General features: G+C 49.5%; 3 protein-coding genes across 3 annotated transcripts; 1 reads left to right on the top strand and 2 right to left on the bottom strand.

Annotated features, from left to right (window-relative positions):
* Positions 1–1,071: 1,071 nt before the first annotated feature.
* On the bottom strand, positions 1,072–32,591 carry GNPAT (glyceronephosphate O-acyltransferase). The gene is made up of 16 exons (XM_024765590.1): positions 32,344–32,591; positions 24,525–24,707; positions 19,434–19,610; positions 16,339–16,468; positions 13,150–13,277; positions 12,374–12,449; positions 11,970–12,121; positions 11,692–11,822; positions 10,009–10,232; positions 6,526–6,768; positions 5,037–5,116; positions 4,033–4,173; positions 3,651–3,750; positions 3,473–3,566; positions 2,939–3,000; positions 1,072–1,471 (listed from the first exon to the last, which is right to left on the bottom strand). Exons 1-16 carry the CDS (start codon positions 32,419–32,421, stop codon positions 1,428–1,430), a joined length of 2,043 nt encoding a protein of 680 aa, XP_024621358.1. The 5' UTR covers positions 32,422–32,591; the 3' UTR covers positions 1,072–1,427.
* Positions 32,592–32,628: 37 nt separating this feature from the next.
* On the top strand, positions 32,629–42,765 carry FSAF1 (40S small subunit processome assembly factor 1). Its single transcript, XM_024765591.1, has 7 exons — positions 32,629–32,796; positions 34,919–35,262; positions 39,388–39,444; positions 40,492–40,587; positions 40,710–40,796; positions 41,371–41,423; positions 42,464–42,765. Exons 1-7 carry the CDS (start codon positions 32,709–32,711, stop codon positions 42,600–42,602), a joined length of 864 nt encoding a protein of 287 aa, XP_024621359.1. The 5' UTR covers positions 32,629–32,708; the 3' UTR covers positions 42,603–42,765.
* Positions 42,766–50,033: 7,268 nt separating this feature from the next.
* Positions 50,034–99,793, bottom strand: TRIM67 (tripartite motif containing 67). The gene is given in 14 exon segments (XM_024765622.1): positions 50,034–50,195; positions 50,384–50,544; positions 50,662–50,993; positions 52,460–52,521; positions 53,674–53,836; positions 55,571–55,874; positions 57,093–57,231; positions 59,896–60,041; positions 61,549–61,708; positions 63,115–63,225; positions 64,470–64,592; positions 66,156–66,251; positions 99,027–99,653; positions 99,656–99,793. Coding segments are annotated over 14 exon segments (2,724 nt in total).
* Between the last annotated feature and the right edge of the window lie 1,856 nt (positions 99,794–101,649).

Raw genomic sequence — 101,649 nt, 5'->3', positions numbered from 1 at the left:
CTAGAGCAATGGCTCTCCAATCTGAATGTGCAGCAGAAACAGTTTGGCCTCTGGGGAACAAATGCACATTCCAGGAATTTGCATACAGATAGTCCTACAACCACACGTCGAGAAACTGTTCAGCATTTCCCATGGCACTTATATTCCTGTTCAAATGTTTTACAAGAGTCTCTAAGCCACTACAGATGTTGAGCCCTGCTGCTATGGGCTCAATGGTGGCCCCCAAATTCAGATATTGAAGCCCTAATCCCCAGTGTGACAGTATCTGGAGATGAGCCTTTGGGAAGAAATTAGGGCTAGATGGGGTAAATGGGGGTACGGCCCTCATCTGACAGGGTTAGTGCCCTTCTAAGAATAGAGAGCAGAGAAGACTGTTCTGTCTCCAGGTGCACAAAGAGGTAATGTGAACACACAGCAAGGCGGTGGCCTCCTACAAGCCCAGAACAGAGGCTTCATAATGAAACCTACCTTGCTGGCACCTTGGTCTTGGACTTCCAGCCTCCAGAACGGTGAGAAAACAGATTTCTGCTGTTTAAGCCGCCCACTCTGTAGCATTTCATATGGCAGCCCAAGCAGACAAATACACCTGCCTTCCTTTTTAATTTCACTTCCCATGACTCTTGTTTCAGCCACATTTCAGGTCCTTTGGAACCAATCCCGAGACCTTTCAATCACTATTCTTTCTGCACACCCACCCCCGTACCTCCTGTCACCTCAACCCCACGCTTCGAGGACTGGCTCCTCTCACCCTAATTCTCAGCTTAAATGTCACTTCCAGTAGTGGCCAGCTGTCAAGGTTTTTGCTGTTCACCCACCTTATTTCAAACTTTTCTTCCCTTGAATTGTTAAGCCTATTTATGATACTTCTCCTAACTTCTCTTTGTTCCATGTACTTTCTCTAATTCAGTTTCATTGATTAAGGCCCTTGGGTGACAAAATTTACTGTAAGCTAGCTACCATATTACGGATCTCTGTCAAATGTGCACTTGTTTGAGGCAACTTTAATTAAAGGAAGCCAGGAGAAGTCTCAGATATGCCCTTTCTAGTAGTTTTCTTTTGATAGCCAGAGCCTTTAGACTTGATGCTGCACTTTAATTCAGAAGTCAACGTAACAGTTTAATACATGTAGTAAGTTAAAAAGTATTAGTGAAATAGGAGCTGGGTTTTGTTTTTCCAAACATGTTTCCGAAAGCCTGTTTTATTTTAAAACACACACGGAGTTGGACACAAATGCCTTTTTAACCAACGTGGAGATTTCACGGATTGCTTAAATCGGTCACTCTTCCTCTCTACTGAGCCCGCCGTTCTTGACGCCTTATGAAGGACGAGAAGATGGGTCTCTTCCTTTGTTTCCCTCTTTGTTGTAATACGAGTCCTTGGATGACAGTAATTATATGACCAATTTTTCCGTAACCGTTTGGCAATCATTAAAGCTTTGCAGTTGCCGGTTTTCCTACTGGTGTCTTACCACCTAAGGGAGAAAGACAGAGACGGCTCATGAAATGATATTGAGTTTGCCCTTCCTTGTACAACTGTTTAGGCACTGGCAAAAGAGAAACACATGCCACTTGTGCAGAGTTTTACAGACTGACAAAGCACCAATGGAGACAGCAGCGCCCTTCGCTGGAGAAGCAGTGGTGTCTCAGAGGCGATGGGCATGGCCAGCCCCACAGCCATGTTTCCTGAACTTCACGTCTAGCGTGGTCTAGTACGTTCACGCTCACGTATCTGCCTTCTGAGAGGAAGAACTCAATCCTGTCGTCCTCACGACGAGGGCTTCGGGGTTTGTTTTAGTTTATGCCCCTCTCACCAAATTCAAAATCGAGTTTCAGGGTCACGTATTCTGAGAGTTCAGACATACTATAAATAGAAGACTGGGGGGAAATTCCCTGGAGGTCCAGTGGTTAGGACTCTGTGCTTTCACTGCCGAGGGCCCAGGTTCATTCCCTGGTCATGGAGCTAAGATCTTGCAAGTCGCGGCGCAGCCAAAAAAAAGAAAAAAGACTGGGATTTCAACCTATGTATTTTCTTCAACAAGAAATTAGCATTTTCACCTTCCCTCTCTCTGTCAACCATACCTTTGCCCTCTGTACTTTTTTCTTCAATGACTCTCCTTTAACCATACGCCTGCCCTGGTTTTCTCCTAATCCCAGCAGACATCTATCTAAAGCTCTTCTATACAGGTTTGACAAGTGTACTGAGTTACGATGAGGTACAAAAATACTACTCGTAAGAATATCCACTCAGTGAGCTAGTGCTTTTTCAATATAATCAGCAATTAGTTTTTTCAGAAGCTAACACCCTCCCCTTCGAAAGTCACCCCATCATTCCTATGAGAAGTGTTCTCTACCTCCTCTGGCCTTGCAAATCTGTTTATATCAAAAGTCTTGACTCTTACTGTATACCATAAACAAATGGCCTCGCCTTTTGGGACTGGACTATTTCTTTATAAGCTGATAGGATCTGCAGAAGAGTCTGGATTGGATTATTCTCCTAAGGATGTGCTATCAGCCCCCAATTTCAAGTTCAGAGTCTATATATGATGTGGACATTGATCCCGACCCTCACACGGGAAAGAAGAGATCTGAGGGTGGAGAGGGAGCAAGTGAATCCAAGGACCAAAACGAGAGCAATTTTCTTGACGCTCACTAGGCCTAGATGGAAAGGTCTAGATCTTGGACCCTGATGAGTTATGTCAGGAGCTGATCATTTTTATGTTGTATAAGACCGCCTATTTTATGCCTGCTGTGTCTTCTCTGTTAGTTTTGTCCTTAGTGTCCTTGAGAAAATTCTAGATGACAGAAATAGTTCTCTGCGTATACTAAAACTCTACTGCTGTTCATTTTGATAAAGCATTTAGTGCCATACTTTCTTGTTTTACTATATGCTGATAAATGCAATGTGCAAACCCATCACATTTTTATTAAGCAGCACTTACCAAGCATTTCTTCTAACTTTGTTGTGGCAGGTTCATTCACAGTAAATATATAATCATTATTTCTAGGAGGAAAAGTAACAAGCTTTCTTATTGCATAAACCAGGAGGAAAAGACAACATTCATTACTTATATAGTAAGACTACTTTTAAACAGTCTTCCTCAGGGCTAGTTTTAAATAGTTGAAAGTTGTGTGTATATATATGTAAGAATACACACACACACACACACACACAACATGCCCCGCCCCTCAATTTTTCTTATAATTAACCTATAAATTTCCATATTAGGTCGAAGCTAAAATGCTGGCCTAAAGCACTTTCTTTCTTTGCTTCAATATGGTTTTTATTCACACCCACAATAAAATTCGCATGGTAACTCAGAGTGACTTAGCTAATCAGGGCATGGATAAGTGAAGCATGATGTAATGCTTCCTAGATCCTGCATTTCCACATCTCTCTCTCGACTTGGCGCTCAACTGTTCTGAGCTGTCGCTGCCCCCTGAGCTCACCCTGGGCATCGTGCACAGTTACTTACACCTTCTTCTTCTCCACCACACCGAGCCTCACAAAAGCTGCTAAGGCATTTTTTTGTACATCGGAGGATAATACATCGTAACACTGTGAGGCACCTAAAAGAGAGGGAAAGGGAGAGTTAGTGGCTTACTTTCTGTGCTCAACTAACAGAAGTTACCACCCACAGAGGTGTGACTCACCTTGATGGAGAAGCTGACCTGTGAATTTTCTAACGTTCACCAAGTACTGTTTCTCAGTGAAGTAGCCTTCTTCTTCGTTCAAGAGGTATTTGCAAATTATCTGATTTTTAAGAGGGAGGATGAGAGGAACAGAAAGTGAAACAGAGCAGCCAAATACCTGAGAAGAGTAAATAACTTTACACCTGCCGCTCTTAACAGAACGATACTTTATATTAGAGCAGAATCAAGACCTCCCCCTGATCCCGACCAAAAAAAGTTCTACCTTTCACCTGGGCAAGACACTTGCTCTTCAGACCAGAAACAAGTACAGGGTAGGAAAGGGAAAGTCTTAGTTATATTTGCTATGGGAGGATGAAAGAGAACTTGCGAAAGATTTACACACCTGGTAAGATTCCACAAAAGGTTTAAAGAGTCCTATTAAAAACTCTAGCACAGTATTTCCTTTTTCTGTAACTAGGATGTCCCTTGTTGTCACCTGTGTGGCCTCACTTTTACAAAGCAGGTAACAGCCTTCTTCGAAGTCCTGCAAGGGGAGGGGAGAAGACAGAATGCACCCTCTAATTTGTAACTTAGGTCAACGATCCACTGCTGGGCTCAGCACGTGCAGCCCCGTGCCCTCAGAACAAGGGAAATACCAGCTAATTCTGCAAGCCTTCCCGGACTGCTGTGGCTGTCAGACAGGCGCCAGAGCAGCAGTGCTCCAACACTCACAACGCTGAACCTCAAATACAGCAAACACCAAAAACTGATGAGCCTCAGAAATCATCACCTGGGCCACAGATTTTCCTTCGCTTTGCACTGACGAGCCATACTCCTTGCTCTTGAATAGAAGTGCATGTAGCAAGTCCAGAAAGTACTGAGAATCATGTTATGCTGAGAACGGCTGCACTCATTTCCTACTGAATAAAACCTGTGGCCCTCAGCCTAACGGACAGACACTTAACCCACTTGTCAATGCTGGCACTGCCCCCAGCCCAGCAAGCCAGAAGTCCAGCTCTGGGAGCCCGATCCTTCCCTTGCTGTCTACACCACCAGGCGGGACCACTGTTCTCTAATCGCAAAGCAAAAGGCCCTACTCATTCTAACAAGTGGTGCCGGAAAATGTGTGCCGGTTGCTAAAATTTCTAACAAAACAGAGTTGGTTTATTTACAGTGGCTGCGCTAATGGTTCAAAGATTTGGTTCCTCTCACCAAATAATCCCTAAATTATTGATTAAACCTGACCAAGAATTAAAACAGAGTTTGTTGAACTGTGAGTGTCCATGTTTCTCTTTTGTTCTGCTGCACGTAGCCTTGAAGGCAGGGAAGACACCCCCGTGAATCCAAGCCTAACGTTTCCAGAACTCATACCGCAAACACACCTGCTCTTTGGCAGGAAGGATTTACCTTTAGCGCATTTCCTGGAAGAAAGATGAACTCATCTGAAAAAACATTGCATAGGAAGCGAAAGCAACTGTAGACATCCTCTGGAAATAAATTCATTACATAAAATTACAACTCTGCTTTTTAAACATTCAGGGAGTACCAAGAAGTCCATGATACTCCAAAATGCAGTATTTTAAAGGCATATTATTCATATACCAGGGACAAGAATTAAGGCCCCCAAAGGAAGCTATAACCAATCCAAATTTTACCTACAGAGAAACTACAGGCTAGCATAGTTTCAATGGTTGAGACTGAATTACAACCAGGTCTCTAACCAGTCAGTCTGGTAACGAGCGAGAGGCCACATTCTGCAGAAGCCAGGGCACTTCATTTCCCCTGTACGTGGTTCCCTAGCAGAGAAGGAAAGGAATGGCTTCCTTCATTCCCTTCCACGCTCATACCTGCTGATGTCTCTACTGTACCTTTAGCGCCAGGACACACTGGCACACAATCATAGAGACTACTGTCTTATCCCTCGGGCATGGAGGTCTGCCTATAGACCATCTTTCTGACGTGAATTTTCTCATTAGAAAAATATACATCCATATGGACACAAACGGTTGCCTCCAATTTCAGGGTGTTCACACTGAAACACTCTAGAAGACCACGTATGTGCCCCACAGTTGTGGACAAATCCCAACGTAAGAAGCCTCAGACAGAACTAAGATCAAGCTTTGAGTTTTCTGTGTCCTGAACTAAGCTGTCTGACCTCTCTGGGACCCAGTTTCCTCATTCACAAAATGAGGGCATGAACGCCGGACCTCTGAGGTTCCTTCCAAGGCTAAAGGTCTGTGGCTGAGCTCAGTGTTTCTCTACTCTGGCTTTTCCTTATAATTATCTACAGAGCTTTGAAAAGCCAAAAACAAAAACATTGATTTCTGGCCCACACCCCAGCCAGTTGCATCAGAAACCTTTGGGGATGGGACTCAGCCTCCAAGAGTTCTAAGGTGCAGCCCGGGTAGAAAACCCCTGGTCTTGACTACAGGCTTCTGTGAAAAACAGTTTTACTCATTATTATACTCCCCGGTGCGACCAGAATGCTACCGTGTGCTGAGCACTTACACACCGCTGGACCGTTTACCCGCCCTGTCTGCTTCTGTCAGAGGGAAGTGATGTCAGAAAAAGAGCATCAGACCAGCAAAGGGGGAGCTGTGCTCTAGTCCCAGATCCTTAAAGGATCAGGAATCTCTGGCCTCATTCTCCTTATTTATAAAAGGAGAGGTTGAGATGAGATGATTTCTTAGGTCCCTTGCAATTCCCAAATTCTATGGCCAGGTATGTAGGGGAAAAAAAACCTAATGAGCTCTGAGAAGAGGTCCATCCCTTGCTGGTGTGTGGGCTGCAGGCATGTGGCAGAGCATTATAACAGAAGGCTTCAAACGTTGCTCTCTATATGGAACTCAACGGCCAGGTCTCTTCCAAGACTCAAGACCACCTTCCCGAAGGTTACCTTTCCTGAACCCAGGCGTCATCTGCAATGCCACAGCTACTAAGGAAGGACGGACAAAAATGTTGAGCAGCTGGTTCCTGTAAGCCGAGCACACGAGGAGAGTGATGTGCTGGAAAACAAGCCCATCGACCACTTCTGGGCCTCCAGAGTCCACTTTCAGAGTCACCCGGTCTTTGACGAGGCTGACGATGTTGGAATGCAGAAGAAGGCTGGACTGGACCACTTCCTCAGCAAGTTCATTATCTACACACATACACAGACAATTCATTCAGGCAAATGGCCAAGAAATGGGATGGTTACTGCTGGGAGTCTTAGGCTCGGTACGAATCAACGCTAGTGACCCGACACGTTTATTTTCAAGTGCCAGGTACGGGTTTTAGGCTCCACCAATTCGGCTAATGATACCATATGTGAAGGATATTTTAAAAGCACTCTTTCATAAATCAACCCTCTCTGAGGACATGTAACATGCTTTCTTATCTACCCCCAATCTGTCAGCCATTCTGAAATGCACAATTCCCACTCTGAAAATCAACACTTCCTCAGGAACCAAGGTTTTGTAATTCCAAGTTACAGGACAAGAAATTCACATATATGGGAATTTAAGAATACTAGGACAAGAAGACATGCTTCATACACACATACACACACCTCGCTTAGACCAATTCTGAGACGGCAAGGATATCACTTTACAACTTTGCAGGTAAACCCGAGGGCAGCCGAGAGAGGCACTCTCCTAGCTTCAGGTCTCTCTGAGCACAGAGGGACGCTGAGGAGATTCTTCTGGTTTTCCTACATCCAAGATAACTGAAGAGGCAGGCTCGTAACAGTTCCCGGTAAGTCATCACCTGACACTACACTGGCCTAGAGATAGCCAAGGAGTTAGAATGACAAGTCTAATAAAGAGACGGTGATATTTAACAACATTCTCGATACGGGAAATACTTGTATTGTTCGCCCGAGCCAAAGAGCTGGCTGACGGGTGTGTCAGGCAGGGGCGCTGCTCGTGTGTCATGAAGGGACAAGGGGGAGCTGCGGTTCTCCTTTCGGACTCATCACATCCGCTCTGGGCTAATCTGCCTTGTCTCAGCTTGCTCGAGGTAAGGGTGCAGCACATGACATCGTACATATAATACAAGATGGTTTATCTTACCCGTACAATATAATGATATGTGTATCATAAAAAGGCCTAGACAGAATGCTTAAGAATATATGGGATCATCTGGGTAAAAAAGCAAAAAGGAACCGAATATACATGCCATGTGCTAGATTAGGAATAGTGTTTGATAACTACATGACTTCTGGTACTTGGATACCAAGCGGCTCTCACTTTGTAACGACTGGAGTTGTCGTGGCAGCTGCACACGTACTTTTCGCTGTGAGCTGGCCACACATTTATCCCCTCTTGAAAAACCAACACCTTAGAAAGACAGGTGCCTCTGCTTTCACACGGTTCTGGGCCAAACATTCGTCTTTCACGCCTTTCTGCCTTGTATTGCAGTCCACATGTCCTTTGCTTCCCATCAGACCGTTAACAATACTGGGATTCGGATTCATCTTTACTTCCCTCCCGGTGACCAACACTCAACTGGCCGGCACTCCTGTTGGCAATTCCTCCCGGCCTCTCTCAGCCACACCGCCCTCTGCCGCTGCCTGCCTTGGCTTCCTGAGTTCTTATCTACGCACGGCAACCTGCTCGATTGTCTCCCTGCCTCCAGTTTCTCCCCACTGTGGTCCATCTTTAAAACTGACATCAGGGGGCTTCCCTGAGGGTCCAGTGGGTAAAACTCCATGCTCCCAATGCAGGGGCCCTGGGTCCGATTCCCGGTCGGGGAACCAGATCCCGCATGCCACGGGGAAACTAAGCCCGTGCGCCACAACTACCGAGCACGGGAGCCGCAACTAAGACCCTGCATGCTGCAACTAAGACTCAGTGCAGCCAAAATAAAAGAACAAAAACATACCACCCTATAAAAAAAAAAAAAAAAAAAAAAAGGGACACCGGGCTGCTTGCTAAAGGCCAATCCCTCACACTTCCCTGCCTAAAACCCACGTCTGCGTCCTGTGACCTACAGACTCCGGTCTAGATCCCCAGGCAGCGGGCCTCTATGATCCAGCCTCTGTCCACATCTCCACCTACATCACTCCCTTCCCAGAGCCAATGTTACCAACCGCCAGCAGGTCAAGGGATGCCCGGGGCTGTCACACCCACCATCGCATGTTTCTTGATCCTTACATTAACAACGCTCCTCTCCCATCTGTCTTCCTGAAGAGCTCCTACCATCCCACCAAGATGGGCTCAAGTAACTTCTATGAAATCTTCCCTGCGTGTGGGCCCTTTCCTACACAGCAGTCTCAGTAAGCCCCAGCAATCTGTCCGTAGCTCTTTGTCTTTAAGTCACTGAGCCCTCTCTACTAGTTTACACATTACTACCCACCCTGTCTTCTACACACCAGCAGAACCTCCAGAACAAGGGTTGCATCTAGTTCATCTTTGTACCCCTGGGAGCTCCCAGCACCCACTAGGTACTCAGTATGGGTTTAATGAGTGGACAGTAAATACTTGACTATAAATAATTATCCGGTCTTAAAAAGACTGCATTTCCAATTGTAGTGTCTACAATTTTAAATCAGAGATTGAAAACAACTTAAGCTATTGTCATATACATCCCAAACTCCCGGCATAGTCTTCATAACTCCAATGAGGTTTCTACAAAGTTGTTATTATCAGAGAATTGTATACAGTTCTCCAAGACCAGCCCTTTAATTCTTATAATCCAGTGAGGCAAATGGGTTGCAAATATAATATGGTAGAAAGAGGTGGGTGTAGGGGCTTCCCTGGTGGCACAGTGGTTGAGAATCCCCCTGCCAATGCAGGGGACACAGGTTTGAGCCCTGGTCCGGGAAGATCCCACACGCCGTGGAGTGACTAAGCCCGTGCGCCACAACTACTGAGCCTGCGCTCTAAAGCCCGCGAGTTTAGAGCCCGTGCTCCGCAACAAGAGAAGCCACCAGAATGAGAAGCCCACACACAACGAAGGGTAGCCTCTGCTCGCCGCAACTAGAGAAAGCCCGCGTGCAGCAACGAAGACCCAACGCAGCCAAAAATAAAATAAATAAATAAAAATTTAAAAAAAAATTTAAAAGAAAAAAATGAAAGAGGTGGGTGTAGAGGGAAGAATATGTGGAGCACAGAGAGTCATTATTTATTCTCCACTCTGCTAGGAAGCAAGGGAGGGTGTTCTGGTCCTCTGTCTACTCAGAGCCTCCTAGGGAGAAATGATGTGTAAACAATTATTCTCAAATAATTGATATGCTACGTTCAATGTCCTAGAGTGATAAAAACAGATTAGGCTTGCTTTCCCTGAGCAATGCTTTGCTTAAAGTCCTATATGGGTTTTTTTTCACGTCTAGGCTACAACTTTTCCAAATTAAGAAATAAAAAAAGCAAGCATTATCACCACATATGTCCCACATACATACCAGGCCAAGTGAGAAACCCCCCGAAGGCCTGGGCTAAGCCTTTCAGCCATAAAGTCTTTTCCAATAGGGCATCAAAGTCCATGGATGGCCGGTTCTGAAGCAGAACAGCAACTATTAGTGGCCACGGGCTCAGAACCAGGTTTTGAATTTGCAGGAGTTGCATTTTGTAGGCAACTTCAGTGACAAAGGCATGCATGTCCTCCGACTGTTTCTGAGGAATATATCTAAAAGGAAGAATACAGAACAACCAATTACAGTTCTGCTACTTAGACAATGTGAGTGGAGAAGGGAATGGGAGAAGACAGACCCTTTAGAAGGTTTCTCATACTTTCTGCCAACTGAACTCTCTCAGGTCACGCTGCAAAAATATACTTTCACTTTACTAGAGTGGGATCTGTCCATTCGTCTCTGGGCTATGCTCTGAGGTGATTAAAAATACTCAAGGCAAGAGGGTTGGTTCTATTATCCCTGGTTCCAGGCCAAAGCAAACAGACAAAAAACAGTTGCTGCTGCTTTGTCAGTGGGCTATATCGCTTCTTCTGTGAAAACCGATGCCCCCTCCCGCGGACTGAACTGCTCTGTTTCCTGAGAATCCACAGGACTTTGAACATGTCTCTTGTAGAACACACCTAACAGGTGATGATATGATATGTATGGCAACTGCTCATGCCTGTACCGACAGGCTGTACCGTTGGCCTGACTGCTACACCGCCCTTCTGAGAAGCTTCAGGGCACCTGCTAGGCACTGTCTCGGTCCTTACCCGACAGAGTCCTCATGCGTGGATCACCCAGCGTTGAGTCAGATGATATCCAGAACCTACCCAGAGCTGGCTGGAGCAAGGATATATGCATAGGACCTAACAGCAGGCACGTAAGGTGGCTTAGCGTGAAAGCTGTAGCCAATGAGGACTCCCTGGTAATGGATACAACTGGCCAATTCGAGATGGACCAAGTGAAAGCTTGTGGCTGCAGAAAGCTAACATCTGCCTCTGACAGCTGATGAAGCTGCGAGCGAGGCTGCCGGCTGCCGTGGGACCACTGGCGCTACAGATAAATTATGAACGATGCTGCAGTCACGGAAGCCTGGCTGGGCAGGCGATTCGTCTCCTTTACTCCTGCGGGTGTATTTCTCTACATTAAGAAAACCCAAATGTGTATCTGTACCTGCATGCTGAAAGAAGCTAACACATTTCCTTGCCCACAAAACTATAACCTTCTTGAGAACAGGGACTCACTCCCATTCGTTATTATTAAGCAATCCTTTCTAGGATCAAAAACAATACTTAGTAGATACTTTGGCTGGCCTACCAATAGTGCTCAACAATTCCCATACACGCACTTGTTAACAACGGCTTACTTCTTCACACTTTTAAGTCAGCAGGGTACTAGGGAGGGAGCCTGGGGAGAAGGAATCAAAAGAAGCATCTATTACTTTGAGAGCAGGCAATGGGTTCTGTGTTTTGTTTTGTTTGTTTGAGCACTGTCTGGCTTTGCATGTTTAATGTATATAGCCTGCAGTTAAGTGTCCGGCGAACATATTAATTGAAGCTTTCTGCTTCTCCGGGGTGTGATCTCAGATAACCAAGTTTCAGTACTAGAAGTGGTCAACTCAAGAATCACAGTTTACACTTTCAGATATTCATCCTTGTTTCTATGTCAGTTATGAAAACACAGGCCTTGCACCTTGGAACCAAGTTATATGGGCTCCGACCCATCCTCCCAGCTGCCAGAGATCGAAGTGACACAGGGTCTCCGAAGTACACATGAATGTTTCCAAACTTTTCAGAGAGAATCCTCCTGGCTTTCAACAATCCCTGAGAGTATCACAACAGGGGAAAAGAAAACAGGAATACATTCAGAAATCAGTTGGTGTATAAAGTACATCATAAATAAATATAAATTTAAAGAAATTTAATTTCTTTAAATTCCAGTACGATCAAGCTTGGCTATCCTTTACGTACAGTTGTAGATTCTTTCGGCTTAGGAACCCCTAGGAGCTCATACGCATACAGAGTTTCTTCCAATATCCTATCGTAACTGATGCTGATTGGAACAAGGTAGGTATCAAAAACTTCTCTTTTAAAAAACGGTTCCATCACAATATTCAGAAGACCTGTAAACGTGCGGAGAAATGACCGTTCAAACATACTGAAAAGGAAAGCAAACAAGGCCGCAGGAAGATACCAGAAGTATACATTATACACCAAGCCCATAAATATAAACAGTTGACCTTAAAGAAACAGTTACACTTATGAAGTAAAGAACATCTTGCAAAAAACGTGTCAAGTTCTATTTAGCAGCTACGATGACACCACGCCTGAAGCCTCTGGGTTTGTGTTTTTCCTTCAGTCTGTAAGGAACCTACCAAATTTTGGAGTCAGTGTCTTGGCGGAGCGGCTTCTTGTCCCTTCGAGGAAAAATTCAACAGGAGCATAACCATTCTGTAAAGAGAAAACACAAACCAACAAAACAAACACAAAACCCATTGCCTACTCTCAAAGTGATAAATGCTTCTTTTGATTCCTTTTCCTGAGTCCCCTCCCCAGCCCTCCGAGCAAACACTGCTCACAGTGAAACTTAGACAAGAGAGTCACAGAGAGGAAACAGATTGCGGAGGTTATGCACATTCCTCGAGGGGGAGAAACCAGCTAAGCAGTCCATTCAGAAGTTACGAATTTAGGGCTTCCCTGGTGGCGCAGTGGATAAGAATCCGCCTGCCAATGCAGGGGACACAGGTTCGAGCCCTGGTCCGGTAAGATCCCACGTGCCGCGCAGCAACTAAGCCCGTGTGCTGTAACTACTGAGCCTGCGCTCTATAGCCCGTGAGCCACAACTACTGAAGCCCGCACGCCTACAGCCCGTGCTCTGCGATGAGAGAAGCCACTGCAACGAGAAGCCCGCGCACCGCAACGAAGAGCAGCCCCCGCTCGCCGCAACTAAAAAGAAGGCCCAGGCGCAGCAACGAAAACCCAACGCAGCCAAAAATAACTAACTAAATAAATTTATATTAAAAAAGTCTCTATTGCAACGAAAGAAAAAACAAAAAAAGAAGAAAAAGTCACGAATTTAAGTAAGATCTTAGAGCAAACTTCAGTGAAAAGAAAACACAGCTTGCAAGTAGTCGGTAATTATTTGCATTACCCGTAACATAGTTTTCACATATTCAGAGAACACCGCCCAGTAGAGCTGATCGCCACCGAAGGTCCGCCGCATGAAGAACGCCCCTGACATTCGCAGCAGCTCACCAACCATCTTCATTCCTAGGAAGTCTACGAAAGAAACAACGGTTAATGTTGATTTGCAGACCTTGAAGCTTTCTATGAATATCTCAACTCAGATTCTATTAAGATAGATTTCATGTATGTAAGACACCCCTAATCTTAAGAAGAAGCATCTAATGGAATTAAGGAAAGAAGGGACTCTGTCGGCAGGTGCTGGCTGGGAGGTTACCTTGTGCACCCCACTCCCCATGCACCTCTGCATTTACAACCAGACCAACTAGAGGTGGGGCAGCAGCAGGCAATGGGACAGCCTCAACTATGCCATCATGCCAACTTCCCTAGTCAGCAGTGCCGCTGACCTCAGTGACAGATCAACATATATCCTCCCTGCTCTGCACAGTCAGGCCAAACTAGCTCTCACCTTTCCTTTTTAACCATCAGGTGAAAATACCACTCTTCTTTTAGTGGCACAGATTAGAAAAGAAAAGCAAGTCCAGAATGAGAGAAAGAGTTCTACCATCTGTTTTAAAACAGTTCTTTCCATTTTTCCCTAATTTTCAAATAACTTCCTCACGCGTCTATATAGATGGAAATGCTTTCAAAGTGCTTAAGGTCCCGGCAGTTTCTACTTTACTGTTTACTATGTCCATTAGCAAAGGTGCAGGCTTGAACCCCAGCTTTCCTGTCTAGCTTATAAAGGAGGTGATAAACAACTTATTTGCCTTAGCAATCCTACTTTTTTGGAATCAATCCTACAGAAATAAAAGCACTAATATGAAAATATATTGAAAGCTTGTTTGTAACAGCAAAACTACCACATTATGATATACACTCCTGAATATCATATAGCAGTAAAAATGTTAGACATGAAGTTGGAACCTTACCAAAAAAAAATCACACCACATACAAAGATTAACTCAAAATGGATCAAGGACCTAAATATAAGACCCAAGACAATAAAACTCTTAGAAGAAAATATAGGGGAAAACTTCATGACACTGGATTTGGCAATAATTTCTTGGATATGACACCGAAAGCACAGAAGATAAAAGAAACAACAGATAAACTGGACTACAGCTGTCCCTGGGGTTGGGGGGAAGTCTGTGGGGCATTAGTTCCAGGACTCTCCATGGACCAAAACACCTGGATGTTCGAGTCCTTTATATAAAAGGGCAGTGTATTTGTATATCACCTAGCACATCCTCATACACTTTAAATCATCTCCAGATTACTTATAATTCCTAATACAATTGCTATGTAAACAGTTGTAAATACAATGTAACTGCTATGTAAATAGTTTCCTGTGAATGGCAAATTCAAGTATTGCTTTTTGGAACTTTCTGGAGTTTTTTTTCCTGAATATTTTTGATCAATGGTTGCTTGAATCCATGCGGAACCCGTGGATACAGAGGGCCTACTGTATACCAAAATTAAAAACTTCTGCTCATCAAATGATACAATCAACAGAGTGAAGTGGGAGACAATATTTACAAATCACATCTGATAAGGGGTTAATATCCAGAACATATAAAGAACTCCTTCAATTCAACAACAAAGAAAACAAACAACCAAAAGGACTTGAATACTCCTCTGAAGGAGATATAGAATTGGCCAACAAGCACGTGAAAAGATGCTCAACATCACTAATCACCAGGGAAATGCAAATCAAGCGTACGATGAGCTGCCACTTCACACCCATTAGGGTGGCTATTATTAAAAACAGAAAAACAAAAAACCTAAAAAAAAACAGAAAATAACAAGTGTTGGAGAGGATGTGGAGAAACTGAACCCTTGTGCCCTGCTGGTGGGAGTGTGACATGGTGCAGTGACTGCGTGTGGAAAACAGTATGGCAGTTCCTCAAAAAATTAAAAATAAAATTACCATCTAACCCAGCAGTTCTACTTCTGGGTGTATACCTGGAAGAACTGAAAGCAGAGACTCAAACAGGTATTTGTTCACCTATGCTCACTGCAGCACTAATCACAAGAGCCAAAAAGTGGAAGCAACCCAGGTGTCCAGGGATGGATCAACGCATCAACAAAATACGGTATATACACACAGTGGAATATTAGTCAGCCTTAAAGAAGGGAAAATTCCGAAAGACACTACAATATGGATGAACTCTGAGGACGTTACGCTGAGTGAAATAAGCCAGCAACAGAAGGACAAATCCTGTTTGACTCCATTTACAGAGGTATCTGGAGCCGTCAGACTCACAGAAATAGAAAGGAGAGTGCTGGGTGCCAGGGGCTGGAGGGAGAACAGAATGAGGAGTTAAGTGTTTAATGGGGACAGAATTTCAGTTTTGCAAGGTGAAAAGACTTCTGTGGATGGATGACAGTACAACAATGTGAACTTACTTCTACTGAATGTGCCCTTAAAACTGCTGAAGATGGTAAATTTTATGTTTTGTGCATTTTACCACAATTGAAAAACACGTTAAAAGAACTTAGATCTATTTATTGACCTACAGAGATAGCCACTCATATATTACCAAATAAAAATAACAACAGCAGGTAATACATCCAGGTCGTATAATCTCATTTTTCAACCTGAACCAAAAACCCTATGTGCATATATGCTTGCTGATGTCTGGGTAGGAACAGTAAAGCACCGTGCAGAGGACAGAATCCAACCTATTAAACACTGGGACTTGCAGAAAGAAGGGAGAGGGACTTCCCTGGTGGCACAGTGGTTGGGAATCCACCTGCCAATGCAGGGGACACGGGTTGGAGCCCTTGTCTGGGAAGGTCCCACGTGCCGCGGAGCAGCTAAGCCCGTGCGCCACAACTACTGAGCCTGCCTGCCACAACTACTGAAGCTCGCGTGCCTACAGCCTGTGCCCTGCAACAAGAGAAGCCACCGCCATGAGAAGCCTGTGCACCGCAACAAAGAGCAGCCCCCACTCACCCCAACTAGCGAAAGCCCACGCGCAGCAACCAAGACCCAACACAGCCAAAAATAAATAAATAAATAAATAAAAGAAAGAAAGAAAGAAGGGAGAAGCTAGTCTCATCATTTTCTTCAAATAACCTCGGCACTGTTAAAATCATTCCCGTGAATGCCTTAATTTTTATAATTAAAAAAAGGGAGAAAACCAATGCATACCCATTCCTGCTGCTATGACCGGCACAGGTAAGTCGTAGTTGTATAAGAGAAAAGACAGCATCAGAAAGTCAATGTAACTTCGATGACTGGGCAACAGAACAACAGGATGCTCCTGGATGGCTCGCTGTAGCTTTAAAACAAATGTTACACTTTGAATAATTTCAGCTTTCGTATTATTAAAATCGTGTCTTAAATCAGAAAACGGAAGAATGTGCGTATGCATGGAGGGAATGTGAGTAATGCTTTTCTGTCTCCCGACCACGTGCACAGAACATTTCAGAGTTCTAGTTAAACAATCTCCCATAACGCAAGGACAGCAAAAATAAATTTTACGGATCATAATAATAATGGTGATGATCACTAACACGTATTAGTTGAGAAGCAATATTAAGCATTTTACATGCATTGTTTAATACCACGTATTTGTACATAAGGCCTAAGCCTTAACTTCCTCATTTGTGACATAGTCATGCCTCTAATACACGGTGGAGCTAGGACTGGATCTGTCGGTCTGAATTAAAAAGTCAACTGTCAGCCACTGCGCTAGACTGACTGGTAGTTTGTAGGAAGAGAAAACAAAACTTCTCTCAGGGAGATTAAAAAAAATTACAAATTGTTAGGACCAAGGAAAGGAATGGTATTTCTCTATTTATGCACTAGGTTCACTGTCAGGGAGAGTGGGCGCCTTGTAGCAGGGAGGGATGCATCCGAGCTTCCCGATCCATTCCTCGGGCTGTCAGTTTCAAAAATACCCACTGTGTCAACGTGTGTCTGTTTTCCTGAAATCTAAATACATAACCTACCGACAAACAAGACATAGCCAGCAATATCCCCCGTTCCCAACACTGTATCAAACGTTCTCCGACAGAGATGCAGACGTAAGTCAGCAATCTAGAGATCAGTCGCAGCAGGAAGAAATACTTGGAAGCAAAGTAAATGACTGAATAAAAACAAAGCATTAAAAGGTATGAGGAGGAAGGCCGGTGAAGGTAAGAGCTTCCTAGTAAGAGAAAAAAGATATTAAAAACAAATGAATAAAAATAATCTTCATAGGGAAAGCTCTTACTTTCAGAAAAAAGTAAACAATTAAATGACAGGAGTGACAGAATTAGAAAAATCATTTGGCAATCATAAGAGTAATAACTGATTCAAGCAAAAAACATCAGTGGCTGTAAAAACACGTGGAGGAAAGTATGATGAAAAACAGGGTACTGAAGCATCCTTCAAGTCTCTTGTCCCAAGATACTTATTAATTACAGGGGCACAAAGAGTAACTCTACAGGGGCGAAGAGCCTGGCGAAGAGCACGGCAGCCAAGTGACGAACGTGACCATCACCAGGAACAGGCAAACGGAGGCCACGTGCTTCTGGGCTGATACACCGACAAGGACACAACCTGAACCTAATCGAGAAAACATCTCAAACCCAAATCAAGGGACACTAGAATATAACTGGCCTGATTTCTTCAAAAGTAATATCATGAAACACAAACAAGGCCTAAGTAATTGTTCTAGATTAAAAGAGTCTAAAGAGGTATGGGAGCTGACTGAAACACACGATGCAGGACTTTCTTTTGCCGATACAGGACACAGCTGGGACAGCTGGTGAAACATGAATAAGATCTGTATTACCAGCACTGTGTCAATGTTAATTTGCTTATTTTGATAATTACACCATAAGAGAATAGGGAAAACACACCAGAAAGGTGTGTGAGGAAAGAAAAGAGAACATGCTGTAGGGGAGTCTTGGTGAAGAATATATAGAACTTCTTTGTACGACTTCTGTAACTCTATGAACATCTGACATTAGGTTAGTCTGTCTGTTTTCCTGAAATCTAAATACATAACCTACCGACAAACAAGACATAGCCAGCAATATCCCCCGTTCCCAACACTGTATCAAACGTTCTCCGACAGAGATGCAGACGTAAGTCAGCAATCTAGAGATCAGTCGCAGCAGGAAGAAATACTTGGAAGCAAAGTAAATGACTGAATAAAAACAAAGCATTAAAAGGTATGAGGAGGAAGGCCGGTGAAGGTAAGAGCTTCCTAGTAAGAGAAAAAAGATATTAAAAACAAATGAATAAAAATAATCTTCATAGGGAAAGCTCTTACTTTCAGAAAAAAGTAAACAATTAAATGACAGGAGTGACAGAATTAGAAAAATCATTTGGCAATCATAAGAGTAATAACTGATTCAAGCAAAAAACATCAGTGGCTGTAAAAACACGTGGAGGAAAGTATGATGAAAAACAGGGTACTGAAGCATCCTTCAAGTCTCTTGTCCCAAGATACTTATTAATTACAGGGGCATAAAGAGTAACTCTACAGGGGCGAAGAGCCTGGCAAAGAGCACGGCAGCCAAGTGACGAACGTGACCATCACCAGGAACAGGCAAACGGAGGCCACGTGCTTCTGGGCTGATACACCGACAAGGACACAACCTGAACCTAATCGAGAAAACATCTCAAACCCAAATCAAGGGACACTAGAATATAACTGGCCTGATTTCTTCAAAAGTAATATCATGAAACACAAACAAGGCCTAAGTAATTGTTCTAGATTAAAAGAGTCTAAAGAGGTATGGGAGCTGACTGAAACACACGATGCAGGACTTTCTTTTGCCGATACAGGACACAGCTGGGACAGCTGGTGAAACATGAATAAGATCTGTATTACCAGCACTGTGTCAATGTTAATTTGCTTATTTTGATAATTACACCATAAGAGAATGTCCTTGTTTATAGGGAAAACACACCAGAAAGGTGTGTGAGGAAAGGAAAGAGAACATGCTGTAGGGGAGTCTTGGTGAAGAATATATAGAACTTCTTTGTACGACTTCTGTAACTCTATGAACATCTGACATTAGGTTAGTCTGTAAAGTCTGTAACTAAGTGACTAAGTTAGTTTGTCTGAAGCCTGCAGATCTGAAGGTAAAAGGAAAAAACACCCTGCAGAGAGGCGGAGTCTTTTCTGCTCAGGCTGGATGCCACCTGCTAACCAGGGCCCGCTCCTCTAGTGCAAAGCGGGATGCCTTTGAGTTGAATAAATTGTGAGGGATTGAAGAAGAGATTGCTTTTCTACAAGCAATACTCACTTTCTGAATACCTTCTTCATTTACACACACTTTCGAGAAAATTTGTTTAAATATTTTGCTCAGGGCAAAGGCACAGAACCGAATGGCTCCCAGACGCAGTTTGTGGTTCATTTCATCCAGGATGCCACAGGCTTCCTCTCGCAGGACCTCGGCAGATTGAAGGGACTCCCTGGAAAGCTACAAGAAAAGGGAAAGCAGGGATAAATTTCTGGAAAAAAAAAAAGTCAAAATTCTTTTTGCTCAAATCAGTAGGACCAGTTCCAAATGGACCAATGTTATTATATAACTCAAAATGGTATGTTCTCTTCTTAATTTAAATTGATATAGTTTAAGCTTACATCCAAATTCTCTAAAATAAGTTGTTGCTCAAGATCTAGTGTCTGAGAGCATACACTTAGTAGTTACTTTCAGTACATTGTTGCAGCTGTTTTTTTTTTTAATTTATTTATTTGACTGATTGATTTTTGGCTGCGTTGGGTCTTCGTTGCTGCGCACGGGCTTTCTCTAGTTGTGGCGAGCGGGGGCTGCTCTTTCTTGCGGTGCACGGGCTTCTCATTGCAGTGGCTTCTCTTGTTGCGGAGCATGGGCTCTAGGGACGCAGGCTCAGTAGTTGTGGCTCGCGGGGTCCACAGTGCAGGCTCAGTAGTTGTGGCACACAGGCTTAGTTGCTCTGCGGCATGTGAGATCTTCTCTGAGCAGGGATCAAACCTGTGTCCCCTGCATTGGCAGGCAGATTCTTCACCACTGCACCACCAGGGAAGTCGCACAGCCTATACAACTGAGGAATCAGGATCAGAAGGGAAAGAGAGAACTGGAGCATTAAAAAGAAAGAATACATTGCCAGGAGAGGACCTTCCTCGAGACAGAAAATGCTCATGCCAGTTGGAGCCGGTTGAGAAGGCTGGGGAGTGGGAAAGCCAAGACCCCTGGGGACAGGAAGGACTTGGACAGGTGAAGAACACAGGCGAAAAGGCCGGTTTGTTCAGAAGGCACTGGAGGAAAGCAGAGAAGAAGACAATGGCCTGGCCTCTTATTCTGTGCACCTGGGCTTCTCATTTGCCCGACTGATGTGCTGTCCCTATAGACCCCTCTCCCTGGAAACCTGAGAGAAGCAGCGTTCTTACAACTCCTTGTCCCCAGTGATGTCCCTCTTCAGTCTCTTCTCCATGTCACAAGCCTGAGCAGTCTCTTAAATGCAGAAGTCATCACATCCTTCCTTGGCTAAAGCCCCTTCAATGGCTGCTACTGCACTCTGCAAGATAAAGGCAGCCTCAGCTGGAGAAGTGGCGGCAGGGATGGACAGAGGTAGACCAGCGCTATTTTTAGGAGGGTACATCATTTTCAGCAGAGCACATCAGTAGCTCTTAGTGCCTGGGAGCGTGTGAGAGGAAAGTAAGAAGCTGAAGACGGCATCCAGATTTTTGGTTTGAGCAACTAGCATATGTCGGGGGGGCATTCTTGGAGACAGGACAATCTGGGTGGGAGGGGGGAATACACACAGTACAGGGGTGCGGTGGATCCAAGACTTTGATGTAGACATCTTGAATGCTTTTGGAGTGCTTCTGGAATTTCCAAGTGGATACCCAATAAACTGTAAAAATATATGTATGAAACTCAAAAGAGATCTGGGCTGAAGCAATAGATACTAATTATCTATATTACTTATGGTAATATATTATTTTTATATAGTAATATTATAATACAGAGATATTAGCATAAGGAAGGTACTTAAAATTCTGGCAATAAATAAAACTCCCAGTGAGTGGGTAGGTAAGAAGGGGCTAGAACAAAATCTTGAGGAACTGCAGCATTTAAAGAGACAGGCAAAGGAAGAGAAGCCCATGAAGACAACTGGGAAATAATCAAAAAGATGTGGTGGGTAAGTGGGAGAGTGTGGTGTCCTGGAAAGGAGAGCGCGTGTACCAAAAGCTATCCAGGATTTGAATGAGGTTGATTTCTGCCACGAGGAAGAAGGAGGTCATTCACCATCTTGGGAAGAGCTCCTACAGGGGCTTGGAAATCAGATTCCAGTGAGCTGAGCGGTACATGAAGGGTGAGAAAGTAGGGCAACAAGCATAGAAAACACAGCCAACTTCTTCAAAGAGCAGAGCAGAAGTGGGAAAGGAAGAGATGCGTAGTAAGTAGAGAAGGAATGTGGTCAAAGCAAGTCTAATTAAGTAGGAAGAGAAGTGAGCATGTTAAATGCTGATGGTAAAGAGCTGATAACAGGAAGAAGTTGAGACAACTGAGGGGACAGACGACAGGGAAAGTTCCCGAGGAGGAGGGGGGAGGTGGAATTCGGAGCAAAGGAGTAGGGTAGGGATTAAACTCGAACAGAAGGGGATTCCTGTTCCATTCTAGTAGGAGGGAAGAAGAAAATCACGGGTGTTAGATGCAGGTAAATTAGGAGCCTGATCTCAGAGAGCTGAAACAGCTCTCACTTATATAATGGCTTAAATTTTCTTTGTGAAGTAGGAAGAAAAGTCATCTGTTCAGAGTAAGTGGAGAAGGTAGGGTTGGAGGTTCAAGGAGAATGGGGCAACTGAAACTGCCATTTTGGAGAAAGGGAGAGAGTTTCCTAGGGAAACAATCAATGACTGGGTAACAAAGAGGGCCCAAGTGTGCTGTGTAATCAAGCATTTATAATAATTCCAATCTACCTTGATTATATGATTTTTCTCAGCAGTACGTTCAGGTCTGAAAAACACTGGCTTAAATCAGTCACACTTAACCTGGCTGAGCATTAGAATTACATGGGGAAACTTAAAAAAAAAAGAAGAAGAAGAAAAGAGAAATGCCTGGGTCCTAACCTAGACCAATTACACCAGAATCTCTGGGGATAGGACCAAAGTATTTTTTTTCCATTCATTAATTCAAGAAATATTTATTGAATATGTACTATGTGCTAGGCACCAGAAATACAGCAATTTAAAAAAGAGAGAGAGAGAACTTGACTTCACTTATTAAGTAAGTTCAGTCAGACAAGATTAATAGATTCCCCAAGATAGATCACAACAATACGACATAGGTCATATGTCCGAATCAGAATAAAAGAAAAGAGACAGCAAATAATAAAGATAACACATAATTTTCCTGGGAGCTCCCCGGTGGTCCAGTGGCTAGGGCTCCGCACTGTCAGTGTCTGGGCCCGGGTTCCGTCCCTGGTCCAGCGGCTAGGACACCATGCTGTCAGTGTCTGGGCCCGGGTTCCATCCCTGTTCCAGTGGCTAGGATACCGTGCTGTCACTGTCCAGGGCCCAGGTTCCATCCCTGGTCCAGTGGCTAGGACACCGCGCTGTCAGTGTCTGGGCCCGGGTTCCATCCCTGTCCAGTGGCTAGGACACCACGCTGTCACTGTCTGGGCCTGGGTTCCATCCCTGGTCAGGGAACTAATATCCCGCAAGCCGTGCGACGCAGCCCCCAACCCCAGTGCCGCTGCAAAATGAAGAATCTTCCCAAGGCCACAAACCTGACTAACCTCCAGTGAAAAGTCAAAGAAGCAGGATCTCTCTGTGAACCTCAAGGCACAGGAGCACGATATGATAGAAGAGCCCGCCGTAGGGGAGCTCCGATCATGCCTGCCAAGGACCTCTATCTGGATGTCCTCAAATGACGTGTGCAAAACAGAGCACAGCTTCTCTCCTAAGCCCTCTTCTAAGTCCCCATCTCAGTGAATGGCTCTATCAGCCTTGATTCTTCCTTTCCTTCACTTCATTCACCCAACTGGTCATTTCTTAAATCTGACCGTTTCTCTGTTTCTATAAGCACTTACCAGTCCAGGCAGCTACGAGCCTACAAAGGGATTGCTGCAGGAGCGCCACACAGCCTTCCCGCCTCCTTCAGCACAACGGTGTTTCTAAAACATAAACTGATCACGTCACACCGCGACCTGAACCCCTTCCAGGGCTTTGCACTGTGTGTAGGATAAATCCAATTCCTTCAGACGGTTCACAAAGCCCTTCGCGACGTGGCCTGCTCTCCTCTCCAGCCCAGTTCCTGTCATCACCCTCCTCTGCTCTCTTCAGTCCTGCTTCCACTGAACACCTCTCAATACCACGAACACACATGCGCTCTTCGCCTTAAAATAAGCTGGTGGTTCCCAAATCTCACCACACTTTGGAATTGACTGGGCTTTTAAAAACTTCGGATGCTTGGTTTCTCACTCCTGACATTATGATTTAATTGGTATGAGGGTGAGACGTAGACACAGGGATTTTTAAAAGCTCCCAGAATAATTTTTTTTTAAACGTTCTTCTTTTAAAAAAAATTATTTTATTTTTTTATTTTTGGCTGTGTTGGGTCTTCATTGCTGTGTGCGGGCTTTCTCTAGTTGCGGCGAGTGGGGGCTACCCTTCGCTGTGGTGCACGGGCGTCTCATTGCGGTGGCTTCTCTTGTTGTGGAGCACGGGCTCTAGGTGCGCGGGCTTCAGTAGTTGTGGCACGCGGGCTCAGTAGTTGTGGCTCGCAGGCTCACTAGCTGTAGTGCACCGGCCCAGCTGCTTCGTGGCATGTGGGATCTTCCCAGACCAGGGCTCAAACCCGTGTCCCCTGCATTGGCAGGCGGATTCTTAACCACTGTGCCACCAGGGAAGCCCCTCCCCGAATAATTTTAATGTGCCACGAGGTTTGAAAACCACAGGGAAAAAGTTATTTGCCCTGCTAGGAACACTCTTCTTCACCCACTTCACCTGGAAAACCCCCAAACATCTTTCAGGCCTCATTTATAAAATCACTTCTCTAACTCCCTACACAAAATTAGTTGCTCTTATAACTAATTAATGCCCCTGTACACTGGCCTCCCATTAGCATGTCTTGTATCATATTTCACTGTAATTGCCGGCACAACTGTCATCATTCCCTATTGGACTATACACTTATGAGGTCAAGAACGCTGCTCAACTAGCTATTAGGCAGCATGTCTAGCAAAGGGGCTAAGATGCATTATGGGTACAATAAACATTTGATGAATGTGCTGAATATAGCAAAATCTAAAAAGATACATTAAAAATAGCAAAATACATTCATAGAATCAAGAAGAGAACTTGCTGACAATGAACAAATCTGGCTATGGCTGAAGAGGGAATCACTTACCTGTTTAATGACATAATGAATCTCTTCAGAATTGAGAACACTACATTTAATCTCACTTGGCTTGCAAGGAGTAATTCCCTTGTAGACAAGAGGTGTGTAGCATTTCATGGCAAATTTCAGGTCACTGACATGCCTCCTCTCCTCCAAAACATCTTCAAACTGATCCCACTTTTTGAGTTCCTTCTGTGGATGAGGCAAATGAAAGAAAGTAATGCACATGCTGTAAAACTACTTGGTAAGGTTTCATCTTAGCCAAAATTTTTATTTTATGACATAGAACAAGAGCAGAGTGTTCTGATGTTAGGTTTTCACATAGTAAGAAAAAGAAATGTAGCTATTGGATTTGCCCGGTGGTTGAGAATCTGCCTGCCAATGCAGGGGACACCGGTTCGATCCCTGGTCCAGGAAGATCCCACATGCCGCGGAGCAACTAAGCCCGCGCGCCACAACTACTGAGGCTGCGCTCTAGAGCCCGTGCTCCGCACCAAGAGAAGCCCGTGCACCGCAACGAAGAGGAGCCTGCCACTCGCCACAACTAGAGAAAGCCCGTGCGCAGCAACGAAGACCCAACGCAGCCAAAAATAAAAATTAAAAAAAAAAAGAATAAAATTACCAAAAGAAAAAGAAATGTAGCTATTATTAGGATCAATGAATTGATGTTGAATTATAATATTTTATTATCATATTTCTGATTGCTATCTTTATAAAGCCACTGCCCCTTTATGAAAATTAACAAACATAGCAAAGGTGGGACATTAGGCTCTAGAGTAATCTGATCAACTTTACAGGTTTCGTCAATCACACCAATAAACTTGTTCTGTCTGCCTCTCTCACTTAGTTTTAAAAAATAAAGAGTACATCAGAATCAAGATTATGTCAAATCAAATAAAACTACATGGGTGCAAACCCAAGACCAAAGTGCTCCCATATAAGCTACTATGGTGCAGTCTGTATTTTGCTGTGTTACTTTCTTTTCTCCTTTCAACCGACTGAAATTCAGCTTCTATCCAACCAGCCCCTGAAACTGCTCGTTATTAGGCTACCAACAACTTCTGAATTCTTAATTCTTAAAAGTTTGTTTTTCTGATGATAAAAGCAATAGTAGTAATAATAAGTACAGCTAACACGCGTCGTTGCTTCCTAAGCGTCAGGCACTGTCCTAAGAACTTTACCTATACGCAGGGGCAACCCTCACAACAAACCTGTGAGGGAGTTATCATCACTACCGCGTTTCACAGTGGGGAGACCAGGGCACAGAGGAGTGAAATAACTCAGCCAAGGTCCCACAGCTCTCAGGGGACAGAGACATGATTCAAGCTGGAGCCTTATCGCTTCACAGACTCTGTTCCTAACCACTACCCTATACTACTCAGCATGCTGATTATGGAAGATTTGGAAACGTGGAAACATACAAGCAAAGATAAACTGCCCACAGTGTTACACCCTGGGAATAAGTACTCAACACTTACTAGTTCCCTTTTTTCCATTCATAGATATAAAAATACATATTTTAAAATTTAAAACATGGACCCTAGGAAATATAGTTTATCTTGCCTTATCAACTGTATTCTGAAAACTTCCCTATATTAAATATTGTTTTAAAATATTTTAGTGGCTGCACCGTCACCTTTGTATTCCCTAATTGCTTAATGTAATGTTTTAATTACCAAAGTGATACATGTTCATTATAAAAATTGAGGAGATACAGAAAAGCACAAAGAAGAAAATTAAAATCAACTGTCTCCCAATGAGCCAGAGACCATTTCAGTGAATGCTTTTTTCTGTGCCTGTGAAAAGTCCCTCCCTCACCACACGTACATTTTGATTTGTCTCCTGATTTTCTTTTTACTTAATGTTATAAACACTCCTCCATGTCATTTAAGTTTCTCCCACAATATTACTTTTAATGTTGGATGTTTGGACTCTTTTTTTCATTCATTGCTACTATAAAAAGCGTAACAGACATTAATATTTCTTTCAAATCTAATCATTAGACCCTGGCCTCTTTCAAGTCTTCGTTCCTCCTAGACCTCCGCACCGTGGGACACCATTCTCAAGCACTCCCTCCTTTCATTACCTACAACTATTCTGAAATGTTCCTACTGTGGTTTTTCATTCGTGACTCTGTCACAGCAAAAAACCCACCTCGTTTCTCTAATCCAGAGATTCTCAACCTGGGGGAAATTTTCCTCCCCCAATTACAAATATGTCTTCTTTCCTCCCGCTTCCTTTAGTATATGTTAACATCTCCATCACAGTGCTGAGTACTCTCACCTACTCAACTGGTTTCAAGTATTTATGCTTCTGAATCCCTTGCCCTGTCCTCCTCTCGCATCCAGCTTTTCCAAAACTGAACTCATCTCTCCTCTGCACAATCCTACAAGCTGATTACTTTCCTGAAATCTCAGTCAATAACCCCACACCATCTACATCCCTGTGTTTACATCATTCTAGACCTTTCCTCCCTCACCCCTTACGTGCAATCCGTTCCATCCTGCTAACACGGCCTTTAAGGATCCATCATGTCTACTCCTTGTTCACATGTCCAGCCTGTGCTCTTTATCACGACAGCCTCCTCACTGGTCTCCCTGCCTATGTTTTGTCCCTTTGAATCAGTCTTCCATGCCACCATGTGCCCTTTTAAAAACACAATTCTGGCTTAAAATATTTACAAGACACCCCTCACCTCCTTCAGAACAAGACCTAAGCCACTCTGGCGTCATATGAGAACCTCTATGATCTGGCTTTTCCTTCCCACCACACTCATGGTCCACTCAACAGTGAGTGATTTGATTTCCCCAACACAGTCCCTCGTTGATATGCCTTTGGGCTTTTGCACGTGTCCATCTATGCCTGGAATGCCCTTCTGTTCCTGTCACCCTTGCCTTGGCATCACTCTGCTGGGACAGCTCTCCTTGAGTTCCCCTGATGGAATTACTCTCCCTTCCTCATCAGGACTTCGTTACCTTCTACATACGTCTATTGTGGTATGTGTCCCGTAACATGTAATCGTTTGCATGTCTGTCTCCCTACTAAAATGCAATTACCTTGAGGGCAGGACGGTTTGTGTCCTCTTTGTATTTCCATCATCTAGCTGTGTTTGGAATATAGCACAATTGAGCAATAACTGACCGATTAAATGTTAAGGTAATAAAAAAACCCAGAAAAACTGAGACCACCATTAGAGCACAACGAGAATACAGACAGAAGCAAAGAACATTTATAGGGAGCATAAGTATAAAAGGGTAGCATGTAAAACGTGTGAAATACGTGAACGTGAACATTTTTATGCCTACATATATAAGTATAGAGAATATATGAGGGGAAAATATTCGAGCTTGGAATTCTGGTGTAAAACTGCAGTCGCTATAACATATCGCATCCTCCTGCTTATAAGGCTGAAGAACCTCAAATTTCACAGTTCTCATTAATGAAGTAATAGCGTAAGTTACACAGGCTCAGACTTGGTAGAATGCCACAAATTACCATTATAAATGATATAATTTTAGGGACAAAAAAGATCTCAGAGACTTCCCATTTAGCCGTCCTGGGTGTGGGAACAGAAAAGGATCAGAATCAGCTGGGGAGGTGTCTGTGGTGTGGAGGGGGTGCGGGGGGAGAGAAAGAGAGAGCAGAAGGGGAGGAAAGAGGAAAGGGGGAGAGGGGAGGGAGAGCGTCCTCAGAATAAGAACCTGCAAGGCAGAGCAGCACGTATGTATCCTTTGAAAACCTTGCCAGCTGTGATCATCTGCAATCCTTCCACGGTTCTGTTAACTGCACGATCAAGCCCACACTTCTCAACACACGAGCCAGCTATACAAAGACCCAGTTGCCTCAACAAGCTATGACATCTCATGGCTCCCGCAGCTTTGTTCAAGTCACCTCTAAGAATGGCATTCCTATCAAACACCGGAGCATCTGTTACATGCGTGCTATTGTGGTATGTGTTGGGGATATGCCTCGTCTAACCAAGACAGATACAGCCTCTTTTGTCCGTAACCCTGTGCATGGTGGTACCAGTTGTTGAGACAGGGCACTAACAAATGGCCGTTCGCCACCGTTCACTTGGAAAACCCTCGGCCATCAACCACAGCTTCTGTACACCTCCTCTGTGTACCATGTCCAGATTCTCCCTTTAACGCAGGACCAAAATGGTCATCTTCTCCGCTAAGTCTTCAGGGAATCCTCATTACATTTTCATCTAGAATACTTCAATAAACTTGTCTTTGGTGTCTCCCCTACAAGATTGTGAGCTTCCTGTCATGTATCTTATACATTTTTGTATTCCCAGTCCTTCAATCATTGTTTGTGGAATGAAAAAATAAATTACTAAATGAAGCCACTTCTTGAGCCCTGTTGATGACAGCTCTCCAATATTCACAGTCTAAAGCTCAAACTTCTCCCAATCTGGTCTAACTCAATGTCTAATCCAGTGGTTTTTAACCCAGGCTTCACGTTAAAATAACTCGGGGAACTTAAAATATTGATGCCCAGGCCCCCCTAAAGATTCTTGATTAATTTGGTCTGGGAGTGGTACCTGGGTTATCTAAAGTATTTTTGAAAGTACTCTAAGTGATTCCTACATGCAGCCAGGGTTGAGCGTTACTGCTCATTAACTGGCATTCCCTACGCCACGCTGGAGAAGTATTTACCATCATAAAATAAATACTCACCCAGGAGCACGATACAATGAGGAGGCCAAGTGAGAAGAATGGCGTGAAGGATTTTCCCCCTATCTTACTTTGCAGAGTGGGCCTCTCCTTATTGCTAGTTAAACAGGCCTCTCCTTGTACCTCCCTTTCAACTGCTCTGGTGGATCCATTCATTCAACAGTTACTGACAGCCCCAAACGTACCAGGCACTGTTCTACAGGCTAAGAACACAGCATGAACAAGGTGGACAAGGAACCCTGAGGGAGCTGAAGGAAAGACGGACAACAAATAAACAAGGTAAGTTCACTTAGGGATGCCACCAGTAGCATGCCGGTAATGTGCAACTACGGGAGAGCCCTGATTTATAGCATCTGCCAGTTTCTGGGGTATACACGCTCCCACCGTGGCAGATTTCAAGCTACCAATACGACCTCACTGAATGTGGAGCCGGGAGGAGATGCAAGGAGCCACCGTTCTCTAGGATTTCCACCTTACAGTGTGACAGATGGAAATAACTTCAAGAGCATGGATAACAGGAAAATTTAGTAAAATAATTAGGAAGTGCTGAGTTCTTTCTTTTTTTTTTTTTGCGGTACGCAGGCCTCTCACTGTTGTGGCCTCTCCCGTTGCGGAGCACAGGCTCCGGACGCGTAGGCTCAGCGGCCATGGCTCACGGGCCCAGCCGCTCCGCGGCACGTGGGATCCTCCCGGACCGGGGCACGAACCCGTGTCCCCTACATCGGCAGGCGGACTCTCAACCGAACCCGCGTCCCCTACATCGGCAGGCGGACTCTCAACCACTGCGCCACCAGGGAAGCCCCTCCTCTTCCTCTTTATCAGTGAAAGGCATCCGCCCAGTTGCCAGATCGCAGAGACGGGAGTCAACTTCAGACTGCGGCCTCTTCCTTAGCTACCACATTCAACTGTCCTGAATACCACACAAACTCACCCGTCTCCCTCCTCCCCAGACTCACGGCCACTGCCTCACTGCAGGCTTTCGTCACCTCCCTGGATTACTGCAACAGCGTCCTAACTGACCTCCACGCTTCAGATTCCTCCGGTATCAGATTCCTTTCTCCAACGAATTCCCTTTCTACAGCCTCTGCTTAAGGATCAATAATAGAGGTTACCCACATAATCATGCCAGAAACCTAGTAGTCTTCTTACACTTTCAAAAATACAAATCTGATCATCCTTAAATGGTGTCCCAGAGAATGAAGATTTTATCCTGAAGGGCGTTTAAACATATAAAATTGCTTTAGGAAATATCCTCTGCCTACTTCCTTAGTTTCGTTTCTCACGTCCCCTTTATTCTACGCTTCCCTATCTTGGTTCCCCCACACATGCCAAGGAGTGGTCTTCTTACACTGATGCCTACGACAGTCTTCCTCTCCCTCACCTCCCATTCATACCTCAAAATCTCAACTCAGGTGTCACATTCTCTGAGAAGCCTTCTCCAAGTCCCCAGGCAGGTCAGGCGCTCCTTCTCAGCCCTCCCACAATATACTGTGCGCTTCAATCACTGGGCTTATCTCACTTAGCTGCGATGACTCCTTTATTCTCATGACATCCTTTGAGGTCCTTAAAGGCAAGGGCTGGATCTTTAACCTCCATACCTTACACACTGAGAATACTGACTACTGAACACTGTAAGTACCTGCAATGAGCAGCATCTTAAATATCTCCAAGACTAGTTAGAGCATTGCACAAAAAGAGTGTGGCCGAGGAATGAAATAAGGACAGTCTGAAACAGTAAGAAAATTCAGGTTAACATGAAAGTTAAAAGACTGCCATCACAAGAGGAGTGAGGGCGGCTGTCCAGCTTCAGAAGCAGTAACGGCTTACATGCAATTAACTGCTTTAGTTTTTCACGTGAAAAAGGTGACCAAAGTCTTATCATTGGTGAATGGGGCAATAAAAAACCAACTCTTTCCTTTAATACACACGTGGAAAATTGCTGTAATTCACAAACCACTTGAGGGCTGAAAAAAACTACCCACGGGAAGTCAGAGCTACACAGCAACCCTCTCTCCCTACGTTTTGAGGTTGAACTATTTCACCACCGCACTGTGCGGTTAAGTCAACGAAGAGAGAGGTCCAAGTGATAAACCTTGGGAAAGTGGGCAATTAGCAGCCATCATAAGCCCAGAGCTCTTGACAGCAAGGGAACAGAAGTTTCCCCATGCTCCACTGGTCTCCCAATTTGAAGGTAGCCATAGGTATATACATTCTTTTCTGAAACTGAGCTTTTTGTTTATCTTGCTCTTGTGTTTTCCCTGTTATGACCCTCCTACATAAATTAACATTATATTTAAGCCAGAACACTGGTAACATGACTTTAAAATGCATTCTTTTATTTCCTCCTAAGGTGGATAAAACTTAATTTGGTTTTAAAAAAAAAAAAAGTCAATTGCCCCAGGGTTGTGAAATACTGAGAGCTACAAAGCTTCCACCTCGTAATTTCTTCCTGACAATTCTGAGTGACCAACATTCCGTCGGCAAAAAAGACCGGTTAAAATCAGAAGAGGCGGTTGGGGGGTGAACTGGAGAGAGGCCGGGGGGCATAAGCTCTCTTCCAAAATGACTTGTGGAAAAAGTACAATGATGGGCAGAGGGCAGAAACACAATGCAAATTGCCAGAACTCCAAATCTTCTTAGATGAAAAACGTAAAGCCTTAGAAACTCAATGCCCACAGACAAGCCAAATACTTTTTTTCTCGGGAATATCACAGCTGCAAAAGAGCGGGGTGGGGAGCCACGGGCTACCTCAAGCTGAGTCAGACCGCAGGTTCCTCGGGTTCGACCGAAAGGTAGCCCGACACGCCTCGCAAGAGATGGAGAGACTCCAATTCTCCCCGCCTCGTTCCCGTGTCAGGGGCGTTCTGAAGGCCCAACGCCTGGTGGAGGGGAAAGGAAGGAACGAGCGGGAGGGAACCAGCGGAACCATCACCAGGAGAAACTTCTAAAAGCACACGGACATTCCCACACGCAGCGATACACCGTTGCCCTAGAAACCAAATCAAGCACCTAATCCCTCCTGCGGGGGTGGTGAGGAGGCTCGGACCCACTCTTCTGGGCCCTGGGTCGCGGCCCGGAGGAAGCCGGGACCAGGAGAAGGGGGTCCTCTCCCGCGGCCCCGCCCCGGCCTCGCTCCCCCGGGCGCATACCGAGTAGAGCAGCACGACAGCGCCGGGACTGGTGGAGCCGACGGAGAAGCAAGAGCTAGACGAACTGGAAGAATCCATGCTGCGGCCGCTGTCCCGGGCGTGGCCTGGGATTCTTAGCTAAGCGGTGGTTGGGGTGCTGCTGGGGGCGGTTCTTCCGCGCGGGGCGGCCCGACCTCTCCTAGGGCGGCAGCACCCTCTGCGGCCCCTCCGCAGGACCCCGGGCGTCGCCATCTTAACCAGGACGGAAGCCGCGCGGGGACCTGCAGCGCGCGCGTGCGCAGCATATCGGAACCCGGAAGCGGGCGCCGGGCCTGCGGAGTCCCGCGCGCTCTGCGCTGTCCCGCCACGACCGGCCGGGCCTCACGATGGCGCAGGAGCCAGCGCTAGCCGCCTCCGCGCCTCCCGGTTCTCAGGCCCTTCTGGACGTTCTGCTCCAGAACCTCTACGACTTTGGTGAGTACGGGTCTTCGGAGCCCACGTGGAGAGCGGACTTGAGCAGCCCGGAACTGGGCCGACCTCCGCGGCTAAAGGTTCTTGAATGTCGAGCAGCTCTCAGCTCTTTCGACCCGGTTCTGACAGTGGGTCCCCCACTCGCTTCTGTCGGAGATCACCCTCCCCCGCGACCGGAGTCTGTTGAGCGTTTTTTATGAATTAAAGCTCCTAGCTCGTCCCTCGGTGGGGACCGGCTTGCGTGTCGGAAGCAACAAGGCTTTCAGACTTACCGGGGAGGTGTTCGCAGGACCTCGGGCTCTCGAAATAGCACCCCTTTTCCCCGAATCGCTTTCCTCCGGGAAGCCCCCTTTCCCCACGCACCCCCCAGACCCGCCTGACCCTCGGGCATTGGTACCACCTTGTCATGTGGGGATCTCATCCTTCAGTGTGTCCCCTGCCAAGGACTTCGGGGGGCGGTTTCACAGGAAGCTCTTCATGACCTGTCATCCTTAAGTTGGCTGACTTACGTTCTCCTTCCTTTATCTTGACTGGGGAAGAGGAAGATAAAAGAGCTTATCGTTAAAGATTGGCAAGTCCTGGCACTTCAGTAGGGAGACCGTTACACACACTCTGAAGAATTTGCCCCTGGGAAGGTGACATCCTTTGTTCGTGCACCAAAGATAATCGTTAGGCATTAGTGCCTTTAAAGGCCAAACGTATTTCTTAAATTTGTAGCGTGATGTTGCTATTTTATTTTGGAGCCATTGCTCAAAATTCTAAGCTCATTACACAGTAAAAATAATAGCTAAAATCGTATTGAGAACTTACCATACACTCCATGCTTTACAGGTATATACTCGTTTAATTTTCACAACAATCCTATGAAATAGATGTTGTCATTGATACCATTATTACAAGACAGATCCCATTCTTGTAGAAACAAGCACTAAAGGTTAAAAAACTTGAAGTTCACCCAGTTAGTAATTTTCAGAACTTGGGTTCCAAGCCCTACACTCTCTGGCTCCAACCCCTGCACTTGTTATCGACTTGAACTGTGGACAGGGCATCTCTGTGCCCTTGGGAATGTCGGAAGACAGAGAAGACTTAGCCTCTGACCTTGAGAAGTCCTAGAGGAAAGGACTATTCTGCAAAATCCTAAATATAGTTCGTGTTAACACAGCCTGGAAATTATGCTTGGAGCTCTGAAGGCATGGGCTGTATCTACTCATTTGTATATGCCTAATGCCAAAGGTTAGTCGACTCTTAATACATATTTACTGAATAAAAGACTGAGAAAATAGAAGCAAACATAAATAGCTAATGTTTGGAGAGCTCTGTAATAGTCATACTGTCGGTGAGTCGTTAGGCCTAGAGTTCTTGTCAGAACCTTCAGGTGACTGGTCAGAGTTTGAGCAGCTGAAACAAAGGGGAGATGTGGAGATTTAGTTGAAAATAAAGGCATTCAAATTAAGCCAGTTGTCTTAGGTTCATCTTAATTCATAACCGTGAAAGGAAATAGGAAGACCGTGGTCCCCACCTGTAACCCTAGAAAGTGTTAAAAAGAAACACTGGGGCTTCCCTGGTGGCGCAGTGGTTGAGAGTCCGCCTGCCGACGCAGGGGACACGGGTTCGTGCCCCGGTCCGGGAAGATCCCACATGCCGCGGAGCGGCTGGGCCCGTGAGCCGTGGCCGCTGAGCCTGCGCGTCCAGAGCCTGTGCTCCACAACGGGAGAGGCCACGACAGTGAGAGGCCCGCGTACCGCAAAAAAAGAAAAAAGAAACACTGGCTGCAGTGGCAGATGTACTAACATTTTTATTACAAAGTGTGAGCCAACGGGGATTACCAGTTTCTGGGGTATTGCAATGATGACACTTACAGTCAGGACCAAGGTGAGGACTAAAGTAATTGTTCTAGTAAGAGTCAAAGACGTAAATATAGTTACCTGGGAAAAGATGACTGTGCACTTTGGGTTCTATAAATTGTGCAAATATGACCCTCTTGGAAGAAAAATAGTTTTTGTCTTTGTGTGTATTTCTGCATGTTTATAGCTGTGGCACATGTACACGTGCGTTCGCGTGATTTGGTATTAGTGATGGCTAAAACACAAAATGTTTATTTTTCCTTTTGTGTTTGAACAAACAGGAGAGACGGAAGATGAAGCAGAGCAGAAAAGGATCAGAAAGAAAAGAGAGAAGAAAAGAGATATGGGGACCCCAGGGGCCTTGGTTGCAGAGCCAGATCTCCAACCTGGATCTCTTGTCAGAGGCCAGAGGAAGAGTGCTTCCAGCTTCTTCCAGAAACTCCAGGAAGAGCTGCAGGGTGTTCCCGCCGTGACCCCTAGTGGTTTCCCTTCAGGACCTGTAGTCTCTAGTTCTGCAGTAGCCCCCTCTCCCCTGAGGAACGACAGGGAACCAGTAGAAGTGGTGGAATTTCACAGCAGAAGTAGAAAAAGAAAACAGAAGCCCGATCAAGACGAGAACACAAAGGTAATGAACTGGCGTTTGTGGTGAAAACCCTGATGTTGTCCTGCCACTGTTCTAGGCCCTGGGAACAAGAGGCAAAAACTGCTTTCTCTCAAGGAACTTACATTCTGATGGAAAGCAGTGTGACTTTGCTGAGCAGCAATCTCAGGCTGAATCTGTAAGTCTGACTCAGAATTCAGTCTATGAGAGAGGCGTGGGTGCTTATCCAAACTTTTCACAAGTTTTTGTCCAATTCATTGCAAAAATCCAGACGTCACATATCTGTTGCTTTCCCCACGTCCTGTACACTTTTGTCTGTCATAAAAAGAAAGAGGATTGTCTTAGTTTCCTGGGGCTCCTGTACAGAAATGTATTCTTTCACAGTTCTGGAGGCCAGAAGTCCAAATCATGTTGGCTGGGCCACGCTCCCTCTGCTGGGGGAGGGTCCTTCCTTGCTTCTTCCAGCTTCTGGTGGCTGCAGAGCTCTGGGCTCTTCCTCTGTCTTCACATGGACTTCTTCCTGGTGTCTGAGTCTCAACTCTCCTGCCTTTCTCTTAGAAGGACACCCGTCATTGGATTTAGGGCCACCCTAAATCTAGGATGGATCTTATCGTGAGATCCTTAACTTAATTACACTCCAAAGATGCTTTTTCCAAATAAGGTCACATTTGCAGATTCCTGGGGATTAGTGCATGGACATTTCTTTTTGGAGACCACGATTCAACCCACTACAAAGACAGTTAGGCTTGCGTATTCTTGATGAACGTGTGAACACGTGCTAGTGACTGGTGTTTACCACATCTTTTCTAGAATTTAGTTAGTACTTTATGTCAAGCTCACCAGCATCTCTTCCTCAAAGATTATTAATGCATTCTGTAACCATATCTACCTTTATTTTAGGATTCTAGGTCAGCTTTCCAATTCTTATAGTATCCAAATACTGGGGCAGCGGGAACTGTTACAGGCAGACCAAGAAATGGATTCCTTTGGCCCTTGCGGCCAGAGCCCCCAAGCCGGCCAGCCAGGGAGCTTCCAAAAAGACTGGTATTACCACAGAGTACCAGAGTGAGCCAGACGTGTATTAGTATTTTCTCTGTGTGCCATGATGTGAAGAAGGTTGGAAAGCACTGTTGGGCAACACAATTATGTGTTTGGAGAATTTAACTGACGTAAAGACCGACACCTTCGTTTCCTCAAAGGTGTCGGTCTTCAGTTTCTTCTTAGACTCGCTCGTGTTCATCTTTCTGGAATAGAGAGTTTTCTTTCTAATAGAAAGGACAAAAAAGTTGTCATTGAATGAGTCTGCATCTCCCTATCTCTTAATAATGGAACATGTGTAGCAGGCTGTTATTCTTCTTTATGCTCCAAAGAATCCCTTTTCATTGTAGTTGGCTTTTCTCAGGAACCTCAACTCGTTTCACATTTTGGACTTACTCAACTTGATAAAATTTTTAGCTTCCTTGGTGGTTCTCCCCTTTTCTTTCTTTCTTTCTTTTTTTTTTTTTTTTTTTAATTGGAGGGTGATTGCTTTACAATGTTGTGTTAGTTTCTGCTGCACAGCCAAGTGAATCAGCCATACGCATACACACATCCCCTGCCTCTTGGACCTCCTCCCCCCAGCCATCCCACCGCACTAGGCCATCACAGAGCACCGGTCTGAGCTCCCAGGGCCTTACAGCAGGTTCCCACTAGCTAGCTATTTTACACGTGGTAGTGTATTTATTGTCAAACCTAATCTCCCGATTCTTCCCACCATCTCTTTCCCCCCATATGTCCACACGTCCATTCTCTATGTCTCCCTTTCTATTCCTGCCCTGCAATTAGGCTGTACTCTAGGAGGTGGGTTATAAAAGATCTTGCTGTGATTTATGTCAAAGAGTGTGTTTCCTATGTTTTCCTCTAAGGGTTTCATAGTGTCCAGTCTTACATTTAGGTCTTTAATCCATTTTGAGTTTATTTTTGTGTATGGTGTTAGGTAGTGTTCTAATTTCATTCTTTTACATGTAGTTGTCCAGTTTTCCCAGCACCATTTATTGAAGAGACTGTCTTGTCTCCATCGTATATCCCTTTGTCATAGATTAGGTGACCATAGGTGCGTGGGTTTATCTCTGGGCCTTCTGTCCTGTACCATTGATCTATATTTCTGTTTTTGTGCCAGTACCATACTGTCTTGATTACTGTAGCTTTGTAGTATAGTCTGAAGTTGGGGAGCTTGATTTTTCCAGCTCTGTTTTTCTTTCTCAACATTGCTTTGGCTGTTGGGGGTCTTTTGTGTTGCCACACAAATTGTATAATTTTTTGTTCTGATTCTGTGAAAAATGCCATTGGTAATTTGATAGGGATTGCATTGAACCTGTAGACTGCTTTGGGTAGTATAGTCATTTTCACAGTCTCAATTCTTCCAATCCAGGGGCATGGTATAATCTCTCCATCTATTTGTGTCATCTTTGATTTCTTTCATCATCGTTTTATAGTTGTCTGAGAAACTTCAGGTAGGCAGCAAAGCCCAGTTCTCCTGTGAGCCTAGAAGTGGAGGAGGACCCAGTATTGCCTGTAGGCAGTAGTGCCCCTACCACAGTGAGGGTAGGGGAAAGAAGACAGGGGAGACCACTGATTATTTCTGAATGCAGGTGCTGCATTGTGATAATGTACTAAAGTGGTTTTAAAGCTAAAAGTAGAAGTTAAAGTTAAGGTAGTGGTGGGGATCACTCAGCATCGTGATAATTAGCCAGGAAGTTTTTTCTATGAAGAAGGATCTGTTACCGAACCAGGTCCATTTGCCCGACGTGCAGCAAGCCAGATGCCAAGGTGCCGGGGTTTACAGTTTATTCACGAGGCAGCCAAGTGAGGAGATGGGAGAACAAGTCTGAGATCCGCCTCGCAACAGCGAGGGGGCTGGGGTCTTTATGGGATAAGCACGGTTGTCTTAGGAGTGGGGAAGGGTGATCGGAGGAAGGGGAAAAGGTGAGGTAATCGGTGCTCTGTGCGGGCGTATCTGGGTTACAGGCGTCTGTGTTCAGAATGGAGGTGCTCAGCGTGATCGGAGCTTTCTGGCCCCTGACCTCAAAAGGCCCTTCCTCGGACACCTGCGCAGACCTAGTTTTAGGGCTGATGACCCGGCCAGCCTTAGCCAGCTCGCATGGGGCAGGAGCTGACTCCAAATTCCTGCAAAACAACTGGGCTACGAGAAGCTGAGTAGGTATGCAGTTAAAGAGAGGGGAAAGGAAAGAACAAAATAACTAAAGCGAGCTTGACCAGTGAAGGCAGGTTACAAGCAGAAGGGTTTTAACAAGCCATTCTCCTGCCCGTTGCTCTCCGCACAGACCCTGCCCCGCTGAGCCAGAGGCCAGGACTGCTTTTCTAGGTGCTGCACGGCTGGGATGGCCTGAGGTTGAGTAGAGACCGCTGTCCTTGGCCAGATTTGACAATAGTTTCCTTGAAGTCTCAAACTTCTGGTCAATTCTATGGATTGGTAACCACAGCCAGGGGATATACTGATGTAAAGAGTCACATATTTTGATGGCATTTCCAGTATCATTATTTTCTGTGGGGAATTATAAACCCAGTCTCCATCATTTCTAGAAATCTGATGTTCCTGAAAGAAATTTTCAACTCAAGAGAGTTTAAGAGAGTTAGCCATCATTTTTTCCTTCCTTCCTTCCTTCCTTCCTCCCTCCCTTCCTTCCTTCCCCTCCCGGCTTGTGGGATCTTAATTCTCCGACCAGGGATTGAACCTGGGCCACGGCAGTGAAAGCGCCAAGTCCTAACCACTGGACCACCAGGGAATTCCTGAGAATTATTTAAATATGACCTTTTTACCCTCTAAAATTCTGCTCAGTTATCCTTTTCTAAACCCCCCACCATACAGAGTTTCCCACATTTGGTGTGTGAGATACAGACATTGGTCTCTCTCTTACTCTCTTTTTTAGTTTCTCGTCAGTCTTAAACTTTGAAACCTTAAATTTATTTTCTCCATTTGTCTTCCATTAGCTGTTAATTAGGCTTCTGTGCAACAAGCGTGTATTATTGTTTGTTATTTAGGCATCTGGGCCAGTTTCAAGGCTTTTAAAAACATGAGTATACTCTTGGTGTGATGGATGTTATAAGGAACAGATGACCTTAATAAGAATGTTTTCTTTTCCTTTTCAGACCAAAACTAGTATCCTCGAGAAAGATGTGGATGTACAAGAATTTAACTTAGAAAAGGTACGTGCTTTGAAATTCTTAATTTTCTCAGCTTTGTAACAAAAATGCATATGTTTACGTGTTGTCCAATGGTTGGGGAAATGGTGAAGGAGACCACACTACATTTACTTGATTGAACATTGTGCAGTCATTTAAAACATGTCGGTTTTGTGACTACAGTGTCAACGATACAATGGTAAGTAGGAAAAGCAAGGATGTATGTGTTCTGTGGTTGTAACTAGGTTTTAAAAACGTGTGAGAGAGACTTCCCTGGTGGTCCAGTGGTTAAGACTCCACCCTCCCAATGCAGGGAGCCCGGGTTCGATCCCTGGTCGGGGAACTAGATCCCACATGCATTTCACAACTAAGAGTCCATGTGCTGCAGTGAAGGTCCCACGTGCCGCAATGAAGGTCCCACGGGACGCAACTAAGACCTGGCGCAGCCAAAATAATACATAAATAAACAGATAATAATAATAAAAGATTTAAAGATAATGTATTGGCTCATGGGCCCAGCCGCTCCGCTGCACGTGGGATCTTCCCGGACCGGGGCACGAACCCGTGTCCCCTGCATCAGCAGGCGGACTCTCAACCACTGCGCCACCAGGGAAGCCCTACAATATGTTTTTAAAGAAAGAACATGGACCTGTGTTTGAAGCTGCTGTGATAAAGGGTTTCCACGTGTGAGTAGATGTATTTGGGAAGGTACTTTTAGTTGTTGCCTTTATGGGTAGTAGCTTGTTTTAGGGCACATCCTAAAGTACGGCAGAGCTCTGCGGGTCACCCTCGTTTTGTCACTGATTTGTGTGGAGATAAGTCTTTGCTTCGACTGCCTGCATTCAGTGTGGGAGAATGGCGTGGGGAGGTTATGGACCTTTGTGAGAGACTCCACAAAGCTGCTTAAACCACACCGTGACAGCACTCTTGCGAGGTGTAGCCCCTGCAGGTCCTCCATAAAAGTGCTGGGCATGTAGCCCATCGTGTCTGGCAGGCAGCACTCCTAGGGCTGTGTTTCCTCTGTGGAGTTTCTGGAAGGCATTTGGGCCTGACTGTGCTTTGTGTCTGCAGGCTCGTTTGGAAGTGCACCGGTTTGGGATCACAGGTTATGGAAAAGGAAAGGAGAGAGTCCTGGAGCAGGGACGCGCCATTATGCTGGGCGCTAAGGTGAGGGCTGCTTCTGCCTCCCACCCGCAGACGGGGCGCAGCAAAGGGGGGCGCCCCGGGCAGGGCAGGGCGGGGGCAAAGGCAAAGTCAGAAATGATGCTTGGTGTCCTTTCTCATTTCAGCCTCCCAAAAATAGTTATGTGAATTACAAGGTTTTGCAGGAGCAAATCAAAGAAAAAAAGTCTGCAAAGGAAAAAGTAAAGAGAACGGTAGGTGTGATATAGCCTTTTCTTAAACTAGAACAGAAAGGTGGTTGCAATCTGCTGGACCCCGCTGCTTGGAAAGCAGTCTAGACAGCAACAAATCTAGAGTTAGATGACTGTTCTTACCCTCTCTTCAAGTCAGCTACATTTTGTGATACCAGCCACATAATCTGACTTATTTACCTGAAAGGTTTGCTTTGAAATAGCAAACTCCTGTTCAGGTACTGGGGAGCTACTTTGACCTTTTCCCTATATGCAGTCATTTTTTTTTTTTTTTTGCCTTTTACATTGTATAGAACACACGGGCTTCTGAAAAACCACAAGGGGAATAGATGTTACGCTCCCTCCCTTTCGCCTAAAATGGAAGATTTGACATTTCTCCTGTCTGTTTTCTCTGAATGGCCTTTCACAGTCTTGAAAGGGTTTTAGGATGAAACTTTGTATAATTAACATGCTACTTGAAAAAAAATATTAAAAATAAATGATACCTCTGTGGCTTTTGGTCACAAACCTCTTGCCTTTTTTTTGAATCTCTGTTATCCATTACTGATACATATGTTTTCTTTACTTGTGAAATCAGGCCCAGGACACAGATATTTTCAAGAAAAAGAAGAGGAAAGGACAGGAAGACAGGTGAGTGATACCATCAGGTACTCGGGTGGAATGATTTGGATAAATCCACTGGTTAGTTCTGAACATAATACCTTAAACTGATGTGGTGTTTCTAGCCTGATACAGTGGTGCACTGTCTGTCCTGATCCTAAGTCACGCCCTTGAGGGGGGAGACAGGATTCAGTAAATTGTCCAAGATCAGACAACTCCCTCAGGATTGAACTAGGAACCAGTCTCCCATTTTCAAAGACCAGACATGTGCAGTGACTAGTGGAAAAGCTGAGGCTGACATTTCCGACAAGACCTCTGTCCCCTCCTGAGAGAGACTGCGCTGCCCGCACCTGCGCGACCACACGAGGCAGAGCGCCGTGGCTTGAGTAACGGAGCATTGCTTTTGTGCTGTTCTGCTTGCTTCTTAGCTTTCGTTCAAGTACCTTTCCCTCTCTCCTCAAATTACTGTTTCAAAATCTACTTTTGTCTTGAGCTTTTTCTTGGACCCCTAGTGAGCTTGCACATACTGGAAGGTGGTCATCTCTTCTGGTTGTGTGGTCTGTCAAGGGCCCCCTGTGCGCCGGGCACGTAGGTGTCTACGTGTTGGGCGTACAGCCATGATCACTGAGGACTGAGAGTCCCCGCCCTGGAGGAGCTTATATTTTAGGGAGGGAAACACCAAAACATCTAAACAGATAAGTAAGGGCATGTCAGGTCCTGGCAGGTTTTGTGAGGAGGTTGAAATAGTGCATCGTGAGAGAACGTCACTGAGGGTGGGCTGGTATGTCGTTCTAAGGAGGCCACATCTGAGTCGAGAACTGAGTGGGGAAGATCCGCAAAGATCTGGTAGCAGAATATTCAACGTGGAAGAAACCAGTGCAAAGGCCCTGGGGCAGGAGGCAGTTGGCATGTTCGGGGACGCAGGAAGCTAGTGGTGCTGCAGTGGGGCGGGAGCCTTGCATGGGAGGGGCCAGGAGGTTGCAGGACCAGACCTCGGTGGCCTGGTTGGTGGTGCTGAAATCCTTTTGTATAAGCTTAACTATAGTACCTTCCTCTCACTTTAAACGTAGGAAATCCAAAAAGAAGAAATCGGCTCCCAGTATTTTGTCAAGTGGACGGATTGGACAGGTTGGAAAATTCAAAAATGGGACACTGATTCTGAGCCAAGTTGATATCAAAAAAATAAATTCTTCCAGAGTGGCTAAATGAAGTACTTTATAAAATAAAGAGAGAAATGGGAAAGTGCCAGTGTACTGAAACTGGACCCCTACAAGACTTCCAGATTATTCTTATTTATTTCATATTTCATAGACTGCTCTTTTATTTTAGGGAACAAAATCAAATTGAAATAATAAAATTTCTGTCTGCTGAAGTGTCTGATTTTTTTTTTGGTGATAACCATGTTGGGCCACATCTGCAATGTGGATCTCAAGTAAAACTGAAACCATGTAACTCAGACTGGGACTTGAACCCACAGGCTTCCAGCTGAGGTCACACACCTGGTCTCAGGACTTCATGAAGCTCAGGTTCTTGATGTCTCATCGCAGAAAGAATTCAGTGAGAGACAAAGTGATAGATAGGTAAGAAGTGGATTTATTTAGAGAGACACACACTCCACAGACAGTGTGGGCCATCTCAGAAGGCGAGAGTGGCACCAGGGTCTGGGGTTGTCTGTTTTTATAGGGGTGGGTCATTTCACAGGCTAATGAGTGGTGAGAGTAGTCCAGCTGTTTGGGGAAGGGGCGGGGATTTCCAGGAACTGGGCCGCCGCCCTCTTTTTGACCCTTGTGGTCGCTCTTGGAACTGTCATGGCACCTGTGGGTGTGTCATTTAGCTTGCTGATGTGTTACTGTGAGCGTATACTGGGGCTCAAGGTCTAGTGGAAGTCGACTCGTCCGCCATCTTGGACCCATTTGGTTCTAATCAGTTTATGTGGTGTCCTCGGGCTATGTCATTCTTTCAAAGGTTGTGCCCTGCCTCCTTCCCTCCTGTTTCAAAACTAATTGAGAAGAATGTTTTAATATTCTCCATCGAGGTTCACTCGAGTTTCACTTTCACTGGTGTTTTGTGCATTTGCTTGTAGATATTTCATAATTTTACGGATTTGTAGATGCTAATAATTAGCTTAAAATTGCTTTTTAACTTTCTAAAAATGATTTAATGTTACTATATCATGAAAGAACTAAGAATGTGATCATTTGTCAGTTGTTTTGTGGGAAAGGCATTTTCGATTTTCAGCCAAAGTGTATAATACTCTACTTTGTAAGAACTTGTATAAATAAAATACAACTTTTGTGGTAAAAATGACCATGACTATTAAATAACACAACAGATGAGTTAAGCAAATGTTATCTCCTTCTAAGTCATCACCTGGGGTAATCATACATATATTTTAAAATAATATTGCCCTTGTTGAAAGTGTCTGGAACTTCTCAAAGCTTGTGGAACTTAAAAAATAAAAGGTCTTCAATTTTTTTTGTTTTCAGTGACAAAAATTGAGATCCAAGCCTAACAAATAATAAAGTTTTGGTGAAAACAGAGGGGTACTTTTCACTGCTGGCTGACTTTCTTAAGCGACTCATACATTGACTCTGAAGGCATTGCCATTGTTCACAATATGCTTTGAATTGAAGCAAGATTGGAAATGTTTTATTAAGTGAAAACACTAACTTTTATTTTTCAGGTTCACTTTGAAAGGCAGTGTTCGTTAGGGTGTATATTCTGGCAGTTTTTAAGAGGGACTTTTTTTTTTAATTTATGTATATTTATTTTTGCTGTGTTGGGTCTTCGTTTCTGTGCGAGGGCTTTCTCTAGTTGTGGCACGCGGGGGCCCCTCTTCATCGTGGTACGCGGGCCTCTCACTATCGCGGCCTCTCTTATTGCGGAGCACAGGCTCCAGACGCGCAGGCTCAGTAGTTGTGGCTTATGGGCCTAGTCGCTCCGCGGCATGTGGGATCTTCCCGGACCAGGGCTCGAACCCGTGTCCCCTGCATTGGCAGGCGGATTCTTAACCACTGCGCCACCAGGGAAGCCCAAGAGGGACTTTTTAAGAAGGTGTAGAAGATCCCAAATATGGCAGAAGCCCTAGGAAAAATCTCAGGAGCTGGAAATAACCTAGTGGAGTGGGCACCGGCCCAGTTTAACGCCCTCTCTTTCTCTGCAGGGAGCCGGGAAACCTAGCGGCTCCATCTCACCTCACCGCCCATGAGCTTCAGTGGCTCAGGTAACTGAGCACTTGGCCCGACTCAGGGCCATAGCCCCGACTCAGGACCATAGCCCCAGGCTAGTCAATTCTGGAAAAGCATGCAAATTCCTAGTATAAATTGCTTACCTTGTTTTTGTTTCACTTCTTAAATACTTACAGAGCACTTTTGTGACCACTGGGTGCTCTGGAACCACTCAGAGGTCTAGAGGCTACAAGCGACCTGCACGGTAGGACTGATGATCACGCATAAGACTGTGCTTTTATCTCCCTGTTGGTGAGGCTCCTTCCAGCAAGGTTAGCAGCAGAGAGAAGTGACAATGGAAAACGGTTCTTCGTGGAAGACAAGGGTCGTCTGGCAGCAGCCACAGAGGGAGGAGCCCTGGCCTGGGTGCACTGGGTAAGAGCTTCCTCGCGGTCTCTTCCATACTCACCGCCCTACCCCCGTCGCAGAGCGTCTCCCCGGTCGTGGACACATCGCGTGGATCGGTCCTGGTGCCACACGACACTCCCACCTGCCCTTGCTCCCGGTGACCCGCTTAGGGAACTCGAGGTTCCCATCCCCAAAACTCTTGGCCTTGTGGACCTAGCGCCCCTACTTTGCAAAGAGGGAAGCAGAGAGCACAGCTGTGTCCCACTGAACCGAGGCTGTTGCCTGCATGAGAAGAGACACCACCCCGCAGGGGTGATTGAGCCTGACCAGCAAGAGCCGGTGGGGCTGCCGGCACCCAGGGGCCAGGGAGGGGTCTGTCTGCGCCCAGGTGGTCACCCAGGTGTCTCTCGTACTCCCTGTCCCCAGTGTGGGTGGCAAACACACAAGTGCCGGAACCCTGGACTGCGAAGGGCCTGGGGAGCTGAGGCCCAGATCCTCCCCACCGCCCGCCCGCCTGCAGGAGATGAGGGTTTGAATCAGGTGCTGGGTGACAGTGGAGGGAGTCTAGGGTAAGGAGGAAAGGGTGCTAATGGTGAGTGTCTGGGCAGCGCCAGGCCCAGCGAGCCTTCCTCAGCTCAGCTCCCCTCACTGGGACTCTGGAAGAGCTTCTCCCCAAACCTCAGGGAGGCACAGATGTGTGGCACAGGGGGGTGGACCGGTGGGCCCTGCGATGTCCCTCACAGATCCCCCGTCTGGAATAAGGACTTGGTCCCTCTGCTGCCGAGAGTGCTAAGCACACAGCCTTCAGCGGTCAGCGCTCTTCGGGGACTGCCCGCCCCCTTCCCGTGCTGGCCACAGGCAGCGATAATTGACCTGAGGGTATTATTTTTTCTTATTTTTAAATATTTAGTTTTTATTTATTTGGCTGCACGGGGTCTTCGTTGCGGCATGCAGACTCCTAGTTGCAGCATGCCTGTGGGATCTAGTTCCCCGACCAGGGATTGAACCGGGCTCCCCTGCATTGGGAGCGCAGAGTCCTAGCCACTGGGCCACCAGGGAAGTCCTGATGTGAGGGACTTGTCATCCCAGCTCTGGATGACTCCAGTTGAGGTGTGAGGCCCTCGCTGAGTCTCCCTTGGCCTGATTCTGCTTCCTTCTCTTTGTGTTGATGCCAAGAGCTCTCTCTAAGGGACGTCCTGCCCGCCGCTCTCAGAGTCTGCGACTGCCCCCGACCCTGCTGAACCACTTGGTGGTCTGGCAGGTGACTGAGGGCTGAGGCCAGGTCCTGGGCTGGGGGGGCGCTGGAGATGGCGAGAGCATAATTCGAGGGAAGTGAAGGGGGCACAGAGTTTTCAGTCAGACACCAGGCTCGGTCTGGGTGAAGGGGCCGGTCAGTCTCCTTCATGCTCCCAGGTCACTTAGGACGTTTCCCCCAAGTCTAACCTTCCACTGTAACCCATGATCGATTTTTCATATGTGAATTTATCTTTAACCATATGTTAACAGTTATCAATTTCCAGCCTTATTACCTCTTGCAAAAATGAATTCCATGGACTGCTTGAGATGGTACCTTATAGAAGAGAGTCAAATGTGATCACTTCACGATTTCCCGGGCGCACGCCGCAGAAGCACATTGACCTTGGGGTCCCTCCACCCCGCCCCACAGTCTCTGCCCCATCCAGCTGGCATTTAGGCCGCTTTGAAGAGAGGCAGACCTTGCCGCTGAGCAGTAATCACAGACCATACCTTGTCTTTCAGCTGTTGGCAGTGTCAAAAGAATTTATTTCAAATCTGCTTAAGACTGTGGTAAAACTCAGGTTTTCCAAAAGGCAATACACGAAGTTCAACCAACCCCCAAGGACCAGAAGACACAGTGTCTGCAATTCGAAAAATACAAACGCTTGGGATAATACAAAAATTAGAAAAAGGTTGCATACCTTCCCCCCACTTCCCTCCTCCGTGTTCCAGTGCAACGTGAACGCCGACGGGACCAAGAGCTGCCACCAAATGCCAACAGCTCCCAACAGAAAGTGGATGCGCTGGGGGAGGGATGGGGGGAGGGAGAAAGCGGGGCAAAGAAAGACAGGAAGATGGAGGTTCTGTCGACAGCCGAAACAAGGACACAAAGCTTTTTGTTACTCTTACAATTCCTTTGCCAACGTTACACACACATCTCTCATGCTTGATACAACAGTTTAGTGTGAAAGCAGCACTTCTACATCATGCATTTCACGTTTCCTGCTTTGCTCACTCTGCACCTCGTGTTGGTGCTGAGCAACCCCGGGGTCTGGGCCGTCGGGCCACCAGGTGAGGAGTCGGAAAGGCCCTCCCCAGGCTGCAGCCTCCCCCAGGAAGCATCCGCCACGCTCCTGCGTCCACAGCCGTAAGCAGTCACTTTTCCACACCTGAAGCCTGTCTTGGACTCTCCTCAGAGGCTTCCTGAGGGCCTGGCCTGGGGACCAGCGCCCACCTTGCTGGCCCGAGAGTCCCCTGGGTCTCCCGGGACCCAGGCAGGCAGCCCCCGCCCTGTGGGAGCTGCGCCCTTTGAGAGCCGCGCCCTTTGAGAGAAGGCGATGCCTCCCGCGGCTTAGAGGTTTGCCTGGACCCTCAGCTCCCACCTCCTGACTCAAGTCTGCATGGTTCATCGCGAAAGCCAGGAGCCCCCCCTTACCAGGTAGTGCCTGTGTGTGAGCAGCCCCTCCACCTAACCCGCCTTCCACACTTAGACGCTGGTTTTCAAAGCCGCTCCCTCTGCTGAGATCTTTGGAAACAGAGGAGACACATCATCGGCTCGGGGACCCCTTAGATACTAGAACTAAGATAACCAAGGAGGCAGGAAGGCGGTCACTCTCCTTCCGTGTTTCAAGGGGGTTTCTGCCCGCGGACGCCTTTGGGAACACTGACGCGTAGCCTGCTGACGGCTCTTCTGCTCTGACAGCGGGAACAGCTGCTGTGTTGGCCTCTGTGCTCACGTGAAGCCGGTTTTGCCCCCTCGCGGCCAGGCAGCTGTGTAGTCAGCACGTGCTCCTGGTCGCAAGAGGCTTGGATGGAAGACACTGGTCAGAGAATGCTTGGGAAGGTCACCGCACGTCCTCTGAATGTGAGCTGTTAGCCTGGACCTCCGTAGATGAAATGCGCCACTTTCTTCTCTAAGGAGTGTTATCCTGTGTTCCTCACAGCACACCAGACGAGGTAGGTTAGTGTGGCCGCTCCCACGTTCAGGCGGGGAGACTGAGGCACGGAAACACTGAAGAGATTTGGCCGCACCGGTACCAGGTTCAAGGAGAGGCGTTTCTGGGGGCTGAGCCTGGTCTCCTGCCCCAAACCTACTCTTCACTGTCTTACAGTCCATTTAAAGTTAAAGCCGCGGATCAAGGAATGTGACCCATGAATAGCTCCTGGCTCACTTGCAAAAGGAAAGCGGAGATTTCCCAGGATCCGCAGAGGCCTTGAATAGCTTGTTGATGATACCTGATTAGATTTCTTTGACCAGCTGAAGGCCACACCCCTCCGAAGAAGTTCCTGTTGCTTCCAGTCAAAAGTGGAAGGCAAAAAGTGGGCAGGCAAAAACACGGGTAAGGAGTTTTGCTTTCTAGGAATGGGGGTGGGTTGGGGACATTTGGGGAGTACAGAGTGAGACCTGACGGATTGGCTTCTGTGAGAGGCTCCCCTCATTTTACCGACCTGCCCCATCTGGCAGGACACCGCAGACCTGGGAAAGCCTGCTCGTGGGTGTCAAGATGAAGCCCGCAGCCTCGCGGTGCAGGCTTTCGGGGGACCACAGCGTGGACGCCTCATGCATCACGGTACGTATGGACACGTGACAGACTGCCGGCAGAACCCGGTGGTTCTCGGCCAGGGAGTCTGCAGACACTTCTACCTGTCACAACTGATTTGGGGCGCTACTGGCATCTAGTGAGTCAGGGACGCTTCTCAACATCCTGTAGTGCACAGGGCGGGATCCCACAACAGAGAAATACCCCTCCCGCTCTCGCCCACCGTGCCAAATGTCAGTAGTGCCGAGGCTGAGAACTCCTGGCATCGCCCGGGGTCTCGTGATAGTGTTTTTCAGCATTCACAGGCTGAGTGCCTTGGGGCTGTATCCACCCTCCCGACCTCACAGCCAGCAGGTGCCCTGGGACCAGCAGCAGCTTCCTGTACAAGCGGCCTGCTCACCTGCTCTGAAACCCGCCTTCTCAGGGGACCAAGCCTTTCAGTTGCAACTAGAATTAAGGCTTAAAAGCAAATATCCCTGGAAGAAGTACACATAGATCCTGCATCCTGGTCCTTTCCTGAGAGTGCTCTGGTAGGCAGAGGGCAGGGGCACCAGAGACGGGGCAGTCCTGGGCGCTAAGAGCAAGGAGGATGGGCCTGTCCCCATCGCTCTCTGAACCCCTGTTCTGCCCAGGCTTGCGCTGTACGCATGACCCTCCCCAGTGTTGGTGGGCCACAGGGTGCCTGAGGTTGCTGTCGAAACTACAGATACGTACGTATAGGGCTGAAGACTCGGCCTATAACTGTCTACAGTTTTATAGTTTTTAGGTGAGTCCCTTTGTGGGCCAGGATGACTGATGCCCACTTTAATTGGAATCGTTATTTTCCCAAACAGGACAGAGGGGGAAGCCGGGCTGTGTGTAATGTCTTACCTTGCTTTGAATTAGGAGCTAGGATGCTATGTAGTGAAATGCTATTGGACAATTTTTAAAGAGATTAATTCTAAAAGGAAAGGCATACACTTGGACCAAACTGGCTCACTAGCAAAGAACAAACTGCAGAACTACGGTGCTTGGGGGCGGGGGGCGTTATTTACAATATAATGGAACTTGACACTTTGAATTCCTTTCTCACTGAAACTGCTTGATAGACGAATACCAAGTCATCCGTCAGCCAGCCCGACCAAAGCATCACCTTGATATCGTTTTTTATGTACAAACATGTCACTGCATTGTAAAGGAACAGAAAATTCAATGGCAGATGAGAAGCCCGTGACCTGTCGCTTCTACTCTGAATCCCAGGCTTCTCGAGAGGGTGACCCAAGGCCATGAGTTGTTGACGGGTCCCTTGTTCAGTCTGCTGGTTCCTCAAGAACACGGGTGTGCCGCACGGACCTGCCTTCTCCCCGAGGTCCGTTCCGGTTCCTAGAAGGTGTTTTGTGCTGAGGACAGGAGAGGTGGCTGTAGGACAGCCTGACGCGGTCCCCAGTATCCGCCGTATTGCTTCTGGGCCCCTGGAGGAGTTGGGAAAGGCACGTGTTCACCGGCTCCCCACTCACAGCCCCTCTGGCCGCCGCGGCCGTGGGGAGAGAGTCCCGGTGGCTTCTCTCTGAGCCGCAGGTCATGTTCTCCCTAAAGAGGCCTCCCTTCTCCCTTTCCCATCTCCCTCTGACCGAGGTGCTGGCTCTCCGAAGGCTGGTACCAGGTCCAGGCTGATGCCCAGGAGCTCCCCGAAGACGCAGGGCCAGGGCCGCATGGTCACACGGCTTCCATGATCCTGGGAGCTCCCCAGCCTTTCACTCAGACTCCACCGAAAAGAGCCAATTCCACCGGCCCAGCCCACCTCGGGACCGACGAGCTCATCTTTCCCAAAAGACACATCCCAAAGCCGACGCCTCTGGCCCTGCCAGCCACGGCTCCCTTGGCCCCGGGAAGGCTGTGCCTCCTCCGGTTCCTCCAACCTTCAGGAACTTTCCATACCCTCCAAGCCGAGGCTGCCGGGGCCGTGGCCCAGGAGTGAGACGGAAGGGCAGTGGAAGCAGAGACGGGGCAGGCGGCCGGGGCGCCGGGCCGTGCGCATCACCTGCTGGGCTCTGGCCGGGGCTTCGGGGCGGGATGCTGGAGTGCCCTGGGAGCCACTCGCCGGACGACGAGGACGGGGCAAGACCTCGACTCCACCAAGCAGGTGGTTGCCAGGGCCTGGGCGGCGGGGGCTTGAACACAGCACCAGGCGGCCCCTGCAGACGTGGGGCAGCCGGCCTCGCAGGCCACCCCCCATCTGGGAGCGGGAGCTTGAGGTAGGATTGTCGGATCTGCTGAATAGAGGGTAGGGTTTACACAGCACTGGCCGGGCTGACTCAGAAAGCAAGTGCAGCGTCTAAACAAGCAGGTAGAAGTGAGTGAACTGAGTAAACACAGTTGGTGCCGGTTTCCGGGCTAAGTTTTATAAAAATCCAATCCAGCAAATAGACAAGTTACCCCTCGACCTCAAAAAGAATGCTTGATAAAATATATTCTTTTAAAAAGGAGAGAGAACGGCGTACTACCAGTTGGAGATGGAGGCGGTGGAGGTCAAGGAAGAAGAGACCCGGGAGGAGGGGGAAGGGCTCCGGGGCCAGGACGGGCGGCCGGCTCCGGGCTCAGACCCTGCAGCGGGCTGCAGACTCAAGGGAGAAGGTTAGTGTTCCCAGCAGGCAGGGAAGGGCTCACCCCAGAGCCCCGCCCTGGCCACGTGGACTCCGCACACCCGGGCTGGCGGGCAAGCAGGGAGACCAGGAACATGACGTCATCTGTTTCCTGCCTCCTGCAGAGCCCTGCCCGCCCCGTCAGGGCAGAGCCTCCCCTGCCATCGGGGCCACCTTTTGCTCTCGCGATGCTTTCACGTTGACAGTAGATGGTCTCAAAGTGAAGGTGGGCTGAGTATAAGAAACTTCCCCAGGGACTCCCATCTCATACACTCATGAGTCTGAGAGCCTCTGAGCTCGGAAGAGTAATGGGTTTGCAGCAAACGCCGTGGGGGGCCAGCTCCCGAAAAAGCCATCACCAGGTGGAGACTCTTCACACAGTGCTTCAGATTCCAGTGTTTTCTTTTGTGTTTAAGAACTGAGTGAATTGTAGCAGACTGGTGTGTGTGTGTGTGTGTGTGTGTGTGTGTGTGTGTGTGTAAGAGAGAGAGGTTGGTGGACTAATGAAGGACCTAAGGAAACTATTTTTAAAAAGTTCTCAACAGTTCAACGAGAGCGGCAAAGATCATGATGAATGATTAACATCCCTCTCTATCCATCCTGGATTAGGTCTGCAAGTGGCATAACGTACTGAAGACTCCAGAACCGAAAAGCTAAAGGATAACAACGTTTCCTGGCAAAGATGGGAACCTGCACCCTTGGTTCTCTGAAGGCGAAGACTTGACACTGAGGCCACGAGATTCCCGAGCGCCCGCCCCCCGCCCGCCGCCTCCTGCTCTCAGGATTCACGTCTCAGAGCCTGCTCTCCTCTTGCCCCCCAAAAAGACAAGCTTCTAAATCGGAAGGCAGGAAACAAAATGAAACCCCGAACACTTCCTTGCTCCCTTGACCTCTTCGTATTTGTAACGGCCAGTGGAACGAGGGGAAACACACTCCCGTGTTCACCACTGACTGGGGCCTCCGTCCCCCAAAGAAAGCGGGTCTCTAAGATGCTCCGTGGCTGCTGGGCTGCACCCAAGATGTGGCTGTGCTGCCCTCGGGGTTATGTGAGTGCAGTGAGGGACAGCCGTGCAGAGCAGGGCCTGGGAGGCTACTTGCCCGGCAGCTTTGGCCGTCCCAGGTTGGTTGGCACTTCCAATCCCGTGTGCAGGGTGACCTGGAAAAGAAGATGCGGTGAGCGAGGGCGGGAGCTGCTGCCCGTGAGCCCTGAGCGCAGACAGCTCAGCAGCTGTGCCGCCCTCTGCTCCGGGACCCCCACGGGCAGCAGCCCGCCTTCTCTGTGCTGTGGAGTCAGCTGTTCATCATGCTCGGCCTCACTGACATCAGGCCCGGGCGTCTGCCCCAGGAGCTGGTTGTTGCCTCTTTCACGCCGCCCCCACTGCCAGGAGCCCCGGCAAGGCTGATGCTCTCTTACAGTCGGGGGACTGGGGCTCTGGGTTTATTACATGCGTTTCTGCTTTCTTTCCATGGCCCTCTTTCCTCTCCTATATCTGTTCTATGAACCCTGTGGAAGAACAGCCCATATTTCAGGCTGCCTCAAAGCCCTTTTGCAAGGACTGGAGGTACAATCAATCAGTAAGTGACAATATTCAGGGTCAGTGGGCACCGCAAAGCAGGCCTCTGCCCCCCACCCCATATACCTCCCGGGGGGAGGAGCAGTGTGCCAGGAACAAAGGCTGGCACCCTGCTCCACGCTACTCTCCAAGCTTCCCTCACACCCTCACCGGGCTCCCATTTTTGCCTCTGGGTGTGTCGGGCCTCCTGGGCCGGCGGTACCCCCGCAGCCCCCAGGACTGGGCCTGGCCCTGAGGGGCTGCCTGCTTCACGCAGGAGCCAGAGGGACAGGGAGGGTGAGAGGGAACCCTTAGGAGAGGTCCCGCCTCAGTTCGGTCTCTCCTCTCGGGGGAAAGCCACGTGGAGGCCCGGCACACCCCGGGCCATCAGGGCCCACGCCGGGCAGGGGCACCGACCTTCCTCTCTCCCAGAACATGGAAGAAGGACTTGCCTCCCTCCTCCACCCTCCCTGGCCCTCTCCACCCTGCCTGTCACCCGTCCCCTTCACACCCCTCCCCGAAGCCGCCACCTAGAGCCTCTGCTCCTTTCAAGCGGACAAGCAAGAAAACATCATGCCGGAGAGGAGCGTCTCCAGGGGATGCCCAGGTGGGCCGGTGGGTAAGCTCCCTGCCTGGACGGCACCGCGGGCGGCTTCTTTAGAGCCCCCTCTGCCCGGCGCACTTTGGAGGCCCACGGGCAGCGGGGCCGGGGCCCGGGGCGGCAGACGGGCCCTGACCTGGAGGGTACGCGGTACCTGCACGTTGCGGTTGAGGCTGAGGGCCGGCATGAAGACGCCGTCCACGTGGCTGAAGGCCGTAGGGCCCTGCTGCTGCCCGTTAATGAAGAAGGTCAGGGTGTGCTCGTTCAGGTCCAGTAGCACGCCCACGGTGGCCCCCTTGCACACGCCGCCTTCCGTCCTGGGAAGAGGAGCCCGACACGTAGGTGAGGACGGGAGGTATATGGGGTGGGGGGCAGACGCACGTGCGTCACGACGCACGCCGGGTACCCTCGCCTAAAAACACAGCCCTCGCGGCGGGGCAGGGCGCTGGCCATCCCACGGTGACCCTCGGCGGGGCACAGGGCGTGCGTCGTGACGCTCCTGACACCTGCTGCGAGGCTCCATTTCGTGGTGTGGTGGCTGGGATTCGCCTCCACCGGGCGGGGCCGGTCCTTAGGCGGGCAGCACCGGGGCGGGCGGGCCGAGGCCGTCGGACCGTCCCCTCCCTTGGCTGGGGCTGAGGTCGGCCGGCCTTGCCACTGGCTGCTCTGCTCGGATCACCAAACCATCCTTGTCCTTTCCTGACTGGGAGGCTGATGGTGGCCTGGGAGCACGGGAAACGGCGAGCAGCGCTCGCTGGGTGTTTTCAGAGGGCGGGTTTCCCGGAGGGTGAGCCGGGCCCCCCAGGGCAGGAGCCCGCCGGTGGGGAAGGGAACTGGCAGCGGGCCTGTTGGTGCTGTTCAGATGCTGACCACCAGGTGGCGGTAATGACCCCGCCCAAGCGGCAGCCTCCCCCAGGGTCCCCCGGCCCAGCCCCGACCGCTCCGCCCCGCCCCTGCCCCCCGGAACTGGAGCCGGCATCCTGAGTTAAACCCTGACACCGCCTCTAGTGAGTCCTGTGACTTGAGCATCAGCCTTACGCCCCAATCTCATAATCTGCAAAATGGCGATCACAGTCGCACTTTCCCAGGGCCCAGATGGAACCACAGGAGCCAGGGGCTTCCCACAGCATGGGGCACAAAGAAAGCTCCGCACCTGCTCTCTCTTGTTACGCCCGTCCCAGTGTATCTGGGCGCCTGCGTGGCCTAAGCAAGTAGAGACGGAGCTGCTGGGCCCAGACTCGGCCCCTGCGCGGTCTGTGAGCAGGCAGTCCGCAGCGCCCGCGCAGAGCTGCCTCTGGAGAGACGGTCAAGGCCAGTGAAAAGGCAGGTGGGAAGGCCCCAACCCCGCCCCGAGGATCCTCAGGCAAGTCCCTGCCCCAGACCAGGACCCCTGGGGCCATTTGCAAAGCTGCAGGTGGGCCCAGAGCATCGAAAGCCCCCAGAGCTGACCTTGCCCAGCGCTGGCGTGCAGGGAGGTCGGCCTCTCGGGGCCCCTCGCCTCTGCCCGCTGGGGAGAAGGCCCTCAGCAGACTGGGAAGGAAACCCCACAGCAAGCAGGCAGCTCTGAGGGTCACAACCCTCCATTTGTGGGTTCCTTGGCCAGGGCAGCCCCAGAGGGCCCGTCCCCCCAGCATGGGAGTTTCCCGTGTCCAGCCTGGTGACACCACTGCCAGGGCCGGGCTCAGGGTGAGGCAGTGCTGGGGGTGCCCGGGACAGAGCCACCAGCAAGGAGCGCCCCAAGGGTGCCGCACCTCCCGCCGGGATGATTCACAGCCCTGCTGGGCTGACGGGTGTGGAGGAAAGCAGAGCGGAGGGGCGGCGGAACCCAGGCGCGGGGCTCGCTGAGCGGCCTGCACACCCGCTGGCTCTGCTGTGCTCTAGACTCTGTCCGATCCCCCCTCTGCGCTGCGGGCCAGCGCTTGCTTCTCCCTGGAAGCTGGACGCCAAAGTGGCCGAAAACACCGCCCGCCATTCCCGACCCCAGAACGTGGGAACAGCAGAAGGGCTCTCATCCCTAAGCCCCGCGACAGGGAGGCCGGGCGCTCACGCACCTGTTGGTGTGGGAGCTGCAGTGCATGAACCAGCTGCGGTTGCTGTCCACGTACATGGCCCAGGCCTTGTCGTCCTTGCCCAGCATCATGTCCTTGCCCACACTGGCCCTGGCCACCCCGAAGGCGGGGTCTGGGTGGTTGTCGTAGCGGTCCACGTGCAGCTCCCAGTAATGCACGCCCTTGGAGAAGGCCGCCGTGCCCAGCACCACCCGGTCATCGTAGCTGCTGCAGGTGGCCGTCTGGTTGTCGTTGGATAAAATGATGTCCCGGTGCCCAGAGTTGGGGTCAAACGTGAACCAGGCCACTGCAAAGGAAGGGGCAAGAGGCGCAGGGTGAGTGGCAGCCTGTGACCTGGGCTCGGAGACACAGACCCTCTGGCATCTCTCAGGAAGCGGGCACCCGGTGTCGAATGTTCTTCCCTGTGCGATTCACACACACACACACACACACTCACGTTCTCTCCTCTGTGTTCATCCAAGATCCCAATCCCATGAACCCAACCCATGAACACAGACATTCAGGCCCCCAGTCTAAATGCTTTCGTGGAATCTTGGTTTCTAAGCCCCTTCTGCAAGCTTCGGGCACTGTTATGAGTGAGGGGGAGTAGATATCCAGACCCCACCTCGTGGGAGGGGGATTTGAGACGCAGAGAGGTGAAGTGAGGTCACCAAAGCCCCAGAGCTCCAGGCTCCACTTCACAGCCCGCTGGCAGGCGAGGGCCCCCGTGGGCACACAGCTGGTGAACCCATCTGCGGGGGGAAAGCATCATCTGCTCCTGTCCCTGGGAGACAGTCCAGGCTGTCACGTGATCCCCAGAGGATGCGCTGGGATAAACAATGACACTAAACACAGGGCTGGCACCGTCCTGGGACCCCCTACACCGTCCCTCGACGCCAAGGACTCGGATGATCAAAATCCCGCGGAACGCCCACGTGCTCTTGTTGCCTGAAACCTGAAAGGATGAAGCGCGTGGGCCCGCCTCAGATCTGAGCTCTCGCGCTGGGTATTCGAGGGGGTAGGGGACCCCCTACATCGTCCCTCGACGCCAAGGACTCGGATGATCAAAATCCCGCGGAACGCCCACGTGCTCTTGTTGCCTGAAACCTGAAAGGATGAAGCGCGTGGGCCCGCCTCAGATCTGAGCTCTCGCGCTGGGTATTCGAGGGGGTAGGTTCCTCTCTGGCAGCCGCATGCCTTCTCTTCTCTGGGACCGTCCTACCCGCTCTCGGCCCCTCGAAAGTGGGAGTTTAGCCTCCCTGTGCCTCTCAACTCCTAGCTTCCCTTCCCAGCTCCAGCAAATGGGGTGAAGGAGTGTCTCTTTCCTTCGTGGCTGGGGGGCAGGGAGGTGAGGCATATGGAGCCAGGTGAGCGGAGCAGGGGCGGGGCTGGAAGAGACAGACTCACCTGTTTCCGCCACTCCCTCACGCTCCCTCATGAACAGCTCACAGATTTCCCTTGTCTGTCTGCCCGTCTGTGTGGGTTGGGCCTCAATCTGTTTCCCCCGAGACACCCCAGGGCTCACCGTCGGACGTCTGCAGGACGACAGTCTTACTGTAGGGCCCGACGCCAGAGGAGTTGAAAGCCTTGACCCTGGCATTGTAGGTACTGTTGAAGTGAAGGCCGTCGATGGTGCACAGGGTCTCCTTGCCGACGTACACCTCCTGGAAGAGACCCAGACGGCTCGTCAGGCGCCTCCCTTATGTGGAAAATTTCTCTTAGCCGCACGGTGACATCAAGAGTGCTAGCATCCCCAAAGAGTTATTAATAAGGAGATTTTGGACACGTGGTGGCCGAGTCTCAGGCCACGTCCAAGTTGGACACAAACTCTTCCTATTGGCTGATGGGCCCTCTCCTGCGAAGGTATGAGGCGCGGTAGCCGGGATGCTGCCCGAGACCGTCCTGCCTCCGCAGAGGAGAGGCCGGACGGACAGAACTCCGGAGCCCGGGAGTGGGGCTGCTGAAAACCCCACTTCCTTCTCGACTGGAGTGAGAGGTTTCCAGTGGGAAATTAGGTTAGAAAAAACATGGGCTGAGCATCTAAATAAGCAAAACAAAAGATATTTGAAAGGGAAGGGTCATCACACATGATGGGAAAAAGCAGATGGAGGAAGGGCGTTGGCCAGGCGCAGGTGGTTCAAGTTGCTGCTTTTTTCCTGGCCTCCCCAGAGGGTGGGACATTTCTGCATCGGCCCCCAAAGATCCTTTTCTAGAACATTTACTTTGTTTCCCGTTTACTTCAAACTTACTCTGTCCTATTAACTTCCCCCAAATGCATAGCCTCACACCTCACCTATGGCATTACATTCAGCTTAGTCTAAAACAGCTGCTTGATTACTTAGGGGTGTTTCTCTTCATTTGTTTTTCCAAGTTATTGATAATAGTAGCTGTGTGCCAGGCATTGTATACGGCATCTTTTCAAAAAATGTTTATTTATTTATGTTATTATTATTCTGGCTGCAGCAGGGTCTTAGTTGCGGCACGCAGGATCTTCATTGCGGCCTGCGGACTTCTTAGTTGCGGCATGCATGCAGGATCTAAGGATTGAACCCGGGACCCCTGCACTGGGAGCACGGAGTCTTACCCACTGGACCGCCAGGAAAGTCCCTGTATAAGACATCTTAATCCTCATACTACCCTGGGACATTGCTATTATTTTCATTATTTTATTCACAAGGATACTCAGAGAAGGTAGGCAACTTGCCCAAGATCACAGTTAATCCATTTAGAAGCCAGCGTTCAAATCCAGGTCTGTCTGCATTCAGCGTCCACGCTTTTCCCACTATAACACATGGTTTCTCATAAATTCTAGCCCTTGGGTGGAGCTTTTGTTAGTGGTCATGCTTCAAAGGGGAGAAGCCATCTTCAGTTCAGCCCTGTGGCTGCTTCTTTTATTTTTATTTTTTAAAGATTTATTTATTTATTTATTTTATATTTAGTTTTGGCTGCATTGGGTCTTCGTTGCAGCGTGCGGGCTTTCTCTAGTTGTGGCGAGCGGGGGCTACTCTTCGTTGCGGTGCGCGGGCTTCTCATTGCAGTGGCTTCTCTTATTGTGGGGCACAGGCTCTAGGTGTGCGGACTTCAGTAGTTGTGGCACGCGGGCTCAGGAGTGTGGCTCGCGGGCTCTAGAGGGCTTAGTTGCTCCACAGCATGTGGGATCTTCCCGGATCAGGGCTCAAACCCGTGTCCCCTGCATTGGCAAGCGGATCCTTAACCACTGCGCCACCAGGGAAGTCCTGGCTGCTGCTTTTAATATCTCAAACAGTCTCCTCTTTCTTCCCATTTCAAAACCATAAGCTCTCCTCCCGGTTTCTGGTTAGTCAGGGAGCTCTGTCAGTTCCTAGCTCATCTGCACGACCGGAACGGCTGAGGTTCTGGACCCGGTGTATGACCCACTATTCCTGGCCAAAGCAACCTCAGCTTCTCACTAAAGAGCCCATATCCCCAGGGACTCAATTATTCCCAAGGGAGTACTGCAGTGATTTCCCCCAACTCTGAAATTCTTGAAACAAGAAAAGACAAGACATAGGCATCAATCCAGTTGAGGGGAACAAAGAGAATATTGACCGTTGGCAAGAGACGTTGAATGGGTGCCACTTCCCAGGAGAATAAGTATGAGAATTGTTATGACTGCGCTGGTTTGTTAGAACGAGTCTTTATTTAGTCTCTCGGGGACAGAAAGGTGGAGCTCTCAGCAGACCCAGAGTTTGTACTCCCTGGTGTTCCTGTCAACACAACGACTGGACGGGAGCCTGAACTTCACTGTGTGCCGTCTCGCGGTAGAGATGTGTTAGGGCGCTGGCTTGGGGTGGGAGCCGTCCAGGTTTGCTACCACGGGCTGAGACTAGAAGACGCACTTGTGACTCGCTAAGCGTATTTACTGTCCACACAGATTTCATCATTTGGGACATGAACGTAGACGGTCACCCCAACCCAACAAACATTTCTCAGGTGTCTTCCCACCTTGCCAGGTGAACTAATCACTGAATTGGGCAAGGCAATCACTGAATTGACCAGATACCACTGCGCTGCTGGGCCGACTGGGAAGTGGGTACCGCGGGGGACACCTTTTCGGAGCTCTACCTCGGCCTCCAACCTGTGTCAGTCTTCACAGAAAAACCATCCAGAACTTTCTGTGGCCGCCGCCTCTGCCTGCGCAGACCCAGCCCTCGGTAGAGAAGCCCCACATCCCATGAGCCCGGGCCCACTTGCTCTGCGTCCTGGGGGCCGATGCCCTCGCTGGTGGCATCAGCGCTAAGGGCAGCCCCCTGGGCTGGTGCAGAGGCTGGGACAGCGCAAGTTCCCCCCGGCAAGCAGCGGGGCCTCACCCGGAACTGGCCCCCGTCTCCGTCGTCCAGCTCCAGGATGTAGCCGTCCACGGTGCTGTGGGTGAAGGGCGGCGTCCTCCAGGCCAGTGTGACGCTGTTGTTCCGGGTGCAGCACTTCTCCAGCTGCAGCAGGGGCACGGGCGGCACTGTGACGGGGACAGGTGGGCTTTAGTGCACAAACCCCTGCAGGGCACAGGGAGGCCGCGTGGACCCGGCCGCACCCCAGGAGGAAAGGTGGCCACCCTGCGTCACTCCTGGCTGCTCGTGGGCACAGCTCAGTGTGCTTCTCAACCCTGGACGGGGGTCCTGGGATCTGGGGCTGGGAGAGGCCTGGCAGGTGCCTCCACCCCTCTGGGTCTGGAGCCCTGAGGAAGAGCTGCCCCTTGCCTACCTGCCCACTAAGAATCACTGGTTTTGACTCAGCCCCATGAGCAGCTGGCGAGGACTTGCCGCCCGGCCTCTGCGGACCCTCTGCACAGGGCAGCAAGCAGCTCACACCTGGGGCCCGGAAGATGCTCTCGGGGACGGGGAAGGGCGAAATGCAAAGACCCACTGAAACCTTTGTCTGGAAGCATTTTAAAGGCCCAGGGAACTAGATCCCGGAAGGAGAGGCCATCTTACAGTATCAGGCAGTCAACCCGTGGAATTAGGGATTTGAGTCAAGTGTATCATAAGTTCGATTAAGGTGAGATCGGGAGGTGCAAACTGAGTACGGGAGAAAGCACAGAGATGCACAAGGGACTGGGTGTCTCTGGTTTAAAAACGGCCACACATTTTGCAAGTCAGGATTTTCCTGAGTTCACAGATTCTGTAGGTATGGCACTCAGCCCTTGGATATATCGGTCTAAAAACACCAAAGAGCTTCATTCCCCCTCCTGAATGTACCCTTAACGTCTCTGGAGAGGCAGGGGGACGTCACTTGCTAATTTTGTAACCTGGGGAAAGTTATGCAAACTTTACTTAACCCTTAGCTCGTGTCCCCCGTGGGTCTCTGAACTCACCGCTACGATCCACCACCTTCTCCCGTCTGCTCTCACCTCTGACCTTCTCGCTCTTCTTGGAACACAGAACACTTATATCTGCCTCAGGGCCTTTGCACTCACCACCCCTCGGCCTTCTGGAATGTTCTTCCCTTACCTTACATCTCTTTCCTCCTCACCTCAAAGTATCTCCCCCCCACACCCATGTCTACTAATGCCCCCTTCTCAAAAGGCACCTTGTTTGTCCCACCTGCCACTATCAGTTTACATTACACTACCTGTTGTATTGTATTATCGATGTGTTATCTATTTCTTTCTCTAAATATCAGATCCGTCTAGTGAGGGAGTCTGTACACTTGCTCACGGCTGTGTCCTGAACACCTGGGATGGTGCCTGGCACGTGGGAGACACTCGACAGGTGTCTCTGAATGAACAAATGATCCTCTTTCACCAACGGGAAAAGGTTGGCCCAGGCTGGGTGCTACCCACAGAGGTCACCCAGCTCGAGGGTCGCTGAGCTGGGATCTGAACCCAGGTCTGCGACTCAGGTGTCCCTCCCTCCCACTCTGGGTCACAGCAGTGTCACAAGTCTCCTGATGGCACTAAGCTGCACTGCAGAGTGGACGCCTCTTCCAGAAGAAGCATCACCTGAACTGGGCCAACCACGGCTCACCCCTACATTTCATCTGAATGAAGTCCAGTTGGTGGATGGCCTGCAGCAGTGGCCCGCTGTCCAAGGTCAGTTCAAACTCTGCAGACACCTTCGGCTCCAGGGCACCTTTGACCCACTGCTCTTGAGACACCTGGACACGCTTGATCAGGGCGTCCGAGATCTTAAAGGAAGCAAAGAGTTTAGGGTTTCCACGTGCAAAGGGAAAATAGCGTAGCAGGGGGTAAGGAAGGGACAGGGACTTTGTGGGCTCAGGGGGCTGCGGTGGCTAAGCACGCCCACTCAAGCCCTGGCAGAGATCATCTTTTAACAGCTTAGTCATGTTAAACGTAAAGAAGCACTTGCTGTTTCAGGCTAAACCCTTTTGTGAAGCAAATGATACTTTTCAAAAGAATTTTTAAATTTATTTTGGCCGCACTGCACGTCATGGTGGTCTTTCCCGACCAGGGATCAAAACCACGCCCCCTGCAGTGGAAGCGCGGAGTTCTAACCAGCGGACCGCTAGGGAAGTCCAGTACTTGTTTTTCTTTGCGGTACGTGGGCCTCTCACTGCTGTGGCCTCTCCCGTTGCAGAGCACAGGCTCCGGACGCGCAGGCTCTGCGGCCATGGCTCACGGGCCCAGCCGCTCCGCGGCAATGTGGGATCTTCCCGGACCGGGGCACGAACCCGCGTCCCCTGCAACGGCAGGCGGACGCTCAACCACTGCGCCACCAGGGAAGCCCAGTACTTTTAATATACAAAAACAGTCTTCACTCTACCTCTTTTGCTAGATCTAGCACTTTGCAAGTTGAAACATACTAGTGGTTTGTCCCAGGGTCTGAAAGCAGCTCCTTCATCCCCAGGAGCGTGAAGCTCCCTCCCTCCCACTGTGTTTCCTCCACGTTGTGTTGCAGCTTCTGCTCCAAAGTCCCACTGCATGAAACCCACAGCTCTGTTCTCCTCTGCTGGCAAGTCCTGCTCATTCAGACATTTGCACGTGTCCCTGTAGAGCCATGACCCCATGCACCCTTGCTGGGGACCAGTCCAGGAGATTCACCATGTTCCCCAGAGACGGAGGACAGAGCTTCTGTCTGAATCGCACACATGATCCCAAGAGGTGCTCGTGACCCCGAGTCAGACTGGCTGCTGGAAGGATGCCCAGCAAGGCTGCACTGGCTTTGCAGGCAGCGGTCACGTGCCCAGACCTGCAGGACTCCGCATCCTGAGGGAACGGGTCATGTGGATTCTTCTGACTCACTTCGTCCTGTGCAATCTTTCCAGCTTGATTGGCAAAGACTGTCTTTTCTCATCTGTGGGGAAAATGTTGAACTGGGGTTTCAAGTCGAGGCACGAAAGCACGGCGTTCCAGCCCTAGGGATTATGATGTTTGATCTCCTCATTTAAGGATGACACAGAGCCAGGGTCACAGCTAGTGAGACGCAGAGCTAAGAAGAGAACCTAGGTCTTCTGGAATCGCTGAGCACAGGAGATTCTGCTCCACTCCAAGCCACTGGGAGGGACCTTCCTAGAACCTCAGCTAGTCTGGGGCATGGCAGTGGATTTGGAGGAACGATGCCCAGCCCGCTCACCTGCAGAAACCCGGACGGGTCGTTCTCCTTGATCACCTCTAGGCAGTACTCCATCAGCCCCGTGGACTGGCGCAGCTTCAGCGTGCAGTGACTGATCTGGTCCCAAACCATCTGCCACGAGAAGTATCCCTAGTAACTGTCTCATCGAGGAACAGCAGCCCGGCTGCAGCGGCAAGCGGCATGGGTCCCGGCTGCCTTGCACCCTCTCCTGCTGCTGCTGTGTTCCTGAGCTCCACGTGCCCTCGTTACGTGGGCGGTAAATGGACCCACTTCCCAACAAGCAGGGTCGCCACACCCAACAGAGCAAACTTCCTGAACTCTGGATAGAAAAGCAGAGAACGTGCACCCTCTGAGACCCTCCTAGTGACCGGTGCCCCAGTCTCACTCGTTGGGTGGAAACTCAAGGGGCTCGGCTGCTTTGCATGTAAACCATGGATCATCCCCAACACACACTCCTTCTTTCCTTGAAAGTAACATTTCCTGATTCAGTTGGGAAATGTCTGTAGAATAGATCGAGCCCAGACAATGAGGTGAGTAGTTTCTGTCAAGGCAGGGTGTTCACGGGGCACCTGCCTGGCCCGGGGACCCAGTGCCGAGTCGGGGGAAGCCTCCCCCTGCCGCGGTGGCCACTGGCTGTGGTGTCCCTGCTGACCACTGCGAGCACCAGACATCAGAAAGCCCGAAGAAGGGGGAGAGCCGGAGCCTTGTCACCCGCCGTGGCCACCTCTGCTCTGCAAGATGAGAACAGGCAGTGTCCCTTCGACAGAAAACAGGGGCCGGGAGAAGATGGGAGAGAGTGGCCTTCTGACTGAAAACAGCAGGATTCAGGCATCTCCCTCCAGCTTTGGAGGGAGAGCAGGGGTGCTGATTGCTTCAGGGAAAGTGACACGAGTGTAAGTAGGTCCCGGGCCAACTTGCTCAGCCCTTCCTCTCCCCATTCATTCATTCATTCGTTCGTTCATTCGTTCGTTTGTTTATTCATTCGTTCGTTCGTTCATTCATTCGTTCGTTCGTTCATTCATTAATTCGTTCATTCGTTCGTTCGTTCGTTCGTTCATTCATTCGTTCGTTCGTTCGTTCATTCATTCGTTTGTTCATTCGTTCGTTCGTTCGTTCATTCATTCGTTTGTTCACTCAACTAACTATTCATTAATTCGTTCATTCGTTCGTTCGTTCGTTCATTCATTCGTTCGTTCGTTCGTTCATTCATTCGTTTGTTCATTCGTTCGTTCGTTCGTTCATTCATTCGTTTGTTCACTCAACTAACACTGACCCAGAGCCTACACTGCGTGCTCCCCCGAGCTCGGCTCGGAGGCCGTGATGGGACCGAGGGCATCGGCCACCCGGGGACCCACCTTCAGCTTGTTCTCCCTCTCTTTGGTAATCTTGGTAAGCAGCTTGGCTTTCTGCCGGGTTAGAGCATCAACCAGCGCGTCACACTGAGCCACCAGGCAGGCCTCGTGGTCCAGGCCGTTCTCCTGCGGGATGCACAGAGCTTTAGGGAGAAGACACTCGGAAACGTGGCCAGCACGAGAGACACAGGGGCACACCAGCAAGCTCGTCCCGGGGTGAGCTGTCCCGTTATTGAACCGGAAACAGTGCACATGTGAGTCTCAGCACATCTATAGGATGGAGTGAATATTCAGAGTCATCCAAACCATGAGGGTTTGTGAGGGTTTTCAGTGCCACGGGAAAAGCTCGTGAGAGAGACCGAAGAAGAAGAAGAGCAGCTGCACGTGCGTGTGTGTGTGTAAAGCAGTGGAGCAACGTGTCAAAACGGCGAGGGCGTCACCTCAGGGGCTGAGATATTGGTGAACTTTTCTTACTTCTGTTATTCTCTACTTTTCAAAATTTCTATAACATACTTTTGCTTTCTCTAATCAGAAAACAGTAAAACAAACAAAACCCACTGTTCTTGCTGTAGGATCGGACTCTCTCAGTTTAAAAAAAAAAAACAAAAAAAACCTTTCAACATCACTCAGGTCAGCCTGGATTCAGACCTCGTGTCATGGGCTGGTGGCGTTCTCTCTCACCCCTGCCCCAAGTGCCTATTTGAAGTCCTAACCCCCAGGACCTCAGAATGGGGCTGTGTTTGGAGACAGGGCCTTGAAAGAAGTAAGTTAAATGAGGTCATCAGGCTGGGCCCTGATCCAGTCTGACTGGCATCCTTACAAGAGGAGATCAGGACACAGACACACACAGAGGGAGGACGGTGTGAGGACACAGGGAGAAGATGGCCATCTGTACACCAAGGAGAGAGGCCCTGGGAGGAGCCATCCCTGCTGACGCCTTGATCTTGGACTTCCAGCCTCCAGAACTATGAGACAATAAATGTCTGTTGTTGAAGCCACTCAATCGACGGTACCTTGTTACAGCTGCCCCACCAGACGGATGCCTCCGGTGTCCCTGAAACATCAGAACCAGGACAGGAAATGCCTGGCAGCTGAATTCTGTGCTTTCACTTATTAGGAAGAATGGTTTTTATTGGCCGCTTAGGAATTCAGTGCCCTCAGTCCTTTTTCTCATCCAGACACCGGAATGCTCTACGGTTCGTGATCTGTGTGAAAGTTCCTCCCCGCGTGCATTTATTTATACACTGTCTCCCCGACAGACAGAGCTCCTGGGGACAGAGGCTGTGCCTTATTGATCTGCGTCGGGCTTGTATGTGACACAGCACGGGTGCTCAGTAAATACATTTGTTTAGTAAATGATGCTTTTATATTTTGATGCGTTGGTACAAAAGCACCGTATACAGATACCGCCTAGGGCTACGTGGCCACGCAGAGAGCTGCATTATTTCTGCCCAGTTCTCTTTCTAGGATTCTCTCTGAGTTCATGCAAAATCCCTTTCCTATCAGACGTCATAGGGGTGTCAGTGGATTGAGTGGGTGATGTCCGCAACATCTGAGGCTGTGCGGTGGGACAATTAGGCCTTCTCATGTTCAGCACTGAAAAGCGCCTGCCACGGGGCCTTTCCTCTCCTCTGCTAAGCTTCACGTACCTCCTGCAGGGACTCCCCTCCCAGCCAGAGCTATGCTCACCTGGATCTGCTGTAGAATGTTCTTCAGCTGAACTAGAAACTCCTTGGCTTCTTTTGCCTTATCGGAAACTCCATTTAAGGCCTGAGACAGTTGGGCCTAAAAGATATCACAGGTTGAAAAGGAAAATTAGGTGTTAAAGGCACTTGGTCTGCACTTCATCATGAAGGCTTGTGTTTATAAGAGGGTAGAACCCAGGAACCGTCCTCACTTATGAAGGGACCGCTATTGACTCCCGGACTCTATTGCATGTGTTTATTTTTCCAGCAATGGTTGATAAAGTGTTGGTTGACCGACACTCTTCTGTCTGGACCCCAAAGCTGGGGAGAAGTAAGGAGCATTCAGCTAATTGGTTCAGGCTGACAGGACCCAGGACAAGAAGGCAAGTAGAGCCTGGGCCGGGTCTGGCCCCCTCCCCGCTGTAGCAGTTGTGCCCCCCCATCAGTAGGAACTCAGACGCCTATGTGAGGGAATCCCAGGTCCCAGGCCACGCTCTGCCCACCCCACCCCTGCACAGGCGCCTTTTGGCCTGAGCGGGATGGGCGGGGAAAGGAACTGGAAGTGAGCCTGAGCCATAGGGACTGGGGGTCCCAAGACATCACGTGGAAGGGGATGATGGTGGCCTCCTCCTTAGCGCTAGGGACTCCTTACCCTGCCCAGTTGTTAGCCTCGGCCTTCTTTTGAATGAAACACAAACACACACCATCGAATTTGTCTTCAACATCTTGCTATTGAATAGACTGGTGCCCTTGATTTTTAACACGACTCATGTTTCCGAGTAAAAAGCTGAGGGCAGAGCAAAAACGGGGCCAGAAAGGCTGGGTCATACCTGCTCTCCACTTACTTTTTTTTTTTTTTTTTTAAATTGGAGCATAATAGCTTTACAATGTTGTGTCTGCTGTACAGTGAAGTGAATCAGCTCTATGTATACATATATCCCCTCCCTCAGGGACTTCCCTCCCTCCCACCCCGCATCCCACCCATCTGGGTCATCACAGAGCACGGAGCTGAGCTCCCTGAGCTATACAGCAGGTTCCCACTAGCTATCTGTTTTACACATGTCAAACCTCATCTCCCAATTCGGCCCACCCTCCCCTTCCCCCGGCTGTGTCCACACATTCGTTCACTACGTCTGCATTTCTATTCCTGCCCTGCAAATAGGTTCATCCGTACCGCTTTTTCTAGATTCCACGTATATGCGTTAATATTCAGTATTTGTTTTTCTCTTTCTGACTTACCTCACGCTGTACGACAGACTCTAGGTCCGTCGACATCTCTACAAATGACCCCATTTTGTTCCTTTTTATGGCTGAGTAATATTCCATTAGGTCTCTGCTCAGATGTGATCTCTCAGTGGGGCCTCTTCCTCTGCCCTTCTTTATTCTTCATAACGTTCATCACCACCCAACACAGGTTTGCTTCCTGTCTGTCTCTCCTCCCGAAAATGTAGGCTCCCCAGAACAGGGCCCTTGCCCGGTTGCTCACATACAGAAAGAGCACCATGCCCATGGCAGCATGAACAAATATTTGTTGAATGACTGAATCACTGACTGTGATTCTTTGGACCATATCCATGGTTCTCAAAGTGTGGTTCTCAGACTGACAGCACCAGCCTCATCCAGGAATTTGTTAGAAACGCAAATTCTCCAGCCTCACCCCTGTCTTACTGATCAGAAACGGGGGGTGAAGCCCAGGCATCTGTCTTTTAACAAGCTCTCCAGGGGTTTCTGATGCAGTTTGCGATCCACTGGATGGTACAAACATAGCCACGGTGTGGATGAGGAGACACAGGGAGAAGGAAGGGGCCTCAGACCAGGGTCACCAACGTTCAAGGTGAGGTCTGGGCTCTGCCCTGCTGGGAGACAGCTGGGAGCCTCAGGCGTGGCTCAGCAGAGAGGCGGCTTCCGGAGAAGCTCTTCCTTCTTCCACTGGCTTCCGCATGCCCCCCACCTCAGCTGGTGTAGGCCCCTCCCTCCACGGGCACCCGGCATGGACCACTTTCTGTTGCAATTATCCACGCAGGAAGAATATCCAGTAGACCTTACAGGAACAGCAGCGTGTTCTGTGTCTGCTCTAATACAGCTGCCACCAGCATGGGTGGCTCTGAGCACTTGAAAGGTGGCTAATGTAACTGAGGGACTGGATTTAAATTTTATTTAAAGTTTTCAGCCACCACGTTTGGCCAGTGGCTGCTGTTCTGGGCAGTACAGATCTTTTTTTAATTTTAATTTTTTTTTTTTTTTGCGGTACGCGGGCCTCTCACTGCTGGGCCTCTCCTGTTGCGGAGCACAGGCTCTGGACGCGCAGGCTCAGCGGCCACGGCTCACGGGCCCAGCCACTCCGCGGCACGTGGGATCTTCTCGGACCGGGGCACGAATCCGCGTCCCCTGCATCGGCAGGCGGACTCTCAACCACTGTGCCACCAGGGAAGCCCTAATTTAATATTTATTTGGCTGCGTTGGGTCTTAGTTGCAGTGCGTGGGCTCAGTTGCCCTGTGGCGTGTGGGATCTTAGTTCCCTGACCAGGGATCGAACCCCCATCCCCTGCACTGGGAGGCAGATTCTCAACCACCAGACCACCGGGGAAGTCCCTGGGTAGCACAGATCTTTGCACCCGTCCTTAGAGGGGTCCAGGTCCTCGGGCAGCTCAGCCTGTCCCTGATAACCATGCCCAGCAGGAGCTGGAGAGGCTGGCATCACTCAGGCCCATCATCAGTGCCCAGAAAAGAGTGGCACCTCCCTCCCCACCACAGTCACCCAGAGCAGAGGGCCCACTGAAGCTGCACCCCTTCCCTCCCCAAGGAGGGACCGATTCCCAGGAATCTATACAATCCTTCATGGCAGGGACTTTGTTTTTTGTCTTTGTCTTTCTAGCCAGGCACTGGCACAAAGCAGGGGCTCAAAAACTGCTCACTGGCTGAATAAAAAGCAAAGCAATTGCTCCACTAGAAGCGGATGCTAAGCTAAGACAGGTCCCTGTGGATCCATCACCACGGCGACCACCTTTTCCAGCGAGAGGCTGCATTAGTGAGAGTCCCCTTCCCTTCACCCGGGGAACTGGAGCCAGCGGGGCTCTGTCCCCGCCAGCCCTGGCCTCCCCGCGGCCCGTCCCAACCCAGGGCCTGTGGACCTGCTTCCTGCTTGGCAAGTAGACCCAGGACCTTGGCAAGGAGCCCAGAACAGAGTGATCTTTGAAGGCCTCCAGGGACCTTAGGCAAATGCCCAGCTGAAAGGGGAATGATCTCACAGCTCAGTAGACACGGCTCCAGGCCCACCAGACATGCCCTCTGCTTTCTCTTGACGCCGTCTGGCCCCGGCCCAGCAGGGTGCTCGCCTGCACAGAGACCTGTGCCCGGTCTGCTGGTCTCCGGGAAGAGCCCGGACACCCATGTGAGGTCCGGTCGCCGTCGAGGGATGTCCCGACAAGCACACACTTGAACCTTTCTTGACCCCAGTTCCTTCCTGTGTGATGTGGCCACGAGACACCTCTCCTTGCCCAGGTGACAGCACTGTGGAAACTGGACCTGGTTATTCTAGTGGCAAAGGAGTCAGGGTTTGGGCGGCGAAGGTGGAAACCATTTCTCAAGGGACAAGTGGTTCACTTATTGTCAACGTGTTATGGGTTCACAGCATACCGTATTTGGCTTCAGTGTTTTGAAACGCGCTCTTCCTCTTTTCCACAGGGACTACCTAGGGGCCAGCAGGGGACACTGAAAATTGTGTCTTTCTGGTCTGAGAGAAGAGCCTGCCGTCTTGAGAAATGAGAATGGATTGTTCCGTCTCTGTGGCTGTTGGTTATACTATCCTCTTGGGAAGAAGGGAGGTATCCAGACCGAAGATAATTTTTTTAAAATGACTGAATGGATTTTAACTTGAATCAAACATTGTATTTTATACCTTTTTATTCCTCTAAGGTTAGAATGACACTGCTGCAGAGTCTCTAAGTTTAGACAGACAGCTTAAAAATGTATTTCCAAGTGGGCCAAACCACCTGCTTCCTGGCCTAGCATCACATCTTTGCCTGCGTCCCGAAAGAGTAGCTTCTAGGTACGTGGGGTAGCCTTCTGCCTTCTCCCTCCCATTCTGGATGGTGTTAGAGGGCCTCAAACTGCATTAAGCAAGAGAACTCTGGGCCAGTACAGTCAAATCTTGGTGCTGTCATTCATTAGCTGTGCATCTTGGGAAGATTCTTCATCTCTTTGTTCTATAGGGTCCTCCCCGGTAAGGTGGGAATAACAACCCCTACCTCATACGAATTCTTACTATTATGCTTAGAAATATAGCCCAAGCTTTCCCGAAATCCTCTCAACTGTTCAACCCATCATATATGGGTTGTTACGGACAGAATGTGTCCTCCCAAAATCCATATGTTGAAGCCTTAACCTGCAGTATGATGGTATTAGGAGATGGGACCTTTGGGAGGCCATAAGGTCACGTAGGTGGAGCCCCCACGACGGGATCAGTGCCCTTAGAGAAAAGACATGGGAGAGCGCTTTCCCCCTCTCCTCCCACTGCACTGAGGAAAGGCCATGTGAGGACACAGTGAGAAGATGGCTGTCCGCAAAGGCCCGAAGAGAGCCTCAGCAGGAACTAAGCTGGCTGGCAGCCGGATCTTGGATGTCCAGCTTTCAGAACTGTGAGAAATAAATCTGTTGTTTTGTGGGATTTGCTTATAGCAGCCCAAACAGACCAAGACACGAATTATCTAAATTACCCAACTAGGACCTTTCAGAGATAATTCTCATGTTTGAAACAGACTCTGTGGAGAAGCCCCTAAGTTGTCTCCTTTTATTTATTTTTTTTAATTAATTAATCTGTGGCTGTGTTGGGTCTTGGTTGCTGCGTGCGGGCCTTCTCTAGTTGTGGCGAGCGGGGTCTGCTCTTTGTTGCAGTGAGTGGGCTTCTCTTGTTGTGGAGCACGGGCTCTAGGCACGCGGGCTTCAGTAGTTGCGGCACGCGGGCTCAGTAGTTGTGGCTTGCGGGCTCTAGAGCGCAGGCTCAGTAGTTGTGGCGCACGGGTTTCGTTGCTCCGCGGCATGTGGGATCTTCCCGGCCCAGGGCTCGAACCCGTGTCCCCTGCGTTGGCAGGCGGATTCTTAACCACTGCGCCACCAGGCAAGTCCCAAGTTGCCTCCTTTTAAACTTGGTCTTTGTTCTCTGACCTCAGGATTACCCAGTAGAAGTGCAGAAATTAGGCACCGAGGATCTAGAGATGGCTGCCAAATGCCACCTCCTCTTGATGCTTTGCTTCCCTCCCCAAATGGAACGTGCCCTTGGCGCTCCTTCCAGGGCGTGTCTCACTCTCCTTGAGATGGGCCGCCCAGGGGAAATGTGTCCGCTCCCCTGTCCTGTCGGCCACCCTGCAAGCTTGTCCTGTGCACCTCTGCACAGGCAGCACGGGCCTCACACCTAGAATGTGCTCCACAGAGATCCAGTCCGTGGATGGATTCTGTTCTAGATTTTGTCTGACTAGCTGCCCCGAGCTAGTCACGTCTCAATTCTCTTACACGCTGGGCTTAATTAAAACGGCCATGTGGCCACTCTGGACCCACCATTTCTAGGGTATGAAGCCCCATCTGGTCCTGGGCACTGGCAGCCCAACCCTGCCCTGCGGATCAAAGCTCTTTTCACGACTTCTGGGTATTAACTGTTTCTAGTTAACCGCTGGCACGGATCCTGCCCCAGTTTAGTCCTACTTGACAGAACCTCCGACGCCCTCCCTCTCCCTGCCTCTTCTGGAAGACCAGAGGGTTCCAGCTAGGCCTGCTTCCCCTTTCCTGATCCACCTGCTACCACAAACGGCTGCAAAAGCCCCGCTGAAGCACTGGAAAAGCCCTTCGCCAAGAGGGCAGCAACCAAGATAAATATGACTGCCCTGGTGGTCAGCCTAAACAGAGGTGCAGTGACACGGCAGGGGGCCTTGGGTGCCCTTACTACTGAAGCAGATGCAGTGACAAAGCTGGAGACTGCATGAGAGGGTACTATCCCACCCACAGGGACCACACCTGGGAACAGGAGAAGGTGGGTGAGACAGGCACGTGGAGGCTCTGGAGGGGGTGAGGACACGACCCATACAGGGTGCATGAGACCCCAGCCCTACAGGATCCCCCTTCCCAGCCTGCCCCCATCCAAGGGTCCAGGTTGTAAAGGATGTGTCACACAGGTGTGAAGGACTGATGCTAGGGGTCCAGCGGAGCAGGGTGGGCCTCGGGTAGAAGTCTACCTAGAGAGCGATCAGATGAATATTTGCCGGGTGGCAGGCCCCTTCCACGGTAGACTGTGGGTCCCAGGCTGAGGGTCCCCCAGAAGCAGAAAGGGTTTTGGGCAGGAGAACTAGGCTCCAGGGGTGACGCAGGCAGCCTCTCTCTTCAGTGGATGTGACCCAGATTCGGGGGGGAGTCCCCGTAGGCAAAACAGCTCAGAGGATCCGCTCCTGTCCCCACTGGCTCACCGTGTTTCCGGCCACTGAGGCAGTAACGACAGGTGGCTTTGAATGGGGGTCTCCAGATGCTAATCCAGTGCTCTGTTCTGTGCACTGAAGCCACCTCCGACCCCCAGAACCTCTATATGGAGGCTGCTACCATGACTGTCAGCACTGAGACATACTGTCCACGAAGACTCCACGGGCCCTGACAGTCCCCACCCAGGCCTGATGCTCCGAGAGGCTCCACCCTCCCTTGACTTCGCAGACTTATTCAGCTCCTCGTATTGTGGGTTCTCACGGTATATTGGCTTCTTGTTGCTGCTATCAAGAATTACGATAAACTCAGGGACCTAAAGCAACACTGGTTTATTCTTTTATAGCCCTGGAGGCCAGAAGTCCGAAGTGAGTCTTACAGGCCAAAATCAAGCTGTCAGCTTCCTTCTGGAGGCTCTAGAGAGGGACCCCTTTTCTTTCTTTCTTTTTTTTTAAAACATGCCCTTGGCTTTATTTATTCATTTATTTTTAAAATATTTATTTATTTTGGCTCCACCGGGTCTCAGCTGCGGCACGTGGGATCTTTGTTGCCGCAGGTGGGCTTCCTAGTTGTGGCTTGCATGCGGGGATCCTAGGTCCCCGACCAGGGATTGAACCCAGGCACCCCTGCCATCGGAAGTGTGGAGTCTTACACACTGGACCACCAGGGAAACCCCGAGAGACCTTTTTTCTTGTCTTTTCCGTCTTCTAGAGGTTACCCACATCCCTTGGCTGGTGGCCCCTTCCTTGCATCACTCAGCCTCTCACTTCTGTCCTCCTATCTCCTCTATGGCCTTCCTGTCTCCCTCTTACAAGGGCCCCTGTGATGACCTTAAACCAGCTGAGCAATTAAGGATAAGCTCCTCCTCTCAAGATCCTTAATCTAATTACACCTGCAGAGTCCATTTTGCCACGTAAGGTGACATGGTCACAAATTCTGGAGGTTGGGACGTGCACATCCTTGGCGGCCTTTATTCAGCCTGTCATACCTGGCAACTAGTCTCCTTTCACATGTGACAGATGAACTGTTCAACGTCTGCTACTTCAGAGGCCTGTGCGCTGGATGGAGTCGTATTGGACGTATGCAGTGCTGTATTCCCAGCTTGGGCCAGGTGCCAAGCACACGGAGGGACCAGAAGCCACGCCCCTCTGAAGGTCTGATCCCACCTGGGTCCTCAGTTCCTTACTGAGGATGCAGGACGGGTATCAGGATAGGACGCACCCAGAGAACTAACATCTACCCCACGAAGACCCTCCCCTAAGGCCAGAAGAGGGTGCTTCTCGTGCCACAGGGTAAAACGCAGGCTGCCTGGCCCCGGCTGCCCCCTGGCATTGTGGCCTCCCCTCTCTTGCCCCGGTACAGCTCTCTGATGCTCATGACCCGGGTCAGTAGCTATGGTGATGACGGCAGACAGCGTTCACTGAATGCCGACACCAAATAACGTGTCTAATTTTGTTGGTTTCTCACAACCTACCAGGGGGGTTGCTAGCATTTTCCTCATTTTACAGAAGAGGGGACCGAGGCTCAAGGTCACACAGCTAGAAGCTGGTGGATGGAGCTAAGGCTCCGACCAAGGTTTCTCTGAACCCAAAGCCATTGCTCCTAGCACTGGGCTGCCTTTCAGATACTCAAGCAAGACAGAGGAAGGAGAAACCCTGATTTCCAGCCAAACCGTCCGTAGGCAGGCTGATGGGGAGGGACAGTCCGTCCTCTCCTGGTGGCATCTTTACTCACATTCTTCCTGTTCAGGTGGGGCTGCCTGTCCGTCGAGTGACTTTCGCCATCTCCCCTCCATTAACGTTTCAAACGTGCAGCTGCCTAGGGAACCAGAGCAACTTCCGAAGTGTCAAAGCAAGGCCCCCTTCAGCCTGGGTGACGTGGCGGCACAGCAGTGAGGCGTAGCGCCCCGCCCCTGCCCGCAAGCAGGAGGTGCCGTCAGGACTCCCACTCCAGCCCTGCGCAGAGGCAGCCAGCTGGGGACCGCAGGACGCGGAGGGTGCGTCCTGACGCAGTTGAGGGGTGGGAAGGGTGGAAGGGGTTTATGTGGACAGTCACAGGACACAGCGCTCAAACAGACGTTTCTCTTTATGAGTCTGACGCCAGTTTCAACGTGTGGGTTCTTTCCCCACACCAAGCAATTCTCCAGTGCCAGCTGGCTGTCCCACAATGCAACTCAGCTCGGACACTTTCTATCTGCAAAGAGCGTCAGATCCCGCAGGTTAAGGGCTCAGCCCGCAGGTCTGTCTCCCCTTCAGCCAATCGCAACTCCAGGTTATCACCTGTGCTTCCCGCCGAGTGCCCAGAGATAGGATGTTCCCACACCTCCTCCTTGGGTTTGATTACTTTTCCAGAACTCAGAAACACTTTACTTACTAGATCACCAGTTTATTATAAAAGGATGTAACTAGGAACGACCAGACGGAGGAGATGCAGGGGGCAAGGTCTGGGGAAGGGCACAGAGCTTCAATGCCCTCTCCCCACATCTCCGCGTGTTCCCAGCCCGGAAGCTCTCAGGACCCCATCCTTTCGGGGTTTTATGGAGGCTTCATTACACAGGCGTGATTGATTAAGTCGTTGGTCATTGGTGATTGATTGAAGTGCCAGCCCATCTCTCCTCCCCAGAGGTTGGGAGGAGGGGTGAGTGGGGGATTGACAGCTACAGCCCCTACTCACACGGTCGTTCCCCTGGCAACCAGTCCATCCTTCGGTTACCTGAGGCTTTCCAACAATCACCTCATCATGAAAGATACTTTACCACTGTCATCACTTAGGAAATTCCTAGACGTGTAGGAGCTCTGTGCCAGGAACCGAGATGAAGACCAAATATATATTTTATTATAAATCACAGTATGATACTATTACACCGGGAGGCTGTGTAATGCAAGGACGGAGAGGTCGGGGGAACACGTAAGCAGCTACACTCTGGGGGAGAATAAAAGGAGGATTTGCTTTTACCTGCGGAGGGTACGTCCCGCGATTCACTCCGCTGTCCCTAAAGCTAGATTCCCTGGCCCTCAGCCTAACTGCCTTCCCAGGGCTCTGGGGGGAGCGATTAGGAGCCACTGGGCACAGAGCCTCTGCGCTAGGAGAGCTCGCCGCCCTGCTCCCACGCTCCCGGGGCACACGGTCAAGGACAGCCGAATTTTCACCGAGTGTCTGGGACGCTCACTCAGCACAGAGGAAGAGGCTGTGAAATGGGGCCAAGGCGCGTTTCCTCCCCCCTTTTCCTCCTCCACTCACTAACAGGTGCTGGCTTTTTAAATTCGTGGCTGACGATAATCCCTAAAATGAGTTAAAAATGTCCTAATCCTTTGACAGAACAGCAGTAATAAAAGAGTGATGTGGAGAGCTCGTTTAAGAAAATCAAAAGTCAGGGGCTCCTGGATAAGCAGAGAAACTACCTCTGAAGCACCCTCCTGAGAGGCTTGAGCACTTGTGGCCACTGACTTTCCGCCCAGGCAGGTGGCACTGCACCCTCCCGTGGTAAGGCCCCCTCCCCGCTGGGGAAGCCTGAATCGATGGAGGCAGATATTTTCCCTGCATCCTCTCAAATGCTCCCTCCTGCCAAGGGGTCCCAAGGACCCAGCCCCTGGGACACCAACAGCTAACACAGTGGTGACCTCCTGGCCTTGTCACTTGCCCGGGGAGCTTCTGAACTTTCCTCTCTTAGGTTTATCTTCTGTTTAAGACTCATATGCCCGTTAAGATGAGCAGCCCAATCGGCCTTGCGGATTCGGCAGACATGGACCTCATGGGCGTGTGTAGGTACAGGCCTCTGGCAGTAGGAGAGAAGCAAAACGGCCAGAGCGCCACCTTTCCATCATGCAGCCCTTCCCAACTCAAGGCTGCACCCTGGGCAGCCTCAAGGGGAGGCGTTATGGGTTGAATTATGGCCGCCTAAAAAGATGTGTCCGAGTCCCAACTCTTAGGACCTCAGAATGTGACCTTATTTGGAGATGGTGTCTTTACAGAGGTACGCAAGTTAAAATTTGGTCATTAGGGTGGGTCCTAATCCAATGTGGCTGGTGTCCTTATAAAAAGGGGAAGTGTGGACACAGAGACAGATGTACACAGAGGGAAAATGCCACGTGGAGATTGGAGTTATGCTACCACAAAGCAAGGGACTGCCAGAGGCTGGGAGAGATGCCTGGAATAGATCCTTCCCTAGAGACTTCAGGGCCCTGTGACACCTTGATCTCAGACTTGGCCTCCAGAACTGTCCCTCATAAAATGGGTAGCATTTGCATGTAACCCACACACAGCCTTTCACATACTTTAAATCATCTCTAGATTACTTAAAATACCTAATACCATGTAAATGTTATTAGCCAACATGTGGCTAATTCAAATTTTGCTTTTTGGAACTTTCTGGAATTTTTTTCCTCACTAATTCTGATCCATAGATGGTTGACTTCTCGGATACAGCGGGGCAACTGTACCTTGATACACTCATATCACACACTAATACAAAAGGGTTTAAAGTGGGAGGTTCACAGCTGTCCTGCTTAAATCATAAACCAGGGTAGACCCCGATCTGTTCTGTCCTGCCTGGAAATGCACTCCTCCTTCAGTAAGAAATGGTGTCTTTGCTGGAATTTCTCTCCTCCTGGCCCTTGGGGCTCAAGGTCTCCTCTCCTGTGGCTCTTGCTGAACAAGGTGGGAACCCTGCAGCCTGGCCGTCAAGACCTTCACCCAGTCACTGGCTGATTCGTCAACAGGCACCCGTTGGCCACCTACAGCTGAGGAGGCCCAGTGGTGTGCTGGGGGGCGGTCAGCACCTCCGCCCTCCCTGGGGCTTTTGAACCCAGACCCCGGCTTCCGGCAGATCCGCTCCCCTCGCTTCCCCCCCTGCGTTGTGAGCCTTGTCCCAGCCGTCACTTGCCCTCACAACGCCCACCTGGAGCCCTGGATCAGCCTGCCCAAGGCCAGGTGCACTTCTCCTTTTCCATGAAGTCTTCCCGGACTCCATGAGTCTGTGGGGTCCTCCTCTCCTCTGCTCCCCCTTGGCCTCCTGCTTACCCCCAATTTTAGTCCTTGTCACCGTCTGTCTGGCATCTAGTTACTTGTCCCCTGGCCCTCAGTGGAGCGAGGCTCCTCCAGTGAAACGTGAATTCATCCGTGTGCCCAGTGTGGGGCCTGCACACAACAGGCGCTCGCTCGCGTGGCTTGTGGATTGACTGAGTTTAGTGCCGTGTGCTCTGGGGCAGCAGAGAAGCAGGGGTGAGTCTTGGCTCCCTCGGGCGGGGCCCCGGGGTGCGGCGGGAGGCGTCTAGGTTGACTTCTGGGGGCTCCGATGGCTGGCGCCTGTGGTGACCCCGCCTCACCGCCTGGCCCGTCCTGCCCATCCTGCTGGGCCCGGGGCCTCTTCCCGGGGCTTCTCCCTGGGGGGCCCGCCCTGGTGGGATCTCCTGAGCACCACTCCTTCCCCACTTGACTTGAGTAAAAATAGAGCTGGATACCCTCTGACTTTCCTCCCTCGGTCCCCCCAAAGTGGCGGGTGGGATGCAGGGTGGCCCAGGGGATGGAGGGCTCTTTCCTCACAGAGGTTTGAGATCACAGAGTTGTGAACCCTGACAACGGGGGAAAAGGCCAGGCGCGGATGAGGTGTGACTACAAGGTGGCTGGTTTGACATCCCCCGTTCCCACCGCCGAGCCAGCCGCTCAGGCTTTGGCGGACGGGAGGTGGTGACGGGGGCAAAGCTCCCCAGAAGCTCAGCTCAGCCTCGCACTAACCAGGCCGGAGAGCGGACTAAGCTCCTGGACCTGCCAGCCACGTGCCCAGAAGCCTCGCCATGTGTGGACTGGACTATGGAGTCAAGGGCTGAACTCCAAGTCTGGTTCTATGTGACCAAGTTTCTCTGTGAGCCTTTGTGTCCTCACTGGAAATGGGGGCAATGATGTGCACCCCAAGGGCTATTCCAAGGTTTAAGAGAGAGCCTGCGTGGACAGCCCTGGGCTCAGGGGCTGGCACTCTAGTGACGGGGGTTCTGAGCATGATGAGATCCCAGACAGGGCTTCTCCAGACCATCGCAGGCACCACTGCTTCCCTGCTGTTGGCCGTCCATTAACCTTCCTAACGGTACTTTTGTTTTGCCTTGAGAAATTGCCTCTTTCCCTCCAGGTACCATCTGGTAGGACTGGGATCATGGCCCCAGTCCCACTGTCGTCACCCAACAAGGGGCAGGCACATGCCCTGCTCTAGCTGGGAGTATGCCAGCTCTTTGGAACTCAAAACTGAGAAAGGGGCAAAGGAACGCAGAAATACAGGCACTTGTTCTACAGGTCCCTGACCAGACTCCTGGGAGTAGACCATTCTTGTAGCTCCTGCTTCCTAGGGCTCGAGAAGGCCTTTGGAACCTGAATGCCAGGTTTGGGTCCCAACTCACATCCTCTGTGCCCTTGGGTGAATTGTTTAGTCTCTTCCTGCAGGAGGTACCTTGTGGTGTTATCGTGGGATTGAGTTGCTACATGTGAGGTGCTGAGAACAGAGGCTAGCAACCATGCAGGGCTGTATGTGATCCCTGTTGTAATTTTGAACATGGCTCTCAAAGCTCCCTCGGATTCTGTAAATGCTTAGAAACAAGCATTTTATTTTTCCAGTAAATTTTCTTCAATTCAAGTGAACCACAGTTGGTTTCTTTCGCTCTAACTGGCTAGGAGGCTAAACAAACACAAAGGTATCTATGTTGTAATTAGTGATTCATGCTGCAGCTGCGTAAGCTCAGTCCCTCTGGAGACGGTTGATGGCGAGAGGCCTCTCCTCCGCCCTGACCACAGCTCGGCTTCAGACTCCGATTTCCCAAAATGCTGGCAGTTCAGGAGTTCTCGGTGAGCTCCTGCCCCAGGTGTGCAGGGGAAGCGGTTCAGCTTGTCAACAGGGACCTTTAAGCTGCCAGTATTGATCTTTCAGAGCCACCAACCAAACTTCCTTGGTTAGGACTTAACGCTGAGGTCAAAAATGAGGCAGGCCTGAAGGGAACTGGCTACCTCACTGCATGTACCCACGCGCGCACGGTTGCATCCCATTCTGATAAGAGCGTCAGTTAGTGCCAAATGACCCTCAAGAGGGACTTCCCTGGTGGCACAGTGGTTAAGAATCCGCCTGCCAACGCAGGGGACACGGGTTCGAGCCCTGGTCCAGGAAGATCCCACATGCCGCAGAGCAACTAAGCCCGTGTCCACAACTAATGAGCCCGTGAGCCACAACTACTGAGCCTGTGCTCCTAGAGCCCATCAATGAGAAGCCTGCGTGCAGCAGTGAAGACCCAACACAGCCAAAAATAAATAAATAAATAAATTTACAGATGACCCTCAAGAGCTCACATGTGCAGGAACCAGACCCAGAATAATTGGAAATTCCATGTCCCCCCCCACCCAGGGCGTGGGCTTGTCAGTTCCTGTCGGAGTGAACAGGCAAGGGCAGCAGCCTGTACCACCTTCAAGACACAAGCCACCTCGGCACGACCTGCCAGTCTGCTCCATCCCTCGACACCCTTGCATCTCTGTTCACCTGCCTGGTGTGGTCTCCCCCTTGCTTTGCCAGTACCCACAAGTCATCATTCAAAACTCAGCTCAGACGTCCCTCCCTCATGCTGCTTCCCCTCCCTGCCGCCCCCTCAAGGCCGGTGGAGATGCTCCTTTTCTGGGCCCCCATGCCACCCCACACCTCATTATACTGGACTGTCATCATGCATTTACCCTTTCTTCTGCTCAGTTGTGTGGTCTTACAGGATGGGTACCCTGGTCTGCTTCATCTCTGTATGAGCTATCGGTGTATAGTCAATAAGTATTTGCTGAACAGATGCATTAATTAGTTATTTTTTTATTGGACAATATGGCGGAGAAGTTTATAAAATGAACCAAGGAACAGAAGCCAAGTACCAGAGCTCCATTTCTGCTTTGCATCCGACATGAAATGTAACGTTAGACTGGTCATGGAATTTCACTTCTTACACTTTGGGGGTAACTTACTATCAAAAAGGATTAGATAGCCCTCATTTGTCACTAACCCTGTAGAGCTATTAGGAGGAAAAGAAGCTTGTGAGGTACACTACGTGTCTCACACTGTCATTTCAAACTTGCTCAGGAAGTGCTAGATTTATGTTTCTCTCAAAAGAGAACACATGGATTTTAAGCAAAATGAAACTATCCAGAAAAACGTTCAGGGTAAAGACAAGAAGTTCAGAGAAGACCCAAGTAATCAAAAAGGCATCCTTTAGTCACCTCCAGACAGCATGCCCGATTCCAGGAGCTGTATGTGTGACAGGGAACGCCTGTCTCTCTATGGTTGAGGGATCATGGAAAAAAGCCCACACTAAAAAATACAAATCAAGTATGAAAGAAGTCTAGGTATGGATCTAGTAGAGAACACTGCTAAATTTAAAGAAGTGTTTCGGGACTTCCTTGGTGGCACAGTGGTTAAGAATCCGCCTGCCAATGCAGGGGACACGGGTTCAAGCCCTGGTCCGGGAAGGTCCCACATGCCGTGGAGCAACTAAGCCCGTGAGCCACAACTACTGAGCCCGTGTGCTGCAACTACTGAAGCCCGTGCGCTTATGGTGAGGGCTAGTCCTCCTCTGTCCGTCAGGCAGGGCTGCTCCAGGTGAGTTCTGAGACATTCCTCCCAAAAGTCTGCTCCATGGACCAAGAGACCCAGAGACCTTCAGCATCCTCTAAAGGAACTTGGTGTCCTTCCCAACCAGTATTCTTTGGCTCCACAACACGGCCCACAAGCACCGCACCCCATGCCCATCCCCTACCCAGTCCCCAGGAAGATACTCCTCTCCCTGCCTCCAGGTGGGCTACTTTCTTCAGCTCACAGCCCTGGCCTCCATCTTCTATCAGGGCTTTCCTCCCAAAAGTCTGCTCCATGGACCAAGAGACCCAGAGACCTTCAGCATCCTCTAAAGGAACTTGGTGTCCTTCCCAACCAGTATTCTTTGGCTCCACAACACGGCCCACAAGCACCGCACCCCATGCCCATCCCCTACCCAGTCCCCAGGAAGACACTCCCCTCCCTGCCTCCAGGTGGGCTACTTCAGCTCACAGCCCTGGCCTCCATCTTCTATCAGGGTTGGGACAATCTGCCTTAATCTCCATGAAGAGGCCAAAAATGCAAAAGCTATTTATTTGGTTCCTGGAAGTTGTATAAAGCAAGGCCAGCAGTGTTGGTCTGGTTGTAAAAAGAGAAGACACACTGGTCTTTTATTTCTTATAAATCGCTGTTCTCTAGGTGTTGCTTTCTCCTGGATATTTACAAGGAGAAGGCTGCTCCATGGGACCCACAGCTCCCTCTGCTTGTCTCTGTCTGCAGAAATCTCCCTACGTTGGCATCCCCAGAAGCCTTTGCAGCCTCCTCTCCTTCTCTTGTGGCTCCGCAACAAGAGAAGCCACCACAATGAGAAGCCCATGCACCACAACAAAGAGTAGACCCCGCTCGCTGCAACTAGCAAAAGCCCGTGTGCAGCAGCAAAGACCCAAAGCAGCCAAAGATAAATAAATTAAAAAAAACAACAACTGTTTCCTCATTCTTCTGCAACCAAAGGAAAAGATAGAAATATTTTGACCAATAACCAGGGTCTGGCTCGGGCAAGAGACACAAGAAAGTGAAATGGAAAGAGTGTGGTTGTATTAGATAGCCTCAGCTTGGTAAGCTGCAGTAACAAACATCCCCTACCAACTCAGAAGCTTCCAACAACAAAGGTTTACTTCTTGCTCACACTGGATGTGCATTGCAGGTCACATACCCTTTTTGTTTCAGGATCCAAGCTAAAGGAGCATATCCCATATTTGAGACATCTTAGTCTCATAGCAGAGGAAAAGGAGCTATGGCAGAAACACACCTTAAAGCTGTTAAAGCTTCTCCTGGGAGGTAGCACACATCACTTCCTCTATCATTCATTTGCCCGAGCAAGTTACACGGCCCAGCCTTGTATCAATGGAGAAAGCAGCACAGCTTTCCCACAAGGAGAGCAGAAAATATTTTGAACAAATAATTAAATCTAGCAAAACGGTCTCTGGAGTCAGGCAGACTTTGGCTTTCCTTTACTAGCCATGTGCTCTTGGGCAAGTTCTTACTCTCTTATTAGAATCTACATGCTGGGGATTATACTACCTACTTAGTTGTGACAATTAAAATCAAATAACACATTAAAACACGTGACTTTTTTCTTCCTTCCCCTGGGTCACCCAACCCCTCCTTCTACCATTGCCTTCTCTCTCCGTCCTGCTGCCGACACCAGTGCGATAGGTTTGGCAGGAGAGTGTTTGCCAGAGGGGCGGGAGAGGAAGATGGCACCCGGGGAGACATGGAGCGGTTGAGAATTGCTTCTTATTTATTCGTTTGGCTGCTCTGGGTCTTTAGTTTGCGGTACTTGGGATCTTCAGTTGCGGCATGAGAACTCTTAGTTGCGACTTGCGAACTCTTAGTTGCAGCATATGGGATCTGGTTCCCTGACCAGGGATCGAACCCAGGCCCCCTGCATTGGGAGCGTGGAGTCCTAGCCACTGGACCACCAGGAAAGTCCCAAGAATTGCTTCTTAAAGACAAGATCCTGGCTTCATATTTCAGGGAGAGGTAAGAAATAAATCCCTAAAATGTTTTAATGTTTGTATAGGACTTTATCCTAAAGGGAATAATAGGATAAGCATCCAGAGACGTATGTACAAGAGCGGTCATCGCATTACTAAAAATAGTAAACATTTGTACGTGATCTTAAATGTTCAGGAATAATGATTAAATCAGTGATGTTTTATCCACATAAATGAATACCCACCATCCATTAAAATGGCAACATGTTTCTATATCGATGTAGAACAATCTCCATAACAGATTGTTCAACGGAAAGAAAAACATTATACCAAAAGCACATGTAAGAAGAGCTCATTTATTTAAAAATTATATACATATATATATATATATATATGTGGCATATATATGATCGCTATTAAGGTAATTATATAAATGTGTGTGTGTATCACACATGTGAGAATTGTAAGAGTATAGGTGATTTTTCACATTTTTCTTTGCATGTCCTCTGTATTGTCTGAATGTTTAAAAATAATGCATATTATTCTTTTATAATTAGACAAAACAATAAAGTTACTTTCATTAAAAAAATTCATATGTTACTAAGATCTCATTTGAAATTTCTACCCTGGGCAGCTAAGCAACTTGACAACTGAAAACAGTCACTTGCTCTTTTCCCCAAAGGCCCTCTGCTTCAGGACATTTGAACTCCAGAACAATGTCTTGATGCAAAAATACCGTTTCTTATTATAACCCTGGATGGCTAATATTTTCAACATAATTGACTGCGGTGATCTTCATAAGGGCTCGGGGAAAAGTCGCGAGGATGACAAGGCTCCCTTTGAGAGCCCCCTCTCTCCTCCATCCCCTCTCCTGCTCTCCGCCCAGAGTCTCCAGGGCCCTCGCTGCCCACCCAACACCACAGTCCCTCTCCCACCTCAAAACCTTCATTCTCCCAGACCCACGACCGGAATCTGAACTCCCACTCGCCTTAAGAGTGCCTAGTCTCTGCTCGAAAACAATTCAAATTCAGTCCAGCCAAGCGTTTTCACAGGGTACGAGGAGACAACCGGCTTCCTCTGCCTGGTTGGTAACTTGCGATTGTCTTTCACTGTCTTGATCCTTAGTGCCTCCGAATGTGACTTACAGGGTCACTGCAGGTGTAGTTAGCTAAGATGAGGTCATAGTGGGGTAGACTGGCCCCTCATCCAGTATGACTGATGTTTTTAGAAAAAGGGAAATTTGGACACAGACACACACACACACACACACACACACACACACACACACACACAGGGGCAAGACTGGAGTTATGTGGCCACAAGCCAAGGCACCCCTTGAAGCCAGGAGAGAGGCCTGGATCAAGGCTTCCCAGAGCCTTCAGAGGCAGCGTGGCCCTGTGACACCTTGATCTCTGACTTGCAGCCTCCAGAGCTGTGAGCCAATAAATTTTGGTTGCTTTAAGCCACCCAGGTTGTGATAATTTGTTACAGCAGCCCCAGGAAACTAGTACCCTATGCACAGCTGTTTTTATTCCTATTCTAAAGCATGTTCTTTCATATATATTCACTAAATGGAATCATATTACACACAGTCTTTCTCTACACCATAAAGTGGGCTTTGGGTTCTTTAGAGAAGAGGGGACGTGGCCAAGCTGCTTGTACCTTCAGGAAAGAGGTCGGGGGTTACAATAAACTGAGTGCCCTGCAGCTACCATGCGAACCTTTACTTCATCTCGCTTCGTCCTCATACCTTTCAAGTGTGGAAACCGAGGCTGAGAGACATTAAGAGACCTATCTCAAGACACAGCTCCAAACTGAACCCAGAGCTTTTGATTTCAATCCAGATCCTTCCCATGATATCAGTCAGTGACGACCAGAAGGTTGGTCCGGGCAGTCTTAGGATAGACCTCTCTAGCACCTGTTCATGTGGTGTGGTGAAGAGGCCCCACCAAGGGACAACTGCGTCATTAGGGTGACGGCTGCGTCTCAGCCCTCCCACAAGAGGGCTCTTGGGAACAACCTCAGACCCTGAAACAGTCGCCTCTTCTTTCCCACCGTGCTTGGCCTTGACACTCACAATAATCACGATGATGGGGCCGATTATGATTCTGGCTTTCTTTCACCGAGCCCTTACTCTGTGGTGTGCACTGCCACGAGTTCCTTTTATTTACTTATTTGGTTGCGCTGGGTCTTAGCTGTGGCAGGTGGGTTCCTCAGCTGCAGCTCGCGGGCTTCCTCGTCACGCAAACTCTTGGTTGCGGCATGCGTGTGGAATCTAGTTCCCTGACCAGGGATCGAACCCGGGCCCCCTGTCTTGGGAGCGCGGAGTCTTAACCACTGTGCCACCAGGGAAGTCCCCCGTCATGAGTTCTTAAAATGCGTGATCTCACTCCCTGGCAAGTGGCAGAGTTTTAGGAGAGCTGTCTCTAAAACGAACTTTCTTATTCAACGCATTCTGCTACCTCTGGAGCACTAAAGAGTTCGGGAATGGCAGTCTAGTAAACTGAGACTCGGTTTGTTCTCTGGACAAGATGTAACAGCTAACATCTGGGAAAAATCCCACCGGTATTTCCAGCTGGCTTCTGTCCTCCCACTAGATCAGCTGATTGTTTCCAAAACCGTTAGCTCATCTAATGGGGGAGGGGTGTGCCATGCTAATGAGTGTGAATGGCTCTCTTCAATAAGGGGTCCAGAAAAATGCATAATTCCTCCTGCCCTCATTTTCCACACTGTTCCCTGGAGTGCCCCCTCCTGCATGAATCACTCTGTTCCATGAAGCTAAAAGGGACCCCACTGGAATAGTCATTTACAGTGTTGATATTAGAATACATTTTCGTGTTGTCACCATTCACTTATTAAATAGATGCTTCGTGTGGCTTACTGGGTGCCAGATGCTCTGCTGGGTACTGGGAGTACAAAGGCTTCCTTGGTGGCGCAGTGGTTAAGAATCCGCCTGCCAACGCAGGGGACGTGGGTTGGAGCCCTGGTCCGGGAGGATCCCACATGCCGCGGAGCAAATAAGCCCGTGTGCCACAACTACTGAAGCCCGCACGCCTAGAGCCCGTGCTCCGCAACAAGAGAAGCCACCGCAATGAGAAGCCCACGCACCGCAAAGAAGAGTACCCCCGCTCGCCGCAACTAGAGAAAGCCTGCGCGCGGCAACGAAGACCCAACGCAGCCAAAAATAAATAAATAAAATACATTTATTAAAAAAAAGAAACTGAAAGCAGGATCTCAAAGAGGTATTTGCAAAAAAAAAAAGAGTCATTCAGATCATGTTCCAGTGGTAGCAAACCAGCCTGGGATAGGACGGTGGGCGCACAAAGTCCCCAGACCAGAATCCTGACTTTGTACTTGTACAAAGGCCATACACGGGGCAAAGCCAGGTGATGTTTTTTATCACCCGTAACCCAAACTGCCTCTTCACTGGGATCAGGCCAACTTCAGTCACCGGCAACCATAATAGGATGGTTTTTACAACGATCATGAGGACGTGTCTTAGAGCTTTCTATCCATGATCGAATTACAGAAAAGGACACTCTCCTTTCCTGTCTGGATACCTCCTTCCTTTCACCTCTCCAAATCCTCCCAGCACTTTGAAACCCAGCTCAGCTCCAATCCCCTCCGTACAGCCTTCCCTGCAGCCTGCCATCGATCTGACTCTGCCCTGCGCCCATTTACACTTAGGGTTTAGCCCCAGTTATCTGCGCTCTGGTACTGTTCTTTATTTCTTGTGAGGAAATGGAGAGACGGGCCCTCCTGTCCATCTAAAAGGCTAGAGCTAATGACCAGTGCAAGATCGCCGTCTTTATCAACCTTTTCCCAAGTTCCTTCTGCCGTTGCCTTACTCCTTCTTTTCCCATACAGTTTCCTCACTTCTTTTTTGGCCCCCTTCTCCTCTTAACTTAGCAAAGCAAATCGAGATGTTCAAAAGGGTTTTGCTGCCAGGTTTTACTGGCAAACAGGATAAATATAACAACCTGGGAGAAGAAAGCAAATTTGCAAGAACCTTCAAAGGGATTATAGCCAGGCTACCCCTGTTCTTCCCTGAAATTTAAATGAAGCCAACGTTTAAATCTTTCTTAGGCTCTCAAGCTAGCTGTCCCTTTACATGTGGCTTCTGGAATCCGTTTCTCCCATCATTCTCTCACCACTCTCTCCAGATCCCGAATGTTTTCTGTGAGTCTCAGATGCTAAAGGATGGGTAATTCAAGTTCCCCCACTTTTATCAGAAGTGGTGTCGTGGTTCTCAAGGTCCCTCGGCTTCGTGTGAATGTACGTTCATCCCTGGTGCTCGACCAGCAGATAATGAGCTGTTTCAAAGTAGGAACTCGATTTTCAGTATCTTTTTTAACATCTCACACAGTGCTGTACATTTAAGTCTCTCCTTTCTTTCCCAACTAATAAAACTACCCATCATTCACGACCCCAGCTCACACACGATCTTCTACTTAACCTCCCGCTCACTACCCTTTCCCCTTCCCCTTGCAAATCTCCAGGCGGAATTAACTACCTTCTCCCATCTCGTCCCTCATCAGTTTATTCACGTGACAAATACGGCACTTATTCCACTTTTTTATATTGTTTGTGCAAACATTAGGTTGGAGTAAAATCATCCTCTCTTCCAGGCGTCTGTGAGCTCCCTGCAGCCTGTTTCAAGTGTATCCACAGCCCTCGGCACAGCCTGTGGGTTACAGCAGGTGCCCAAGGCATGCTTGTCCAGTGGAATGTTTCAGTTGCATCATAAAGAGTCATGAGATGCTGTCTGTCCTTCACATGCTAGAGGAGACACAAATGGACTCAGGAATGAAAGCCACCTTAGCTGTCCTCAGACTTCCTGTGGCCCACACCACAGACATTCCACCACCTTCCTCACCACCATCAACATCACACCATCCAGAAAAACCCCGAGGTCTGGGTACCCCAACCGAAGCAAGGAGTTCGGAGAACCAGAGGAGCTTGGAGAAGTTACCCATGATGTATACAAGCAGAAATCACTTGAGGAACTACCTGCATTTTGACTTAATCTTCCTGTTGGGAGATAACTTTGCTCTCTTGGGTTTTTACAAGTGTTGTCAGCGAGGCACTGATTGTTCTTTGTTCTGGCTATCTTTCCAGGGATGTCTGCAGAAACAACTCTGGAAACTAGACTTGCTGTCTCCCTCTGGAGCGAAGAGCTCGGTGCTCACTGCATTTTACAGAAGATTCAGCCTCCCTGAGCTGAGGTTCCTCTTCTGTAATGCAACCTACTGTGTGTGTGGGTGTCATCTGGCTCGCTTCACATCACCCTGGGGGAACTGGGCTCCGGGGAACGGCACAGACATGCCGATTCTCTGACTGCTGCTGCTGCCGTTGAGTGATAAGACTGTTCTCCAACTCCGACCCAGGAGTCTCACATCTGCCCACATCCATGAACAGTGGCAAGAGCATGTGTTGGCTTGTACACAGGCAAAAATCTCAAAGCTCTTGTGGTTCCTGACACCCCTCAGCAGGGTCTTCTGGCCTTAATGTGCCCTGACTTCCCCTCTGAACATCTTCATATTCCCAACAAGTTAGAGGGGTGGAACCCTGCCTGGCTGTGTGGAGGACAAATATTCATCAGTGATAAGCTGCAAATCCGTGTACAGGAAGCCAGTTTGAGAGGTGATAATCACACCCTCAAAACAAACTGAGGTATGTGGTGAACCTGGACACATGATCCTGAACCTGTCAACACCAGGCACATTTTGGAGTTTCTTTATTACAAGGGACTAAAAGGGAGAAGGGAACAGTCATGTGTCCCAGTGACTGGGAAAGTCCCTGTTTCATTGATCTGAACATTTCAAACAGTATTTAGCTTTTGTAACAGTGACTGGGCACTGCTCAGAAGCAGGGAACTATCTTTTTTTTTTTTTCCTCTTTTTAAATATTTATTTTGGCTGCGCCGGGTCTTAGTTGCGGCACTCAGGATTTTCGTTGCAGCATGCGGACTCTTAGTTGCGGCATGCGTGTGGGATCTAGTTCCTCAACCAGGGATCAAACCCGGGCCCCCTGCATTGGGAGTGCAGAGTCTTACCCACTGGGCCAACATGGAAGTCCCAGTAGGGGACCACTTTAATGAGGTTTTCCAGAAGTTTCTTGCTCCCTGTGGTTTTATTCAAGCAGGTGACTCATTTATTTATTAACCTAGTTAGTTCAGAAGGGATTTAAGGCAGCTTGCAAGGGTCTACAGAATTCAAGGTTGCATAACTTAAAAGAAAGAAAACCAAGGATGGGAGCATAAAATGGAGCCAGAAATGAGGCTCAAAATTTATAACATAATTACATCCATTGTGTACACACAAAATATTTGGCTCTGAGCATTTTAGCGACCAAAGAGGAAAGTGGAACCTGACCATTTGCACAATCTAAAGTGCCTACTAGATTAAAAAAGGGAAACATTTGCACCGCAGAGCTGGTTTGAAGGAGAGATGTGACAGTCACCACAGGAAAGTACAAAGCCCTACCAGGACCCTTATCCCCGCCAGAAAAAAACCTTAAGCCACTGGGGCCAAGCGGCAAATCCTGTCTCTCCTCCCCTCCCCCCTGAGCAAAGTGAAGACCCCACGTGGCTGGAGATAGGGAAAAGAAAAAACCCAATCTTCCTGGAGAAGATGCAGGAAACAGGCCTGGGTCCAGACCATTCAAGGCTTCCTATTGCTGGGGAAGGGTCAGAACAACTGAGAAGATGGAAAGGGACTAATCTGTTGACTTGACACAGCCTAGGAAAGAATCAGTGAACTTAAAGACAGGTCCATAGAAATGAATGAAACTGTAACAGACAGAAAGAATGACTACAGGAAAAAGAACAGAGCATCCAAGAACGTGGAACAATATCAAACAACGAAACATACATGTAATTGGAATCCCAGAAGTATGAGAGACCGAGGGCAGAGCAAAAGAATCATCCGAAGAGATAACAGACAAAAGGTTTCCAAAAATAATAAAAGACATCAGACCAGGAGTCCAAGAAGCTCAGAGAACCCCAGGCAGCATGTATACACTTCTCTCCATTCCTGCTGCCTCCCTCCTAGTTCAAGCCCCCATATTTACAGCCCAAGTGACTCTCATAGCCTAGGGAGTGGTCTTCCTTCCCCTACTCTTGTCCCCCTACCACACATTTCCCAACTGCAGTCAGAAAGATCTTTCAAAAAATAGGGGACTTCCCTGGTTGCACAGTGCTTAAGACTCCACGCTCCCAATGCTGGGGGCCCAGGTTCGATCCCTGGTCAGGGAACTAGATTCCACGTGCGTGCTGCAATGAAGAGTTTGTGTGCCACAACTAAGGAGCCCACGTGCCACAACTAAGACCCAGTGCAACCAAATAAATACATTTAAAATACGTATATATTTAAAAAAAATAAACATCACTCCCCAGGTTAAAGTCCTCTGGTCACCTCTCTTTGCATTTACCATAAAATCCCATCTGTTCCCTGTGGGCTGCCAGGCCCTGCGTCGTCTGGGCCCTCCCTGTGTCTCTGCTCCTGTACCTTATCCACCTTTTTCATTGTATTGCAAAGGCACGTTTCTGTCCTTCAAACACAGTGGGGGTCCCCCAACTCCCGTTCTCGGTTCTTCGGCTCTTCCTCTCCCTGTGAAGCGAGCTGCCTTCAGAAGTGTGCTGGGCTGGTTACTTCTCAGCCAACCGTCAAGTCTTGCTTTTCCAACCTTCCCCCTGAAGAAGTCTGCCCAACTGCTTTTTATCACATTATTGTACTTCCATCGTAGTACTTACTACTATCTGAAATTCTCCAATTTATTTACTTGTTTATGCATGTGTTGGTTTTCTCTCTCCTGTGACTAGATCTCTGTTCTTTGAGGGAAAAGAACATGCCCTTCCATGGCCTTGGTGCTTATGGTGGTGCCTGGTAGGATACCGGCACTGAAGACTTAAGTGTTGACTGAATAAGGAATTAGGTCGATTGAAGAATAAGTACTCATTAGCGGCATAAGCTCAGGGAAACGACTTACAGGTCAAGAGGCGTCACCAGTTTTTAAGTTATCCTCAGTGAGTGCTAGAGCTGACTTTTAGTCCTGTGGGTACACAGCTCAGCTGATAGGTAGCCAGACATTTGGTAACACGTTATTTATGGAGTGATGTAAGCCACAACTCTCTGTTTTAAAGAGGGCTGTCATTTATGATTATTCATATTTTATTGGTTTCTTGGTTTTATGGATTATCACCCAGAATCAAACGATAAGGAAGAATTGGGAGATTGGAAAAGTACAAGTATTTGCCAAACTTTCCTAACACAACCCTGACCTGTGTTTTTTAAACTGTGCAGTCTGGATAGACTTTTCAGAGCACATGTGACCAAGGCCCAGACTCTCCTGCTGGAGGGGTCCAGGTTCCCGTCTGTTACATCTGTCATTTAGACCCCTTCCAACTCTCTCATCTGTTTCTGTCCCTTGTGGATCCTTGACTACTCTTCCCTGCAAACCACTTCTTCCCTCTACAGCCACATGAAAAATGAAGAGACAGAGCCATCTGATCTTTGAGATTCCCTCCAGCACTCAAGTTCTTTTATCCTCTTTGCTCCGAACAGGATGAACTGTGTCCTCCTCAACCTTTCATCTCCCTTTTCTGCTGCCCGTATCAGTTGAATAAGGGAGGGGCTGTTGCCCCACGCTCTGTCCCCACTGTCTAGACTAGGTGTCCGCTAACCCTGTATTTTTTCCATACCTCATTACTCTTTAGGGAATGCTCTAGGCACCTGTTTTTGTTCAGATACGCAGAGCATCCTGTTATTTTTAGTTCATCAAAATGTACAAGGGAGGAATCGATCATGTCTTTACAGAATCATTTCATAAATTGCTGTGCAACTGTAGAAAGCCCCTCAGCCTCACATTCCTCAGCTGCAAAAGGAGGATGCTGGGGTTTATGGTCTCTGTTAGGAAACGGGCTACCTAGGAAGGGGAAATGCCAAGCGGGGAGGGGTGAACTCATGAGAGCCCCGCAATACCTGCCTGCTTCTCTCCTGCTCCTTCAGGCCTCACGGCTCTGAGAGTTCCAATCTCCTCCACCCTCTGGCCAGGACCTTTAAAACTGCCTGAAGAGTGGACAGAGCACCCGCTTTGCTCCTTTGTAGAACGACGAAGACACAAACCCAAAGGAAACCCAGAGATACAAACAGCAGTATATACGTTTCTGTTCTAACCCAGGGAAGCAGCAAAGAGCGTCTGCCCAGAATTCCCTTCTCATGAGTCACCTACGCTCTGGCCCAGGAGGGCTCAGACAGCACCACCACCCCTCAGAGGTTCCCGCCCACCTCTGGGTCAGGTGGTCTTTGAGCACCATATTGCCTCCCAGCACCCAGAATTCGGTGAACCTGAAGATTCCCAGCGTAATTAAGACTCTGGTTCAAACCTCCGGGACCCCCTAGAGTCCACTTCACACTGCTGGAGATGACTTCCACAGTTACAGTGTTGGGCCCAGCGCCCTGGAGCCCCCAAAGCATTCCCGTCAAGGTTTCTCAAACTTGAACGTCCATCTGAATCAACTAGGGATCTTGCTAAATTCAAACCATGAGTCGGTAGGGCTGTGGCGGGTCTCAAGAGTCCGCATCGGCAGCGAGCTCCCGGCACTGCTTCTGTTACTCTTCGGACCTCGCTTTGAGTCACGAGGTCCTAGTCTAGAAGTCGGCGCTTTTATTTTTATTTTTTTCCCCATAAAGAACCAGAGAGTAAATATTTTCGGCTTTGCAGGCTGCCGATCTCTGGTCACAAGTACTCAACTCTACCAAAAGCAACCGTTATAGCCCAAAGCAGCCATGGGCAAAATGTAAACAAAGGAGGATGGCTGTGTTCCAGTAAAACTTTATTTACAGAAGCAGGCGGTGTGCCAGCTTGTTGACCCCTCTAGGCAGTCTCAGAGATTGAGAGATCCCTCTCCTCTAGGACAGTCCATTTCACTGACATCCACAAGTAAGGTCCCATCCACCAAGAATCTCGACCCAGATAAAGGACCTCCCACTGCAGGCTAAAAATAGAACAGCTTAGCCATGGAGTGACCACCAGAGCGTACAGTACGAAACACATTTTTCAGTAGTCACATGGGGTTGTCCTTTCACAATTTCTAAGGTCCTCCTCAATTCGGAACCCTGATACTCCATAAATAATCTTCAAAGAGAAGAGAAAAGCAATTCAAGTTATGGGTTCTTGCCTTCTGTCAAACCCACTTTTTGTTTTCCAGATGTGTGGAATGATGAGGAAAGCATGGACTTCAAAGCTTGTAACACAGGGGTTCTTTCTAATAGTTGCTCCTGAGTTACTGAGCTCCTTGGAATTAAATCCAAGCACAAGGCAGGCTACAGCCCCAGTGGCTTTAAAGACAGTGGTGATGTTAACACAGAGGGTGGTTTCAGAAGACGCGGCAGCCACTACTTATTGGCGTCAGCTCACGTTTCCAGGGGTCTAAGCAGACTTGCCATTGGTTCTGACAGTCTGCGGCAGATGGAACAGAAGCCAGCCTATGCACTTCATTTCCCAGAGCTTCAGAGTTGGTGAAGGATTCAACATCTCAAAAAATCCAGGCTTCCACTCAGACGCATGCTCTGAGGGCCCTGATGGATTTGTTTAGCAACTCTCGGCTTGCAGCGATTAGCCACAGAGATAGAGACTTCAGACCCCCCAGAAGATTTTTGCCAAGCATTTCTCTCTACCTAACCCTCTTTTTCCCTGTTCAGACCCCACTCAAAAGTGCCTTAGGGCCTTCCCTGGTGGCGCAGTGATTACGAATCCGCCTGCCAATGCAGGGCACACGGGTTCGAGCCCTGGTCCGGGAAGATCCCACACGCCAAGGAGCAACTAAGCCCACACGCCGCAACTACTGAGCCTGCGCTCTAGAGCCCACGAGCCACCACTACTGAGTCCACATGCCACACCTACTGAAGCCCGCGCTCCTAGAGCCCGTGCTCCGCAACGAGAAGCCACCGCAATGAGAAGCCCGCACACCCCTGCTCGACGCAACTAGAGACAGCCTGTGCGCAGCAATGAAGATCCAATGCAGCCAAAAATAAAAATAAAGAAATAAAAAAAATTTTTTTAAAGTGCCTTAGATGGGCCCTGAAGGCTTGGTCTTTTCAGGGGCCTTAAAATCCAAAAGGGGCTATTCAGGCACTAGTTATGCCTATTAAAGCAGTTTTTGACGGAAGGCAGATCACTAACTGGTACTTAAAAATATAAAAATCTAGATACTTGTGATCCCCTTTTAAAAAATAGTTCTAACAATAATGTAATGAAAGTAGCCAACAGTTATTACTAGAAACAAGGCAATCCACCTTATTGTTTTCCCCAATGGTCCCTGTTTACATGAATTTTTAATTTTTTATATAATTTTGCTGTTGGGAGAAAAAATAGGTATAAACGTTTTGCAAGGCAATTTGGCAACGTTAATCAGATGTCTGGAAGACAGTTCTCCTTTGATACAGTAACTCCATATTTAGAAACTTAACCTGAGGAGATTATTAAGAAGAAAGGCATGGATTTAACTTGAAAAATGTTCCTAACAGCAAAAGACTGAAAACACCTAGATGAGCCCAGCATCAGGGTGTGGATCAAGCAAAATAATAAATCCTTACAACGGAAAAGTGATGTTCATTAACTGACAGGAAAGATATTTGCACGGTATGATTAGACCAAAAAAAGACAGTTACAAAATAAATATACAATAGAATTCTAGAAGAAAAAACTCCAAAATGTTAGAAATGTTTTTTCTCTGCAAACTGGAATTTGGGGTTGATAGTTAATCTCTACATCTCTACCTCTGTAACTCTTAACAAAGCGCATCTATTCCCTGTGTTATGATGTACTACAAATATTCGAATAAGTACACTTATGATCATATACAGTTATGGTTACACGTTCTGCTTTGGGCACTTATGTGTTATCTCTTTTAATGGAGGAAGTCTTTCCTCTGACGCTTTAAAGGCTAAAAGCCTTTCTTTATCTCTTTGATAAAATAAGGTAGGCCCAGGCTTCTGAGAAGCCAAGTATCCTCTGGCAGATCCTTGGGGCATGGGAGTAACCTGAAGTCCTGGCTTTCCTGTGATTTCTAGACCTCACTATCTCCTTTGCTCTTGTGAAGTGCTTGACTCATTGGGAACAGTAATCCTGGGGTACAATGAGATTTTTGTTTTGATTCTATTCTATTCTATTGTCCACGGTCCTCAAAAGACTTGAGGAAGGGCTTATCCAGTGTTCCCTTCCTCAGTTCAAGAATCAACTTTTAACCATGTTTAATTCAGAGTCCTGCACCCAGCAGGAATTACAGTGGTTGCTGACATTCTGTGACATGTCACACTAGGAAGAGGTACATCCCACAGTGACCCTCTCCTTCTGGTTTCAGGAAAATTGGAATTCCACAATCAAAAGGCAAAAAGACAAAAGCACTCATGGAAAGCTTCCCTTCCCTGTCCTATCTTTCACAACGTATGGTTTCTTCACATCAGAAGTTCTTTGAAATTATTAATCCTCTTCCAGGAGAATCATCTAAAAATGTGTTTGGCCAAGACCTAAAGTGTTTACACTGTTGTTTTTTCTTTTAACTTTTTATTTTATACTGGAGTACAGCTAATTAACAATGTTGTGATAGTTTCAGGTGCACAGCAAAGGGACTCAGCCATACCTACACATGTATCCATTCTCCCCCAGACTCCCCTCCCATCCAGGCTGCCCCATAACATTGAGCAGAGTTCCCTCTGCTGTACCGTAGGTCCTTGTTGGTTATCCATTTAAAATATAGCAGTGCGTTTACACTTTTTTTGAAAAGTGATAATCAATCTTGTTTCAAAGTAGATTTCAGTGTCACTTACATGTCTCTCTCCCTAAGAATCACTAATGAGATGGCAAGCTCCAGTCGTGCTAGAGAGGAATTAAAGCTTTGTTTAAGGCTTCTCCAGTCATAGGGATGTTAGGGAAATATTTCTGTCCTGATTCTCGTTCTGGTAGTGTACCAAGCTTTGTCATGGCTCCTGGGATTTTTAGACGACGACGATGACAAGAACAACAAAATCCAGAGACTTTTAAGTTTTACTAAAGAACTTAAACTGCCCTGGTGGGAGTGTGAAATTGAGTGCACTAGTTTATCTTTCAAAAGTAATCACCTTCACAGCTCACAATGGTGGTCTAGACGCCTGCCCGCAAAGCAAGACCAAACGGTCCATCAAGGCTCCCTCTGTTATCTTTTGATCTCCAGCCCCTAGCTGAGATGCTCATAAGAAGCACTGAATGATTTCCCTTTCTGTAGAAAAACAGCACCTGCTGAAAGAGAACAGCAGAACTTCTTCTCATTCTTGAAAACAGCTTTTCACAAAAGTATCTCAGAGAATTCCTTCTGGACTTAAGAGGATGTCTTAGTTCCCTGAAGACGTGGCATTAAATTGAGACATTTAGATTCTGCTTAGCTGTGTTTCCCACAGATAACTGTCCCACTCTATTGAGCAAATATCCCATATTCTTTCCATATTTCTTCAGATAGAAATGTTATAAAACTGCTGTGGACACCAAATCAAGGACGACCAATGTTTTCCCTGCATGATCTTGGTTCTTGAAACCATTTGGGCATTATCCAACTCACTTTTCCAGGTAAGAGGCTTAATCTCTTTTAAGACTGCAAACTCATCTCAACGCGTTTTGGTTTCCACTCTTCACTAAGTCTAAAAGTTTGGCTGACAACACCCGGAATTAGTTCTAGCCCTCTAGGCTGCGAAAATTCACCAGCTCCTAAAATCTGAATGTGAACCTTGTCTTGGTAATTGATCACAGCCTCTTTGCAAAGGAGTTCTTTATTTGTAAAATGACTCTCTTCACTTGAAAGATGAAATAAGCAAGGCAGCTACAATTACCCTGAAGCAATATGCAACAAAATGTCATATGAATGATAACTCACTCAGCAGACATTCTCATTTTGCTCCAAGCTATTTTAGGACTCAAGGTAAACACTACCAGCTCATGTGTTCACCAGGTTACCAAGTCACTGAAGTCAAAGAAGTACCCCTTGCTACTGCCCTATAGCTTTCTGCAAGTTTGGTGGTCTTAACACTATAATAATAATAATGATAAATAATATATGTCGGCTACTGTGAGTTGGGTGCTGTGCCAGAGGCTAAACACACAGCATTATACTTACTCCCAACAACAATTATCTGAGTTAGATATTATTCCGTGGGCTTCAAACTGTGCCTAAACGCTTGCAGCAAGTCAATTACAAATGCTGAGATCTGGATCCCGGTCTGTGTAACTTACAACAGGGTTTCTCTCAGAGGCACTGTTGATATTGTTCTGGGTTATTGTTTTGCCAGAGGTTTTCTGTGCCCTGTAGCCTGTTTAGCAGCCTCCTTGGCCTCTACCCCTAGATGCCAGTAGCAACTCCTAAGTGGGATAACCAGAGTTGTCTCCAGACATGGGCAATGTCCTGGAGGGGGAGTGAAACTGTTCCCAAATGAGAACCGCTGCTCTAGAATTAGGGATTTGACTCCAGATCGCCCTTTTCTGAACTACTATGCAAATTTCCCTTTCCGAGGTGGATTTCTGAAGTGTTCCTCATTTGTTCTTTCCCAATTTTTTTGTTTGAAAATGTTGAGTTACAGTAAGTAACAACAGGCATGTTGTAGCAGAAATTATACAGTAACTGTATGTAATAAATCTATAGTATGAATGGTTGGTCCCTTCTTCTCCTCCCATCTATGCTCCCCTTTTTGTCCATTTCCAGTTGGATGATATGAGAGGACCATAGCAAGTTGCCTTACTTTCCCGTGTTTTTCCTCCTCAGTCAGAATACATACTTCCTGTTGGGCTATTTGGAGATCTCCTGCCTCTTTGTGGGGTAAGAGTTTACTGGAAAGAGGATACTGAGTGATAAACGTCCAAATCTGCAGTTGGAGTCCTTGAACAAAGGACCCGGATCACTGACCTCGGCAGTGAGTCCAGTTGCACGGCCTGGCCTTTGAGTAGGAAATTAAGGTGAATGGTAGAAAAGCTGACCCCACTCTTGCCTTGGGGTCTGATCGAGGGCCTGCCCTGAGTTTGAAGGCTTCTCTCCTTCGGTGTCAGCTATGAGGATACACTGGCCACCACGAGTGTGTGCGAGTTGCCTGTAGCGGCTGTTCCTTCCCACTTGGGAGGTGGCACCTGCAGGAAAGTCCCTGGAAAGATGGCCCTCAGCGGCCAGCAGATGAGTGCGCCTGGCTGTCCTACTAAGTGCTTACTCCACCGCACTCCTGCCACCTGGAGTCCCAGGAAGAGAAGGTCTCTCAGTGGGTTCCCTCCTTAACAGGGCACACGCCCGAAGTCTCAAATAAGGCGCAGGAAGAATTACATCTTCCCTTTAAGCTGAGAGGCATTCTGGGGTTAGAAAGTGCTGGAGACTAGCTGAGAGAGTAGGAAACTTTCTGCTCTAGAAGCTGATGGGAATTCTGCTCTAAGGGAGATAGTGTATCCCTTCACTGAGAGTTGGGATAGAATCCTTCCTGCCTTCAGAGAAGATTAACCAAGCACGGGTGGCATCAGACATTTTCCTGCAAGCAGGTGGTAAGACTTGTACTTAGAATAAAAAGAAAGAAAAAAAGAAAAGAAAAAAATATATATGAACTTTTTAGAGGGAGGAAGGGGGCCCTAGGTGTCATAAACCCAGAGGGGCCATCAAGGTAATTTATTAGTCAATTTGGGGAGTGAACGAATCCTGCTTCTGCATTCTAGACGACTTTTGGGTGGAATCATAAAGCCTCAGGCGCGAGGGGACCTAGGGTGTCTTCCTTCCATGCCCTTCCCATCTCCAACACTCAGCTCAGAGTACTTGGAGCTTATTTAACGAAGCGGAGCGCCCTTTTCTTGGCGTCCGTGCCCCATGCCCTGCCCCGCGGGCGCTCACCTTGTGCTGTTTCCACATGGCCCCCAGCGGCTTCACCTCGTGCTGGCCGTGCCGGCCCTCCTCCAGGCACAGATAGCACACCGGAGCTCGGCAGCTCACGCAATACATGCTGTAGTTCTCCATTTCGTGGTCAGGGCACGTAGCGTACTTGCGGGCCGCGCCGCCCCCCGCCGCTCCGGCGCCGGTGGCACCCGGGCTCTTGCAGCTTCCTCCTGCGCTGGGGGCGCCCTGGGCGGCGCCTGGAGACGCAGAGGCGGCCTCGGCGGGCGCGCGCGGCGGCGGCGGCGGCGGCGACACCAGGCGGTGCTTGGCGAAGGGTCCACGGGATGGATGGCACTTGAGCTGGCAGGCAGCGCAGTAGAGCACGTCGCACTGCTCGCAGAGCGTGGCGGCCGGCTCGGGCGGGGGGCGGTCGCACAACTGGCACACGGCCACGGCAGCGGCTGCGGACGCCCCGTGCGCGGCCCCGCGGCCCTGATGATGGCGCTGCACGATGGCCTCTAGCAGTCGGTTGCGCCGGAAGCCGCGCAGGCCGCGGTGGTCCAGGGAGGCGCTGCGGTGGCACTGCGGGCACGTGATGGAGCTCGAGGAGGCCGAGGGCAGCGAGCAGCAGGCGGCGCCCCGGGCGTGGGCAGGTGCTGCTCGCCGTCCGGGGGCTGCACCGCGATGGTTCGGGCGCAAGGCAGGCAGACGTTGTGGGAACATGGCAAGATGATGGGCTCCCGAAACAGCGAGCCGCACACGGGGCACTTCAGCTCCTCCTCCATCGCTGCGCCGGCGGAGAGAGCGGCTCGGCGCGGAGGGTGGAACGGCCCAAGCCCCGGAGACGGGCAGAGGCGAGCAAGCGTGGCTAGCACCAGAGAGGGGGAGGCGGGCGCGTCACACGGGCATGACTGCTTTGCAAGCCGGGGGCACGCCCCTCTCTCAGTCCTGGGGCCACCGCCCACGGACGACTGGGGGCAAGAGGAAGGAGAGCGGGTCCTCACCTGCTGCCCGCGAGGCTCCTGCACCAGCGGCTGCAACCTGCTGCCAGAGTCCGGAGCTGGTCGGCTGCCCTCGCGGTGGCCTGCGAGATGCTCTAGGGGATGAATCAGCAGCAGCGCCGCCGCCGGCGGCTGCGCGCGTCTCCTCTCCACATGAGGACCGGCTGCCGGGCTGAGGTTCGCTGGCTCTCCTGTTTCAGCCCCTCGGGTGCAGTGGGCAGCTGCCCAGGGGCCCCTTTTGCCCTGGCCGGTGGCCACCGCCAGTCCGGGCGATCTGTAGGTGAGAAGGCGGGCGAGCAGGCCTCTTGGCCCGCGGCTGGGTTCAGCACCACGAGGCGGCGGACAGCGCCCGGGAGCCGACGCTGGAGCCCGAGCTCCGCTCTCGCCGACCCGGGGGCCTTCAGCTGCCGGGCCTCTGCGCCCGCGACCACCTCGGGGGGCCCCGCCGGCCCGGAGACCTTCTCTCGCCTCCTTCTGCGGCCGCTGCCGACGCGGGCCGAACGCGCCCCGGGGCCGCCTTTCCGTGGCCAGCACGGCCCCGCTGCTCCGGTTCGCCGCCGCTGCTCCTGCGGCGCCTGTGACCTTGGCCGTGCGACGCGGCGGCCCGCGGGTGGAGGGCGAGCGCCCGGCTGGCTCGGGAATCTCCTCCGGTCTCCGTGCCGCCGCCGCCTCCTGCCGGCGCCGCGCGCCGAGGAGTTGTAATTTCCAGGGCCGAGAGGAGCGGCAGGGAGGGGGCAAAGGAGGGGCGAGGGGGGCCCGCTCGGCGAATGAGGGCTCGCCTCTCGCTGCTAGGGGAGTCCTGGGGCAATTTTAAGGGTTCGCAGAGAAAACCGCTGTTAACAGCAAGCTCTTATCTGGATGGAGGTCACATCTTGAATTAGCGCAGCGACCTGGCCCGCCCCGCCCCTGCCAGCATCCCTCCCGCCCACTCCCCTGATCCCACCTGCCGCCATAAAAGGGGGACAACAGGGACCTACAAAGCCGGTTGTTTACAAATGGAGAGGTAGCCCAGTTGACCGTCGCTCCAAAAAATGCAAGCCACAAAATGTCGGACAGCCTGAAGTCAAAGGGTGAGGTTTTACTTGTGAGTTGAACCACAAGCCATCTCGTCTCTTCAGTCGCGAGTGTCCCTCCGCGATCCATGTCAGTCGTCTCTGCAGAGGGAGGACACGACACGGGGTTTATAAAATGGGGCTTCCCGGCGGAACGCGCAAAGGGCCACTTTAGGCCCCTTGGCCCTCGGAGCAGATTCCCCGGGACCCAGGCCTGACCGGCCGCGGATGGCGCGGCATGAGGCCGGCGGGAAGGCAGCGAGCGGGGATGTTCGTTTTATGAATGAAAAAGATCTCCACGCTCCGCCACGCCAGCCACGAGGAGAGCCTCCCACCCGCGGCCCTGGCTGCTTGGTGTACGGGGAAGGATGGGTGGGGAGGCCGCGCGCGCCCAGGGAAGCGCTCGCAGCGCAGCCGGCTCTGCCTACGGACGCTTCACGCCGGCGTGAGACAGACACAGGTTAGGCAATCGCTTGCTCAAAAACCACAGGAATATTGAAGTCACGCCTCTCTCTGTTCCCGGGCTCTCCGGCACTCAAACAAAGGCCAGGGAGGCGCCGCAGCGCCGGGCGCGGAGCCGAAGCCCTG

Source organism: Neophocaena asiaeorientalis, unplaced genomic scaffold (assembly GCF_003031525.2).
Source record: "Neophocaena asiaeorientalis asiaeorientalis breed wild unplaced genomic scaffold, Neophocaena_asiaeorientalis_V1.1 scaffold369, whole genome shotgun sequence".
In the NCBI taxonomy this organism is placed as follows: domain Eukaryota; kingdom Metazoa; phylum Chordata; class Mammalia; order Artiodactyla; family Phocoenidae; genus Neophocaena; species Neophocaena asiaeorientalis.
The sequence above is the reverse complement of the archived record's forward strand: the minus strand, read 5'-3'. Positions and strand labels throughout refer to the sequence as shown.

Bases quoted from the DNA above. Each gene is read 5' to 3' on its own strand.
- GNPAT (XM_024765590.1), bottom strand. From the start codon at position 32,421: ATGGATTCTTCCAGTTCGTCTAGCTCTTGCTTCTCCGTCGGCTCCACC. The intron at 11,823-11,969 runs GTACGTAAAGGA...TGATACTCTCAG, and splicing joins AGCCGAAAGAATCTACAACT to GGATTGTTGAAAGCCAGGAG. The intron at 3,567-3,650 runs GTGAGTCACACC...CCTCTCTTTTAG, and splicing joins AGGTCAGCTTCTCCATCAAG to GTGCCTCACAGTGTTACGAT.
- FSAF1 (XM_024765591.1), top strand. From the start codon at position 32,709: ATGGCGCAGGAGCCAGCGCTAGCCGCCTCCGCGCCTCCCGGTTCTCAG. The intron at 35,263-39,387 runs GTAATGAACTGG...TTTCCTTTTCAG, and splicing joins ATCAAGACGAGAACACAAAG to ACCAAAACTAGTATCCTCGA. The intron at 41,424-42,463 runs GTGAGTGATACC...CTTTAAACGTAG, and splicing joins AGGAAAGGACAGGAAGACAG to GAAATCCAAAAAGAAGAAAT.